A 127,112-nucleotide genomic window follows, 5' to 3' on the forward strand; every position below is an offset into this window, starting at 1 on the left:
CAAAGATGGCAGACCTGTCTGTCTGGAAGTTGATGCGGTAGCCAGGAACACTGCTGAGGCTGTGATTGGAACGCCCCTGTCTGGCATTTCCAGCATGGCAGTCCCAGAGAGGTTGAACTTCTTACATGGTGGCTGGATTCGCCCAGAGCAAGTGTCCCAAGAGAACCAAGCAGAATTGGTATGGCTATGACAGCCATCTAGTGGTATGGCCGTGAAAGCCTTATGGCATCATTTCTATAGGTTAGAAGCAAGTCACCAAGTTTAGCCCAGATTCAAGGCAAGAGGGCAGAGACTCCACCTCTTGATGGAAGGAGTGTCCGGTAATTTGCAGATGTTTTCAGACTTTCACAGTGACAAATACGACAAACGTAGAAGCCAACACTTAGTCCCATATGCAGCCACTTAAAGGCCCTATAGGACCAGCCAGCTACCTGGTGGCAAGTTGATTACACAATAACAATTCTATTATGGAAGAGAAAGACCCTTATTTTCACTGGAAAATGCACTTATTCTGAACATAAATCTTTCTTCCTTCCCTATAATGCTTCTGCCAAAACCACTATCTGTGGACTTACCTAACAAATGCCGTATTTACTGTCATAGTATTTCATGGAGTGTCACTTCTAACCAAGCAACTCAATTTCCAGCAAATGAAGCATGCCAATAGAATGATGCTATAGAATTCAATGAACTTACCTGGAGCAGCTGGCCTGACAGAACAATGAAGTGGCCTTTTGAAGGTTTAATTAAAGTGCCAGCATGTGATATAATGCTTTTTGTGGATGAGGTAATGTTCCTTTGGATATAATATAGAATCTGAATCCCCATCCAATATATGGTGCTGTTTCTTTCATAGCCAAGATGCATAGATCTGGGACCAAGGGATGGGAGTGAGTATGGCCCATTCACTACTGCCCCTACTAATGAACTCGACAACATTTTACTTCCTGCTTCTGGAACTTGGGGCTCTGCTGGTTTAGAGAGATTGGTTCCAAAGGAAAGAGTGCTTTCATCAGAAAACACAACAATGCTGCCTTCTAATTGCAAGAGGAGACAAATCTAGCCATGTTGGGGTCTTTGTGCCAGTGAACTAACAGGCAAAGAAGGAAGTTAGTGTACTGGCTGGGAGATCTCACCATGACAAGAAAATGAATAGCTACTGCTCACGGGCAGTAGGAGAGAAGAGGGAGGGACTTAACTGAAATGCAGATAATTCTTGGGGCATCTTTTTAGTACCTCCAGTTTTGTGGTAACAGTAAATGGAAAACTAAACCACCCAATATAGATAGGACTGTCAATGGCACAGAATGTGCAGGAATGAAGGTTGGGTTGCCCCATGACGTCAGGAACTACCCCGTGGAGGTGCTTGCTGAAGGAAAGGTAACATGAAATAAGTAGTGGAAGGAGAAGGCTATAAATATCAGTTACCAGCTGCAGCCACATGATCAGCTTCAAAAACAAGATCTATAGTAGTGATGGTATTTCTTCCTTGCTTCGATATGAATATATATGTATGTAAACACACATATCCATATATAAAGATCTGTCTAGTTTTTGGAACACTCTTCCCTCAGATATCTTCCTGGTTTACTACCTGACAGCTGGATCTCCTTGGGGAAGAACCCTGCTATACTGCCAAAATTTTATTCTATAAATCTTCCTTTTAGCTTTCTGCAAAGGGGCCCACATTTACGAGGGTGACTGTGCACTGAGAGGAAAGAAACACCCAGACATTTCAGGGATTACTGGACATTGGCTCTGAACCAATGGAAATTCCTGGGGACCCAAAACAACACCATGGTCCACAGTTAGAGTGGACCACATATGTACATCCACATATGAATTTATCTATATACGTAAATCCCTTCACTTTGTTTCTTTTTTTTTCCATTCTAATATAAGATGTGTTAACAGTGGTTAACTTTATATCTCCATATTTAATTCATAGGATATAAAAATGAGAGTGTGAGTCCTCTAGAAGAGAAATAACCATCAGTCATGGATGAAAAAGGTCACATGCAGGACTCTGTGTATCTTTTTTGGGAGAGGGATAATGTCCTCGTCTGCTTGGGCTGCCACAAAAAAGTACCATAGACTGGGTGCTTAAAACAACAGAAATGGCCGGGCACGGTGGCTCACGCCTGTAATCCCAGCACTTTGGGAGGCCGAGGCGGGTGGATCACGAGGTCAGGAGATCAAGACCATCCTGGCTAACACGGTGAAACCCCGTCTCTACTAAAAATACTAAAAAAAATTAGCCGGGCGTGGTGGCGGGCGCCTGTAGTCCCAGCTACTCGGGAGGCTGAAGCAGGAGAATGGCGTGAACCCAGGAGGCAGAGCTTGCAGTGAGCCGAGATAGCGCCACTCCACTCCAGCCTGGGCGACAGAGCGAGACTCCGTCTCAAAAAAAAAAAAACAAAAAAACAAAAAAACAAAAAAACAAAAAACAACAACAGAAATGTATTTCTCCCAGTTCTGGAGGCCAGAAGTCCAAGATCTCCTCCTGACTTAGTGCTATGTCCTCAGATGGCCAGATGGCTGAGAGAGAGCGGTCTCCAGTGTCTCTTCCTCTTAAAAACACAAATACCATCATGAGGAACCAACCCTCATGATATTATTTAATCCTAATTATATCCCAAAGGCCCACCTCCAAATACCATCACACTGGGGGTTAGGGCTTCCACATATGGATTTTGTGAGTACACAATTATTCAGTCCATAACAGATAGCACAGTTTTGTTTGTTTAATGGATAATTGTATTAGCTTGGTCAAAAGTATAATTTTGCTTTCTCTTTATGTGGAAATTAAATACAGTCCTGACAAATGTACATGATTTCCAAGTTGGTAGAGGTTGAGTCCTGTTGGATTATGATATGTCAAGTTGGCTAAGGCTGGGAACTGTTTTCCAGAATTTCCTTCCCTATGTGGTTCCTGGGTAGAGTTGACCATGAAGAAAGGTGTTATACTCAGTCATTGCCATCAGTCGCCATGATGGACAGATGCAGAGGGACCCAGCCTGCTGCAGCTGATCCTTGATCTCCACCACTGTGTGTTCATCCCATCTTTCTTACCGCAGGCCTGCTGATGAAGGCTGGCTCCAAGCCCACCCACCAGGATCTTGGCCACGGACCAGAAGGGTAGCAGATAAATAGAGGCAACAATTTCAGCAGCATGATAATTTCCATAGACCTCTCCACAAGCTCCCAATCACAGTCCTACTTCAGCTTCTCAGATTCTGTGCAAGTTCTGAATTGTCTACCTGCACCAATGCTTCTTCTTCCAATTCTCTACCTCTCCCTTCTAGAGCTTCACTACCCAGCTCTTCCCACATTTGTGCCCAATTGCATTCCTATAACCAGTCCCTCATTCTCATATTTTTTTCTAACTGATGCATTTTGGTTATCTGCTAAACATTAGCAGAGTCTTCCATTGGAAGCCTGTTTAATAGAGAAAGGCCCTGTCTGAAAAAGCACCCATCACCCTTGATTCCCTCACTCTGACTCTCCTTCACAGCTCTGAACACCACCTGACATAGTCTGTGTGTATGTATTTGTCTGCTTTGTTACTACTAAATCCCTGATGAACAGAGAGGGGGCTAGCACTCAATAGTTGCTCAATAAGTATTTGTTGAATGAATATTTGGGGAAACTGACTTAAATGTTGCTATATCATGATCAGAGTAACAGTAATTTGTCCTACAATGTATGTGAAATATTGAATTCATAATGTTCTAGATAAAGAAGAGGTAGGATATTTAAAAAGTAAAGAAGGAAATAGAGGAGAAGGAGTGGGATGGGGAGTAAAAAGGTGAAGAAAAAGAATAAGGGGAGAAAAGTAATTGGGGAGGGAGGGGAAGAAGCAGCAGGGAGGAGGAGAGACAGGAGAAAGGGAGGAGAAGAGAGAGGAGAAAGGGAAGAAGGAGAGAGAGAAGAGGCTCTAAATGTATGGCTGACACTGTACTAAGTGCTTTCTGCAGTTTATCTTGAGACAAACCTGTGAGGCAAGTGTTATTATTCCCAGATTATACATGAAGCCACTAAGGCTCAGAGAATTAAAGGACTTGCTGAAGGTCTTTACAAAGTGATTGAGCTGGAATCCAAATATAGAGTGTCTGGTTTCAAAACTCATATTCTTGCCATTATACCATGCCACCAGAGAAAGCAGACACATCATGGGAAGGAAAATGGAAATGCTGTTTAAAATCATATTAAAGTATTCCAATTGGGTCTGAAATTACAGTTTTAACTTCTAAGCTTGACCACTTTGCTGAAGTACCAATTTAATACTCAGTGCTTTTATCTATGAATTAATACTTTGCATAAGTAGACAGTATTTATAATCAGTGTTTTATGCAATAGTTCTATGATCTTACTAAACATTTTCAATACCAACCCTTTATTATAGGTAAATGATGAGTTATAGCATTTAAGACATACATTTTAATTTTAAGCTATCTTAAGGATATTACTATGCAAAGTAAGAGTTAAAACACTGGAGCAGCGATATTGACAAATAACTCTGTGTTTATCCCAGGAATAATATGCATATGGTCTCTACACCAACCGATACTGGACCTGGTGGGTCTCAGCCAATGGCAACGCAGCCAGATGTTTCAAATCAGCGGAGGCACTTCAGGGTTGTCTTCAAAGGTTGGGTCTTCCTCACTTGGTATAATTTTGGGTTCAGGTCGTCTTCTGGGTGTGTGTTTTTTCTCTTGAACTATGTTAGTCACATCAGGGAATGAGTGCTTGCTAGGGTCTACTTCTAGTTTCTCCATGTGCTTGCTTCTACAACAACAAAAAAAGACAAACAGAAACTGATACTACATCATTTAAAATTTCAAATAGATTCAACTCACCCATCCATTTATTCAGCAAACATTGGCAAGTAATATGTCTGGAGCACAGAAATAAAAGGAGAGAATGTCCCTAGCATCAAGAAGCTTAGAGCCTTGTAGAATCAAGATTCTGACCTGTGGAGAAGAAAAGTTCTAAAAAAAAAAAAAAAGTCACTGGGCTTCTACTAATGCACAGGCAGTTGGAGGAGACGTCCCCTGTGAAACTCTACCTCCTTAAGAATTTGTATTTGATAACTGAAATGATACAGCACGCAAAGCCCTACAGCCAAGATCAATAACTGAATCCTTCCAGGCAGCTCTTATTCCTGAATGCAGCTCATCAGGCTTCTGGACCCTCCTGCTTCAGACAATCTAACTTGTAGGGGTTTGGCAGGGGCATCTACACGGCAAGTTCAGGTGCATAGCAAAGTGTAGCCCCACCAACCTCTCCTCCCACAAGAACCTGCGCCTTCTGCACTCACTCAGTTTTCTCAGCAATAGCAAGCATGAAACAGAAGGCGGCACCTCGGTTGGCCAATGTTGCCAATATCATGGTCAGATATAGATATAGATATAGATATAGATATAGATATAGATGTAGATAATCAGGTCTCTGGGCTGCATTCCCCGCAATTTTGATTCAATAAGTCTGGTGTTGGGCCCAGTAACCTGTATTTTTATAACGTTCCCTCAAATGATACTGATAATCAGTCAAATTGTTTTGGAATCACTGCACCATTCATTCAAATGTTCATTGAACAGATACGTGTTAAATATCTATGATATTCCAGGTGCTGTATAGGCACCAGGGGAACCACGGTCTGTGCAAATAGACAATGTTCCTGGTAATATCTAATAGCACAGTGTAGTGCTTGAACACAGAATTTATGACACTCTCATATACTTGTTTCATTCTTTGTCTGTTTTCATACAATACTGGTATCTTTGAAGCAAAGGTTTTGTCTTTTTCAACTTTTATCCTAGGCATATGGCTGTATTGAATAAATATTGTTGAATAGACGAAAAATATTATTTTTCTATTGGGGAAATAATGAAATTATATAAGAAATTATCTCTGACCTAAAGAAAATCACAGTCAGTCAAATTTAGGAGCTCTAAACTGATGTCCTCAGACTAAGCTCATTCCATGAACACCCTTTGTCAGGGTGTTCTTCTGAAAGTGTCAACTCTCTATTTTCCTTGCAACCATCTCCATTTCTGTAATCTGCCTACTCCTTGAAGTCATTTTAGTTTTTGATCCTTCACACTATTTTGACTAACACACAAGGACCTGCTGAATAAAAAATACAAAATATACAAAGAATATAAAATAGTATATTCAGAAGCCCAAACAGCATACCATAAACTCCATATGCCACAGGAAGGAGAAGAAATGGAAAAGAGGCTTGTGTAGCCTCTGAAGGGGTGAAAGAGGTGGGAATCCGAAGATGCCCTGAAAGATGTGAAGGAATGTGGGTGAGCAGTAAAGGGAGAATTAATGCTCCAGAGAAATGAATGGTCATGTCCTGAACACACCTTCCTCTCAGATGCCTCGGTGCCACAGTATTCACTGAACCACCTGCCTTTAAAAGAATAGAGTTTTGTGGCATCAGCTATGATGCTGCTTATTCTTTTCTGCATAGTCAGTCATCATAAGGTTGGTGGCTGACTGTGCAGAAAACAGTAAACATGGCAGGCCAGAGATGGCTATCTTTAGAAGGTAGGCCTGCAAGGTTGGGCATTGGCTGGTAAGCTGTTCCCTACAGCCACATGAAACTTTCCCTAAACAATCAGGGTAGCTCACTGTGCCTTGCAATGTGTGCAGTCAATTTGGTTTATGCTTTCCTTCTGGAACTGCATAACATTGGCACCCACTAGGCAGAGGGTGCCTACCAGCACCCAACAAAACCCTGAGCATTGAATCTCTAATGAGCTTCCCTGATGGACAACATTTCACATGTGTTGTTGCAACCCATTGCGGGAGGAATTAAGCATGTCTTGTGTGACTTCACAGGGAAAGGACTCTTAGAAACTTGCACCTGGCTTTTTCTGGACTTAGCCTTTTGCTGATTTTGCCTCCTATTCTTTTGCTGCAATAAATCTGAGCCATGAGTGTGATTATATGCTGAGTCCTGTGAGTTCCTCTAATTAATCTCTGAACCTGGGGTCATCTTGGGGACCCTCGACACACTGCCTTTTGTTGAGCCCCATGCTAAGGCCTTTACTTGTGTCATCAAATCCTCAGACCCAGTGGGAGGACAAGAGGAATAGTCAGCCAAGTTCCCACAGATAAACATAGGCAGAACTAGCTGGGAACTGAATCCAAATCTCTGGTATTAACATCACCCATACTGTTCCTCATAGAAAATTAGGTACCAAACACACAGCATAAAGAGGGGTTTTCTATTCTTGACATTTGGCACATAAGTTTATATCCATCAAAACAAACAGTTCTCCAGGTCAGCATGAATATTGAAACCAATTGTGTTATGACACAGTAAACCCACAACCTGCTAGGCCCTCTTTCATCTCATTTATTTCCTGGTAATCAAGAAACAAAGTTCATTACTGCAAGTCAAGAGGCAGTAGAGCGTCTACGGTAGCTTGCAAGATCCTGGCTCATACCTGCTAAGCTGTTGGCCCTTGTGAGTTACTCAGCCACTTTGTCCCTCAAAGACCTCATCTTTAAAATAGGGATGACAATGAACATAAGGCCGTTGTCAAGATCAAATGAGTTCATCCATGTAAAGGACGTAGAGAAGCGCCAGAAACACAGCAGGCATTCCGTAAGTGTCAGTGCCATGTAGGAAAAGGGTGGCATCAGTCAATATGTACTAGGATATGGATAAGAGTTCATTATGAAATTCAGTATGCTTTTCAGCGCACATCTTTTAGGTGCCCAGTGCTGTAATCAGTGCTAGGAATTTAAAGATGAGTAAGACATGGTGTATGCCCATAATCAAATGAGGAGGACACACATATACTGGGCTATTTTGCACCAGTGTGGCAAGGGGTCTGCAAGTAGGATAAACAAGCCAGGTTGAAGCACAAGGAGACAACCATCACCAAGGCCCGGAAAGAATTACGGTAGGAATCATAGAGTAAGGGAACTTGGCACCTGGCACTGGGCACGGGGTGGGGGTGGTATTTTCCAAGATTTTGAGGAGGAAGAATATTCCAGAGAGATAACACTGACAAAAGGTAAGAAAAGATTTGTTCTGCTTACTCTTAACCTGTTATCTTCAGAGAGTGAGGTACCCAAGGTGGGGATGGGGGAAGGAGCGGGAGTGTCTGGCCCAGTCCACTGAGGGTAGGGCTGGGTAAGTGAGGGAAGCTTGGATGGCTGGATAAGGTAATCTGTTGGGGAGGCCGCCTGGAGAACTGTTTAAGGTAAGACGCTGAAAGTCTTTGGCTTTGTGGCAAGTGCTGGTGCCATGACTCTTGGGAACTGGGGTACCTCGCCCACTACATTTTTCTTTTCACTTTGAGATACTCAAGCAGTAGGGAGTGTGTTTATTTTTAGGAAAGTTAGAGACTGATTTCTTTTTCAAGTAAGGGAATGATGTTTAACAACCTATTTACTATATTTAGTGCCATGTAAATGTAGTTAGAAAACAGAACACTGACACTACTCCTTGTTACTGCCCTGTTGTCTAAATTTCCAATTTTTCTTTAATTGCTATTTGTCACAAAAAAGATAATTTACCTTCTCTTTCATTGGCTGCTCACAATTCATGTATCTGTTCATTCAATAAGTGTTTACTGAGTACCTACTATGCACCCAGGTTTGTGTGTGTCCTGGAGACTGAAAATGAAAAGCTGTCTTCCTATCCTCAATAACCTTACTAAGTAGATAAAATAATATTATTGTTATTAGCAAAAAGAGATGTTATATAATCATTATTGCACTTAAAGAAGCTATATGATATGTGCCCAAGTGAGACGATTTGACTGACCAAATTGACCCAGTTGTTTTGGTGAACTGAAAGGGATGTGTTGTTGTTTTTAATCATCTTTCAATATAAGTTGGGTATCCCTAATCTGAAGTTCCAAAATCCAAAATGCCCCCAAATCTAAACCTTTTTGAGCACTGACATAATGCTCAAAGGAAATGCTCATTGGAGCACTTCAGATTTTCCAGTTAGGAATGTTGAACTGGTATCATGCAAATATTTCACAATCTGAAAAAAAATCCAAAATAAAAAACAAGTCTGGTCCTAAGCATTTTGGATAAGGGATACTCAACCTGTATGTTCACAGTCTTATCTGGTGCTCACACCCATCACTGAGCCCCCGCATCCCTTCCCCACCTCACTGATGCAGATGTGGAAGAAGGGAGAGGGGCAGGGGTCCATTAGAGGCTGAAGCTGAGGGTCAGGCTCAGTATTGGGGCAAGCACAGATATTTCATTTATTATGTGGTGATTTTAATAACTTTTTAAGCCTTTTTATTGAATGCAATACATGTATAGCAAAATTCCCAAATCATAAGAGTGAAACTTTCATTAATTGAATGCACCGTGGATTAAGAAGCAGAACATTATCAGCATTCTAGGAGCTCCTACTGTGCCCTTCCAGCCATGATGCCCCACTGAAACCACCATCCTGGAGGCTACCACTTTGCCTACCAAGTCTTCCTTCTTATGGGGGGTGCCAGTATGAGGATTTGCTATTTGAAACTCTAGAGTTCATCTGTGACACTCAAGGAAAGGCCAACAGAATACAAAGATGCTAACCTGGGGTCTTAACTGCTAAGCTGCCGAACCACCTACAAAAACACCTTCTTCCAGAATAATTGTTATTTGAGGTAATAAAACATCCTACATTTTTAAGTCTATCTTAGGTATTCTATTACTCATAGCCAAATATATCCTTATACAAGTCAGGTCCAAATGTCATCTATCAGTACATACAGAAATATAGGGAAAAGAATGCCAACATCTCCCTGGGAACCAGGAATCCCATAACCTAACGTAAATCTTTACATAGGTAAATTAGACCAGTTATGACTAAGTTTTTATAATTATAGTTATCATTTAGTATAGTTACTCAGTTGTACAAATAATTAATAATGATGTTAATAACAATAGCCACTGACATTGACATGGCACTTTTTTATTTTTATTTTTTCAGATGGAGCCTTGCTCCGTTGCCCAGGCTGGAGTGCGGTGGTGCAATTTTGGCTCACTGCAACCTCCACCTCCTGTGTTCAAGTGATCCTCCCACCTCAGACTCCCAAGTAGCTGGGGCTACAGGTGCATGCCACCATGCCTGGCTAATTTTTGTATTTTTTTTTTAGTAGAAACGGGGTTTTACCAAAAGATGGCCAGGCTGCTTGAACTTCTGACCTCAGGTGATCCACCTGCCTCAGCCTCCCAAAGTGCTGGAATTAAGGATGTGAGCCACCATGCCTGGCCAGGCACTTTCTAGTTTGGAAAATTTATTCCAAAACAAATGCAGGAAGTTCAAACACCTTCATTATAGTCATTATTAAATAAAGCCCTACTTTTTAATTATTGTGTTCTTACTTAAACGGCTATGATATTTGTGTTTTAAGTATATATCTAAGTTCATCTAGTATAATTATTTTGTCCTTGACTTTGAGGAAGAATGGCCTACCTCATTTCCCAGTATATATCCTGGGCCATAATTTCTGGTCTCAGTAATAAGCCATGAACTTAGCTAGTATATTGTTATCTGTGGCACAACTAATTCAGATGTTGTGAGGAATGAACTAAATCATAATAGAGGATTTTAATTACTCATGGATCTCTGGAGTCAAAAACAGTAAGCAGCTAAGCCTGGGGCACTTGAAGATCACCATAATCTCCAAAACAAAGTGGGGAGGGGCCTTTTCACCTTTGCTTTCCCCGCCTTAATGTCAGAGGCCTCTAGGACAGACGCCCATCACTGGTCTTACCCACGACCTGACTGTCAGAAACATCACCTCTAGAATCCAGTAAGAATAGCTGGAAGACAAAATCAACAGATTTAACATCATGGAAGTAAGCAAGAAAAAAGAAAATGCCTAAAATTAATCACTAAGTGCAAAACACATCAGAGATTCATTCCTTTTATCAAAAAACATAAAGAACGAACTTTTTTCTGGTTTCCTAGTAAGCTAGCATATTTGGACCAAAGACTCCCACCTCCCACTGAAAACTTTCTTGAGATCATGAAAGACTTGATAAAATCACAAGGAACTGCAAGGTCACAAATCAAGGAAAGTGGGAACTCAGAAGGAGGAGCAGAGGCCTGAAGTCACCTTTGCCCTGAGAGCACTTGGGGAGCCCTTGAAGTTGTGCTTTGGTCAATCTGACCTTACAGAGTCTGAAGACAGAGGCCAAGGCCCTGAGCATGCCAGGCAGGCAGTCTAACGGGACACCCTCTCCATAATAAGGGTGCAGTGCCAAAGAGCTTCTCTGAGAAGTAAATGCCCACTGCTCACCTCCGCAAGGCACTTCGAGGAAAGCTGCTTCAGTGGGGCAGAGGAAAACTGAGTTGTCACCACAAGCTAGAAAGTTTACAGCAGCTGTTGGTTAAAAATCCTCAATCTTGAATTTAGATGAAAGTGGTTCCAAATTGGCAGTGTTTTTCTCTGCAGCACATGCCAGTGTTCCCTGGCCAAGTACCTCCCAGGCCTCTAAGGAACCACCAGAAGATTTTCCTAGGCAGTGGAGTGTGAAGCAAGTTCCCTGTGTACTGGTTACCAACTTGCCAGAGTCCAGTAAAACAGAACACCCCCATACACAACAGGCTACATGAAGCAGATTTATTACTTATAGACAGGAAGCAGAGGACAACAGAAACCGCAGGTGCATTGGGAGCTACACCCCAAGGCTCAGGGAAGCTGCCTGGGAAGGAGATGGCAGCTCTTCTGCACATGCCCTACTTGTACGACAGCACAAGGACCCCAGGAAGCAGCCCATCCTAGACTGTATACCCCTGGACCACGTGATCAGTGGGTTAAAGCGTTGAAGGATGTATGTTTCCGGAGTGGGGAAGGCAACTGAAACAGAACGGAGGCGATTTTAGCCAGCTCCCTCTTATCTCAAGATGTTGTATTCCCAGCACATTCCACAGTTATTCTTGTCAACTACAACTAAGAAAGTGGGGGGAAAGGGTTGGTCCAAGGTCACTCAGATGGTTCTATATGCAGTAGCTCACAGTAAAAAATAAACAACTAGGCCAGGCGTAGTGTCTCGTGCCTGTAATCCCAACAATTTGGGAGGCTGCGGCGGGCGGATCACTTGAGGCCAGGAGTTTGAGACCAGCCTGGCCGACATGGCAAAAACCTGTCTCTACTAAAAATACCAAAAAATTAGCTGGGCGTGGTGGCAGGTGCCTGTAGTCCCAGCTACTCAGGGGGCTGAGGCACAAGAATCGCTTGAACTGGGAGGCGGAAGTTGCAGTGAGCCAAGATCATGCCATCGCATTCCAGCCTGGGCAACAAAGGCGAAACTCTGTCTCAAAAAAACAAATAAATGAACAAAAAAGACGACTACTCAAGGAAAAAAAAAAAAAGCACGAGAACCAATAGAACAAGAACAGAAATAGAAATATAAAAACTTCAGATATTGGAATATGAAAACATGAACTATAAAACCACTACAATTACTATGTTTAAATAACATGTCTCAGACTTCCTGGTAAAAGATAGAAAACTGGAACGCTTCCCTCTGGACTTAGCAGAACAACAAAGATGCTGCCCTCACTCCACTATTCAACACTGTCCTGGAGCCTTTCCCTGTGCAGTGAGGCATGAAGAGGAAATACAAGAGATAAGGATCAATCGGAAAGCAAGCAAGCAAGCTGTGGTTCTTTGCAGGCATACAGAAAATCTAAAAGAACCCACAGATACATTAATAAAATAATAAGAGAGATTAGTAAAGTTGCTGGCTACAAAATCAAACACAAAAGTAGACTACTTAGTGGTGATGGTCGCACAACATTGTGAATATACTAAATGCCACCGAACTGTACACTTTTAAATGATTACAATGGTCAATTTGAGGTAATGTGTACTTTACCACAATGAAAAAGTAAATTGCAATCCATATACCAGCAACAGAAAAAAAATAAAATAAATAATACATTTGTGATAGCATCAAAATATCATACACCTAAAAATTAATAAAACATTGGTATGCTTATGGAAAAGTTACAAACAGATACCAAATAAGATCAAAAAAAGGACAGAGAGATACTAATACTATTAAGAACTGTTCTCTCTAAATTGATCTATGCGGCCAATACAATTCCAAAGAAAATCCCAATACATACCTGTGTGTGTGTTTGTATGTGAGTAAAAATTGCTTGGTTGATTCTGAAATATATATGTAAGTGCAAAGGGATAAAATTAGCCAACTCACTCTTCAAGAAGAATAAGGTGAGAAGACATTTCCTACCAGTTATAAAACTCATTATAAGACTATGGAAATTAAGGAAGTAGAGCAGAATAGAGACCAGAGGCAAACCCATACAGATGTGGACACCTGGTCTACAACAGAGGTGGCCTTAGTAACAAATGTAGAAAGAATAACCATCTTAATAAGAAACACAGGGACAGTAGGGTGCCCACAATGGGAAAAATTAAATTGTTATACTTTAAACAAATTAAATTGTCATACTTTAAACAAACTTAATTCCTGATGGATTAGACGTTTCCTCAAATTACACCTAAATGTGAAAAGCAAAAGTATAAAGCCTTACAACATAAAGGACTACCTTTATGACCTCAGGGCAGGATGGAATTTCTAGAACAGGACAAACATAAAATAATTAACCATAAAAAAGTTTAATGATTTTGATTGTTTTAAAATCAAAATCTTCCGTTCATCAAATGACACCAGGAAGAGATTAAGAAGGCAAGTCTGGCTGGGTGTGGTGGCTCACACCTGTAATCCCAGCATTTTGGGAGGCCAAGGCAGGCGGATCACAGGAGGTCAGGAGTTTGAGACCAGCCTGGCCAACATTGTGAAACCCCGTCTCTACTAAAAATACAAAAATTAACCAGGCATGGTGGCAGGCACCAGTAGTCCCAGCTACTCGGGAGGCTGAGGCTGGAGAATCGCTTGAACCCAGGAGGCAGAGGTTGCAGTGACCCGAGATCCTGCCATTGCGCTCCAGCCTCTTGCCACTGCACTTAACAAGAGCGAGACTCTGCCTCAAAAAAGAAGAAGAAGAAGAAGAAGCCTGAGGTTTTATAATCCTGGTTCTACCACTTATCAACTTTGACATCTTGGGCAAATGCCACCTCTCAATCTCAGTAAATTAGAAATAATAGCACTTATCTGCAGTGTTATTCTTGAAGATGAAAGACAGACAACACATAGCATCATGTAGCAGAGTCAGCACTCAATAAATCCCTTCGTTTGGAGGAATTTGTGCATCTTCCTTCATTTTACAGTGTTATCGGACCACAAGAGGTCACTGATGACCTGATGAATAAAACCCTACTCCAGTTGCTCCTCCCCCTCCATTCACTTTCTCCCCAGCATGAGAAACAAACCATTCTGCCAAGAGATGGGCAACGGGCCTCTTGTGGCCCTCCCGGTGGACAGCTGCATCTACAGTCCTTTGCCTAAAACCAACAATCCTGCCTGACCCCAGTCCCTGTGAGCAGCTTTAATGGGCAGCTGCTTGGTTAATGGGGTTGCCCAGCCTGAAGCTGGGATAACGTGCACAACAGAGTTTGCCAGTGATTAAGGAGCACCATAAACTACCTTCACACAGGCATTTTACATGTGATTGTGGTGTGATCTTTTCTCAGTAATCAAAATGAAAAAGAAAGGCTTTGCAAAAATACCACAGGAGGGACTGCTATGAAGAATCGTGCTAAGACATCTTGAATCCTCAAGTGTAATCACAGTAATGATAGTTTTCCTGGGGTCTGAAAACCAGCTCCGAACTGTTTGCAATGATTTGGCTTTCCATTGCTGATTCCTCACAAATTAGATTCAGACTCTTTCCATGTGTTGATGCTGCTGGGGGTTAATTATGACTGTGAATATTCATAATAGACATAATACCCATGAATCTTGTATGTGCAATGGAAATCACTAAGCTGGGAAATAGAGTGGATTTCCAAGGTTAAAAACAGCAACCCATTTTTCGGTACGAATTCAATTGCATACCTGTTGTTCAAACAAACCCCATGTTTAAAAATCTCTACAAAACTTCAGCAGTTGTCTTCGAATATACCAATGCCTGACTGCTTTATTATGCAACACATATATATAGCTCTTGTTCAGGTATTTTTATGATGGTAATTCTAGCATATACATTTGTATCACAAAGATAGTTTGCCTTACTTCAAAATAGATTTTACCATCTGGATGATAAGAGTCTGAAAATCATAAGACGCAGAAGGACAGTTGGAAGAACTGGGATCTCATTCTAGAGAAGAACTGAGAAAGGGGAGAGCTTTGTGCAAATTACTTTAAGAGATGTCATTGCTTAAGGGAGATTGGCTTGGTTCTGAGGGTCTCCAGGAAGCAGAGCCTGGACCTTCACTTAGGAATCAAAGAGAGACAGAGAGAGGCTGTCTAACAGTAGAGGATACCAAGAAGGGAATGAATACTCTCTTGAGAGGGTGAGGGTCCTGTTGGGAAAGGAATTTAAGCAAAAGCCAGAAAATGACCAACAGTCAGGAGATTGACAGGAGGGGCCCTAGTACTCCTGAGAGTTGAGGCATCTGTGGAGTGACACACGGATCATAAAAGGGAGGCAGTGACAGCAACGGTACCAGCAAGGTTGTCCCAGCATGTCATAGCTACATGACCTTCAGTACACTCTAAGTTTCTCCCTCCCTTAGCTCCCCTAACTGGAAACTGAGCATAAAAATTATGAGGATTGAATGTATTTAATATGGGTAAAGCACACAGAATAGCATCTGACATGAAGCAAGCACTTGGTAAATGTTAGCCGTCATTGGTGTTGACATTACCAGTCGTTATATTATGACGAGACATTGGGACCTGTATATACACAGATTTGATTTTAGGGATGAGGAGCCCTACAAAGCAAGAGTCTACAGTTTGGGAAATAAACATTAACATTCATGGTATGAATCATCTCAGAACTTTAAATAATTGTACAATTTTGGAAGCTGCATTCCAACCAACAAATGACAATGAAGAGAACAATATAATACAGCTGAGGACAGTCTGGGAGGGTGGTACCTTGTATTTGTTTGTTCTCTGCTCCTGTCCGAGGTAGTTTTCATAGATTTGAATGCTCGCTGACCACCTGTGATTACTTCTCCTACCTAAAATAAAAATGAAACACACACCAAGTGGTGCATTACTCCTTGATGTACCTTAAAAAATATACATATATGTATTTTAAAAGATACTAAAACATTTTAATTTTTTCTCTACATATTCCATGAAAGACTCAAACTTGAAGCCCCTATATGCAGTGTAGAGAAGGTTATATCACGAATTGTATCTGTTGTAAGAGTCTCGCGAAGCCACAAGCTATCTACAACTGCCAAAGGCCAAGCAGGAGATATGGTGAATTAATGTATTTAACAAATATTATCTACAAGACAACAACATGCCAGATACTTTTGTGGGGTGTTGGGGATACAGATGTGATGGAAACACTGCCTTTGGGGTGCTCCTAGTGAAAAGTGGAAAGCACTCTGAGATGGGAGCTTGAATCCTCATTCTCCCGGCTCACTGTGCCCTGGTTTCTTCCTCTGCAAAATGAAGGAATCGGTTATGATCTGAAAGGCCCCTTTTTGGTCTAAAAAGTCCTATAATTCTAATATTTTTAAAACTAAATAAGCTCAATGCTAAGCATGTTGAAGTCTCAATAAATAAAATGATTCCATTCAACAAACATACTGCAAAAATTATTGAGACCGAGTACCTCCTCTCAAGGAACTCCTAAGACATCAGAGAGGGGAAGGAAAAGAGAACCTGCTGCTACTTGTCAGACTCAAACTACGTGCTAGGCACACACCTACCAATATCAACACTGTATTTCACTTAATTTCTCCACCCCTCAACATTCCTATGAGACAGGGATTGATAGCAGGAGAAGTTTAAAAACTCTCTTCTCATGTTGCCTGGGTCTGCCCAATATGGGGTCTGCCTTTTGTTTTCAAGGAGTGACCTGCAGTGTGTGTCCATTCCCCTCTCCACCCTCACCAGGTCCTTCTCTATGGCAGGGGAATGACTCATTCACCTGCCACATCTCTCTGATGCGCAGGGTCATTATCTCAAGGGTGAGGGCTATCTGCCTTTCTCTGTTCTGCCTGAGACTTGGTGTGCTGCACAGCTGTGATCCAGGTTCATGCAACTGATTAAGGAAAAGACTAGGCTTAGATTTCAAGGGTCTATCATCATCTGCCTCCCATATACTGGCTCAGGCATATATCTCGACTTACAGTATATATTTGGGAAGGGCATTGGGAGTCCCAATTTAGCCTTAACACTAAGCCACATTCTCCTATCTAAGCTTTACTAGACAGAAGTGTTGGGCACTTAATCATATTAATACATGGGGTAATTTGTTTCTTATTTAATTAGAGATTCTTGGTTATAGGCTCCAATAAATCCCCAAAGCCTAGCCCATTGTTTATCATGTGTATGCTTCAATAAATAAATGATGAATGAACCAAGGAAGAAATGATTCCCCATCTGAGACCCCAGCATCAAACTCGGGGAGGTTTGGGCTCTGATGGATGCCCACTCCTAGATGGCAGTCCTTTTCCTGTGTCAACATCATACAGTGGTGCAAGACTAGTCTTTTACATGGTGCAGTTGTATAATTTTCAATATATTTTGTAAAAATGCAACACGTGTATGGATGTGTGATGCCATGCAGCTCCCTTTCACTGGAGACCATGAACATAAGAAGTACATCTTCCTCTTCCCATGGGTCTCATGGGACGGCGTATGTGCGTTGTGGAAATATCTTCAGCTCCACCCTTTCAATATAAGCTTTGAACACTAGACTGGGGGAAAATAATACCCTTAACGTCACAAGTGGATGGCAAGACTTTTGCTGAAGCTCCAGAAGAAAAAAATAATGAATGCTACTAAAGACATTAAATACCAAGGCTAGAAGGGTTTGTTCAGAAATGTTTCAAAAGCGATGCAGTCTGCATTACAAAACTCATAGAAGAATGCTATGGAAGAATTGGCAACTAAAGCTACCAAAACAATGTTTACTTCTTCAGTAGAAGGTGACTCATGGAAAGGTTTGTATTATCAAACATGGTTTCTTTTGGAGTAGGCTAAGTCTAAAATGTTGTATTTTCTAGGTTTTAAAATAGACAATGTAATTTTATTGCTTTCCATTAATTTTTTGCTGACCAATGTTATATTTGTGGATGTTACTTTGGCAGGGTATGAATGTCTATACGGTTTAAATATGAAAACAACTTGTTTTCTTCTTTTTCTTTAACTGAATGAGTGGGATGAATCTAAATATTTCCTGATATCCTGGCCTTCCCTTAAGGGAATGAAAACACTTTTCAGTTGCTATTGATTCCAGTTATAGTTAACCAAATCAGATTCATGTCAATTATAAATTTAAAAAATAGAATTAAGAAGATATTTTTTAATGTTTTATGGAGACTAAAAAGAGACTCTCCCTAGATTTAGAGAAGGAGAGAGAGAATGGGGGGAAGGGGCCTCCTGCTGGAAGTATCCCAGGGAGGCAGCAAGACCTCCAAGAGATGTGACTGTGTAATACATGTGGAGCAGTGCTGTCCAGCAAAATTTTCTGCAATTCTGTTTTTCAATATTTCCTAGTATCTCAATATGTCTGGTGGAAATGCTCTGTGCTATACAACACAATAGCTACCAGCTGCCTGTGGCTACTAAGCACTTGAAATGCGGTTAGTGCAACTTAGAAACTAAAGTTTTGATTTTATTAAATTTTAATTAATTTGAATTTGTTTATTTAGCAAGAGAGATAGGAACATAACCACAGTCAGCCTCAAACCCGTGTGTGTTGGTCATGTGATGGGCTACCGGGATTCTTCTTCAGGTGTGAACGACCTTGTCCATACCAACTACCCGTAATTCCTCTGTGGTCTAGACCACATGGTCTTTTCAGTTCTGGAACTCTTTGCTCCTTCCTTACCATGCCTGGGACCTGTAACTCTCATGTAAGTGTGAGAACTTGGGGGTCTACAATCCAATCTCTCTGATCAATGTGAGATCTAGAGGATACTCCCCTGTGCCTGACTTGGCCAACTGAAAAGACTCAGGTCGGCCAGGGAGCTCACGGAGATGTTGACTGAGACCTTTGCTGGGCCTGCATCACAGCTCAACTTCTCCCTTTCCCCACTCTTGGCTTCTTCCCTCCCTTTCCAGGTGTTGACCCCCAGGGCACTTCTTAATAAATATTTTGCATGCTCGTCTGCATTTCAGAATCTGCTTCCCAAGGAGCAATGGCACCTTAGCACCTTTTAAATTTCTTAATATTTTAACTCCTTTAAATGAGGTCAATGTTAGTTAAAATTCATTAAAATATCAGCTTAAAAAAAAGAAAGCTCTTGAACCCAAAGTACAAGTTTTGTACAGCTTTACATTGCAATACATGCACCAATGAGAATGGGAGCATATGCATAATTAGAGCCTTAAAACACCCCATTTCTAACACTGTTATTTGTCACATAATAAGCACAAAGACTCTGTGTTTATGGAAATGCAAATAGAATCACAAATTTGGAACTTTTATTCACAGGGAATTTGCTGTGCACCAGAATCTAAATGTGTTTCTTCTTTTTAAAAGGTATTTTCAGCTCATTTAGTTTCAAAGATTGTTTTAAGCTTAAAAGTTAGAAGGAATTAAGGAGTCAGCTGTAAGCAAAATATTAACACCAACATTCATAATAACACTGAAATTCATCTTAATGCCAACATTCATAATAACACTGAAATTCATCTTAATGCCAACATTCATATTAATAGTAGGTTACCTTTTCTGATAAGATCGAATTTGCCCAAGCAGAGGACTATAGGTTCGGTGTTCCAAGGTTTTGGAATCGTAACATTTGGTTTCCCACTGTACCTGCAGTCCTGGGTTGCTCTTCCTCCAGGAAGCAATGCTCATTAATATCAAACATCGTCTTATTCATTTGTGCTAAATGTGTTTAGGAATGACTAATGGAGAAGTTGTAAGGGCCAAAATATGTTTAGTAAATTAGATAATGTGAGACTAACAGTTTCCTGAATCCACAGAGAGAAATGTAATCAACTACTTGAAAATTCAATTGTGGGATAGGCATAAAGGAACAAATTAACATTTTAATAATGGTACATTATTTTAACTCTCATAGAGCCATGCAATTGAAAGTTGGGAGTGAACATAGAGGCAGTACGAGAGTTCACTTTTCTACAGAATACAAAAGTCCATTCTGAGGCTTTTCTGACGCATGACTTTCCAACTTTTGCTTAAATACTACCTGGGTTGAAGTTTCATTACATCCCGAGACAGCACCTGCATTGAGACGATCTATATCAACTATAAAAGTTACTCATACCAAGAAACATAGACTATGTGAGCTGTGTAAAAATACAGTAAACTGATGCAATGAAGCTACTTAGCTCTGAATCCTTATACTTTGGGTTGAACCATAAAAATTGCCAATATCTATGTTTGACCCATAAAAAATGATTTCTTATGGTTCAACTTAATATTTAAGTGAATTTAAATAAAAATGAGCACACAATAACTCCATTTCAGATGAAGACATCCTACTTGTAAATTAAGAGGGAATGAACAAAGGAAATGAATGTAATCAGGAATACTTGTTAAGAAAGAAAACATAAATCAATCTACTTTAACATTTTCCTGTGAGTTTAGCCTGGCTTCTTAAATAAAAGTATACATGAAAATCACAATAAATTTATCTTTCTCTTGGATATTTCACTTTCTCCCACAGTTTCAACTATTACCTCCATTAAATCTGCTCCAAGAAATATTTACTGAGCATCTGTTATATGCCAAGCATAGGACTGAGAGGCAGATATGGAATGATGGATTAAAAATTATTCCTGATCATCTCATGAGGGAGAAAGATATATAAACAGTTAAAATACATTGAAAAAAGTAGAATTGCTAGATATATGCATAGACTACTATGGAAGCCCAAGGGAGGGAGCTGTGCTAGAAAGGATAGAGAGCAGAAATCAAATAAGGTATTTTAATCTGTTCTCACATTGCTATAAAGAAATACCTGAGACTGGGTAATTTATAAATAAAAGAGGTTTAATTGACTCATGGCTCTGCAGACCATGTAGGAAACATGGTGGCATCAGCTTCTGGGAAGGCCTCAGGAAACTTACAATCATGGCAGAAGGTGAAGGGGAAGCAGGCATGTCTCATATGGCAGGAGTAGGAGCAAGAGAGAGAGGAAGGAGGTGCCACACACTTTTAGACCACCAGATCTCAAGAGAACTCTATTACACAGCACTAGGGGGATGGTGCTAAACCATTAGAAACTGCCCCCGTGATCCAACCATCTCCCACCAGGCCGCATCTCCAGCATTGGGCATTACATTTCAACATGAGATTTGGGTGGGGAAACAAATCCCAATCAATCCTGTTGTGATGCTGTCTCAATGTGCTTAATGGCCATTAGATGACGTATTGGCGGCTGTGAGGTTTGATATGAATTTTAAAGGATAAGCAGGAATTTTCCAGAAGATGTAAGTCATGTAGTAGATAAGGAATATTCTAGAAAGAGAAAACAAGCATGAGCAGAGACAGGAAAGTAAATGACCACACAAACTAGCACGAAATAAGTGGCAGACTGTAGCTGGAGAGAAGGCTGGAAAACAGACAAAAGAGAGATTTGGGGGCATTTATTTCATGGCACTTGGACTTTGCATAAGTGGTGATGAGAACTTTGCAGTGCTTTCTTCCCAAGTCACACAGTTACTCACCTCAGCTCAACAGTAGTATTTTACACACGTCCTTATTTTCCTTAGACAAGGTGTGTGATGTTAACAAAAATACTAACTCCAGTGGAGTGATAGCTTTTGAAACGTGTCTTTTTCTCTTGCCTAGCTAGATAAAAATACTTTCCTTTCTGTTTAGACTATTTTAGTCAAATTTCTGTTCCTGCACCCAACCTCACTCTGAAAATACTCATGACACACAATCCTATTGGGAAACTGTCTAAATGTACATAATGACTGCCACAGAGATTCTACAAATTCACACATTTGAATCATTGGCTAATTGTGCTGTTCTGTTGGGCTTTAGTTTGCCTACAGACCACCACTTCTCTAGCAGACCACTGTCTCATAGGAGGTAGGTCTTGGACTCTGCATTTAAGATCACTTAGCATTTATAGATCCTCTTAAAAGGGGTCATTTGCATGAAATACAATCCATTATCCACAAGTGCCCCAGAGTGGAAGATCATGAAAGTTAACATGAAGGTTAAGGGGATGGTTTCTTAAAATGAACTGAACATTAATAAATGATTTTTACACTCTTCAGTGCAGACCTTTGCAGTATTTTCATGTGGGTGTGACATTGTGTCTTAACGCATAGTACAGGTGCTGAACCTGTTTGTCCTCATATCCATTGCCTGCCCTGTCTTTGCTCTGCTCTGTAAATCACAGGAAGACAGAACCCTGCTGGCTTCACTATCACTATCCACAGAACCCTGCTGGCCTTCCATGTTAACTGGCTTCCACCTGGGCCTGGCCAATGGGAGGCAGTGGAGGGAAGCTGGAGGGCCAAGAACCCTACATGCTTTCACAACCCGCCTGCATCAGCAACTTCTCCAGCAGTGGTAGAGTCTACTCTGTGGCTCCAGGCCCTGCCCAAGAGGGTTACTGCAGTTTTGGTTTCTTTCAGGTGACCTTTCCAGGTGACCTTGGTGTTTGCTTTCTGCCGACACCAACTTCTCCCTCTGTCCCAGGAATAGTGGTAACTTCCTGATGGTACACATTTTTTCCTTTCTTTGACTTCTCAAATCTCCTATTACCTGTGTAATATGTTTCCTGAATTACTCCTAAACAATAAATTCCCTTATAAATCCTGTAGTGTATACATTTCGATACTCAAGTGTTTCCTGATTTCTCATTAGACCCTTTCTTATTTATGTTGTGTTTCTCACACCTTGGGGTGCTCATTAAAACAAGATTCCCACACCTTCTAGTTAGAATCTGTAGATAGCGGCCTGGGAATCTAGTTTTTAGCAAGCTCTCTCCAGGTGATTCTTAGATTAGGTGAGTTTTGAAAACAGTCCTAGCTGATACTGCAGCTTCTAGGCTTTTCTGAATGCAATTTAATTTATACAACTCACATTTACAAGATGCCTATAGTGTCCAGAAATTGTTCTAGGAGCTGGGATGCTGTGGATGAACCAGAAAAATGTGGTCACTGCAATGATGAAATATTTTACATTGCTATTCAAAATTATATACTTTGATCTACAGATGAGAGATAATAATTGTATAACACTCCATTTTATGTGTGCACTATCATTTAATGGACTGGTTTTGAATAGTTAGATTGTTTCCAATTTCTTTTATCATGGTGTCTACCCATGTACATAAATTGTATATTGTATGATATACATAACTATTTTGTTAGGAGAGAATCCAAATTTAGAATTATTAAGTCATAATGTACATTTTAAGGCTTGATATGTGTCAATAATTTTATTCCCAAAAAGATTAAATCATTTCCTATTTTCTCTAGCAGTTTATGAGAGTACTCTTTCAATGAACCCTCATTAGCATTGAACTAAAAAACTTTTTTTTTAAATAGGAATTTGGCAGGAGTGGTTGCTTCTAGAAAGAACTAGATGGTTGAAGAAGAGAGATTAAAGGAAGGCTTGCTTTGTACTGTAAGTTACTTGATACTTTTGGATTCTGTCCTGTAAATATATATTATCTATTTAAAAATAAATAAGCCGTAAAAATTTTTTAAATGTTTGATAATAAGATGAAAAATATAATATTTTATTATAATATGTAATGGAAATTTCTCATATCTTTTGTGTTTGTTTTGTAACTGTCATTTCCCACCTTTCTATTAGAGTTTTAATTGTTTTCTGAAATACTTTTATGAATTTACACATATTATCCTTTTTTAGTCTTTTGTGGTTTATTTTTCTGGCAATGGGACATATCAGCATTTAAAAAATTGTATCTTAACTTGTTTATTTTACCTCACTAAAATGTAAACTCCATGAGGACAGGAAGTTCTCTGTTGAGCACGTGGTAAGCCCTCAACAATTATTTGTTGAATAAACAAATACATAGATGAAATGCAAGTGAACAAAAAGTATTTACTGAATGGTAGGTTTTGACATACAACTCTTAGATTGTAAATAATGAAATAATTATTTAATTATTGTGGATTGTAAATAATTAAAACTATTGCTTTTCCTTGGTGATTTTTAAAATTATTTTATGTTTAGAAAATCCTTTAAAGAATGAAAGTAGATATTTATCTTTATTTATTTTCTTAATGCTTTTAAAATAATACTCAATTCTTTAAAATCCATATGAAATTTATTTTGGTGTCTGGTGTATTTGATGAACTAAGGTTTTCCAAATAGCCAATATCCACCAATTTTATTATAAAATATACATTTATGTATTCACTCAATTTCAATCAACAGGTATTTTTTTGAGTTCTTACAACACGCCACTGAACTAGACACAATTCTTGTTTCAGGGAGCTTATGGTTTAGTAGAAGAGAAAACAAGTCAGCACACAGCTTTAGGGCAGTGAGATCAATACTAAGAGAATAAACGCAGCGTGCTGTAGGAGCATTGTGGACAGACATATCCTAGCTTTGGGGGCTCAGGGAAATTTCCCGAGGGAGTGTTATCTGAGCTAGAAAAGGAATATCCAGTTGAAAGGAGGAAAAGTGCCTCTCACAGAGAAGGAAAACTTGCACAAAGGTGAGAGAGAATAGCAAGTTCCTGGAACTGTAAGTTGTTCCATATTCCTAGTGTATGGGCTTTAGAAGGGGAGACAGTAGGAGCTGAGGTTGTGGATGTAAGCAGGGTCTACAGCATGCAGGAAATGTAGGCTGTTTTAGCAATTAGGACTTTATTCTAAAGATGAGAGGGTCCCCACTAACAGGCTTTATAAAAGGAGAAACTGGCACCATAAAGTCTGCATTTTTGGAAGGTTGCTGGAAAGCAAAGTATATATTGAAATAAAATATGAAAAGAGGAAGTCTATTTATAATACCATTGTAGTAATAAGGTAAGAGATGATTGTTATCTCTGCCAAGACAAAGACAGTGGCAATAAAGAGAAAGAATGAATTTGAGGTATGAAGGAGGTAAAATCTAGCAGACTTGAATGTAAAGAGTGAAGATAGAGGGAGATGACAAGGATGATTTCAAGTGGGCGGATGAAAGGGATTTGGGAGGTATAGTAAGTTTGGAAGGGAAATAGAGTTCAGATTTTAACTGAAAATCCTGCAGATACATATTTAAAAGTCCGTCATATTTAGGAAGTAACAGAAGCCAATTCAATGGATAAGATCAATCAGGAGAGGGTAAGAATGAGGAGAGTTGAGTAAGAAACACAAAAGAAAGTGAACATTTAAGGAATGAGCAAAGGAAGAGGTACTTACAAAAAAAGACTGCAAAAGAATGGACAGAAAGGTAGAAGAAAGGAATACGTGATTATATAAAACAAAGAGCAAGATTAAAAGGAGGAGGAGAATCCAACAGTATCTCATACGATGGAGAAATCAAGTAAAGTAAGTGTTCCAAACTTCCTATTGAGCTCAGTAAAAAAAGATATTTGTTCAGTATGATAGAAGTTTCTGACAGATAAAAATAATAAACTTCAAAGAATATATACATATATATATGTTCATATATATATATATATATATGTAATGCCCAATGACTTTTACCTTGAAAATGACAAATTGCTGTTGAGAGACAAATCTTAGAACACCCATAGAGAGAAATCTCATGACCATACATTGGCAAACTTGATAATGTTAAGATGTCAGATCTTCCCAGATTGACCTACAGATTCAATAAAATCCTAATTAGCATCCCAACCATGTTTTTGTATGAAAATTGATAAGCTGATTCCTAAATTTATATGCAAATACAAATAATAGACAAAATGATCATCAAAAAGAAACACAGTCGTAAGAATTGCAGCCTTGAAGGTTTATTATAAAGCTAAAATTATTAGCATAGGGTAGTATTGGCATAATAATAAAGAGATCAATGGAAAAAAACACAGGCCTAAAAATAGACCCTTCTTTATGAGGCCATTGATTTTTGACAAAGGTGCCGAAGCAACTCAATGGGGAAAGTAAAATCTTTTGGGCCAGATCTTCAAATCCATAAGAGAAAAAAAATGACCCTTAACCACCACTATATACCACCCATAAAAATCCAACTGAAATGAATCCCAGACTTAAAGGTAAAAGCTAAAAGGGTAAAGCTTCTAAAAGAAAATGTGGGAGAATATCTTTAAAGCTAAAGCTTTCATAAATAGGAAAAAGGAAGTAATCACCAAAATAGAAATAAAATAACATATGAGAATTCACCAAAGCCAAAACTTCTGCTTATTATACAAATAATAAGCAGAATAAAATGATAAGCAAATGACTGGCTGGCTGACAGAAAATATTTAAAAAATCAGATAAGGAATGAATAAGGACATTTGGGGGTTTCATTCTTCAACTAATATTTATTTGTTGTAATATTTATTTACCAGAAGGCAAGTACTATTCCAGTCATTGGCTGAATCAAGGTCTCTACTCTCATAATCCCCACATTTAGATAGGTAAAGACAAATTATACAAAATTTAACAAATAAGGCCATTTCATACAGTAATCAATATTGTGATCAAATAAACCAAGTAATATGGCTAAGAAAGACGACTGAGAGATTGTGACTGGCTATATTAGCTCTGGTATTAAAAAAAAAAGTCCTTCTAAAAATGTAACATTTGAGCCCAAACCTGCATAATACAAAGGAGACAGATGTTGATATGGTTTGACTCTGTGTCCCCACCCAAATATCATCTGGAATTGTAATCACCATGTGTCAAGGAGGGACCTGTAATCCCCCTGTGTGGAGGGAGGGAGGTGATTAGATCATGGGGGCAGTTTCCCCCATGCTGTTCTCTTCATAGTGAGGGAGTTCTCAGGAGACCTGATGGTTTTATAAGGGGCTCTTCCCCCTTCACTTCCTTCACAGGCTCTCACCTGCTGTCATGTAAGATGTGCCTGCTTCCCCTTCCACCATGAGTGTAAGTTTCCTGAGGCCTCCAAGCCATGCAGAACTTTGAGTCAATTAAACCTCTTTTCCTTATAAATTACCCAGTCTGGGGCAGTTCTTTATAGCAGTGTGAGAACGGACTAACAAAGGAAATTGGTACCAAGAATGGGGGTGGTTTCCCCCATGATGTTCTTGTGATAATAAGTGAATTCTCACGAGATCTGATGGTTTGATAAATGGTAGTCTTTCTGGCTCCCTCACACACTCTCCTGCTGCCACGGTCCACGTTTGCTTCCCCTTCACCTTCCACCATGATCTGGAGGTCTCCCCAGCTATGTGGAACTATGAGTCAATTAAAACTCTTTCCTTTATAAATTACCCAGTCTTGGGTATTTATTTATAGCAGTGTGAAAACAGACTAATACAGACGTAAACAGAGAAAGGGGCAGAAATGCTCTTGGCAGAAAAAGCACAGAAAACACAAAAGTCCTGCCGGTGGGAACAAGGTTCCAGAAACTTATTGGAACCTTCTGTATTCCATAACCTTATAGGAACCTCCTGTGTTTCAGAACCTTTTTGGAATCTTCTGTGTTCCAGAAAGAGAGAGAGACAGAGAAAAAAAAAAAGCTGTGTCCAGAATATGAGAGGAGAAAAGTGGAAGAAGGTATCAGAAACATAGGCAGAAACTACCTTGTACACAGCCTTCTGGGCCACAACAAGAAGTCTGAATATATTTCAAGTGCCATGGAAAGCCATTGGTAGGTTTCAACATGGGAATAAAGCTATTATTTGCAAGATGTATATTTTTATTTTGCAAAATTTACTTCTTTAAAAAAATAAATAACAACCACTTTGAAATAATTACACCTGAGCACAGACAAAAGACTGAAAAGAAACAAAACAAAATGTTTATCCAGATAGTGGGACCATGAGTTATTTTTTTCTTTACATTGTGTTCTATTTCTACAGTCATAATTTCATAATAGGAAAGAAAAAATATTTTAAAACACAACTATAAACAAAAAAGTAAATAAAAGGGCATTCTGGCTTCTCTATGGAGAAAGCATCAAAGAGGGGAAAGAACAGAGCAGGGCAAACCATGAGAAGGCTGTCCAAGGTAGTCCAGTTGGGGGAGGACACTGGCTTGATGGGAGGTGATGGTGGGAGGTGGTGCTAAGAAACTGAATTCACGATGTATTTCGGTAGTGGTACCCGCAAGATGTAGTTAAGCATGCCTCCTAATCATTGACTTGAACAACTGTGTATCAGTTGATGGCGCCATTTTCTGAGACAAGGATGACTATGGGAGGAGCAGGTCTGCAGAAGGAAATCATGGGTTCATTTGGCTATTTTAAATTATTGAGGCTGGGTATCAGCAAGATGGCAGGATAGGAAGTCCATGCTGACCATGAATTCATGTGGCCCATCAATTGGCAGGTGCATACAAAATGTCATTGATTCTCAGGCCCATAATTTGCTAATATTTATATTATGAGGAAAATTTTTAAAGATGTAGTTACTGATATGTATATGTAAAATCAACACTGACAGTTACATAAGGCAGTTATGTGGCCTTGAGTAACCAGAGAGCAAATCTAACTATCAGCTGATTCCTTCAAAATTATTTTCTACTTGGAAGGTCACTCTTCTGACAGTTCCCCATAGAAGATCATCCACACACTGCAGTCTAAAACTGAAAATATTTTATTAAGTTAGGACAAACATTAAGACTGAGAATAATATATAAAATGAAAATAAAATTTTCTTTTACAATCTTGCTAGAGACAGTCTCTAAACATGCTGGAGAGGGTTTTGTGCCTTAGGAAAAAAATGACATCCTGAATTCAACCCTTTTGTCTGACCTGCAGGCTAAGTACCCAGGACCTGAGGCTTCTCCCACTCACAGTAGTGGTGTTCACAGTAGGTGATAAAGTGAGCAAATAACCAGGCTGACTTGCCTAGGCTACTTTAGCCTCACTGCCTAGGAGAAAGCTTCAATATCAGGAACACTGGAATGAAACAAAGAGCGACACTCCCTCTCCTGTTGCCCCCTGTAAGGATCCAGAGTGATGGGGGCATCAGCCTGGTTCCCAGCCTCGAAGGGACTGTGATGAGATCTGTCCGACTAGGGACAGCTGTGCAGGGAATTGCCACAGTCTATGGCTTCTCCCAGTTGTCTTGAATTGTTGTCTGATGATGTCTTATGTTTTCCTCCTCACTGCTGGCAATTAGAAGAATGACCTGTCACCCACCCCAACTGGCCAATGGGAAAAAGGGACAAAGCCCATTTTAAGTGGCAACTTTGCAGTTCTGCAGAAGCTATGAAACCAAGTCACAGAAAGACTGTGTTGGGAGCCATTGCAGTCAGGGACAGAGACATCACTTGACCAGTGGAGAGCTAGCCTTGGGTCACCTCTTATTTTATTTTTAAAATAACTGTATACAGATTCATGGATATAAAGAATACAAGAAAGATGCAGTTGATGGGTCTGTTTCAAGACGTGGCTGTTCCCCAGAGCCCACCGAGCACTGCCATTCTTGAGAGCACCACCTGCCCTGTGTGTAGCCCTGAGGAGCCTTCTCCCTCATACCTAGGAGCCTCACCTCGCAACGGGAGGCCTGTGAGTTTCCAGTGCCCGCAAAGCTGATTCCATTCTTGGATCAAGGTCAGCTGTGCAGGGAGCTCCTGGTGAGATCTGACTTACCTTCTGAGCAGCTAGGGCCTGACCTTCATCTGGTATCTACTATATGTTTATTTTGACAAGAATGTATGAAGTTGGCAGCAATAGATTTCATTATTTAAGTGACATTTGTTTATTTCACTTCCAGGAAACACAGAAAAGAGAAAAGACAACCCCTTGGTCTGGGAGGAGGCCAGGCAAGGTTTTAGAGAGGATGCCCATGATTTGGAAAAGAGGCTTCTCTATAACCTTGAAGAAAACAATTATCTGCAAATAATGTGTATTTCCTTGTCCCCCAGTTGACAACAAGCTGGGTAACTATGCAGGTTATCTTCCAATTAAAGTGGTATGAGGAATCATGGAAGAAAGGATACATTTCATTGTATCTACTTTTGACCCTCAACAATTTTCTTAGTGGGGTTGGGGGGGAATTTCACAGGAGAATAAAGACTGCTAAGATACTGATACTCATGAAATATCCTAAACCACTTCCTTATTTTAGAGTAGAAACATTGGGAACAAAATTTTAAAGGTGAAGCACTTTACTATATTAAGCTGCTAATGATCCAAAAGTAATCTGGCTGTAGATGAAAATTATGAGGCATTGTTTGTGTTCATTTGGAAACATACCCTATGATTTAAGGCAACATCAGAATTTCATTTCCTCTTCTGCAAAATGATAATCACCCCTACTCCATAAGATGTTCAAAGTATTCAACACTGCGTGTGGCACATGGTAAATGTTCAATAAATAGTAGCTATGTCTTTGTCGTTATTATTAACTGGTATAAGGATAAAAGCAAGAGCCTAAATGGTGTGTCTACTTATCACATTTATTATAGGATTCTGAAAGAAGAGAACTAATGTCCCCAATCTAGTGTTTTCTATGACATGACACATCTATTTATTAAATTATGACCTTGGGAAATGTATATAACCTCAGCAAGCCTCATTAAATAATCTGGATAATAAAAATCCCCAGGTTACAGGGTTATTGCAGAAAGTGAGTGTTTAAACTGTTTATCACAGAGCATATGCAATTTTTGCTAAATAGTCATAATTGTAGATATATGAATGTAGGTGGTAAAGTCTTTCAGGGTAGGGGCCAAGCCAATTTTATTTTTCTATTCATAAAAAGTATAGCACAGTATCTCCCAGACTGAAGGTATATAAAATGTTTTCAGTTTGTGCAGTGGGTATACATGTAAAAACCCTAAGTATAAATCCTGCAGTTAGCCATTATCTCTTAAATATTATCTCTGCTAGAAATAAAGATGTTCTTTGAAACCAATGAGAACAAAGACACAACATACCAGAATCTGTGGGACACATTTAAAGCAGTGTGTAGAGGGAAATTTATAGCACTGAATGCCCACAAGAGAAAGCAGGAAGATCTAAAATTGACACCCTAACATCACAATTAAAAGAACTAGAGAAGCAAGAGCAAATGCATTCAAAAGCTAGCAGAAGGCGAGAAATAACTAAGATCAGAGCAGAACTGAAGGAGACAGAAATACAAAAAACCCTTCAAAAAATCAATGAATCCAGGAGCTGGTTTTTTGAAAAGATCAACAACATTGATAGACCGCTAGCAACACTAATACAGAAGAAAAGAGAGAAGAATCAAATAGATGCAATAAAAAATGATAAAGGGGATATCACCACTGATCCCACAGAAATACAAACTACCATCAGAGAATACTATAAACACCACTACGCAAATAAACTAGAAAATCCAGAAGAAATGGATAAATTCCTGGACATATACACCACCCCAGGACTAAACCAGGAAGAAGCTGAATCTCTGAATGGACCAATAACAGGCTCTGAAATTGAGGCAATAATTAATAGCCTACCAACCAAAAAATGTCCAGGACCAGAAAGATTCACAGCCAAATTCTACCAGAGGTACAAAGAGGAACTGGTACCATTCCTTCTGAAACTATTCCAATCAATAGAAAAAGAGGGAATACTCCCTAACTCATTTTATGAGGCCGGCATCATCCTGATACCAAAGCCTGGCAGAGACACAACAACAAAAAAGAGTTTCAGGCCAATATCCCTGATGAACATCAGTACAAAAATCCTCAATAAAATACTGGCAAACCGAATCCAGCAGCACATCAAAAAGCTTATCCACCATGATCAAGTGGCCTTCATCCCTGGGATGCAAGGCTGGTTCAACATATGCAAATCAATAAATGTAATCCAGCATATGAACACAACCAAAGACAAAAACCACAGGATTATCTCAATAGATGCAGAAAAGGCCTTTGACAAAATTCAACAGCCCTTCATGCTAAAAACTCTGAATAAATTAGGTATTGATGGGATGTATCTCAAAATAATAAGAGCTATTTATGACAAACCCACAGCCAATATCATACTGAATGGGCAAAAACTGGAAGCATTCCCTTTGAAAACGGGCACAAGACAGGGATGCCCTCTCTCACCACTCCTTCAACATAGTGTTGGAAGTTCTAGCCAGGACAATCAGGCAGGAGAAAGAAATAAAGGGTACTCAATTAGGAAAAGAGGAAGTCAAACTGTCCCTGTATGCAGATGACATGATTGTATATTTAGAAAACCCCATCATCTCAGCCCAAAATCTCCTTAAGCTGATAAGCAACTTCAGCAAAGTCTCAGGATACAAAATCAATGTGCAAAAATCACAAGCATTCCTATACACCAATAACAGATGACAGAGAGCCAAATCATGAGTGAACTCCCATTCACAATGGCTTCAAAGAGAATAAAATACCTAGGAATCCAACTTACAAGGGATGTGAAGGACCTCTTCAAGGAGAACTACAAACCACTGCTCAACGAAATAAAAGAGGACACAAACAAATGGAAGAACATTCCATGCTCATGGATAGGAAGAACCAATATTGTAAAAATGGCCATACTGCCCAAGGTAATTTATAGATTCAATGCCATCCCCATCAAGCTACCAATGACTTTCTTCACAGAATTGGAAAAAACTACTTTAAAGTTCATATGGAACCAAAAAAGGGCCCGCATTGCCAAGAAAATCCTAAGCAAAAAGAACAAAGCTGGAGGCATCACGCTACCTGACTTCAAACTATACTACAAGGCTATAGTAACCAAAACAGCATGGTGCTGGTAACAAAACAGAGATATAGACCAATGGAACACAACAGAGCCCTCAGAAATAACACCACACATCTACAACCATCTGATCTTTGACAAACCTGACAAAAACAAGAAATGGGGAAAGGATTCCCGATTTAATAAATGGTGCTGGGAAAACTGGCTAGCCATATGTAGAAAGCTGAAACTGGATCCCTTCCTTACACCTTAACAAAAATTAATTCGAGATGGATTAAAGACTTAAATGTTAGACCTAAAACCATAAAAACCCTAGAAGAAAACCTAGGCATTACCATTCAGGACATAAGCATGGGCAAGGACTTCATGTCTAAAACACCAAAAGCAATGGCAACCAAAGTCAAAATTGACAAATGGGATCTAATTAAACTAAAGAGCTTCTGCATAGCAAAAGAAACTACCATCAGAGTGAACAGGCAACCTACAGAACGGGAAAAAAAGTTTTGCAATCTCCTCATCTGACAAACGGCTAATATCCAGAATCTACAATGAACTCAAACAAATTTACAAGAAAAAATCAAACAACTCCATCAAAAAGTGGGCGAAGGATATGAACAGACACTTCTCAAAAGAAGACATTATGCAGCCAACAGACACATGAAAAAATGCTCATCATCACTGGCCATCAGAGAAATGCAAATCAAAACCACAATGAGATACCATCTCACACCAGTTAGAATGGCGATCATTAAAAAGTCAGGAAACAACAGGTGCTGGAGAGGATGTGGAGAAATAGGAACACTTTTACACTGTTGGTGGGACTGTAAACTAGTTCAACCATTGTGGAAGACAGTGTGGTGATTCTTCAAGGATCTAGAACTAGAAATACCATTTGACCCAGTCATCCTATTACTGGGTATATACCCAAAGGATTATAAATCATGCTGCTACAAAGATACATGCACATGTATGTTTATTGCGGCACTATTCACAATAGCAAAGACTTGGAACCAACCCAGATATCCATTAATGATAGACTGGATTAAGAAAATGTGACACATATACACCATGGAATACTATGCAGCCATAAAAAAAGATGAGTTCATGCCCTTTGTAGGGACATGGATGAAGCTGGAAACCATTATTCTCAGCAAACTATCACAAGGACAAAAAACCAAACACAGCATGTTCTCACTCATAGGTGGGAATTGAACAATGAGAACACTTGGACACAGGAAGGGGAACATCACATACCGGGGCCTGTCATGGGGTGCGGGGAGGGTGGAGGGATAGCATTAGGAGATATACCTAATGTAGATGATGAGTTAATGGGTGCAGCACACCAACATGGTGCATATATACATATGTAACAAACCTGCACGTTGTGCACATGTGCCCTAGAACTTAAAGTATAATAATAATAATAATAAACTATCTCTGCTAAATTCTTCCTTTATTCTCCATATGACACTAACTAAACATGTTAGACCTTCTCACTCTATTCTACGTGTTCTTACTGTCTTCGTTAATATTTTTTTCTCTATGCTTCATTCTAGATCTTATCTTCTTACTTTCCAGTGTAGCAGTGCTCTCTTCAGCTATGTCTAATCTGCTGTTAAATCTACTCATTAAATTTTAAATTTATCATATTTCAATTCTAAAACATTTTTATTTCATTCATTTTCAAGTATTAAACCAGTTTTGTATTTTCTGTTTCCTTATAAAACATTTCATGCTTGACTATTGCCTCCTAACATAATCAGCATCAACATCAATGTCACTACCACCCCACAACAGGGAGCAGCCATCAACCAAGGATCCTCAGGAGCTGGTGCACAAATGTCCCAGTTCCATCACCCCTTATGTAGGGTTGTGCTGAGGTATGTGTTTAGCACTGTCTTCTAGAGTTTTCCCACCAGGGAAGCTGGTTTAACAGAGAACTCTCTATTGGCCGCCTTCCCTTCCAGCATTCCCATACTTCCCAAATAAACTACTCTACTGCAATCCCTATGTAAATTTCTGCTTCTGAAAGACACCAAATTAAAACAGTGTTTTACAGTCTGTTTCTAACAATTTAATGCCTACAGCAACTGTGGGACCCTCAAGGTTGCCCTCAAGGAAGAAGAGCAACAATCTGCCATAATCAAATTCCAAAACTGGACTGGGTTTCTACTGAATCCTACTCATGTCCCTGTGTGTATCTAGTTTATCTTTGCATACTGGGTACTTAATTTGAAATATATATATATATATATATATATATATATACACACACACAGCACACATACATACATATGCGTGTATGTTTGTAATACATATAATTTGAGCCTGCCTCTTCTAGAAAGGATTTTCACTGGGTTTGCCAGGCATGTGTGGGTGTTACTTATCCAAGACAACCTTCACTCAAGCTCAAGTCCAAGTTAGATAGTGTGAAGACAGGCTGTGAGGCCTTCTGATGACTGGTTTGCATCTTATTCACCTTACTAAAAGGTTACAATCCTTCAGAATCACACCCCAAAGTGAGAGCGATTTATTAGAGTCCCCTTTTTGGCAGGCTCTGGACATTAGTTGTTTTCTTCCCACCTGTGTGGTCACTGAAGGATTCTTTTTGTTCAGAGGACAGTGGCTATTAACTATCTTGGTAGGTACTGGTACTATTAAGATATTTTTAAAATATGTAGTCCATCTTCTTAAGTTCTCAGTGTGATTGTTGTTTCTTATGACTTAGTTGGCCTTTAGCAGATGACAGAGCTCTAGAGGTATTATGAGAAGATGGTAGTATGTAGGAAGGAGTACAAATAGAGAAGAACAGAGGTCTCAGAATTGAATTATTGCACACACCAACTTGCAGAAGCCTAGGTATAAGAAACAACCAGCAATGAAGCACCTGGTGGCAAAGGACTCCAGCAGACAGAAGTATCTGGTGGCAGAGTGAAAGCCATGTATTGAAAGCCAAGTGAGCAAGGATTTAAATATGGAGGAACTGTATAAGGGATAAAAAGCCTACTAAAAGGTTAAATAAGAGAAGGACAAGGGATGATCACCAGGTTTAGTAATCTGGAGGTTATTGGAGACATCAAAGAGAGATGTTTTAGTGGGGGGTGGAGGTGTGGGGAGGAGATAATGCCTAATTGGAGTTGATTTGAGAGATAATGAGAAAAGATTTGAAACAGCAAATAGAGGCGTCTTTTTTAAAAGTTTTGCAATGAAGTGGACCAGGGCGGTAAATAGAGGGGGATGTTTTTATTTTGCTTCTGTCTTTGTTTTTTAAGAGGGGAGACCTTTCAGAATGTTTTCTAATGTACGATTCAGAGAGGTGACATTCAAAGAAAAAGTACAGAGAGCAGAGAACTGCCAAAGGCGGGGGCGGAGTGGGAAGTCTTTTAAAAGCAAGTGGAAATAGGATCCAATACACATCTAGAGGGATTACATACACCACAGACAGTTCATTCATAGAATTAGGAAGGAAGGAAGGCCAGGTTGCACAAGGGGATATAAATGCAGATAGGTTGGTAGCCATTATGGTTAAAGTTTGTGGAATTATCTTTTGAGGCTTCCACTTTTTTCAGTTAGAAATTTCAGGAATGAGCTTCAGTTGGAAGTTTTATAAATGAGCTGAGAATGAGAAATAAAAGAGCAGAAGTATGGATGAAACAAGAAAACCTAGCAAGATGCCCAGCCAACACTATAGACCCACTTGACAATCAGAGAATAAAAGTGCATTTGTGTTGGGTATATCACCAGTATATCTGAGCAGAGAAAAAGTGGAATGTGTGCAACTAATAAGGAGGAGGTTGGTTTGAGATTGTGTTTTTTAGAAGTATGGTCTGTATTATTGACCTTAATATGTGATCTTCACTTCTTATGCTCAGTATAAACAGAATTGAGCAAGATATTCACCACTGAAGTGGTAAATATATTTTGCTGTTCAGTTCACATGGCAACTTCCTTAATCTCAGTTAATTATTCTGAAGAAACACCCAAAGGAAATCATGAAGCATATTCTTGGAGTGTTCCTGTAACTTGTCATTTAAGAATTGAGATGGCAGTTTAATTTAATGACTTGATGCAAGTGAACAAGCCTCTCAGTGCATGCAAAATTCCAGTTAAATTTTAAGTTGGACTGTGGTAAAATCATATGCTAGATATCCTCCGGATGATGATGAAAAGATTATGTACATAGAACTTATTTTGATTACACACTTTAAATAACTTGGAATGAAGGCCAGACATAAACTCCTAGAAAATGTGATGAGGAATAACCCCAACCAAAATAGAAACTAAAATCATACATATAATATCTATAAATAAACTTAGGACATGTGTAGCAACTATAGAGAGAAAACTACCAACAAAGAAAACCTTCTAATGGACATAAAATAAGAGTAATAATGGAGAGACACATTATTGAATATCCAATTTTGATAATGTAAATACATCAATTCATTCCTATTACAATCTATAAATTCAATGCAATCTTAATAATTATAAAATACTAGCTAGTAGCAATTGATATTATTTAATAATATGCATTACTAGCAATGAATAATATTAACAGTAAACATTAATGTAGTGTGTATTATGTCCCAAGCGCTGTCCTAGGTACTTTATTTATATTCACTTGCATAATCCTCAAAATAACCTTTTGAGGTCTGAATTGCTACTGATATCATTTTATGAATGAGGAATCTGAGGCACAGAGAGATGAATAATTTGCCAAGGTCACACAGTTGCTGAGTGAAATATCAGAATTTAATTCAGGTTCTCTGGCTCCAGAGCCCATTCCCTTAATCATTTCTTCCCACTGCCTCTAAATCCATGGCAATAAAAATTCCAATGGTCTTTTCAGAGGCGGAATTTGAGAAACTCATTTGAAAGTTAACCCAGAAAAATGCATATGGAAAAATAATCAGGAAATAGTTGAGAGGGAGAGTAGTTTAGGGGAGATGCATGTTCTAAATATTAAAATGTATTTTAAAGATACATTTAAGGTATTCACTCATTCAACAAAAATTTATTGAAGACCTACTCTTTGCCAGGATCTGTTCTAGGTGCCATTGACAAGGACAGACAACATTCCCTGTTCTCAGGAAGCTTAAATTCTTGTTGGGGAAAATAGAAAAAGAAATAAACAATCAAATATTTAGACTGTACAGCAGGAACAGGAGATTTAGAATACAGCAGGAACAGGGGATACAGAATGCTGAGGTTGGGAGGAGATGTTTTGTAAATATGGGTATCAGGAAGGGCCTCGGTGATATAATGACACTTGAGCAGAAAGCAAATTATGAGGACATCTTGGGGAAGGACATTCTGGCAGAAAGAACAGCAAGTGCAAGAGTCCTGAAGTAGAAAGATGCTTGTCATGTTTGTGAAATAGCAAGGAAGCCAATGTGGCTGCAATGACTAGGAAGGAAGTGGTAGAAGATGATGTCAGGGAGATAATAGGGTGGGGGGGACAGGTTATCAGGGGAGTCTGCCTTTAACTCTGAATAAAATGGGAAGAGTGACTTGGTCTGATTTACATATACAGTCATATACAATGGTGGTCCCATTAGATTATAATGGATCTGAAAAATTCCTATTGCCTACTGACACTGTAAGTATCTTAATGCTGTAGAACAATGAATTACTTGCATGTTCGTGGTGATCCTGGCATAAACAAACCTACTGCACTGCCAGTCGTATAAAAGTATAGCATATACAATTATGTCCAGTACATAATACTTGATAGTGATGATAAATGACTATGTTACTGGTTTATATGTTTAATTGTACTATACTTTTTATCATTATATTAGAGTGTGCTCCCTCTACTTATATTTAAAAAAAGAATGTTGTCCCTGAAGACCTTCCCATGGGACAAGATGTGGAGGCAGAAGACAGTGATACTGATGATCCTGACCCTGTGTAGACCTAGGCTAATGTGTGTGAGTCTTTAACAAAAAATTTTAAAAAGTAAACAAATAAAATAAAATATTAAACAATTTCTATTTTTCGAGACAGGGTCTTGCTCTGTCATCAAGGCTGGAGTGCAGTGGCACAATCAATGCAGCCTTGATGTAGCCTCTGGACCTCCTAGGCTCAATGTAGCCTCTACCTCCCAGGTTCAAGCCATCCTTCTGCCTTAGCCTCCTGAGTAGCTGGGACTAGAGGCATGAGCCACAGTTCCTGGCTAATTTTTATTTTTATTTTTGTAGAAATTGGGCTTCATTATGTTGCCCAGGCTGGTCTTAAGCTCCTGGGCTCCTGCCCCAACCTTCCAAAGCGCTGAGATTACAGGCATGAGCCATTGCATCTGGCCAAAAATTTTTAGAAATGGAAAAAAGCATACAGAATATGAGTATAAAGAAAGGAAATATTTTTGTATAGCCGTATAATGTATTTGTGTTTTAAGCTAAGTGTTATAAGAGTCAAAACTTAGGAAAAAAAACTACAAAGCTTATGAAGTAAAAATGTTACAGTAAGCTAATTTATTGTTGTAGAAAGAAACACTTCAAAAATAAATTTAGTGTAGCCTAAGGGTACAGTGTTTTGAAGCCACAGTAGTGTATAGTCATCCTGGATCTTCCCATTTACTCACCACTCACTTGCGGACTCACCCAGAGCAACTTCCAGTCCTGCAGCCTCCATTCCTGGTAAGCGCTCTATGCAGGTGTACCATTTTTTATGATTCCCCCGTTGCTGGATGCTGTCTTTATGAGATGGCCAGAGTACACCTCTTCTACTACTTCACTTGCCACTTCTAGCCTAGACAGTGACCCTTGTTAAAACAGTAGAGGAAGTACAGTGACAGCTGACTTTCTGGGAAATGTGGCTGTATACTAGGGACTGTGATATTTGTGTATTACAGCAATCTGTAGTATGCCATCGACCCAGTGGTGAGTGTTGGGAAGCACCTAGGATTGCAGAGCTAGCACAAAGTGAAACCTCTTGGAACAAGGGGCTGAGCTGGGAACATCCAGTGACATGGCAGCAACACAAAACATAACCATGACCCACATGACAGGGAAAAGACAAACTGATGAAACTTGCATATTGCTCAATACCCAGAGTGTATAGATCCAGCCTCATTTAGGAGTAAGAAAAGAGTAAAATATTAATTTGACATCATGAAAAAACGCTGAGTAACCACTGTTTTGTTCTCTATCTCTGTGTATTTGAATTTATTTTTAATATTCCATATATAAATGACATCAAGCAATATTTCTATTTCTGTGTCTAGCTTAATTCACTTGGCATAATATCCAGGTTCATTCATGTTGTGGCAAATGGCAAAATCTCACTCTCTTTAGGGCTAAATGATATTTTATCATATTAAACGGTCACACACACACACACATATCACAGTTTCTTCATCAACTTGTCTGATGATGGACAAATGTTGATTCTTACAGTATGTTTCATAACTCCAAGAATTTCCCTCAGTAATTATAATGCAGGTCAGACTCACACAATTCCACAGTAAGTTCATAAGTCCAGACTAATACAGAATAGCTCCATGGGTTAAACTTTGGTACTTAAAATGTTTCAATCAATAATAATTAGAAAGATGTTAACTTTCAGAAATATACATTTTTAATATTAAGTATAAATGAAATTAGAATTTTTTTAACTTTTGGTGGTTTTTAAGATCCTTGCAAATAACTACTTATGGATGAAAAAGACGACAAATTTTCAGCAAGAAATTATTCTCCAAAGTTTGTTTTTACTATCTACCTTTTAAAAAGAATAATGATAGAAAACAAAGAACTTATACATCAATATTACTTTAACATAGTAGTCGAAAATCTTAAAAAATATATCCCTCAAGGGAAAATATTATTCATAATGTATTATGATGAAAATAGAACTATTCCTAGTCCATATATAAATTATTTCATCTCCAATCAAGCACTTCTAAAATGCTTTTTCCTCAATAAGCCATTTATTATTATTTTCATGTGTTTTTGATGTGAAAAATTTAGACAGATTAAAAATATAAAGGAAAAGGGGAAAAGAATGCTGCAGTTGTTTAAGACTCATAAACAGTGACAGTAGAGCTTTTCTCATCAATTGGTTGGCACCCTGCAGAAGATACACAAATCATCTGTCTTGATTTCCCTTTAGGAATTAGCAGAGTCTCTATTTAATCTTTGGCTTTCCAGTTAGAAGTTTCACACAGACACAAAAACAACAGGCTGCTAATCATAGTGTTATATAAATGTCTGTATCAAAGTACTGAGGTAATTAACTTATATCTCAGATTTCCCTATAGAATATTCTGGTTACTATAGAAGCATTTCTTTAATTTGTTATAGTCATCAAGAACAATACAATTCTTACAGCTGTGTTTGTTATTTTATTACTTGACAACAAATTGTATTTGCTATTTTATTGCCTCCGAGTAAAAATACATAATTGATTACCTATAATGAATCCGTTGGAAATTGGCTACAGGAAACGCAGAATTATTAAATTATTACAGAAATCTTTTTGGTTAATCAAGTTTGTACTCTTCATAGCTGACATTCCCTCATTCTACTCTTTTTCCTCATCAGCAGAACCCAATTTTGACTGGTTTATCTACTCTTCCCCTTTGAAATCTAAATGACTTGGGCAAAGTTGACCCTACCCCTAGCTTATGGGATGAGGTATGATTAATAGAAACCAATCAAAATACGTCTGTGGGGAACTGGTTCCAGGACATCCCTTGGACACCAAAATCTTCAGATGCTCAAGTCTCCAATAAAAAATGGTATAGTATTTGTATATAACCCACAAACATCTGTACACTTTAAGTCACCTCCAGATTACTTACAACACCTAATACAATGTAAATGTTATGTAAGTAGTTATTATACTGTATTGTATCGGGAACCAAGAAAAAAAAAAAAGCCTGTACATGTTCAGTACAGACACACTTCTTTTCCTGAATATTTTTGATCCCTGGTTGGTTGAATCCATGGATGCTGAACCCATGGAAGGCTGATAGTACTACCATCTTTTTGGCTAGAGATTGGTTTTAACGGTTCAGGATTATGCTAATCAAGACTTGGTGGGCTCTTCAGCTAAACTGACCTAAGAAGTTCCAGAGGAACTTCTGTTTCATTGTGATGGGAGAGATTCTCTGTGTTTCTTTCTCTGATCCTCTGTCTTTTTATCTCATGCAAGATAGGAACATGAAAGTATGCTGCCCAAGTCACTGCTAGTGCACATCTTATGGAAGAAAACCAGTCTGAGGACAGAGTTGACACATCAGAAAGATCCTGACCTAATGTTCCTCGACCCCCTATTCCCCACCTTCTCCTATCTTGATACAAGAAATGAACCATTTATTTATGATAAAAGCCAGTTTTATTTGGGGTTTCTGCAGCTTACAGCAGGAAATATCCCAACTCATTCATATGGCCTGTAATGAGGAATCCAAGTTCTTTCTATGGACAAATTAATTTTTTTAAGTTTAATTTCCTTAAGTTCTTTCGGGAAAGGATAAACCACCTTAGGCCCCAAACACATCCCAGTCTGAGTTCTTTGTTCTCACAGACTGTTGTTCTCCTACCTCAGCTGCTGTGAGATTTCCTGGTGCTCCCAACTAAAATGTACTTTAATCAGAAGTCATCATTAGTCCTGACAGGTCAAGTTCCTTCAGGAACCCTCATATCCAGACTTGAAATTGACCCAAATGACATGACCTACCTTGGGCATGCAGATGACCAAATGACCCGTTGTCTGAGATCTTTTAGCAGAACTGCTATCGGGTTTCACTTCTGCAGGAAGGACAAGCTGAAATGGCTGAAAATAAGTAGAAAGTATCATTGAGAGCAAGGACGTTACATGAGAGGGTTACTACAAGGGGCATTTTCATTACAAATTCAAGATACACCATTCAATTAAGAAATGTGCTTAAGCTTATTAAAAATATTGATATGAGCTATGCTTTCTATGCACAAACTATTTTACCTATTTTAACAAGTAGTCTAAAGAACAGTTATCAATCACAAACAGTGACATGCTCATGGGTTCATGTAATTTATAGAGAAAGCCCTGTCAAAAAACCATCAACATATTTCCATTTAAAAATCTTTAAGCTGATCTTCAAGCCCATATTAGCCCAAATTAGCAAAAAATGGTATTTTAGAAATAATAAAATTATAGTTGTTACGAATGAAATCATTGACAACTTAGAATGGGTGTACAATTTAATTTCATGCATAGGCTCCCACACATATAATTATGTTATTAGTTTTGAAAAAAGTGTAACACAATAGACACAGGTTTAAAATATTAATGATATCCAACTACATATGGTCAGCAGCCATTCCCACCTTATACCACTCCCATGATATAAAACCATGTGCTAAAAAATAGCACTCTGTTTGGTTTCCCTTTTTCTATTTTGTTTTGTTTTATTTTTGTTTATTTATTTATTTATTTATTTTTGAGTCAGAGTCTTACTCCAGTAGCCCAGGCTGGAGTGCAGTGGGGTGATCTTAACTCACTGCAACCTCCGCCTCCCAGGTTCAAGCAATTCTCCTGCTTCAATCTCCCGAGGAGCTGGGATTATGGGCATGAGCCACCATGCCTGGCTAATTTTGTAGTTTTAGTAAAGACAGGGTTTCACCATGTTGCCCAGACTGGTCTCCAGCTCCTGACCTCAGGTGATCCGCCCGCCTTGGCCTCCCAAAGTGCTGGGATTACAGGCATGAGTCACTGCGCCCGGGCCCTTTTTCTATTTTAATAATACTTAAAAAAATTTGAGGCACCACAGCTTAGTTCAAAGCTTAGCTTTTGAAATTGTAATAGTCTACAGGGTTCTGCTTACCCTTCCTTTGATCATTACTCGCACATAAGTTGGTTGCACATCAACATCGATTAAAGAGGTATCCATATACCTTCAAAATTAAACACACAAAATCTTATAATTTTATAAAATACCAAGTTTGAATAAGTGCAAATATAAATTCACACTTACAGGACCATTTTAAATGAACGACGTTTAAAATATCCATGCAAAATGGGTCTTTAAAAAATTAGTTTTAAATTAATTCCCAGACCAAAGGAAATTCAATATGTCAGCAATTTCATTTTTAGACCCACACGTACACTTGGCATTGATTGCCCCTAACCCAAAAATATCTGAGGTCTGAAACACCAGAGGTTTGCAAAAAACAGCTTGCCATGCTCTTTCATGAATATTTTATTTTAAGCCCCTAAGACTCGAATAGCCAGGAATGCTGATTCTACTCTGCTTGAGGCCTGCAACCACCAGCTCCTGCTTCCTTGGCGGCTCTGGATCCCCTGCAGCTGTTCTGCAGCTGCCCTAATACTATCTCTCCTGGAAGACTAGATTGCTTCTCCCCTCAAAGGCACATCCTGCTGAATAAGCAAACCCTTCTGTTTATGGCAGTGACCCCAAGATCAGGTGGCAATTATTCTCCTCCACTCATGAGCAAATTAAAGATTTAGATTTCATATCACTCATTAAATCAGAAGCTTGGCCAAATAATTATGTTCACATACTTCAAAATACTAATTGTGAACATTAGAAACTGCAGAGCTGCTTTAAAAATCACAAATGTTAAGGCAGGTAAGCTAATACAAGGGTTACAGGCATAGGTTTGGAGTCACACAGGCTTGTGGGGAACTGGCTCCATGCCTTCCTGCTTTATTACCTGGGACAACATTCCTTAACCTCTCTAGGCCTCAGTTTCCTCTTCTGTAAAATGGGGATATTACTAACATCTAGCCCTAAGATTGTTAGGAAGGAACATGTATAGTGCCCAGTACATAGCTAGTGTTAATAAAGCATTATTATATGCCATTTAAAAACAATTTTTATAATAATAATAGAGATGAGGTTTTCTACAGCTTCACGTGTGATATCTACACTTAATGGATTATGTAGTATTTTCCATGCTTGGGCCCCCTAAAATGTTCATCTGTCCTTACCTACATGGCCTTTCTCTGGCAGAAATAATCGTCTGACAGTTCTTTGCAGAGCAAGCTGCTTCTTATCTTTCAGTTATCATTGCTCATGTCTCCCCTTTTCCCTGACCACTCCCCGCACAGCATTATTCCCATCCCTGAACACTGTCCCTTTCCTTGACAGCAGCCTTCTTCCTTTGTAACTCATCAGATGTCTATTTATTGTCTGTTGCCCTCCCCCACAGGGCTCTAAGTGATAGGAGATCATGACTGGGGAGACAGTTACAGTCTCCCCATGCCTGGCACATAGTAGGTATTCTATAGATGCTTGTTGAATAAAGGCAGGAAGCAGGCGTGAATGAATGAATTTAACTTTCAAGTAGACACCCATGTGCCCATAAAGATAACCAGGAATTATAGCATAATTCATTTAGACAGAATCATGGGAATGAAAGAGTTTTACTACATAGACTGCAGAAATATTACCACCCCTTAAAATGCACATGCATGGGAATGAGGAATGTTTCCATTTGAGGACTGAACAGGAAGCAGCCAACAGAGCTGAAAAAGAAAGGGTTATACATTCATTAAACACCAGACATAGGCCTAAAAATGGAAAGGACTTACAAGGATGAAACAGTGATTTGTCTGAAAAACAGTAGAAATGGCAGCTTGGTAAGCTGGAGGAGCAGAGGATATGAAGCTAGCTGGAGAAGAGCTGGGATCTTTGTAAAGGCAGATAACCTGGCAGCAAGCAGGCAGAAGAATTGACAGGAATTCCGTGGAGAGGTACACAGCTGATCTGAGACAGCTTGGTGTGGAGAGGAAGGGACCACACTAAGGCTAGCCCTGGTACACAAGAGCCAAGGTGGAAACAACCCAAATGCCTACCATCTGGTGAACGGATAAACAAAATGTGGTATATCTATGCAATGGAATAGTATTTGGCCATAAAAACGAAGGAAATTCTGACACGTGCAACAACATGGATGAGGCTTGAAGACATTATGGTAAGTGAAAGAAGCCAGACACAAAGGCCACATGTTGTATGATTCCATTAATATGAAATATCCCAAATAGGCAAATCTATAGAGACAGAAAACAGACTAGTGGTTGCCATGAAGACAGAGAATGGGCAGTGACTGCTTAAGGACCATGGGGTTTCCTTCTGGGGTGATAAACATTTTCTGGAACTAGACAATGGTAATGGTTGTACAATATTGTGAATTTATTAAATGCCATGGTGTTGTCCATTTTGAAATGGTTGAAATGGTCGATTTTAAGTTACGTGTATTTTACCACAATCAAAACAGCAAAGTTGGTTGAAGTCCTGAGGGCTGATGTTCTGGCTCCTTCGGTCCCTGTTTACTTTGACAAGACTCACTCTTGGAAAATTTACCCCCTCTTGGGTAATAATCCCTCCTACCTCCCAGGGTTACTGAGAGATTAAATAAAATGGGGCACATCAAAAGCCATTAAAAAGAGAAAGGCATTTATTATAATTCATGCATGTAAACATTCATCCATTCATTCATGCATGTCAATGTCATCATACTCCCATCATCAGTATTTGTTCATTCATTCATTCATTCATTCTTGTGTTTATTGAGCACCTAACAGGTGCCAGGTATTGTTTTAGGTGTGGAGATGTAGAGAGGAAAGAACAAACAAAACAAGCTTCCTGCTCTGACCACAAACTTTTAAGAATACAAGTAAATTTACACTTTGTCAGCGGGAAGTCAAAAAGTAGAAAGAGTGGAAGGAAGTGCTGGGCAGGGGTAGGTACTGCTTTATGTCAGATGGTGGGGCAGAGAGGCCCCTCTAATGAGGTGACATCTGAGCAGAGGCCTGAAGGACATGAGGCAGCAAGCCACAAGGACACCGAGGGTGATACAGGCAGAGGGAAGCACAGGCAAGCAGCCTCTGAGATGGTGCCAGGGGACACTGAGGTCATCAGAAGGATATATCAGTGCAGTGAACCAGGGCCTAAAATCTTCAGGGAATGAGGCAGAGTGACCTGCTGCCTTTAGATGCTTCCACAAAGAAGAGAAGAAGGTGATACAGGCTAAAGGTTTGAGTGTCAAAGCCATGGAGCTTTAGGGAGGAGAAAAGGACAATAGTTTGGGTGTAGTGATGAGGGCAGGCAGGAGGTCTGTGCCACTCCTACCCATGGGTGAGAAAACAGGCAGGATGTGAGAGGGCAGCAGGGAAGAAGGGTCCACTGGTGACAGAGGCTGCTAGGTGTTCCCCCAGGCCTCTGAGATGGGACTGAGGGAGGGGAGCCGACCACCTGATACCTACTACTATAGGAAGGCATTTTAGACAAAAACAGAGGACTATGCCAGCAAAGAGCAGAGTGGGGTCCTTGTAGTATCAGCCTCAGAAAACAGCATAGGTCTGAGAATTATTTAAACTCTGCCTTAGATATTCCTGAGTTCATATCCATGAAATTGTGGCTTTATTTACCTTTTCTTTCATTTTCATGCTTTTAAAAATTATAGTAACTTCTCTGTCTTAACAAATAAGCTTCATTTAACTATAGGTCTAAGTCAATTCCATTTCAATTTTTTCAAACTAAAAAATTACTACTGAGAATGAAAACAGACAGAAATGTCATAAATAAATATGTAGAAAATGTCTTTACCTATAGACAGCAAGGTCCAGGATGATCTGCTTTTCATTATCTTTCAAAGAGAAGTCAATTCTAAGAATAACACATTTGGGGGAAAAAAAAGAGATGTCTTTAGGATACTGTATAGAAAATCCCATCACAAATTCATAAGCAGATTAGATAATAATTCTATAATAATATCCAAAGACAACTTATTTTAGTGGTTGGACAATCAAATATCAATGGTAATTTTAAAATTTCAGCAAAACCTACAATATACTAATAAATTATTTGTGTTTACAGTGTTTAAATGTGAGAATCTTAAGGTAAATTACATACAAAAAATTAGCTTTGGTGCAGAGATAGAGACATCTGGTGGCTAAAGTTTTCTTTTCCATCTCATATGAGTTTGCCAGAAGCAAACTAAAACATTGGAATTATTTATGGAGAACTAAAGGTTGCTTTTGCCTCCCCTTTATCCTGCATTCTATTCCTTAAGTTTTAAAGAGTCCTGTCTTCCTTCTTTTTTCTTGCTATCTTTTTTCTTCTCCTTTCATCGCTGACCTTGAAAAAGGCTGAGACACTGCTCATTATCTATTACCTCTGTTTTATAGATGAAGAAACAGAGGTTCAAAGAGATTAGCATAGCTGAATTATAATAAATGCCCTTACACTTTCTCTGCACAAGCCTGGCTAGGCAGGATTTCAAAGCTCCACCATCTTTCAACTGTACCCCGAGGCTGAGTCCTAGGTCTAGCTTCCACACTGAACAACATACTATCAGAATTGCCTGGTCAATTTTCTTTTGAACATTTCACTTATTGTATTATTCTATAAAACATACAACTCAACAATATTAAAGAACATAAGCTAAACTGTTTAGGAAAATGTGAAGTTAGCGATAGATTTGGCTGTTCGCCCCATTTCTGCTTGTGGCAGGCACTGTCTCATTGCTTTCAATAGTCAGGCCTGTGGGACTTCTTCAGTGTCTCAAATGACCCATGCATTTGTAGAACCTCATCTCAGGAGCCTTTTTATATGCTCCTGCTCTGCCTCGATTGCTTACTACTTGTAAAGTAATTTCAGAGAATTTTCCTATGGCAGAGATTGCTATTTAGTTGCTATCTGCTTCCCCTTTATTCCTAGTGACAGGAATCATGGTTTTAACTAGGTGCATGGCTATGTACAATAAAGGTTGCATTCTCTGGCCTCCCTTGCAGGTGGGTGAGGTCATGTGAGGGACAGTCGTTGTATGGCACTTTCTAAGAATGTCCCTTAAGAAAAGGAGCATGTATCCTTTCTTCCCTTTTTTCTTCTTTATTTAGCTGAGTAGAACAGAATGTAGGAGGCCAACAGATAAACCATGGAGACTGCTTAATAAGCAATTGCAACTGTCCAAGCAAGAGTTAGTGTCCACTAGTGGTGGTGGTGGGGTCAGTGAGATGTGGCTGGATTCTGATAATATCGAAGGAAGAGTTCATAGGACTCACTGATAAAATGAGAGAGAGAAGAATTGAGGGAGAATCCAAGGTTTCTGGTCTTAGCCAAGGGGTGAATGTGTGTTACTGAGATGGAGAACACAGGGACACAAGCACACGATGCTGTAGAGTGTTAGTGAGGCTGGAAATCAGGGGTTCTATTTTAGCCGTCATAAGTGTGCAATCACTCTCTTATATCCACCCAGTGATGTCAAACAGCTAATTGTTAGAAACAAATTGTCGATGCCACAAAGCGAAACCAGCACTCAGGCAAAAGTTTTCTCAGCAAGGCAATACACTTCTATAGAAGGGCACTTCCTGCATGCAAGGCAGAGGCAAGGGAGAGTGAGCAAAACAAAGGAGAGCAGGAGTTTTTTATCCCTAACAAAGACCCTATTCCTATGTCCTCCCACTGCAGGCTGGGGTTGGACCGCTCAATCTAGGCTAATTCTGATTGGCTACTGTTGACATCATCAAAGGAGGCAAGGGTGGGCATTTCACAGGAAGGAAAGGTACGGTATATCTTGGGGTGTTTGGGCACAGTAGAGATAGGGAGGGCTGACAGATGAATGGGTACAATTATCTTTTAGAATAGAACAAAGAACCAGGAACTGAAACCCTCTGAAGAGGAACTATATATTCTTAACAACGTAACTGAATAGACAAGTCTTGAGCTCAGAGAAGAGGTTGGATCGAGTTGGGAGAAATGTAAAGGGAGTGTTTACAGCCATGGGATTTGGTGAGAGCCATGAAGAGTGAATGCGAAAAGGGAAGACAGCTGAGGAGTTTGTTATAGGGCACCCAAAAAACAAAACCAAAACAATCTGTCAAAGCTTAGGAAGATGAGAAGTCAGTAAGATAGAAGAAAAATCAGAAGCAAAGGGAAGAAATTGCTTTAAGAAGGATGGTACTGAAGCAATTGTGAATGGGAGTTCACTCATGATTTGGCTCTCTGTCTGTTGTTGGTGTATAAGAATGCTTGTGATTTTTGTACATTGATTTTGTATCCTGAGACTTTGCTGAAGTTGCTTATCAGCTTAAGGAGACTTTAGGCTGAGACAATGGGGTTTTCTAGATATACAATCATGTCGTCTGCAAATTTTCCTAATTGAATGCCCTTTATTTCCTTCTCCTGCCTAATTGCCCTGGCCAGAACTTCCAACACTATGTTGAATAGGAATGGTGAGAGAGGGCATCCCTGTCTTTTTGCTTCAAAGAGAATAAAATACCTAGGAATCCAACTTACAAGGGATGTGAAGGACCTCTTCAAGGAGAACTACAAACCACTGCTCAAGGAAATAAAAGAGGATACAAACAAATGGAAGAACATTCCATGCTCATGGGTAGGAAGAATCAATATCATGAAAATGGCCATACTGCCCAAGGTAATTTACAGATTCAATGTCATACCCATCAAGCTACAAATAACTTTCTTCACAGAATTGGAAAAAACTACTTTAAAGTTCATATGGAACCAAAAAAGAGCCCACATCGCCAAGTCAATCCTAAGCCAAAAAAACAAAGCTGGAGGCATCACACTACCTGACTTCAAACTACACTACAAGGCTACAGTAACCAAAACAGCATGGTACTGGTACCAAAACAGAGATATAGATCAATGGAACAGAACAGAGCCCTCAGAAACAATGCCGCATATCTACAACTATCTGATCTTTGACAAATCTGAGAAAAACAAGCAATGGGGAAAGGATTCCCGATTTAATAAATGGTGCTGGGAAAACTGGCTAGCCATATGTAGAAAGCTGAAACTGGATCCCTTCCTTACACCTTATATAAAAATCAATTCAAGATGGATTAAAGACTTAAATGTTAGACCTAAAACCATAAAAACCCTAGAAGAACACCTAGGCATTACCATTCAGGACATAGGCATGGGCAAGGACTTCATGTCTAAAACACCAAAAGCAATGGCAACCAAAGTCAAAATTGACAAATGGGATCTAATTAAACTAAAGAGCTTCTGCACAGCAAAAGAAACTACCATCAGAGTGAACAGGCAACCTACAAAATGGGAGAAAATTTTCGCAACCTACTCATCTAACAAAGGGCTAATATCCAGAATCTACAATGAACTCAAACAAATTTACAAGAAAAAAACAAACAACCCCATCAAAAAGTGGGTGAAGGACATGAACAGACACTTCTCAAAAGAAGACATTTATGCAGCCAAAAAACACATGAAAAAATGCTCACCATCACTGGCCATCAGAGAAATGCAAATCAAAACCACAATGAGATACCATCTCACACCAGTTAGACTGGCAGTCATTAAAAAGTCAGGAAACAACAGGTGCTGGAGAGGATGTGGAGAAATAGGAACACTTTTACACTGTTGGTGGGACTGTAAACTAGTTCAACCATCATGGAAGTCAGTGTGGCGATTCCTCAGGGATCTAGAACTAGAAATACCATTTGACCCAGCCACCCCATTACTGGATATATACCCAAAGGACTATAAATCATGCTGCTATAAAGACACATGCACACATATGTTTATTGCGGCACTATTCACAATAGCAAAGACTTGGAACCAACCCAAATGTCCAACAATGATAGACTGGATTAAGAAAATATGGCACATATACACCATGGGATACTATGCAGCCATAAAAAATGATGAGTTCATGTCCTTTGTAGGGACATGGATGAAACTGGAAATCATCATTCTCAGTAAACTATCGCAAGAACAAAAAACCAAACACCGCATATTCTCACTCATAGGTGGGAACTGAACAATGAGAACACATAGACACAGGAAGGGGAACATCACACTCTGGGGCCTGTTGTGGGGTGGGGGGAGGGGGGAGGGATAGCACTGGGAGATATACCTAACGCTAGATGACGAATTAGTGGGTGCGGCGCACCAGCATGGCACATGTATACATATGTAACTGACCTGCACATTGTGCACATGTACCCTGAAACTTAAAGTATAATAATAATAAATTTAAAAAAAAGAAGGATGGTACTGAACAATTTGATCCAAATCTGCTATGTCCAGTAAGACAAAGACTAAGAATCGAACACTGAATGTGGAAATAATATGGCTAAGGAAATTTCAGGATGATGGAATGCACAGAAGTGGTTTCAAGAAGGAATATGAAGTTAGAAACTGGAGACCAAGTGCAGACAATTCCATTAAATGGGGGCAGAGAAAAAGAGCTGCGGCTGGAAGGAAAACCAGGGGAAGGGAGGTTGTTGCTTTAATTTTGTTTAAGACAAAGATTTTTAGAATTTGTTTGCACATGTGTGAGATTGATCTAGCAGAGTGGAGAGAACTAGTGCAGAAGACCAAGGATAACTGAGCAACTAAGTCCTTGATAGGCAGAGGGGATGTAAGCACCCTGACTGATTTTGGTGCTTACACAGGGTGCTTACACAGACTGATTTTGGATGGGAAGTTCACCGTCAGCAGCAGGAGAGAGGGGAGTACATGGGACAGGTCCAGATACACTGGTAAATTGGATGTTGGGAGGAAAAGAAATCTCCTGATTGCTTTTTTTCTCAACAAAATAGGAAACAAGGTCCTCAGTTAAGACTGTGGAAGTGTCAGATGATGTTGGAAGTAAGGAGAGAGAAGGTAGGAGAGCAGCTTGTAGGACAGTAGGAGAATGGATGGCCCAAGAAAATACAGGAAGATTGCCAGAGTCCATCTGAGATCTGTGGTTATGAATTTAAGGTAAGACCAGCAAGTAGAGGTGAATGGTCTCCTCCAGCCACACAGGAGGACCAGCCCAAGAGTGGGTAGTGTGCTGGATTTTCAATAGGTTGGGGTTTTGTGAGGTGAGGATGATGGAAAGAGAAAAAAACAAGAAAGCTGAAGACAAACGACAAGGACTGATTTCATTTTTCTTTTCCTTTTTTCTTGAGACAGGGTCTTACTCTGTCGCCCAGGCAGGAGTGCAGTGGCATGATCTCAGCTCACCGCAACCTCTGCCTCCCGGGTTCAAGCGATTCTCGTGTCCCAGCTTTCCGAGTAGCTGGCATTACAGGTGTGTGCCACCACTCCTGGCTAATTTTTGTATTTTCAGTAGAGATGGGGTTTCACCACGTTGGCCAGGCTGGTCTCGAACTACTGACCTCAAGTGATCTGCCTGCCTCGGTCTCCCAAAGTGCTGGGATTATAGGCATGAGCCACTGCACCTGGCCCAAGGACTGATTTCTGTGATGAACCATGAAACTAAAGCACAGCAAGAGAAGATGAGGGGTTAGGGTACAGTAAGAAAAATAGGAGAGTGAATTATCTTATGGTCTTCATGGGGGCACGTGGTTGTTTGAGTGGAGGGAGTTCCCCCAGGAACATAAGAAATGGTGTCTAGTGAGACACTCGAGGTGAAGTTAGTGAGGTGGAAGAGATACTGACAGTGGCAAGTCTAGGAATGAAAATGAAATCGTGTGGCTGAGCTGAGCTGGAGAAGTGAGCCGGTTGGGGAACTGAGAGGCCAGGGCTTCTGGTGGATCACCTACATGTTTGATAAAGTCATCACCAAGACTGATAATAGCAGGAGAGGCAGAGAGAGACACGGGTGTGGGTGAAAGATCTTCAATGAACTGACAGGGCTGGGGTTGAGGGTTCATCAGGGTGATGTAGATGACTGCGGGAAGAAGGAGCAGGGGTGCTATATCTAGATGGCTTGTGCTTCAACAGAGAAAGGGAGAAAGATGGCCTGAAAGTGGCGATGGGCTGTAACTGCCCCTGTGGTGTATGTGGTGAGGAAGAACAGCGGTCAGCCACAGAAGTGAACCCTCCACTTCAGTTAGTGAAAGAGGAGAAACGGTGGAAGCTTCAGGCTTTGCTGTCCAAGCTCAAGCTCCAGAGGGCACAGGGGTCCAAAAGGGGTGACAATGAGTTGAAGTGGATCAGCGCCATTTGGGTATAAGATTCTGGCCAGTGGTGCATGACCTGGGAGGGGAGGAACAGGGGATGATCACATGTCGGGAGGCAGTGCTAGTGAGGAGGTGGTGGGTAATCAGTTCTTCATAGAATGAATCTCAGTAGAACTGGTTTTAGGGGCAGGTGAGGCTGCAGTGTGTGGGAAGAGTGGTGGTCTTACCAGAGACACATGGAGTTCCGAGAGTCTCCCTTGAGTTCTGTTGTAGGCTAAATAGAGACTGCCTAAAGTCGATTTCTGAACTCCATGAGGTCAGAAAGAAACCTGTTACAGTCATTGCTCTATCCCCAGGGCCTAGCCTAGTGTTCTGTCTTGCATTCCTGTCTGCTGAATGTGGGTAAGGGGAAGGAATTATAAAGTTTATCATGGAAGTCACTAGAACTAGGTTAGCATGAGCAACTCAGAAACACCACCTATTAGCTGTGTGACCTTGGGCAAGTCACTCCACCTCTCTCAGGCCCAGGTTCTGGACATGTAAAAAAGAAATACTGTTTACCACCTGTGATTGCTGTGAAGATAAATGATGCCCAGGAATAATTCAAGATTATACCTTCACCATGGTCATGACAGAGCAAATGAAATGATGACAGAAAATAGGTTTGAGTAATAAAATGAAGTGAATGAGATTTAGTCTGTAGGCTCTCTGGTCTGTATTTTGGCTACAAAAGGCTTTTCTGTCCTGCTTTCTAATTTCAAATTTTAAGACAGACAAAGAGGGTAGATCAGATGTTATTATACTTGAAGATTTCCAGTTTGAGTATCCGTCCTCTCATTAAATTCATTGAGGGTATTATATTGATTTCCTTCCCTAGCTCTCCAATGCTTTGTAGATGTGCTCCAGAGTATAAAGTAGATGTATAGAAGTACATCAGTATTCTCAAGCAGCTTGCTCATGGCAGAGTTTTAAAAATTCATAAATACAACAATAATGTGATGGCAATTTTCAGGCATAAAACTGTACATGGTCCAAAGTTTCATGGGGTACATAAATAACTAAGATCTCCATATGTCAAGATCATTTTCTAGATGCCAAGAAAATTATGCATTTGAAAACATAATAGATGTTTTGCCTTTAAATATGCACCAAATGACGTTATTTTTAGACTCATCAAACTTGTTAAGAGCAGTCAGAAATATTCTTTGCAGAGCAAACCTGGAATTGAAACAATGATTGACCAACACCATTGATTGACACTTTTGGGTCTTTAACACTCTATTTGGCCTCACATACTTGGGCTCATTCACATTTAGGGCTTTCCCATCTTCAGCGATCAAAGTCCTGGGTGGTTTCACTTTCTTCTTTTTTTCACTTAAGATTGGTGGTGGATGAGAACAATGGGCAGCATGGAAAGAAAAAATAAGCAAAGAGAATATAAAAGCAATTAATACATTTTTGTGAAACAGTTTTAAAAAAATTAATTGGACTTTTACAAACACATCAACAATTCATTGTTCTTAAGTCCATTCCTTTAATTCTATGCTGGGAACTGACAATCAAGCCAGATTTTTTATATGGTTGTATCTGTATCTGTACAGCAAAAAAATGACCAAGACAATTTGCCAGATAATTTGAATGAGGGAAGAAAACTCCTTTTCATGACTGTCTATTAATATTTAAATAAGTCTATTTTATACATGATTTACCCAGATAACTGTCAACTCTCCATTTGTGTACAGAGCTTCTGCTTTAGCTAAAGTACAACATTTAACATACCAAGTAGAATCTATTCAATAGAAATAAAAATACCAGCACAGAAGAATCTATATAAAAGGATATTTCTCACAGCATTATTTACAGTGGCAAACCCCTGGAACTGTTGTGAATGTCCGTCAATGGAAAAATGGTTGGATCAACTGTGCTTCATTCATGCTATAAAATATTTTGCAGCTATTAAAAAATGTGTTTGCTCATTACCTATTGATTTAGAAAAGTGTTGATGATGTATTTAGTGAGAAAAACTATATAAAATATAAATCCATTTTTGTTTTACAAAAAGACCCCAAATCCTACATTTGCAGAGGTAAGTTATACAATTACAAAGGGCAAAAAAAAAAAATGTAGTGAGATCAACCCAAGCCTGTTAACACTCATTACACTGAAGGGTTGGAAAGGAGGTAAATAAAGGAAGCAAATAATAGAAGATTAATGGAGTAATAGGAAATTAAAATGCAGTATGTACATTCTATTTAAAAGATTACTGAAAGTATATAGAACCTTAAATGGGCAAATATGGACAATATCTAGATCAGATGAACAAATCTGTTTAGATGATGGAACTGTTGGCAATTCTTTGCCTTAAATTTCTATTGTACTTTTAATACAGATTTTGTGTCAGTTAACTTTATTTTGGAAAAAATCATTCACACTCTTCTGCATTTTAAACTGGGCCTCCAGATCCAATGGAGTTAATATTTCAATGACGCAGGACAATTAAGGGGCATCCACAAGCCCTTGGCTTCACCCTACTCAGTGTAAAGCAGATCAGAGTTAGGAACAAAAGATTTCTTTTGTCCCAGCTTACACCGAGTTAATAAAAATGGCAACACAATCAGAGGAAAACATCTCACGGACTCACTGGATTGGGAAATCTAAGGTGTCCAAAACATAGTGACTCAGATCTCCATCCAATTCAGCCTTACTTTGTCAGGTAACAGGGAGTAAAAAAAATTTCTCCTTATTTCAGGCTCAATTCATAATAGATTAGATATTATTTATACATACCCACAGATATATAAATATAACATATGTGTGTATGGGTATATATGTAAGAAATATTTCACATTCTATAAACATGTAGAACTTCCATTTCAAAGGGCTCTTGAGTCTGCAAAGCACTTTCACATGTATAGGCTCATCTGATTTTCTTAACAGTACAGTGGGGAGGTAAGACAGGTATGATAATCCCTGTTTAGCAGATGAAGAAACAGATGAGGAGAAGTTAGGTACTTGCCAACATCACACAGAGGGTAATAGTGGAGTCAAGACATGCATACATAATCTTATTCAATGCTCTTCCCAAAGGACTGTGTGGTCCCTTAGTGTGCAAATGCTAAGGGACCTCCCTTAGCATTGATTGTTATACCTCCCTAAAACTTTATGAAAGCAACTGAGATTTCAAATCTTTTTTACTTCTAGTTTCTTGCTTTTAGTTGTTAATCACAAGGAGAGATATTGTGTTTTGTTTCACTTGAGTCATTGCCATGTAGATTACTATATTTCAGGGCTAATTTATCACATTCTCAAGCTCATGAATAATAAGTATTCCCATAAGTTATATATTTTACATACTAGACTTAAGCAATGACATGAAATGGAATGACACAAAATCTATTCTTGAAAAAGCTACTCTGAAGATAATAGGATAAAAATCCTAGCTTCTAACAAATCATCAAATTATATGTAAACAACTCAAAAGTGAAATCATGCTGTTAAATGTCCAAGAAAGTTGTATTAGGAAAATAAAATGTCTAATGAAACTAGTTTCCAATTCTTCACTTTGCAAATTAATAGAACAGACTCAAAAAGGAGCCCATTCATTCCACAAAATGACCTTTTTCTAGGCTAGAAATACTAATGCATTAGCGTAACCTAATACACTGTTATTAGGCATATTAAAAGTGGTAAAAAGCTAAAGATATATAAACAAACCTCTACCTAAAATGTCATAATTCATGATGTTCTAAAGAAGGTACTTTGATATTAATGAATGTTAGCCAATACAATTCAACAAAAAGCTATACTTAGAAAAAACAAAATCTATATATGAGTGCTAAAGGTTTAACACAAATAATGGGTCAAAAAATGGGCAATCATGAAAACATAGTTGATAAGTGGCTACTGCTTCCCTCTCCTAGGAAAGAATGAAATACCTTAATTTTTCCTGATTTTTCCGTTGTTTTTCCATGTGTCTAAGAGTTTCCAATCTTGATTCAGGAGTAAACAAACAGGGCTTATTCCAGAATTCCAAGTCATCTTCACTGTTGTCTAATTTCTTTGTGTTGTGTTCCTCTATGTCTGGTGCCTGTAGGCGGTCTTTGCTCTCTAAAGAGGAACTAGGAAAAACAAATAGAGCACTTAAGAACAATAATGGATTCATGAGCTTCATCCTTAATGCTGGCCCTTTAGTATCTATACACTTTTCTTATGTTATCTTCTTACCTTTGAATGACAAAATGACTCTGAAAGACAGTTTAACCAGGCCTGGTTACCCTGCATGGATATGTAGTGAGATCAACCCAAGGCTGTTAGCATTCATTACATTGAAAAGTTGAATAGGGCAGGCCTTCATCTTCTATCATCAGGAATATTGCTGTAATCAGATTCCAGGGTTCACAGACCTGACTGCTAAGAATCACCTGGGGAGCTTTATAAAAAGTACAGATTCCTGGGCTCTCATCAGAAAGCCTATTCAGTAGATCTGAAGTAGATCTGAAGTAGTAGATCTGAAGCCTGGGAATCTGTGTTTTATAATATTTTGCAAGAGATTCTGATGATCAGACAAGAAATCACCCCACTTCTAATCTTGTACCTGTCAATTACACTCTCCACACTACTCCCAGAGGGACTTTTCTAGCAGGCAAATTGGATCACATTATTTCCAGGTTTTTAAATGATTCTCTTATCTCCAAAATTCGCTTGTGGGACCTATGGCAGCTTCTTTTTTTTTCTTTTTTTTTTTGAGACGGAGTCTCCCTCTGTCGCCCAGGCTGGAGTGCAGTGGCGAGCGGTCTCTGCTCACTGCAAGCTCCCCCTCTCGGGTTCACGCCATTCTCCTGCCTCAGCCTCCCGAGTAGCTGGGACTATGGGTGCCTGCCACCACATCCGGCTAATTTTTTGCATTTTTAGTAGAGATGAGGTTTCACCGTGTTAGCCAGGATGGTCTCGATCTCCTGACCTCATGATCCACCCACCTCGGCCTCCCAAAGCGCTGGGATTACAGGCATGAGCCACCGCACCCGGCCGGCACTTTTTATAGTATGGCCTGTGTCTAGTTTATTTTTCATGGATAACTTCTGATTATGTAGCTTTACATGGTAACAGTTCTCTCTTCCCTTTTATTCATGTTTTGTGGACTGTCAGAGAATTAAACAACGTCTCTGTATGTCATCAAATGGGTATTATATGAGATATTCAACATTTGTTCAACATGGATCCAAAATATATTTATTAAGCATCTTCTGTTGTGCCAGACACCAGAGATACAACCCTGGCCTACATAAACCACGATGCTACTTTCAGGAGATTCTATTCTTGTGGCAAGAAAATCACATCATTTAAGCAATAAACATTAGGTACAGTCTCTCTCCCCTCACCTCTCCCTAGAATAGACACTTTATTAGATGACATTAAATGAAAAAAATTACATGAAGCCTTTAATACAACTACAGCAAATAGTAGGTACTCAATACATGTTGGCTTTTGTTAATGAATGAGGTGACAAGAAAGGCTTCTTTAGTTGATCTTCAAACTAAAGATATTTTCTTCATTTTGAAAGTATCTTTTCAAATATATTTTCTTTATTTTGAAAATATTGTGAAAGATACTTTTCAAAGGGATGAACTGAAAATACTAGAACATGAAATTTAAGTAGCATCAATAGAATATAGAGTAAAATTCTGCTTAGATTCTTTACAGATACAATGCAACTAAATATTTTAATAAGCAAAATAATGCAAATTGCTGAAAATAAATAAATTGCTTTGCTATACAGCTACAGTTCTTTATGGTATTGAAAGAATAATCTATGAAGGGTATCTATAATATTCTACAATATTCTAGATAATTGCCACTGAAATAATTGGTTCCATTCTCATTTAACCATTTAAATTATATTTTTCCTGGAAAGTGACTAATTGGTTCAATCTGGCCTTTTGCAATCTAAAATAATAATTATAAAAACATAACAATAACAGTACTTAAGAAATTTATCAGAGATATGAGCTAAATAACATAAGTCTCCAAGGCAAAATGCATATAAATGTGTGTAACTGGTTGATGAAACAGAGTGAGCTCATTAGTGTATGATCAAAAAAACTTTCTCTTCAACCATTGCCTTCAAACCTGCTCTCTCAGAACTCTCTTCTCATCCATGAGCAGATCCCACAGCTCTATAGTCACTTTTAAGAACAGCATAATCTCAGCTAAACATTCATTTTCAGGTACTAAAGGGTCTAAAGTTTAAATACAAGTTCAGACCTAAATTTCAAATCGAAGCCATTCCCTCCCTCTCCAACCCATTCTCTCTCCTGGCCCTGTTCCAGATTGGGGTGTGCACGGGAAGAGGGACACCCTCTCGTTCTACTTTTCATTGTTATCCATTCCTTCCTCTGAATCCCATACCACTGGGCCTCTTAGGTTCAGAGTCTTCCTGCCTTGAGAATTTGGGGCTTGGGAAGATGAATGAGGAGAAGAATGTGAACATGGTTATAGGACCACTCCTACTATAACCTGGCTGTTGCTACCGTCGCTGGGACCAATATTCAGATACTGGTTTCTCTTCCTGCAAGCACCTTTGTCATTCTTGGAGACACTACAAGAGCCCTCCCAGTGTACTGTTCACTGTAGAGGTGGCCAATATACTTTCTGGCTCCTTTTGTGATAAATCCCCAGCTTCTGCCACTGATAATCCACCCCCTAGTGTCTTATTGCTGCTGTCCTCTTGGTCAGCATCTCTTCAAGACAGCTCAAACCCAGCCCCTTCTACCATGTCTACTTGGTCTATAAAATATTCACAAATCTGGCTGGGTGGGGTGGCTCACGCCTGTAATCCCAGCACTTCGGGAGGCCGAGGTGGGCAAATCATGAGGTCAGAAGTTAGAGACCAGCCTGACCAACATGGTGAAACCCCATCTCTACTAAAGATACAAAAATTACTCAGGCATGGTGGCACACACCTGTAATCCCAGCTACTCAGGAGGCTGAGGCAGAAGAATTGCTTGAACCCAGGAGGCAGAGATTGCGGTGAGCCGAGATCGCGCCATTGCACTCCAGCCTGGGTGACAGAGTGAGACTCCGTCTCAAAAAAAAAAAAAAGATATTCACAAATCCTTGCCATGTGAAGTGTGAGCTGTTTCCATTAATACCTTCTTCCCTGATCCCTCTGCTTTAGGCTGCTCCAGGCCACTTTCTATCTTTTCAATTCTCCAGGCTGGAGGCAGGCTCTACCTAGTCAAGAGGTAGATGTTCATCTCCCTTTCTTGCAGCCTCTAATTCTCTGTAGTGTTTCTTCTTGAAGCCTTGAGAGCGGAGTAACCTCCTACTCCTCGCCAACTAATTCAATGATTCAGGATTTCAATGATTCTCCTCCAGAATGTCTACCTTTCTGTTCAAATAGGCTAAATAGGGTGAGAATGATGAAGACTCAAGGATCAGCCAGGCCTATAAGGGAGGCAAGAAGGCACCTGCAAGAAACCCCACTGTAAGCTTCTACTAAAGTACAAGGAACAGACCATTTTAACTTTTGTAAATTTTTATAAACCAAGGATAGTAAATTGTCTCCAAGATATTGTATGTGCCTATTACATAACTTTGATGTAAAACACCAGGAAAAAATACAATCAGACAAGGATATTATAGCATAAACTCACTTATGAACACAGGTTCAAATATTATAAATAAGATATTAGCAAAATCAATGGAGCAATGCATTAGCAAATAATCATGGACAAAGAATGTTTATCCTAGAAACTCAAGGATGGTTTAATATTAGAAATTCTATTAATGTAATTCAACACAGTAACAGAAAAAACACTATTGTCTCCATAGATTAAAGGAAAGCACTTAATAAAAATCAATATAATGCATGTGATGATAAAAGCTCTTCATCAACTGAGAATAGAAGGAAGCTTACTTAACATGACCCAAAATCCCATAGCAAACATTATACTTAATGATGAGAAATTGCAAACATTATTTTTAAAGTCAGAAACAAGATAACAAGATACAGACACCCATTCTTTTTTTTTTTTTCTTTTTTTTTTTTTTAAGACGGAGTCTCGCCCTGTTGCCCAGGCTGGAGTGCAGTGGCCCAATCTCGGCTCACTGCAAGCTCCGCCTCCTGGGTTCACGCCATTCTCCGGCCTCAGCCTCCCGAGTAGCTGGGACTACAGGCGCCTGCCACCACATCCGGCTAATTTTTTGTATTTTTAGTAGAGACGGGGTTTCACCATGTTAGCCAGGATGGTCTCAATCTCCTGACCTCGTGATCCGCCCGTCTCAGCCTCCCAAAGTGCTGAGATTAGAGGCATGAGCCACTGCGCCCGGCCCAGATACCCATTCTTAACGCTACTATTCCACTCCATACTGGAGGCCTTTGCAGGCACCATGAAGAAAATAAAGTAGAAGGAGAGGGACAGGAAAAAAATTTTCAAGTTACTCCTTACAAACAATTGTTTTTCCAACTAGAAAATGCAGCATTGCCTCTTTTATAAAGGTTAGCAAGATTAACACAATATCAGTATACAGAAATAATTTGTCCCTTTAAATATCAGCAAAACCAATTACATCTATTTTTAAAATCTCATTCCACAAGATACTTAGAAATAAATACAATGAAAGATGGTTTAAGACTTTTATAGAGAAAATTTAAAACCTCATTGAAGGACTCAGAAGATCTAAATAAATAGAGCTCTTCCAAGGTTCAGCAAGGAAAGAATCAATGTCATGAAGATGTCAACTTTCCCCCAATTAACATATAAATTAAATGTAATTTCAATCAAAATTCCACTAGGGATTTTTAAGGAATTTGATTAGCAGCGGATTCTAAAACTCATACAGACAAGTAAAGAACTAAAAATAGCCAAGATAACTTTGAAAAATGAGAATATCTCCTACCAAATATCAAGATATGCTATAAATCTATACAAATTAAAACCAGGCAGATGTACTCCTATGGAATAGTCTAGAGAACTCAGAGATGAACCCATGAATACATGGTTAGAAGGGATATAGTAAGGGTAGCATTTCAGATCAGTGGGAAAAGAACAGCACCTTAATCAATGGTGCAGACAATTAGCTACCCATATGAAAAACAATTAGTACCCTACCCTATACATTGGCAAAGGTTAATTCCAGATGAAAAGATACAAACAGATATGGCACTGGGATAAAGAAGAATTCCATAAACAAGACAAAAATGTACAAATAAGTTTAACTACATTAATATTTTTAAACTTCATAAAACATAAGCACTTATAATTAAAGACAAGTCACAGACTGGTAGAAGACACTTGTAAAGCACATAACCACCAAAGAATGTATTTTCTTATTTGTATCCAGAATCTAAAAGAACTATCAATAAGAAAAAAAACTTAACTACTTATTTAAAATAAGTAGGGGACTTGAATAGAGGATATCTGAATAACCAATAAACATATAAAAGATATTTAAAATATTCAAATTCACTAGTAACTACAGAAATGCAAATTAATTTTTTAAAAATAGAGGATACTATATACTACACAACACACTTGATTGGCCAATATTTTTAAATATCATATTATCCAGTATTGGCAAAGATTGAAAACTCTTGTATATTGTTGATATATGAGTATAAATTATTACAACTACTCTAGAAAACAATTTGGCAATATGTATGAAGTTGAAAAGATGTCATAATTGTAGCAATGTCATTGCTAAATACCCTGGAGAAACTTTCATACCTGAACAAGAAGACAAGGGCAACATTGCTTGAATATCTCAACAAATGTTCAACATGGATTTAATAAATATTTATTGGGCATCTTCTGTTGTGCCAGGCACCAGAGATACAGCCCTGGCCAAGAGAGACCATGATGCTACTTTCAGGAGATTCTATTCCTGTGAGAATAGGAAATGGGAATAGGGAAAACAACGTGCATGGCCATCCAAAGAGGGATGGCTGTGTCCAGGCTGACCAGCTGGCACCACTAGGAAGACCACATGTGTTGTTAGAGCCGCTGCACATTCTGATGGGTCAGGGCAAATGAAACACTGGTCATTAACCACTTTGAATATTACCTCTGGGATAAATTGTAATTTATTCATCCAACAGGATATTATTCTATACTTACAATGAATTAGTTTTGCATGTCTTCATGTGCTTAAATCTCAAAAACATAATGTTGCATGAAAAGCAAAGCTATAGAAAGGTATCATTCATGCCAAACACACATACTCAAACTACTATTGTTTAAGGAGGCATACTTGTGAAATAAGGGTATTAAAAATATGGATGGGATCAACATATATCAAACACGCACCAGCTTCAGGATAGCAGACGCCACTGGGATGAAGAGAGGAATGGGATGAAGGGGAAGTCTTTAAGGAGTGTCTGCTCTCTTAATGATATTTTATTTCTTATTTAAAAAAAGATCCATCATTCTCAGCAAACTATCGCAAGGACAAAAAACCAAACACCGCATGTTCTCACTCATAGGTGGGAATTGAACAATGAGAACACATGGACACAGGAAGGGGAACATCACACACAGGGGCCTGTTGTGGGGTGGGGGGAGGGGGGAGGGATAGCATTAGGAGATATACCTAATGTTAAATGAAGAGTTAATGGGTGCAGCACACCAACATGGCACATGTATACATATGTAACAAACCTGCACGTTGTGCACATGTACTCTAAAACTTAAAGCATAATTAAAAAAAAGTAAAAAAAAAAAAAGATCCAAAGCAAACATACAAACTATTGTCATTTATTAAATCTAGGTGGTAGAACTACAAGCTGCCTATATAACTATTTTCAAACATTTATGTATGTCTGAAACATTTTATAATTATTATTTTCTCAATTTTAAGGGATTCTGTTATCTAAATACTTAATACTTTCACTGTATGGAATCAAATCAACTGACTATAGTTGCAATTCACTTAAACAAACATGAAAAATTTAATTTTTAAAAAACCAATTAGTTATTAATCACATTAAAAATGTATTCAGTATTTTTCTGAAATCTATTCCAATTCAGAAAATAGAATGTTTTATGATGCAATTAGAATTATTCAAATTATAATAATGTGATTTGTATTTAACTGTTCTAAAATATTCCTAGTTCGTAAATCAAAGTACACCTGTTAATTCATCTTTTCTGTACACATTTTATGGATTTCTCTGAGAATAATTTTAGATGCAAGTTAAAGTTGCTAGTTTAAAAAGGAATTTTTCCCCCAAGGAAAGAAAGCCTTACAGAATTGTCACAAGCAATGGGATGCTCATATTCTTCCATCCAAAATTCACATCATATTTCATTCTTCAAATTAATCTGGAATATAAGTGTACTGCAAACAACTTGGAAAGAGAATACAGTTTGCTGCTTTTAACAAAAGTTAATTAGAAAGTAAACTAATAATTTACATACAGAGTAGCATTGATGTCTGTGTACCAACGTCCATCAAAGCCTGCGTTACTTCTCTTGTCTTCATTTTTATCCTCTTCTTGGTGTTTCCTCTGAGCTTCTTCCTTGAGTTTGGCTCGTTTAAGACAGTGATCTTTTTCCTGCTCTCTGATTTGTGGTTCAATTACTGAATAGTCCTGCAGTGCCTTAATCCTTTCTGAAGGCTCTATTTCTTTACCATCCAACCACTTAAACAAAAAACAATAAATATAGTACAATTGTTCAAAAGTAGCAGTGTGAATCAGCCCCAGGTTGATTTTGATTAGAACTTTTGAAACTTAGAAATAATAATATACCCGATAGTGATAGAGAATTAAAACAATATAATTAATGGGAAATATCAGAACATTGTTCTAAATCAATGTTTATTTCATACAATTTACACAGTTTAAAAAATACCTTTACTAGTAATAATTAGGTCTGTTAAAACTGATAATTAATACAAGCTCTCAAAATATTTTATATTAATTTTATAATTGCTCACAATGTCAAAAATGTCAATGCTTAAGTCAAATCATAGCTTCAAAGTACAACAATGGCACTTCCCAAAAGCTCTCTACAGAAAAAAAAGGCCTTGAATATTACACATGATTGGGCTCTAATACAAATGAGCCAATGTTTCACCCTTAACAACAAGACATACAGATAGGCTATTGTTACAGCACTGTTTACATCTGATACTTCAATTATGATTTTCCAAAGTAAAATATTAAAATAAAAGCATCAACTAAAGTTCTAAAATGTTAAATCTAACAGTTTAAAGATACCTATTTATCTACCCTGCCTTATTCTGCAAAATGAGGCGAGGTATTTAGGAAGGGGTGGTTGGAAGATAATGGTTCCCCAAGAATGTCCATGTTCTAATCTCCATGAATGTTACCTTACACAGCAAAAGGGGCTTTACAGGTGTGATTAGGTTAAGGATCTTGAATGATCAGGATGATTCTTATAAGGACCACAGAGGTCCTTATAAGTAAAAGAGAAAGACATGAGTGTCAGAGTTAGGGAGAGAGGTAAAGTTGGCACACTGATGTCTTTGGAGATGGAGGAAGGGGCCATGAGCCTAAAAATGCAGGTATCCTCTAGAAGCTGAAAGGGACAAAGTAAGGGATTCTCTCCTAGAGCCTGAAGAAAGAATAACCCTGCCAACACCTTCATTTTAGCCCAGTGAAACCATTTCAGGCTTTTGATCTCCAGAATCATAAGGTGATACATTTGTATTGTTTTAAGTCACTAAGTTTGTCTCAATTTGTTACAGCAGCAACAAGAAACATAAAAAAGGAAAAAAAAATACACACAAAGATTTAGTCAAATATGAATTAAAAAATTATTAGAATAAGCTGAATTATAAGTCAAAATTATGTAGAGATTTGGAAAAAAGATAATGCCACATATGCTCTGGTCATAAGGACTCATACGGTTGCTATAGATGGGCTGCAGATTTGGTTCTGAGCTTCTTGGCAGCCAAAGCGAAATAGAAAAACATAATTAGTTACACAATTTTCATGGTCTTTAAGGAAAAAATACAGTTTGTAGCTTTCCTCTAACATGCAGCTCTAAAACACATTTCTAGCACAGAGTTTCATAATGGAGATATTGAGAGATGTCAAGCATTGTTTCTGTAGAAATATGGCCATGCAGTCACAGGTTTCATAAGGCTGTTTCTTGTAGTATCCTTCAATAAAGGTATCTTCATACCATTACTTATGAGACCATAATGATAAATTCAATGCAATAAAACCTATTATTTAAGGCATTAGGTAATTGTGGTCCACATACTTAATTTGATCTACTTTAATACAGGATTGCGATCAAATCAATTTGGAAATTTTTGGATAAATGAAATTTACTTATTTTGTAAGTATATATAAGTAAATACACTGATATAAATATATGAATCAACATAAAAGTAAATATATTTATATATAACTAATACTATATAAATAAAGCACTTTCATAAATTTCTGTTAAGTCATCCAGTTTGTGGTACTTTGTTATATTAATTTATATAGTATAATTTATATATAAATATATATTAACATAAATACATTATATATAACTGTATATTATAACAAGCTAGAAAACTCTAGATAAAGATAATTTCTTTCAACTGGGATTTCTTCCCAACAGAACCCTGGGGAGCAAGGTGATCTTTTCTTCCTTGTAATTGAAGTACACTGATTGATTGATTGATTGATTTCTGTCTTATAAATGACGTAAGTCTATTTTGATTTAATTAGAACTACATTCCTAAAAGGCTATGACAACTGAACCCTCTGTCACTTTACTGACAGGAGGCAAAAGACCTCATATTAATAACTGATGAGAAATTTGGGACTGTACCCCAGCACCTATTCTAGGAACCTCACTTTTTTAGTGATTTCTGTTAGTCTTTGAAATTGGCCCACATTTCCTTCAATCCAAAATCATGTCTGAGTTTAGAAGGCCTAAGAATTAGAGATCCAGTTTTAAGCTGAGCGTTTCTTGATCTTTCTGCACCCAGGATTCCTGCAGCACAAAGGTGGAGTGTCCACACTTATTGATAATAACTGTGCAAGTGCTGAAGCAGAGAGAGGGACACTAAGATGTACTGAAGGCCTCACAGAATTCCCTTGAAGTAGGAATTATGATCCTACTATACATGAGTAAAATGAGGCACACAATTCACAGGCAGTGGAAGCAGGTGTCAGACCTTGGTTTGTCTGCTAACAAATCTGTTTCCCACTATACTGCAGGGCCTACCTACTTCTGGAGTGGCTCAGACACTGGGAAGAAAAACCTTGAAAAGGGCTGACTCTCCTCACACCTCTTCTACGTGACTATCTAAAATAACTACTCTGTTGTTTTAGGTTGAATGGACAAAAAAAGATGTTGAAGTCCTAATCCCCAGTAGCTCAAATCATGGACTTTTGGGAAATAGGGTTATTACAGATGTCCCCTGACAAAAAAAGATGTTGAAGTCCTAACCCCCAGTAGCTCAAATCAGGGACTTTTTGGAAACAGGGTCATTATGGATATAATTCACTGAGACTAAATTATCCTGGAGCAGGCGGGCCCCAAGCCAATATGACTGGTGTCTTTATAAAGAGAGAGTCTTGTGAAGAGGAAGGCAGAGACCCTCAGGGTAATGTGTCTACAAGCTCAAGAATGACAAAGATTGGCCAGCAAATCAGCAGAAGCTAGGAGGGAGGGCATGAAGCAGATTCTCCCTCGCAGCCCCTGGAAGGAACCAGTCCCGTCAACATCTTGAACTTGAACATCTGGCCTTCAGAACTACAAGATGATACATTTCTGTTGTCTAAGCCATCTAGTTTGCAGTACTTTGTTACAGCAGCCCTAGGAAAATAATACATTTATTAACACAATTCCTTTCAAGCAGCTCACAAGCTTTCAATAAAATGGTAATTAAGACTCTAAAGCATATCAACCTATTTTTACATAGTAGTAAACATATGAATACCATTTTTCAAAAAGGGGCTGTTTTCTATTGAAGCAGTTAATTTGGAGAAGTCTTTCTGAAAGGAAAGACTTGATCCAAAGCCTATAATTTAACCTGGAGAGAAGCAGTGAGTGTGGGTACAGTGTGAATGGTGGAGGCATCAAGGTCCGACTCACATAGGTTCAGATCCCACCTGTGTCACCTGCCAGATATGTCAGCCTAAACAAGGAGCGTTCATTCCCTGAGCCCTGACTTCCTCATCTCTGAATGTACCTAATTGTCTCCCTGAATGGGTCTGGGAGGATTAAAAACACTGTGTCCAAAGTACCTGGCACAACCTCTGACCCTGTCTGCAGCAGCCATATGATGGCTCTCACACCTCTAGCCTGACCAGGCTCAGCTGCAGCACTGACACAGGCTCAGCTGTGGTGGCCATGAGGACTCCTGGACCCTTAGCCCTTCGAAGGGAATGGCTCACAGCATTACACTACAAGATCTAGTTCTATGATAGTCTGGGTCTCATCAGTTCATTTTCTAGGAAATCACTGTATAATAATGATCAGTTTAGGTTATGTATGAGACAATTTATCATTTATTCTATATTCAATTACCTGAATCACTCATTCTCTTAATCTGAGAAATTTTATATTAGAAGAAATGTGTTCCATTAATCCAGCAGTCAGCAGTCTCTTGACTGCAGAGAACACAGAAGTCTAAGAAACAAACGTCCTTTGAGAACTGAAAAAATGCCTATTGCACAGGCAATGTATCCATGCATTCTCTTTCCAGGAACATGGAGCCACTTGCAGGCTGGGAACTCTTAGAATTACATGAAACTTAACATTGCTATCTTAATATTCTCTGTTGTATGATTTCTCAAGAAATAATATTTTTTCCTCAGTTCTAAAATTACTCAATTAGGGGGATATGGTATAACAGTAACATACGCAGTAGTGGTTGTCAAATGAGGTTCCTGCACCAGCAGCAGAATTACCAGATTTTGTTAGAAATGTGAAATCTCAGGCCCCATGTCAGACCTGACCCAGAAACCCTGGGGGAGGAGCACAGCAGTCTGTGTTTTGAAAAGGCCCCCACGTGTTCTGATGCACACCAAAGACTGTGAACCTACCAGGCGCCGTGGCTCATGCCTGTAATCCCAGCACTTTGGGAGGCCGAGGCAGGTGGATCACCTGAGGTCAGGAGTTCAAGACCAGCCTGGCCAACATGGTGAAACCTCATCTCTACTAAAAATACAAAAGTAGGCGGACATGGTGGCACATGCCTGTAATCCCAGCTACTTGGGAAGCTGAGGCAGGAGAATCACTTGAACCTGGGAGGCAGAGTTTGCAGTGAGCCGAGATTGTGCCACTGCACTCCAGCCTGGGTGACAGAGCGAGACTCCGTCTCAAAAAAAAAAAAAAAAAAGTAATAATGAATTCTTATCAGTAATGATGAATGTTCTTCGTAACTATGATTTGAACTCATTGAGAAAAAGTCAAATTAAGTTCTGTGTGTTTTGGATGAGAAAGGTGAAAAGTATGCAATTTATTTTTCAGGGATTTATTAAAACTATTCAAACAATATTAAAGGTCTAGCCATTCAAATAATTACTTTGGGCTCTCTGGAATATTCCATTGTCTGAAGCAACACATTCACTGTTGCTGCCAGTAAAGCAGGAATTATTGTAGTTGCTCATGCTCATTTATCTGTGATTTCTGCACCATTAAAAGAACCATACCTTTAATTGTGGAAGAGTTGCTACCACGAACTCCCTATAGTGGTCAAAGGAAGCACATGGGTTCCCCATGAGGAAGAGCTCCTTCAGATGGATATTGTGCTGCAAGGTTTTAATGCTGCTCAGCTCTCCAATGAAATTTACAGTCAAGTCAAGTTTTGCCAGCTCTTCACATCCTGTTGAGAAAAATAAAGTGAAAACAAAGCAAACAAAGAAAAATCACACTGGTAACAAAACGTGTGTAACATCACATAACAGAAGTAACAGTTGTAGTATTTTCAGTCTGCTGATTTATTGCATTGCTCACCATGAAGTGATTCTTCAGAAATATCAACTCAAAGGCTTCATCCTAACTCATTTTTCTATCTCTGTCTCTCCTTATTTTCACCCTCTGAGTCCTTCCAGCCAGGGGAAATCACTTTCCCTGCTCACGCTTACAAGGCTGGTTAATTTTTTTTGATTTGGTCAGTATCTGGCATGAAAAAAGGAAAAGTATAAGCTGCTACTACAGTGGATGCTACCTCAGAACAAAACTCCTACTACAGAGGGCACCTGGAACCTGTCCTCTTGAGTTTTAGCAGGTCGGTAGGACATATTTCATCTTGGAGGGTGATAGTGGAAAGATTCTCCAAAAAAAAAGGCATTTCATAAAACCAGTGCATCCAAACCAATATTTGCAAAGTCACCTAGCAGAGAGAGAATGGCTCTAAGGCCACCAAGAACTGAACTGAAGGTATTAACAAAAGTGAAGAATAAGATGTTTCGATGTTCAAAGGAATAATAGAAAAAGGGTGAGTCACTGAAGTAGGGTTTTATAGTAAATCTGACCCATCCACCTTCATTACAGAGATAGCCAGATGCTATAGAAACTTGAATGGAATCTAAATTTGAATTTGAATTAATCCCCTAATTCACATTCCATGCAAATTTGGAGGCTAGGAGTCCAGACTTGGGAATTAGACAGATACAAGTTCAAGTGCTTCCTCTACCTCATCCTTGCTAATGTGACCTTGGGTAAGTTACAAGCTTCAGCCTGCTCATCTATAGAATTATAATAGTATTGGTACCAGAGTCAGAAGTTGCGAAGATAATATACGATGACTCATGTAAAGCGCTTAGGATAATGCTTGCCACCTAGAGTGTCAGTAAACATGAGCTATGATTAGAATAGCTCAGTGAGCACTCTAATTACCATATGACTTCTCGGACAATGTACCTACATGGAAAGAAGCAAGCACAGCTGTCTCATGAGCAGAAACCTTGCAGTTTCTTTCTGTGAACTAAGAAGAGTTGACCTAGTTTATGCAGCAGCCTTTGGGGGCTTGGTTCAATATAAGATTATCTCTCCGTATGACTGCCTCATGCCTGTGGGATTAACATGGCAGATTTTGCAACCTCCAATGTCTAGAAAGCCTTCCCCAGCTAATACTCCAGGTCCACCTTGTTCTGCATTTATTTCTTCAAAGTTCTACACACCCTTCCATTATCATTTCTTATTATATACTTTTTTGTAATTTTTCTGTGGCTATATAAATTTAGAGTGAATTTTGGTTCCTGAGAGATTAACGTCACCAATATGAATTTGATTCAGATTGGTTCGTAGCTATGCGACTGTATCACCTTTGGTGAGGTTTCCTCAATTCTGAAGGCTATATAATGGAACCAACTTCACTAAATGATGGTGTTCTCTCCGTGTTCCTAGATCCTATCACCTGACTCAATCTTGTCCAGAATTCCACGTTTTCTTCTTATTAAGTCAGATCCCAAGCCAATCTCCTCCAAATAAGTTACCTCTATCTTAGAACTTCCAGATATAGGACCTCTCTATATCCATCTATCCATTCATCCACCCACATAGGAGTTACAGGTTGCCTGCTACATAGATGTTGCTGAGCAAGCTCTTCAGGATAAACTGATAAAAAAAAAAATCATGGTCCCTGAGTTCACATTTATGTCTAACATAGAGAAAAGATAAAACGAGAAAAAAATACAAGGAAAAGAAAATGAAATGTGCAAACACAGAATCCAGAAGTAGGCAATGCCCATTAGACATTGTAAGCTACCCTAAACCTATATTCATTCAACCCATTGTTTCTGGCATTCTGCAAGATTTGCTTCTCTAAAGGTTACCAAAAACCATGATACTAGCAAGTCTGATAGACCTTCTTCAACCCACTTTTCACTAGAACAATCTGCTGCATATGGCACAATTTATCATGAATTATCTCTTAAAATTCTCAGCCATCTTGGTAACAGCGATACTACTCTCTCCTTGTTCTCCTTATACTGTAGTCTGTTCCTCTTCATCTCTTTTATAAACTTCTCTATCCCTTCAATGGTGATATATCCCAGAGTTCCACCCTTGGCCCAGTATTTTCTGTCATCATCTTCTTGATGACAACAGTCATGGTTATTGGTTTAACTAACCCCAGATTCTGATGATTTCCAAATGATAACCCACTATCTGAATATCGTACTTCTATTTCCAAATGTCTGCAAGACATATTACATTCAACATGTTCAAAATGGAATTCTCCCGATTTCCTCTTATTCTCCATTCCTCAACACAGCTTCTCTGCCTTGTTTATGTCTAAACTCTTTTAATACCATCATTATTTTGGTTTTAGACATGAATTTGATACATCTAAGGGTCAAGTCATAAATTTAAAAGTTAAATTCCTCTCTTAACTTCTTCATGTCATTAACCAAGCCCCAGAGACCTTAACTCCTAAATTTTATCATATACTTCCTGTCTACTATAATCCTATTATCCATACCCCAGGTTCTTATCACCTTTTGCAACAAAATACATTAATAATCTCCTTATAAACTGATTATATCCAAGAATATAAACAGTTTGAAAGAAGGAAAGAATAGATAAAAGTAAGAAAAGAAAAGAGGAGTCTGGAACTTCTTGATGTACCGCTAAGCAAGAAAGTACTCAAAGAAAGATAAGAACATTTTAAAACATCAGAAGAGTCTACTTGGAAGGGCTTCTGTAGCCAAACCTGGGACACTTTGATCATTAAACTAAATAATAGTGGTAACATTATTCATTGAATAAAACAAGAATCCATGAGTTCATGCCAATATAAGAAATACAAATAAATTGGGGGAGAAGGCAAAGATTTTTCTTAGAATGTCATCTAATAAATATAAAAAGAATGATGGAATGAAAACAAGTCGTTAGAATGTTAAAACCAGTGCATGGAAGTATGATGAGGAATAGGATATTTACATAATGTTCAAGTATCTTCCCACAAATTACTCATTAGTTAAAAGTGAAATATGGTAATGTTACAGTAGAGAAACCTGGTAGACACTGTCTTTTCTTTGGTTCCTTTTATGGTCATCAGATACTCTCTAACATACATACTGTTTCATTTTAATTTTGTGTACATCCTTGTCATACTTGATATTTTTCTTTTTTTGTTTGAGTGTTTATGACCTGTCTTCCCCATTAGAACTTAAGCTCCATGAAGAGGGGAAGATTGGCTTGTTAATTACTTTATCTCCTACACATAAAAGATTCCTTGGCGTAAGATAGAAGGTCAAGAAATACTTGTAGAAGAAATGAAGAGATGGGAGGAGGAAGAGAGGGAAGGAGAAAAGAAAGAATGAGGGAGAAAGACAAAGAAGGAAAATGGGTAAGTGCAGCAGATAAGTCAACAGGTAGATTAGTTAGTTGGCTCAGGTGAAAACTAAAGGACAGACAACTTTAAAGATAATTGAGCAACTGAGGGAAAAAATGGAATTGACAAGACTGAGTATAGGTGACTATTACAGTTGGACATTAAATTCTAGTAAGTATAATTACATGATATAAAATAAATAAGCACATGTAGGAAGAGACTCAATGTAGAAAAATGGTTAAGCAAACTCTAATACATCTATTCAATGTTTAATGTTATAAGGACATTTAAAATGATGGTTATGAAAACGATCACAGCATGGAGGAGGAGAGCTTATGATATAATGAAAATGGAAAAAGTAAGATATAACATCACCCATGTGCTAAAATTACAACAATGTAAAAGACAGAAAAAATAAATATAGCAAAATAATAATAGCAATGGTGGAATTAAGATTAAACATCACTCTATTTTTCAAAATTTTGCAACATGGTTAGAGTTGAGAATTTTTTAAAGTATACAAATAGAGAAAATACATGAAACTGATAGAAAACTAAGATATAAGTTAGCATAGTTTTCTCAAATGTCATAAGTATGCTCCAGGTATATAATATGCTTATTAACTACATGGCTAATATTTATTTGCTGTTTACTATATTCAGCTCTTCCATACACATTATTTTATTCAATCCTAACATCATGCTTATGAGAGAAATATCACAATTACTATCTTTATTTGAAGGTCAGATAGCTCAGTGTGGGCACTTGGCTCTGAGATGCCCATCATGTGCACTCATGCTATTTCTCATGGAGAGATGGCATCGAATCCTTCTCCTTCTCTCTGCATTGGGGCTGGCCCCAAGGACTTGCCTGACCAACAGACTGTGGAACCAGTGAAGCTCTGGGGCTGCCTAGATGTCTGAAATGCTCACACTGGAAGGATTGCCCTGCAAATAATTGCTCTGGGACATGTCAGAAGCCAGATCAAGTGTCTGGCTACCTTGACTCCACCACGCTCAGAGACCCTAAGCCGCCTGGAGAATCGTAAAGGCAGTGAGAGAGAACAAAATCTGCTTCTGTGGAAAGAAACATGCCCAGAAGCAGCTCCAGATGGTAACTGAAGCAACCATCTTGGAGGTGGATCCTCCAGCAACGGCTGCTTCCAGAATCTCTCTGGCAATAGATACTTGCAACTGCAATGCAAATGAGCTAAGGAATTACCAAAGTTTACACAGCTCCTAAATGGATGAGTTGGGATTTGGACCCAGGTTGGCCCACCTGAAAAGATTCTCTGAACTGATATGTTAGAGCAGTGGTCTCCAACCTTTTTGGCACCAGGGACTGGTTTCACGGAAGACCATTTTTCCACGGATGGTGGGGTGGGATGGTGGGGTGGGATGGTTTCGGGATGAAACTGTTTCACCTCAGATCATCAGGCATTAGTTCTCATACGAGCACGCAACCTACATCCCTCACAAGATCAGTTCACAATAGGGCTCCGCTCCTATGAGGATCTAAAGCAGCAGCTGTTTGGACAGGAGGCAGAGCTCAGGCACTAACACCCTCTTGGCCCACTGCTCACCTCCTGCTGTCAGCCGGTTCCTAACAGGCCAGAGGTATCGGTCCTCTACCCACGGTTTGGGGACCCCTGTGCTAGAGAGTCTCTTTGCCAGTGTTAGCCATTTATTATTAAAATATCATCATCATCTTCACCTTAAAATTCTCATGCTACAATTCTGTGGAACACATACTTGAGTCTGTAAGTAAAAGTAGTTGTCACCACCCAGCAGAGGTGTAGCCCAGGACTGACCTGCCTGGAATTCATGACACAGGTGGAGATGGAGAGGCCAGCTTGGAAGAAGGCAGGAGGAGGCAGGTAGGATAAGGAAGGCCAGAGATTAGATGTGGGAGAGTTGGGGAGCAAGTGTAATATCCTCTCCCAACACAGTTAATTCAAAAGACCAGTCCCCGTAAATGGGTCCATAGGCCATATTTCATTATGATATCCTGTCAATGTCATATGAAAATACACAGAGGGTGGGTAGGAGAAAATTGAGAACCTTGCAAATGGTGTGAGAGAACAAAATCTGCATCGTCCACATCAGGAAGTCAATAGATGACATCTAAAATAGCAATATCAAGAAACAGCAGATAAGCATGATGTAAGTGCAATACCTGGAGACAAGCATAATATCGAATGCATTCGTTAGACACTTGTAATAGAAGAAGCAAAGGGAATTGTGAGTAGCTACCTCTAGGCAGTAGGACTTAGAGGTCTGAGGGGATTGACAAGGGACATAAGTATAGCACTGTGACCTTTTGAACTATAATATTACTATGCTAAAAATATAAATTGTGTAACAGATAAATATCCAGAATTTACAAGAATAAATGCTTTTATATATTCTAGATTTTACTATATAGGTGAAAGAAATTCATTAACCTCACATCTTCAAAAATAATTATATAAATGAAAAGGGGAAACAAAATAATTATTTCTATTAAATTAATAAAAACATGGATAATATTAAATATATATATCAGCAAGCCTGTGACATAAGAGTTATACCTTTCAGCGTGCAGTCTGTCAATACATAAAATAGGCTTTTAAATTCTTCTTTCCTCCATTGCTAGAATTTCATCTGGGGAAAAAAAAGTCCCAGCCAAATATCTCAACTGGAAACAGAGGTAACTCATACAAATCTGCTCAGAACAGTTATATTCATAATAACAAACGTAATTAAAAACACCTCCAGCACCAAACAATAAGGTTGCATTTAAAACACATCAATAGGAGGAGGTTTCAAGATGGCCAAATAGGAACAGCTCCAGTCTACAGCTCCCAGCGTGAGCGACACAGAAGACAGGTGATTTCTGCATTTCCAACTGAGGTACCGGGTTTATCTCACTGGGGCTTGTTGGACAATGGGTGCAGCCCACGGAGCATTAGCCAAAGCAAGGGGGGCCATCACCTCACTCAGGAAGCACAAGGGGTCAGGGAATTCCCTTTCCTAGGCAAGGGAAGACATGACCAATGGTACCTGGAAAATTGGGACACTCCCACCCTAATACTGTGCTATTCCAACAGTCTTAGCAAACAGCACACCAAGAGATTATATCCCATGCCTGACTTGGAGGGTCCCATGCCCATGGAGCCTCCCTCACTGCTAGCACAGCAGTCTGAGATCGAACTGCAAGGTGGCAGCAAGGCTGGGGGAGGGATGTCCGCCATTGCTGAGGCTTGAGTAGGTAAACAAAGCAGCCGGGAAGCTCGAACTGGGTGGAGCCCACCACAGCTCAAGGAGGCCTGCCTGCCTCTGTAGACTCCACCTCTGGGGGCAGGGCATAGTTGAACAAAAGGCAGGAGAAACTTCTGTGGACTTAAACGTCCCTGTCGGACGGCTTTGAAGAGAGTAGTGGTCCTCCCAGCATGGAGTTTGAGATCTGAGAATGGACAATCTGCCTCCTCAAGTGGGTCCCTGACCCCCGGGGAGCCCAACTGGGAGGCGCCTCCCAGTAGGGGCCGACTGACACCTCATACAGCCAGGTGCCCCTCTGAGACAAAGCTTCCAGAGGTAGGATCAGGCAGCAACATTTGCTGTTCTGCAATATTTGCTGTTTTGCAGCCTCTGCTGGTGATACCCAGGCAAACAGGGTCTGGAGTGGACCTCCAGCAAACTCCAACAGACCTGCAGCTGAGGGTCCTGACTGTTAGAAGGAAAGCTAACAAACAGAAAGGACATCCACACCAAAACCCCATCTGTACGTCACCATCATCAAAGACCAAAGGTAGATAAAACCACGAAGATGGGGAGAAACCAGAGCAGAAAAGCTGAAAATTCTAAAAATCAGAGCGCCTCCTCTCCTCCAAAGGAACGCAGCTCCTCGCCAGCAATGGAACAAAGCTGGACGGAGAATGACTTTAGGCAAAGTGGAGAGAAGAAGGCTTCAGATGATCGGTAATAACAAACTTCTCTGAGCTAAAGGAGGATGTTTGAACCTATCGCAAAGAAGCTAAAAACCTTGAAAAAAATTAGACAAATGGCTAACTAGAATAAACAGCGTAGAGAAGACCTTAAATGACCTGATGGAGCTGACAACCATGGCATGAGAACTAAGTGATGCACGTACAAGCTTCAGTAGCCAATCAAGTGGAAGAAGGGGTACCAGTGATTGAAGATCAAATGAATGAAATGGAGAAGAGAAGTTTAGAAAAAAAAGAGTAAAAAGAAATGAAGAAATCCTCCAAGAAATATGGGACTATGTGAAAAGACCAAATCTAAATCTGATTGGTGTATCTGAAAGTAATGGGGAGAATGGAACCAAGTTGGAAAACACTTTTCAGGATATTATCCAGGAGAACTTCCCCAACCTAGCAAGGTAGGACAACATTCAAATCCAGGAAATACAGAGAATGCCACAAAGATACTCCTTGAGAAGAGCAACTCCAGGATACATAATTGTCAGATTCACCAAAGTAGAAATGAAGGAAAAATTGTTAAGGGCAGCCAGAGAGAAAGGTTGGGTTACCCACAAAGGGAACCCATCAGACTAACAGCAGATCTCTCAGTAGAAACTCTACAAGCCAGAAGAGAGTGGGGGCCAATATTCAACATTCTTAAAGAAAAGAATTTTCAACCCAGAATTTCATATCCAGCCAAACTAAGCTTCATAAGTGAAGGAGAAATAAAATCCTTTACAGACAAGCAAATGCTGAGAGGTCACCACCAGGCCTACCTTACAAGAGCTCCTGAAGGAAGCACTAAACATGGAAAGGAACAACCAGTACCAGCCACTGCAAAAACATGCCAAATTGTAAAGACCACCAATGCTAGGAAGAAACTACGTCAACTAACAAGCAAAATAACCAGCTAACATCATAATGACAGGATCAAATTCTCACACAACAATATTAGCCTTAAATGTAAATAGGCTAAATTCTCCAATTAAAAGACACAGACTGGCAAATTGGATAAAGAGTCAAGACCCATCAGTGTGCTGTATTCAGGAGACCCATCTCACGTGCAGAGACACACATTGGCTCAAAATAAAGGGATGGAGGAAGATCTACCAAGCAAATGGAAAACAAAACAAAACAAAAAGCAAGGGTTGCAATCCTAGTCTCTGATAAAACAGACTTTAAACCAACAAAGATCAAAAGAGACAAAGAAGGCCATTACATAACGGTAAAGGGATCAATTCAACAAGAAGAGCTAACTATCCTAAATATATATACACCCAATACAGGAGCACCCAGACTCATAAAGCAAGTCCTTAGAGAGCTACAAAGAGACTTAGACTCCCACACAATAATAATGGGAGACTTTAACACCCCACTGTCAACATTAGACAGATCAATGAGACAGAAAGTTAATAAGGATATCCAGGAATTGAACTCAGCTCTGCACCAAGTGGACCTAATAGACATCTACACAACTCTCCACCCCAAATCGACAGAATATACATTCTTCTCAGCACCACATGACCCTTATTCCAAAATTGACCACATAGTTGGAAGTAAAGGACTCCTCAGCAAATGTAAAAGAACAGAAATTATAACAAACTGTCTCTCAGACCACAGTGCAATCAAACTCGAACTCAAGATTAAGAAACTCACTCAAAACAGCTCAACTACATGGAAACTGAACAACCTGCTCCTGAATGACTACTGGGTACATAACGAAATGAAGGCAGAGATAAAGATGAGAAACCAATGAGAACCAATGAGAACAAAGAAACCAATGAGAACAAAGACACAACATAACAGAATCTGTGGGACACATTTAAAGCAGTGTGTAGAGGGAAATTTATAGCACTAAAAGACCACAAGAGAAAGCATGAAGATCTAAAATTGACACCCTAACATCACAATTAAAAGAACTAGAGAAGCAAGAGCAAATTCAAAAGCTAGCAGAAGGCAAGAAATAACTTAGATCAGAGCAGAACTGAAGCAGATAGAAACACAAAAAACCCTTCAAAAAATCAATGAATCCAGGAGCTGGTTTTTTGAAAAGATCAACAACATTGATAGACCGCTAGCAACACTAATACAGAAGAAAAGAGAGAAGAATCAAACAGATGCAATAAAAAATGATAAAGGGGATATCACCACCGATCCCACAGAAATTCAAACTACCATCAGAGAATACTATAAACACCTCTATGCAAATAAACTAGAAAATCTAGAAGAAATGGATAAATTCCTGGACATATACACCATCCCAAGACTAACCCAGGAAGAAGTTGAATCCCTGAATAGACCAATAACAGGCTCTGAAATTGAGGCAATAATAGCCTAAAAACCAAAAAAAGTCCAGGACCAGATGGATTCACAGCCGAATTCTACCAGAGGTACAAAGAGGAGCTGGTACCATTCCTTCCGAAACTATTCCAATCAACAGAAAAAGAGGGAATCCTCCCTAACTCATTTTATGAGGCCAGAATCATCCTGATACCAAAGCCTGGCAGAGACACAACAACAAAAGAGAGTTTCAGGCCAATATCCTTGATTAATATCGATGCAAAAATCCTCAATAAAATACTGGCAAACCGAATCCAGCAGCACATCAAAAAGCTTATCTACCATGATCAAGTGGGCTTCATCTCTGGGATGCAAGGCTGGTTCAACATATGCAAATCAATAAATATAATCCAGCATATAAACACAACCAAAGACAAAAACCACATGATTATCTCAATAGACGCAGAAGCCTTTGACAAAATTCAACAGCCCTTCATGTGAAAAACTCTCAATAAACTAGGTATTGATGAGACGTATCTCAAAATAATAAGAGCTATTTATGACACACGCACAGCCAATATCATACTGAATGGGCAAAAACTGGAAGCATTCCCTTTGAAAACTGGCACAAGACAGGGATGCCCTCTCTCACCACTCCTGTTGAATATAGTGTTAGAAGTTCTGGCCAGGGAAATCAGGCAGGAGAAAGAAATAAAGGGTATTCAATTAAGAAAAGAGGAAGTCAAATTGTCCCTGTGTGCAGATGACATGATTGTATATTTAGAAAACCCCATTGTCTCAGCCAAAAATCTCCTTAAGCTGGTAAGCAACTTCAGCAAAGTGTCAGGATAAAAAATCAATGCGCAAAAATCACAAGCATTCCTATACACCAATAACAGACAAACGGAGAGCCAAATCATGAGTGAACTCCCATTCACAATTGCTTCAAAGAGAATAAAATACCTAGGAATCCAACTTACAAGGGATGTGAAGGACCTCTTCAAGGAGAACTACAAACCACTGCTCAAGGAAATAAAAGAGGACATAAACAAATGGAAGAACATTCCATGCTCATGGATAGGAAGAATTGATATCGTGAAAACGGCCATACTGCCCAAGGCAATTTATAGATTCAATGCCATCCCCATCAAGCTACAAATGACTTTCTTCACAGAATTGGAAAAAACTACTTTTTTATGGAACTTTTTATGGAACCAAAAAAGAGCCCGCATTGCCAAGACAATCCTAAGCAAAAAGAACAAAGCTGGAGGCATCATGCTACCTGACTTCAAACTATACTACAAGGCTACAGTAACCAAAACAGCATGCTACTGGTACCAAAACAGAGATATAGACCAATGGAACACAACAGAGCCCTCAGAAATAACACCACACATCTACAACCATCTGATCTTTGACAAACCTGACAAAAACAAGCAATGGGGAAAGGATTCCCTGTTTAATAAATGGTGCTGGGAAAACTGGCTAGCCATATGTAGAAAGCTGAAACTGGATCCCTTCCTTACACCTTAACAAAAATTAATTCAAGATGGATTAAAGACTTAAATGTTAGACCTAAAACCATAAAAACCCTAGAAGAAAACCTAGGCAATACCATTCAGGACATAGGCATGGGCAAGGACTTTATGACTAAAACACCAAAAGCAATGGCAACAAAAGCCAAAATTGACAAATGGGATCTAATTAAACTAAAGAGCTTTTGCACAGCAAAAGAAACTACCATCAGAGTGAACAGGCAACCTACAAAATGGGAGAAAATTTTTACAATCTACCCATCTGACAAAGGGATAATATCCAGAATCTACAAAGAACTTAAAGAAATTTACAAGAAAAAATCAAATAACCCCATCAACAAGTGGGTGAAGGATATGAACAGAGACACTTCTCAAAAGAAGACATTTATGCAGCCAACAGATGCATGAAAAAAATGCTCATCATTACTGGCCATCAGAGAAATGCAAATCAAAACCACAATGAGATACCATCTCAAACCAGTTAGAATGGCAATCATTAAAACATCAAGAAACAACAGGTGCTGGAGAGGATGTGGAGAAATAGGAACACTTCTACACTGTTAGTGGGACTGTAAACTAGTTCAACCATTGTGGAAGACAGTGTGGTGATTCCTCAAGGATCTAGAACTAGAAATACCATTTGACCCAGCCATCCCATTACTGGGTATATACCCAAAGGATTATAAATCATGCTGCTATAAAGACACATGCATACGTATATTTATTGTAGCACTATTCACAATAGCAAAGACTTGGAACCAACCCAAATGTCCATCAATGATAGACTGGATTAAGAAAATGTGGCACATCAACACCATGGAATACTATGCAGCCATAAAAATGGATGAGTTCATGTCTTTTGTAGGGACATGGATGAAGCTGGAAACCATCATTCTGAGCAAACTATTGCAAAGACAGAAAACCAAACACCGCATGTTCTCACTCACAGGTGGGAATTGAACAATGAGAACACTTGGACACAGGGTGGGGAACATCACACACTGGGGCCTGTCATGAGGTGGCGGGAGGGCGGAGGGATAGCATTAGGAGATATAGCTAATGTAAATGATGAGTTAATGGGTGCAGCACACCAACATGGCACATGTATACATATGTAACAAACCTGCACATTGTGCACATGTACGCTAGAACTTAAAGTACAATAAAAAATAAAAATAAAAAATAAAACACATTAATAAACTTGACAATGCAGTTGTTAAATTATAAAAATGTAGGCTCAGGCACTATATGAAGGATGTGTACAAAACTATATCTATAAATAAAACAGTCTATATCTCTATGTTTCTATGTTTATTTTACATTGGCAAAAATGACAGATGAATTTTATAAACATAGAAGATATATTTGGAGTAATCTGACTTAAGATAGGTTAGGTGGCATTTCTTAAGTTTAATTTAGGAGGCTCCGGAAGACATTTTAATTACATTTTTCTTTCATATAAGAAAAGACTGACATTTGAAAGCCTCCAATGAGGTGAAAATGTCATATATCTTTGGATGTTGCTATAATTTTGTAGATAAAAAACCCTCCTTAATTATATTTTTCAAAGTGTCAAATCTTAATGTCTACTTGGCCTACAATTAAGAAATTAAACTATATTTGTCATCCAAATATGAACAATTCTTGCCAAACTGGCCAAGTTTGAGAAAATCTCATCTCTGGAGTTCGGCACTGCGTCCTTCAGTGGAGTCCCAGCCTCTATCTCCTGTTCTGTGGAGATCCAGCTCAGTGACCCTCTGGAGTCTAAAAATCTTGGAAGTCACCAACACTGACTGCCAAAGGCGGGTGGGGGAGCTCGTGCTATGGGAAATTCCACCTCTCCTTCCAGGTTAGGGTAAGGGATGGAAAACAAAAGCACTTTATTCTACCCTGGTGAATCTTCAACAGGAGAAAAAGGAAAAAAAAAGGATACTAGCTATTTTTTTTTTTGCCATCCAAGGAAAAACAGTAAAAAGCAAAACGATTTATTTTTACTTAAGCAGGTGGGTTGAAGATGTATCCCCATCTTCCTCCTCTGTCACCTCAATCCCTTAAAATTAAACAAAAGTACATAATTGCCAGCAGATAGGATGCATTCTCCATTCCCACTATCCCCCTCCACCGCCCTTATCAAACAATCCTCAGGCTACCCTACACCCAGTTCATCCGTGTTAAAGCTGGAAAGCAGAGCACAAAAAGACCTGCTCAGGTAAAAGGCAGGAGGGGGGTTGGCCTGCAGTTTGCCAAGCTCAAAAAGACAATAGTGACGATGCTGCCCTCTAGTGGTACATAAATAAAACAAATCACACAAACAGAACTCATACGGTGTAAGAATACTTACTTCACAAAATTAACAAGCGCTGGACAACCCGGCCAAGAGTCCCAGTTTTAATTATTTCCTTGGCATTTTAGATAGAAACTTCATTACCACAAAACATGGACATAGAGTAAATTTTATTATTCCATTTGTTCACAGGAGAACAGGGCCGTAAAATGTTAGCTGGGAGAGAGCAATGACTCCATTTCTAATGCAGAAAAATGCCAATGATGAAAAGCATCATCTTGATCCCAGGACTGAGGCCAGGTTTGATGACTTTGGTAATGGTAATTTTTGAGAATGAAAAATAAAAATATATGATGTAGATTTATGTAATTGTTAATAAAGAATCTTAACAGTCACTGGAATATCCATTTTTACCCTAGCAGGCAAATAGGCTAAAATCCACCATGACCTAAGTAAAGTCCTCCTAATTTCAGCTATTAGCAGATGGCATTGGGGTGGGGAGAGCAGCTTGTCTGCCTCTATTCCATGGCCCTGCACTCTAAAGCGAAGTCTGCTAGTCAGCACGCCCCACCCACTCGCAGAGTACACAGTGGCTCTGCCAGGCAGGCTGAGGCTGGATAGGCAAGCAGAGCCTCACAACTGCGGAATAAGTCACACAAGCCACCTAATACACCAAATCCTTTGTGACTGTAATCAGACACCAAATGTTACCAGAATTTAGAGAAAAATAGCACAAGATAGAAGCCTGCAAAATAAAACAGAAACCTCAGATGAAGAAGATAATTCAGGGGATGAAAAAAATTGACAACAAAAAGTTCTAACAATTATCTCCAAAGAGATTTCGAAGATATCTCATCCATAAAATAAGAATACACACCACAGGAATGAAGCAATCAGAACATAGAAGTTGAGAAGAATAAAAAGTATGGCCAAAATTCACACATACACCATGGAATACTATGCAGCCATAAAAAAGGGTGAGTTCATGTCCTTTGCAGGGACATGGATGACGCTGGAAACCATCATTCTCAGCAAACTAACACAAGAACAGAAAACCAAACACCACACGTTCTCACTCATAAGTGGGAATTGAACAATAAGAACACATGGACACAGGGAGGGGAACATCACACACCAGGGCCTGTCAGGGGTTGGGGAGCTAGGGGAGGGATAGCATTAGGAGAAGTACCTAATGTAGATGACGGGTTGATGGGTGCAGCAAACCACCATGGCACGCGTATACCTATGTAACAAGCCTGCATGTTCTGCACATGTACCCAGAACTTCAAGTATAATAAAAAAAAGTACGGCCAAAATAAAGAGTTAATTGTAGATGGACTGAACCATAAAATGAACAGGGATGAAAAGAAAATGATTATTTGGAATTTGAATCTGGTGAAATATTTCAAAATGTACAATATCAAGAAAAATGGATTTAAATAAAAGATGCAGGTTAAAAGGCACAAAAGATCAGTATAATACTACTAAAATCCAATTGAAAGAAGTTCTTGGGGAGATTTAAAAAACACAAAAGAAAGTTATTGGAAAAGATAATAGGTAGATAGATGGATGGATAGATGGAAGAAGGAAGGGAGGAAGGAAAGAAGAAATGGTAAAAATGTAGTTGTCAACGAATAATTCTCTATCTGGGAAAACTCTCCTTCAAAAATGGAAAATAAATTAAGATTTTTTAGATAGACAAAAATGAGAGTTTTTCACTAACAGATCTATGCTACAAGAAATAGTAAAGAGTGTTTTTTAGGCTGAAATGAAAAGACACTAGGGAGAAACTCAAATGCATTTGATAAAATAGGAACAATTACTAAAGGTAACTATATAGGTAAATACAAAAAACAATATAAATTTATTTTTGTTTGTACCTATTTTCTTCTCCTAAATTATTTAAAAGATGGCTGCAAAAAGAAATAATTATAAATCTATGTAGATAGGCACATAATATATAAAGATGTGATATGTGACAATAACAGCATAAACGAAGGGAGGAAAACTAAACCATACAGGAGCAAAGTCTGTATACTATTGAAATGAAGTTGGTATGAATTTGAACTAGATTGTTATAAATTAAGATATTAATTGTAATTCCCAGGGAAACCACTAAGAAAATAACTCAAAAATATACAGTAAAAGAATAAGGGAATTAAAACAGTACACACAAAAATAACAAAAATGAAAAGAGTAATCCAAAAACAGAACAAGGTAGACATAAGATATATAGAAAACACATTGCAGATAACAGACACAAATTCTGCCTTATTGCTAATTACATTAGGTGTAAATGGGTTAATCTCCCAAATTAAAAGGCAGAGATTGACAGGATAGATTAAAAATCAAAACACAATTCATCTATATGCCTTTTAAAGAGAAGCATTTTAGATTCAAAGATAGAAATAGTTGGGAAGGTAAAAGACAGGAAAAGTTATACCATACAAATGGTAACCAAAAAGAAAAAGAGAGAGCTGGAGTGACTATATTAATACCGGACAAAATAGACTTTAAGGCAAACATTGTAACTATAGACAAAAAAGGACATTTTATAATAATAATAACATCAATTCATCAAAAAGATAAAAATATTATAAACATATATGCACCTAAGAGCAGAGTCCCAAAATATCTAAAGCAAAAACTGACATTATTGACGGGAGCTAGGGACAATTCAACAATAATACTTGGAGACAGCAATAACCTGCTTTTAATAATAGATAAAACAATTAGAATATCAGCAAGGAAATAGAAGAGTAGGAAAGAAAGAAACAAAAGGCTAGACCTAACAGGCATATTTAGAACAATAAACCCAAGAATGGCAGCATGTACAATCTTCCCAAATGTACATGGAACAGCCTCTAGGATAGATCAAATGTTGGGCCATAAAACAAGTCTCAATAAGCTTAAAGTAATTAAAATCAAAGAAAGTATTTCTTTCTTTGACCTCAATGGAGTGAAACTAGAAATCAGTAAAATGAGAAAATGTGGGAAAGTCACAAAGATGTGGAAATTAAACAACACTGCTATATAAGTAATAGGTTAAAGAAAAAAATTGCAAAAAAAAAATCAGAAAATACTTTGAGATGAATTAAAACAAAAGCACAACATATCAAAACTTAGATGCAAAAAAGTAATGCTCATAGGAAAATTCATAGAATTTTATTTATGCCTCCATAAAAAACGACTCATGTCAATAACCTAATTGTCTGTCTTAAGAAACTAGAAAAAAGAGAAAACACAAAGAGAAAGAAATAATAAGGATTACAGGGGAAACAAACAAAATAGAGAATATAAAACAATAGACAAAATCAACAAAATCAAAAGTTGGTTCTTTGAAAAGATTGACCAAATTGACAAACTGTTAGCTGCACATTAACCAGAAAAAAAAGAACACTCAAATTTAGTAAATCAGGAATGAAAGATGAGACTTTACTATTGACATTAAAAAAAATGAAAAATATAATAAGGGAGCAGTAAAAACAACTGTATGGTAAAGAATGAGATAACCTAACTGAAATAGATAAATTCTAGAAAGACATAACCTTCCAAAACTGAGTCAACAAGAAATAGAAAATCTGAATAGACCTATAATAAGTAAAGAGATTAAATTAATAATCAATAAACTTTCCCAAAGAAAAGTCCAGGACCAGATGGCTTTCCTGGTGTATTCTAACAAATATTTAAAGAAGAATTAACACAAATTTTTTACAAGCTCTCTGAAAAAAATCGAATAAGAAGCACTTCTCAATTCATTCTATAAAGGCCCCTACTATCCAGACAGTAAAACCAAAGACACCTATAGGGAAAACAAACAAACAAACTATAGACAAAACTAAGAACAACTGTGCCTCAGAGGCCACCATCATGAAAGTTGAAAAGAAAACCCACAAATTGGAAGAATATATCTGCAAATCAAATATCTGATCGAAGTCTAGCATCTAGAATATACAAAGAGCACTTGCAACTTAACAGTAAAAAGACAAATAATATAACTAATTTAAAAATGGGCCAAACCTTTGAATAAACATTTTTCCAAAGAAGATATTCAAGTGGCCAGTAAGCACATAAAAAATGCTCAACATCATTAATCATTAGGTAAACGCAAATCAGAAGCACAATAACATACCACTTCACACCTATTAGGGTAGGATGGCTACTATAAAAATAAACAAACAAAAATACCTTCCTGTCTTAAAAAATATTGTTTATAGAAAGTATTAGTGAAGTTGTGTAGAAATCGGTACTCACATGGACTATCAGTATAAGTACAAATCGATACAATAAATATTTTGGAGAACAACTTGGCAGTATCTTTCCAAATATGCTGATTTAAATGCAGGAATTCCATTTCTAAGTGTCTGTCCTAGAAAAAACTGTGCACATGTACACAAAGTAAAATGTAGAAGGAGGCTTACTGTAGCCATGCTTATTATAGCAAAATGCTGGAACGCACCCGAATGTCCATCTGCAGACAGATGGTTAGATAAATCAGTCTACAATGATTCCAGTACGTAGCCCCACGCCCACTTTCCTGGATATCAAAAAAGCAAGGTAATTGTAGGGAAGAAACTAATTTTCAAAACAATACTCATAGTATGATATCATTAATAGAAAGCAAAATGAAACAAAACCACCTTGTATATACCCAAGTGTTAATTCTGGCTACCTCTGAGGAGGCTAGGTTAGGAAAGAGTAAAATGGACTTCCATTTTTGAATTTATGTATCACCTTATTGCTTGAATTTTTATAAGAAGAATAACTATAAGATGTATGTAAAATGTTAATTTTAAAAGCATACCTATTTTTATACAAGACTGTTTAAATCTAACTTTTTTCTTTTTTGGGAGGACGGAGTTTCGCTCTTGTTGCTCAGGCTGGAGTGCAATGGTGCAATCTCAGCTCACTGCAACCTCCGCCTCCTGGGTTCAAGCGATTCTCCTGTCTCAGCCTCCCAAGTAGCTGGGATTACAGGTGCATGCCACCACGCCTGGCTAATGTTTGTATTTTTAGTAGAGACGGGGTTTAATCATATTGGTCAGGCTGGTCTCGAACTCCTGACCTCAGGTGATCTGCCCGCCTTGGCCTCCCAAAGTGCTTGGATTACAGGCGTGAGCCACCGCACCTGGCCTTCTAACTTAAAATCTCAATTTTAATTCATAATAGCATAATAGAAGAAACAGTCTTACCTTCCAAGTTTTCTATTTTTTCAATGTTGTTTAAAGCTAAATTCAAATATTCAAGTTTCTTGAGTTTGCTAACATTTTCTGAAATACAAGATAATGTAGTTAAGATAATTAATCTTCAAAATAAAGACACTTTTATGTAATATATTACTAAAATAATAAAGAAAATCTAAAGATTATTATTATGGTTATCAAAACCATGTCGCTTTTCCAAATCTATACCTGTACATCAGACATGGTGGCTGCCTAAGGAGGACCCATTTCTCCCTCCATCCTTCCTAATGACACCCAGTTTTGCTCATGTCTTTACCTAGCCCTAACTCCAGGCAGTTAGGTTTAGCCAAGCTGGGCCAGTGCATGACAATCCAACCTCTCTTGCTAGTGGTGGCTCAGGAACCTAGGTTTAAGCCAAAAAGCCATGGCAGTCTTTTGGCAACCGTGTGATACAGGAGAAGACATGCACACCCAGTCCTCCTAATCAGATAAAAGGGAAGGATCTATATTCCATGCTTGGGGGGTTCTTATCTCTTTTTCCTGCTGGATGTTAATAAGGAATTACTATCTCTATTGATACTTATACTCAATCATAAGGGAAACAGCTGCAGGACAAAGCCTGAGAGCTGGTAGAGCAGAGAGAAGGAATCAACCAACCCTGACTGATTCTGGAGTCTGCTCTACCTGTAGACTTAAAGCTGGGTAAGATAATTGATTTCCTTACTGTTCTACCACATTTAGTTGGGTTTCTTTGACTTGAAGCCAAAATCAACCTGATACAGGATTATCTTATTTAATAAACATGAAAGCCAATACAGGCAAAACAACAAGCATAAACAAGTCACAGAATTGCTGCAGAATGGGGCCTTTGAAAAATAGTTAATAATACCATAGCAACTATTGCTGAGTGCTTATCACATGTCACACAATGTCCTAAGCATTTAGTATATATTACCTTATTTAATCCTCATAATAACCCTATGAGGTCAAAACTATTGTCTCCTTTTTACAAATCAGAATACCAAGGTACGGAGAATTAATTCACTTGTCCAAGGTTAAGTGGTAGAGCTAGGAAAGTTGACTCCAGAACCTGGAACTAAATCATTATAGTACACCTTAAAAGAACAGTCCTTTCTAAGATGACAGGAATGTAGAAAACTTTGCTAAGGAATGTGCACTGGGGGCAGCCTCATTCAATTAGTGCCTCCTCTGCCCATTTCTCAGGTACACCATGAAGCTCAAAGATGGTGATTTATAATCATCACCCTTATCACCACTAATAGTTAATCTAAAATGTACAAAAGCATCATATATTTGTTTCCATAGACCTGAACATAACAGTTCACATCTCTGAATCTCAATTTATGCATTGTTTAAATGGAGAATTTGGGGGGAAAAAATTGCAAACATTTCTCTCGGAATTTAAGTTATTCTAAGTAATCCTAATGTTTGAAAAAGCTCTTTAGAAACATCTGAGCATTCAATAGTCAAAGATTTGGAGGTTTCTTTTTCCTTTTTTTAAGAGACAGAGTCTCACTCTGTCGCCCAGGCTGGAGTGCAGTGGCCCAATCTCAGCTCACTGCAAGCTCCGCCTCCCGGGCTCACACCATTCTCCTGCCTCAGCCTCCTGAGTAGCTGGGACTACAGGAGCCCGCCACCACGCCTGGCTAATTTTTGTATTTTTAGTAGAGATGGGGTTTCACTGTGTTAGCCAGGATGGTCTTGATCTCCTGACCTCGTGATCCACCCGCCTCAGCCTCCCAAAGTGTTGGAATTACAGGCATGAGCCACCGCTCCCAGCAGATTTGGAGGTTTCTATGTGCTAAGAACTATGAAAGTCTCGTCCACATCCTGAACAAAATACTTTATTATTGTTAAAATGGCCAGCCCACAATAAAATACCTCTTCAAAACAGGATTTCCCTTCCCCACCTTTGTTATACGCATCACCCTCTAAACGCTAAAGGAGTCATATGATAGAAAAGTAAGAATTTGCTCAGGGACGGTTTCCTAAGCTAACTCCTCAAAACCCCAGGGCCCAACTTGGACACAGCAGGTTAAAAAAAAGGTTCTGTAAGTCAAAATGGAAGAGCCTCTTGGGTAGGGAAAAGGGAGTCTGAGTTCTAGCCAGACCATTCTAGTAACAGTTCTCATCAACTAAGCAGGCCCACGAACTTGGAGTAGACCCTCTGCCTTCTCAGATTTAAGCAGCTCTGTAGCCCTCAGCTTGGCCCAGGCACGCAGCCCACTGGGAAGCTGTTGAAAGGGTTGATTCCAGGAGCCCAAAGGTTCTGATTCAGTAGGTCTGGAGACGGGGCACTTGACAAGACCCCACACAGCCCCTGGGCTCCCTCTTGGGTCACCTCTAAGCAGTGCCTTCCTCCGCAGACCATCTGTGTCTTCCCATGGGCAACAGGGCTTTAGGAAAGGCAATTGCTTCACAAACTTCTACCTCAATGGCACAAGAGCAAGTCTGAATCCTAGAGGGGTGGTTTTACTTGCTAAATAAGTGCCTAAATGCCTATGGGTGGAGTAGCACTGAAAAATCCCATTATTAGGATTTAAAAGAGTGTTTAATTTAAGAGTACTTTGGAAGCAAAAATTTAAGCTTTCTCACAGTTCTGAAAAGGACCGAAATACCATGCTCCTAATTAGTAATTGTGATGGACCCAGCTGTGGAGATTAAAATTTTGGGAACTCTTTTAGATCTGTACAATTAGAACCGTTCTTTCATGCCCCCATGCATAAAAGCTGGTGGTTTTCTGTAATAGCCTTTTTAATTGAACAATGTGCCAGAGTTTCTAATTTCTGGTCAAGTTAAAGATGCCAAAAATAATTAACTGAAAAAATACAGAGAATTTTAGTAAATCTTCCAAAAATGATGCAAACCTAGGCTTTTTGCAAGCCTGAGGCTAATTTTCAATTATCCACGAAACTAGAAGCAACCACATCACCAGGGTTTCTCAACCTCAGCAATACTAACATTTTGGGCTGGATGTTCTTTCTTGCGGGGGGTGGGGGGGCATCCTGAGCACTGTAGGATGGTTTGCAGTATTCCTGGCCTCTATACACTAGATGCCAATAGCATCCTCTCCCCAACCTCCCATACACATGCGACAACCAAAAATATCTCCAGACATTGCCAAATGCCCCTGTTGTGAACCACTGCACATCACCACGGGAAGTTAAATATAATCCTGCAAGCTGACCTCTGGGTTCTCGTGCCAGGGCACACAGGGGTTGGCACTCACTCTGCCTCCTCAGCCCTGACTCCATGCCTTTTCCTCCAACTCCACTGGCTTCTCCTTTCTGCTGCTACCTTCATTTGGCTAGCCTGGGGCACAATGAGGTAAATGATCAAATTGGTAACAGCAGCAGCACAGCAGCTATCCTGTAATGAGTACTTACCTTATGGTGAGCAAGCACTAAGCATATCATTTCATGTAATCCCTATGCCAATTTACATATTAGGCATTATTAGCCATTTTACAGATGGCAAAACTAAGAATTGGGCAAGTAACTGACTTGTCAAATTTCACACTGCATAGAGAGGGAGGCGGGAGAGGCAGTGTTCTGACCCAGGTCTACCTGATGCCAGAGCCTGTGCTTTCTCTTTCCAGGTGCTGGGGATTCTCCTTCTGTGTCCATGTGGCAGGACCTCCATTAGAGTAACTCCACAGGCCTCCCTTCCCTCTTCCCTTTAATTCATCATTCTTCTGTGAGAGAAGTCAAGTGTGGTGGGGGAAGGAAGACCAATTTATCTGATAGGTTAATCAGGAGAAGAAACTGAGCATGCCCAGTCCTACCCTCTTTCCTGGTTTCTGGGATCTTCCTGCCAGCAGAGAGCACATGGTCTCAACCTACCTCCTGACATAAAGCAAAGGCCCACCTGGGGAGGAGAAACTTGCAGTTATTCAATTCTGCACGTAACTGGGTGGGCAGGTTAATTCTGAGGGCAATATTAGCAAGCCCACTTGGCTGCAAGTCTACGCCACTTTCTTAGAAGAGCTTTATCAGTTATAATACTGATATTTTTATCTTCATTGACCTGATTCCTGCATTTACCTCTAATTTCCATTCCAAATCGGAAGCCCCTCAATACCCAATACTGAGCCCAATGCCTTGCACATATATGGTCACAATAAATATAGCAAAACTAGCTATTGAATTCTGCAGTAACCTGACAAGGACTCCCTCAATTCTCATATAAATTTGTTTTGCAGTGTGATGTAAAATGATGACAAATGCCTCTTCCCTTTCAAACTTAAAAAAAAAAATCAGGTCTGATGTGTTCTCTGTCTTTTTAGATGATCAGGTCAACTAATGTGTTCCTCACCTTTACCTGCTCTCCCAATTCCTTGCTGGAAATTGTTTTCACTACACACAGAAATGTTCAGGGAAATGCCCCCCACACAACCACTGAGAGATGGCTGTGTCTGTTTTCCCATGGAATTTTTTTTCAGTGATTGTCTTCTAAAAATAACACAGCACTTTCCAAAGTTCTCTCATTCACAATGTTAAAGAAACCATGAGAACTAAGTACTGAAACTTACCAATTTTCCCAATAAGATTATTTTGAAGATAGAGAATTTTTAAATCCCGGCACCATTTATCAATGTGTTCTAGTCTTTCTATTTCTTGCTGATGCAACGAGAGTTCCTCCAGGGAAAAAATGACACAGTCGTTGTGTTCAGCATTCCGTCTAATAAGATCTTCTGTGACTGGAAGAAAATGTGTTACATATTACATTTCTGTCCCCATTGTTCAATATAAGATTTTTGTGTTGTTAACGCATTTGTTTTTTTTTGTTTGTTTGTTTTTGCAGTTAAATGTCAATTTTCCAGGCCCAAGCGATTTTCAAAGTGAGAGAGAAAATGGTACCTCCTCCTGGAGTTTTTATGATGCCATGATGTGAGCTGGAGGGAAGAAGAAGACATGATGATATTGTATTTGCCTTTGAATGTGAAGGGTCTACATACATTTTGCTGTATGGATGGAGATGCAGTTGAGAGTTAATGGCTATAAAAATGTTTACATGGAATCTTACGGTGGTACCATGTTAAAATGGATGAGATCCACTAACTAATCTGAGACAGAGCAACTTGCTACTGAGAGGCACAGTTGGGCTGTCAGAGGGCAGAAATATGAAAGCATCTTCCACCATTCAGAAAATAAAGGTCACAGGTCATTCATTTAACCAATCTTTATTAATTTAACTAAAGCTTAAAAGAAAGAAAAGGAACGCTTTAGATCTTGCTCTGCATTCTTATAAAGCAGCCACCACTTGTTTTGTTTCCAGGAGAAGTATTTTTGAAAGCTGCTCACAGAAGGAGGTGTAATGGGAGCTCCCATCCCTCTGACAAGAGTGATGTGTAGTGCTGGGTTCACCTGCCACAGAAGGTCAGCAGTACGTGGGGAAGACGGCGCCAGGAGACTGGACATAGCACTATCTACGGTCCACAGTCAGAGCCAAGCACAAGATCATGAATCATCTTTGTAAAGATGTACTGAAACCAAAAAGGTAATGACAAGGAGGAACCAGGCATTTCCCACTGCCACTAAAACTGGTATTTGTTGAACCCTCACATCTTCTGTAGGATGTGGAAATATTGTATGTCTACCCCAGGAGATAATAAAGACTCACTGTCACTTACAAGGTGCCAGGTAGTATTCTAAATGCTTTGCATGTATTAATATATGACTATCTGGAGTTATTACTGCCATTTGTCAGATGAGGAAGTAAAGCACAGAGAGTTTAAATAACTTACCTGGGTCTTGGTGATAAGTGCTAGAGCCAGGTTTTAAATTCACGGTTTAGTGCCAGACCACCTGCTCTTAACCACTATGCTCCACTGTCTCAAGCATAAGTAAATAACAGCCTCTAGAAATTCCAGATTTCCTGAAGGTGCAGACTCCTCTAGCTGAGACAGAGTTCTTCACAGCAACTTCTGCTACCACACCTCTATGTCACATCCTTAAAAGTGGAATTTGCCTTTTTATTAAATGTAAAAACATGTACGAACTTATCATTCATGTGGAGTTAGCTAAACTCTCTGCGACTTCTAGTGGTAGGAGATACGGGTGCTTGCAATGACAGTTCTTTATAAGAAGGACCAGAGCAATGTAGAGGTTGAGAGATTAAAATACCATACATGGGGAAAGTCCTTGCTGCTCTAAGCTTTGGCTCAACTAACAGGCAGAGATGGCCACAAACCAGATCCTGGTAAGGGACAGCCCAAAGCGCCCAGGAAGGAGGCTAACAGTACACCACCACCAGCCTGGCTCGCTGGGACCCCTGCTGCCAGCACCATTCAGCTGTCCCTGGAATTCCAATAATGGTTTGTGAACTAGCTTAAATAGGGTGCTATAATCAAGGAAAAGAGAAAAACCAAACCTGTAAGAGAAGAGCATTAAAACTACTCTCTATCCTCCTAACCAAAGTTGGTTCTAACAGCTTAAATCAACTGATAATGAATAAATGGGTACAGCCAGAGGATAGAGCAATGCTCCTGTGTAAAGTAAATGTATGATCTAGATCTGTAATTTACCTATAAGAATTCTCTTAGCAAGGATGCAACATGGGTCAAGGGGTTGAGATTGCACAACCTTGTTATCTGTACATTTAACAAAATGTGGAAATTACTGACCACTAGTAATAAGACCCTCAATGACTAATGGTATATCTGTAACTTAAACTACTCAAATCCATAGAGCAAGGGGGTGGATTGTTGGAGGCCTTGCTACTATTAGAACTGGAGTCCATGGGGCCAGGAGGACGTGCCCATCCAGAGCCCAAGTCTTCCTCTCTAGACTATGGCCCATGGAGGGAACAATGGGATTCTCTGTTCAAGGGGCTCCAAGCCTTACTCTAAACCTTGCAATGGCAGCTTCTCCAGGTTCATTCCTGAAGACAGACCATGACATCAGGTACATATCCCAACGCCTAAGGGATGTCCAAGGGTCAGCTGTTTGTCAGGGAGGTGGATGGCATGGATGTATAGGCTGGAGTGTCCATGCTCATACATGGGTGTTAGGGGCCAGGATAGAGTCAGAGATGGGAAGAAAAGGGAAGAGTGGGCCAGAGGGCAAGATTTCCCCAATCCACCATGCTCTGTCATAGAACTCCAGCATAGGAAATGCAGCCCTCAGGTTGTTAGGAAAGTATACTTGTCAAGGGAAGAAGACGTATTTTATTTAGCAGTTTGGTTTGTAACTTGATACATAGGCCTTTACTTATACTCTTGCCCCAGATTCTAGTTGAAGGCTTAGTTTTGTATCCATATTGAAGATATAATTTGAACTCCAAAGGAGATGTCATCCATGCTTAAGTCGAATGTGTTCAGGGGACTTCTGATAGAATCTTAAGCATCACTTGGTCTCTGGTCTCATACTGCCATGTGGGACTTTCTGACTCTCAGGGCTGCTCAAGGTATCACAGGCGCCTCTAGTCTACACTGTGAAAGGCTTTTCTAAATTGCCCACTCTTAAAGATTTCCAGGGTTGACAAAGTTTCTACTGGTACCAAATATCCTTGTAGTATTCTTTTGCTATACCTCTGAACATTTAAGAAACTCTTTCTTCCTTTGAGACACGGTCTCACTCTGTCACCCAGGCTGGAGTGCAGTGGCACGATTACACTTTGCTGCAGCCCAGGATCAAGGGATCCTCCTACCTCAGGCTTCTGAGTAGCTGGAACTACAGGCATGCGCCACCACACCCAGCTAATTTTTTTTTTTTTTTTTTTTTTTGTAAAGACAGGGTTTCACCATGGTGCCCACATTGGTCTCAGACTCCTGGACTCAAGCGATCCACCCACCTTGGCTTCCCAAAGTACTGGGATTACAGGTGTGAGCCACTGCAACCAACCAAGAAACTCTCTTCATCAAGGTATTATGTGTGTAAAACCAATCACTTCATGCAACTGTCAAATCTTCTCTTTCGAAGGCATGTAAGTATTAGGAAAGAATTATATTGATTCATATCTTCTAACCATGAGAATTAAGATGAGAAAAATCCCTATTAATTTAAAGAGGTGGAGTTTAGGGAACCTCCCTTAGCATGAATAACTAAATTACACACACACACACACAAAGGAAAGAAGGGACACAACAGAGAAGTTTGCCTGGACAGCAATGATTATATACAATTAGGATACATTAAAAGAAAATGCATAATCGCAGAGGAGGATAGAACTGTGAAGATGTGGAATTTCCCAGCAGATCTTTTCTAAACTCTCCTATGACAAGCAAACTTCCATGTGGCTTACCATTTTATACCGCTGAGGAAATTGTTGTTACACAGTGCTGCTTCACCTGTAATGGCAAACATCAGAACAAAAACCAGAGCCCCCCAGAAGAAATGTGTAAAGATATCTTCATGGTGCATGGAGACTATAGTGTTTCATGCTTTTGAACAGGAAAGCATTTTCGGTTTTATATACTGTCTAATTTAGAGCAAACATTCTTTAAGTCCAAGGAGCATTATTCACCTTTAGAAATTTCTACTCCAAATAATATAGCACTGCACTTATGTGAGATTATTCTAGAGATTTTAAAATGCTTTGGGAAGACATACAAGTGCCCAGCAAACTTAAAAAAAAAAGCTCCACATCACTAGTCATCAGAGAAATGCAAATTAAAACTACAATGAGATACCATCTCATACCAGTCAGAATGGCTATTATTATGAAAGTCATAAAATAATAGATGTTGGCAAGGATGCAGAGAAAAGGGAACACTTATACTCTGTTGGTGGGAATGCAAATTAGTTCAACCCCCATGGAAAACAGAATAGAGATTTCTCAAAGAATTAAAAATAGAATGAACAATCAACCTAGCAATCTCACTACTGGGTATCTACCCAAAGGAAAATAAATCATTCAATCAAAAAGACACCTGTACTCGTGTGCTACTGCAGCACTATTCACAATATCAAAGTGATGTATTCAACCCAAGTCCCCATCAACAGCGGATTGGATAGAGAAAATTTGGTACACATATACCATGGAATACTATGCAGCCATAAAAAGAAAAAATCATGTCCTTTGCAGTAACATGGATGCAGCTGGAGGCCATTATCCCAAGTGAATTCATGCACGAACAGAAAATCAAATACTGCATGTTCTCACTTATAAGTGGGAGCTAAACTGTGGGTACACAAGGACATAAAGATGGAAACAATAGACCCTGAGGACTCCAAAATGGGGGAAGGAGGGGAGGCAAGGGTTGAAAAACGACCTACTGGCTACTGTGTTCACTATTTGGGTTAGGGGCTCACTTGAAGCTCAGACCCCAGCATCATCCAATATACCCATGTAACAAACCTGCACATGTACCCTCTGAATATAAAATTAAAAACAATAATATATAGTTTGAAATAGCTAGAAGGACGATATTGAAAGTTTCCAACACAAAGAAATGACAAATGTTTTAGATAATGGATATGCTAATTACCCTGATCTGATTACTATACAGTATATGCATTGAAACATCACTATGTATCCCATAAATATGTACAATTATGTCAAATAAAAACAAAATTAAATTAAAAAGTAAAAAAAAAAGATACAAACTCTGCCCTCAAGGAATTTTCAGTCCAGAATTAAGGAGAGGCAGTGACAACAGTGCATGATGACCTTGAGAGAAGAGCTGGATACCATGAAGCATCTAGGAGAAGCACCCAACCCAGCTGTGGCTTCAGAAGCAGGCAATGTCGACAGAGATACAGAGCACACATGAGAATTAACCAGAAAAAAAGAAGAGAATGGAGCAGAAGAAACAGCACAGTGCAAAGGCCAGGAAGCAAGTGTATCTTCTTTCACTTTGCAGCAACAATATAGTAATGATGTTGTAGACACAACGGCAGACAGTCCTTGCTTTCATGGAGGTTGCCTGGTAGAAGAGGCAGGAAAGAAGCACAGTGTGCATACCACTCGGGTCATGTGGGTGGTCAGGGATATCCACAGCTTCTAATCAAGACTTCGGAGAAGATGGAAAGCTTCCTATCTTCAGCTGAGACACAGAGGATGATTAAGATTATTCAAGAGAACGGGGCAGATAAAAGACAATTCCAAGAAGCAAGCTCAGAAGGAGAGAGGCCATAGAAGATTCTGTAAATTATGCGACATTCATTATGGCTACAGCACAGCATTGAAGGAATTGGGAGATATAAAAAAGCTAGGCAAGTTTGAGTGCATTGTAAAGAGCCCTGGAGAGCTAAGGACTTAGAATGAACTTGTACTATTATTTAGAACTGGAACATAACCTAAGGGATGGGATGTGTAGTGTTGTCATGAAAAGATGATGTCAAATCTTTGCCCCACCATTCTCTACCTGTTTATGATACATAGATTTGGGCAAAACTGTTCATCTATTTTCAGTTTTCTCATCTGTAAACTGGAGATAATGTTAGCATTACTTCTTAAAATTTTTTTGAGGATTAAATAATTAAGTAAAGCCCTTAGCACAGTGCCTGGTATACAGTCATTGGTCAATAAATGTCAGTTCCCTTCCTTCTATAAATAAGTAAAGAAATAAATAATAAAATGCTTTGGAAGCATTAATATGTTATCATAAGACTATTTCAAGAGAAATGATATTATAGTACCTATTATGTGGTATAGAAGAAAAATATGCCAAGGCACAATATAAAACATATTGCTTTCACTTCCTTATTTTAGGAAATTTCAAACAGCAAAATATAAGATACAGATGGTTGAGTGCTAACCAATATCTGTCTGACTGGAGAAATAAGCTCTTGATGAAGGATATTGACAGCTTCAACCACAGATACATACTCCCTTCACTAAAAGATGCTGTGGAGGAATCCAAGGGTTTAATCAAAGCACATCAGCTTACCTAAGTTTCTTTCCAATTCCTTAATATGAATGAGTTCTCCAAAATTTGAGGGTGTATCAGCAAAATGACTTTGCAGGGAGCAGGGACAGAGGGCATGGTGAGGAGGTTTCTGGGATACTGGAGGCTGTCCTGCTGTGTTTGTTTCTAAAGTTCTTCATTACATTGAGCAAAGTTCTCAAAACTCCCAAAGCCAATAATTTAGTGATCATTCCTTCAGGCTTTACATCATGTTTTGTAAACAACTCTTTTTTTCCTACTAGATTAGAATAAAATCAACTAATACGTATTTATTGAAGATTTTGTAGCATTTTCAGACATCTTGAAAGACCTATCAGATATGTATATGAAATTGAGAGTTAATAGAAATAAAGGGGTTACAAACAGGTGAAGGTCACCTCTTGCAGCATCTAAAATATTTTTAAATCATTTTCAATGGAAACTCTTAAAAGCAGGATTGTACACTTGCCTGTCTTTTCTTGCTGACCCAGGCTCATCATAATGAGCAGCAACAGCCGTACTATACCCCAATCTAGTGATATCTTTAGGGACTACTTAGTGGAGTGTGCTACTGAAAAGCACTAAGTGCTATGGGGCACTGAGAGAAGCACATAGAAAGTATGATGAGTGCACAGGAGACAGTGATCGGTGCTACTGAGAAAAGGGAAGTCAGAAGAAGCTTCATGGAGGAGGAGTCTGAGCTGAATCTTTTTTTTTTCTTTGAGACAGAGTCTCGCTCTGTCGCCCAGTGGCGCGATCTCAGCTCACTGCAAGCTCCGCCTCCCGGGTTCATGCCATTCTCCTGCCTCAGACTCCCCAGTAGCTGGGACTACAGGCACCTGCCACCATGCCTGGCTAATTTTTTTTTTTTTTTTGTATTTTTAGTAGAGATGGGGTTTCACCGTGTTAGCCAGGATGGTCTCGATCTCTTGACCTCATGTTCCACCCGCCTCAGCCTCCCAAAGGGCTGGAATTACAGGCTTGAGCCACCGCGCCCGGCCCTGAGCTGAATCTTGAAATGTGAGTAGACGTTTGTTAGATAAACCAGGAAAGGGCACCTTAGGCCATCGTGGATGACATGATGCACTTCTCAGGTCCCTCTTCAAAACTGAAGGATTAATTCGTCTAGCTGCTGGGGGCTCTGTTGACAGACAGTCCTCCACTGCCCACCTTCTTCATGAGCTGTCTCAGCGAAGAGATTGTTCAGCCAAGGTCATGGCCTTTCCTTTCCTGGGAAAGTCCACATTCAATGACTGGTTGATGTAGGGGCTATAAAGGCCCAGTTCTTCACCCCAACTTTGGCAAGTCAGAAGGTTCATTCCAAGTTTAGATCTCCTGGTTGGTTTCCTAAGGCCTTTGTTAGACACATCACAGCCCAACTTCCCCCTCTGCTCAATTTTGATTTCTTTCCTACCCACCCCAACAATGCTCCCTAATAAACCTCCTGCATGCTAATTCCCACCTAGATATCAGCTTCCTGAGGAGCCTAACCTGGAAGAGTTGATACCAGAAGTGGTGCATGAAAGCAGATGCTAGCTAAGATAGGATTTTGGAGTCACACTACATGTTGCCACAGTGGCAAGGACACTGTTATTCCTAGTAGGCAGAACATAGATAGTGCCTGGCCCAAGGCAGTTATGCAATTGTAAAGACTTGCACTGGTGTTGAACAGAGATAGGATACAAGTGGAAGGGAACGTACTAGTAAGTGTAACATGTCAGGTGTTAGAGAAATGTGAGAGAAACTGTAACTTAAAGGACAATTGTATTGTATAAAGGCTGCTGCTAACACAACTGATCAGGAAAGGCTGAGAGAGGAAGTGTGAAACCAGAGGACTGGACTGGGAGCACTATGAAGAGGTTTTCATTTCCTGAAACCAGAGGACAGAGAAAGCTGAGGGCTAGGACCAGTACTTCATCATAAGATTAGCAGTCACATCAGGTTCTGGACATAATAGAGTAATAAAACAGGGTTTACCCTCTAGCCTAAAAATCTATACAAAACATACAAAAGTAATTTTTTAAACTTGGGCATAAGGAAATAAAAAGGAAAATTAGAAAGTATTTTGAACAGAGTTAAAAATTACAAGGAGGCTGAGGCAGGAGAATGGCGTGAACCCGGGAGGCACAGCTTGCAGTAAGCCGAGATCGTGCCACTGCACTCCAGCCTGGGTGACAGAGCAAGACTCCATCTCAAAAAAAAAAAAAAAAAAAAATTACACAGAAAAGCAACATATCAAAATTTGCAGGATACAGCTAAAACATTACTTAGGGGTAAATTTATAGCATTAAATACTTATAGTAGGAATAAAGAAAGGTCTCAAATATTGGCTTCCACTTTAAGGATCTAGAAAAAGAACAAATTAAACCCAAAATAAGCAGAAGAAAGTAAATAATGAAGATTATAACAGAAATCAATGAAATGAAAAGCAGAAAAAAATAGAGAAAAATTAATAAAAATTAAAGCTGGCTCTTTAAGAAAATAAAATTGGTAAACTTTCAGTCAGACTTATCAGCAAAAAAGACAGAAGACACAAACTGCCAATATTAGGAGTGAGAGAGGTGACATCATATGTATTCTACAGATATTATAAGTAACTTTATCCATTCCCAATTTTAAAAAGACAACAACTCGGAAAACCAGAAATAAAAAGGAACTCAACTTGACAAGGAGCATCCACAAAACACCTATAATCAACATTATATCGAGCAGAGAAAGACTCTTCCCGTAAGAATCAGAAAAAAAGGCCAGGAAATTCGTTCTCACCACTTCAACATTATACTGAAGGTTCTAGCAATAGGCAAGGAAAAACAAGGCATCCAGGTGGTAGAGAAGTAGAATTATTTCTATTTGCAGATGATACGACTGTCTACAGAGAATATCAAATGGAATTCACATAAAAAGTTAATTGAATAAGAAAGTCTGAAAAGATTGCAGAATATAAGATCTATATGAAAAAATCAAGTATACTTCTATATACTAAACACTTATAATGGCATCAAAAATATGAAGTACTTAGAGATAAATCAGAAAAATATGTGCAAAGTCTGTCCACTGAAAACTTCAAAAATATTGTAGACATTTTGTAAGATCTAAATAAATGGAGATATATCCCTTGTTTTTGGGTCAGAAGATTCAATATTGTTAAGATACTCATTCTCCCCAAATCGAGCTACATATTTAACACAATTCAGGTCAAAATCCCAGCAGACTTATTTTTGTACAAATTGACAAGATACTACTGAAATTCATATAGAAATGTAAAGGATCTGAATACAACTTTAAAAGATTAAAAAATTTAGAGGAAAAACACTACTGGATTTCAAGACTACTTATTACAAAGCTCCAGTAATCAAGACAGTGTGAAATTGGCACAGAGGAAGACAAATAAATCAATGAATCAGAAAAGAAAGTCGAGAACACACATATACATGCCACTGGTTTATCCAAAGGTTCAATTCAATGGAGAGAGCATAGTCCTCAACAAGTGGGGCTGGTACTACTGGATTTCCATATTAAAAAAAACACACAACAACAATTTAATCTACATCTCACATCATATACAAAAATTGAGTCAAATGAATGATGGAATGGCATAAAACCAAAAATTATAAAATTTCTAGGAAAAAAAGAGAAAAATCTATGTAAACTTAGCAAAGATTTCTTGGATATGACATCAAAAGCAAGATCTATAAAATAATAAATTAAACTTCAAAATTTAAATCTTCTCTTTCAAAATAATTAAGAGAAGGAAAATACAAGCCATAGATGGGGAGAAAATACTTGCAAATCATGTATCTGATGACCTATATCCAGAATATATAGAAGACTCTTAAAACTCAAGGATAAGAAAACAAATCAATGTATAAAATGGGCAAAATATCTGAAGACATTTCACCAAAGAAGATCTATAGATGACAAATGTGTCACAGTAATACAAAATGCATTCAATAGTATAAAATTTAAGAATAAAGACACTAGATCTTCTCTAAATCACAACACACACCAGATTAAATGCACAGAGAGGAACTAATTCATTTTCCTCTTGCCACCATCCCCAGGCTCAATACTGGTCCTCCTGAGCAGACACAAACATCAACAATAGTGGTCTCTTCAACTTTACATGAGAATTTGCACCATGACCTCTCCTTTTCTCACCAAACTGTCTCTTACTCCTAAGAGACAATATAGCAAACATACACAAGAGTGCGGGCTCTGCTTACCGTCCCAGATATACCACTTACTGTGTGGCACTGGGCACGCTGCTTAACCTCTTTGTGCTCCAGATTCCTCATCTGCAAAATGGAGGTGATGATACTAGTGTCTACCTCAAAAGATTTTTGTGAGAATTCCATGAGTACACACACAGAGAAACTTTCAGAACACTGACTAGAAGGCAATAAGCAGCTCAATAAGTGTGAGTGAGCTATTATTATCATCCTTTCTCAGGAGCCCAAATTTCTCCTTTAGTTGTAGGAGGTTGAGAATTGTGGAAAGAGCCGCGAAAGCCGGGAAGCTCGTATCCTAGGTTCGACGTCTCTCCTGACTGACGGGATGTGACACTGGCTGAATCAATGTTCCCCTCCTCATCTCTAAAATGAACAGGTACACTAGATGAACTCTCGAGCACGGTCTCTCTAAAACCTGTACTAATGACATCCCTGCGTCTTTTTTTGGAAAATACAGGAAAGGCAGCGGAAAAAAGGGCACACAGGAGCAGTCAGGAGATGTTAGCAAGAGGCAGAAGGCCATTTATTGGGAAGCACGGGGGAGAGAGAACATGTAAAAAGGGTTTGTGGCACAGCAAAAGAGGACCACTTTCTCCACCCACATCTTTCAAATCTGTCCACTCGCCTCAGTCCTGTGGGCGGCAGTGCGGTATAATGCAGGACCCAGAGGAAATCTTCGTGGGTTCTGTTCCCAGCCCTGATAGTTACTGTGTGATTTACTCTCTGTGCCTCACCAAAGAAATGGAGATGTCAGTAATCCTTCCCTGCCTTAAAAGGCTGCTGGGAAGATCAAACAAGAGAATGCAGGTAAAGCATGTTAACCAAGCCTGGCACATCAGAGCTACTCATTGGAGGAGTGCTTGTCATCTGTCCTGCTGCCACGACCTCAGTTCAGCCTACTATCTCCCACTCGAACTCCTACAGGGCCAAGCCATGCCCGTGAACAAAACCTTTTGGTTTCTCTGTGGCTCTTTTGATAAATTTCTAAATCCTAGGTACAAAACCTGTCTGAGCGGATCCCTGCCTACCTGTCAGGCCTTCCTTATCTCTTTGCTCTCCACTCTTTCCTTCTGTCTCACACCAGTTCCTGTCAGTGACAATTAGCCACCAAGAAGCCCTGCTCTTTCTCACCTCTGGGCAATTCACTGAGCTTTCCTGTTTCCTTTCCAGACAGCACTGCTTCCTCAGAGAAGCCTCCACCCACCTTGGGGTTAGGTCCCCTGCCCACACCCTCAGGGCACAGGCACCCCTCTCTCTCCTGGCTGTAACCACTATACTTCTGTTTGTCTTCTCCCTCCCTAGGAGGGTAGGCGCACATCTGCCTCCTTCCTCACTGTATCCTGCATTCAATACCTGATTCAAGGTAGACACTCCGATGCAAGTCTGACAAGTTAATGATTTAACAAACCAAAGTGGGCACGACTCAGAGAAAGAGGGCAAAGGAAAATTCACGACATAAAAAAGAGAAGAAGAAGGAGAAAGAGAAGGAGGAGCAGGAGCAGAAGGAGCAGGAGGAGGAGGAGCAGGAGGAGGAGGAGCAGGAGGAGGAGGAGAAGGAGGAGGAAGAGAAGGAGGAGGAGGAGGAGGAGGAGAAGAAGAAGGAGAAGGAGAAGAAGAAAAAAACCAACTAGGGTGAGACCAGAGGATGGGGAAACAGCCCTGAGAAGAGAGGAAGAAATATCAGTAGCTGATTTAGGAAAGGAGTTTCAACATTTACAAATCACTCCCCCCCGACCCCCACCTCTCCCACTTGCAGGCTGTCAGGTCTTCCAGGGCAGAAAGCCCATCATCTGGAGCAGTCTCTTGATTTAAAAAAAGTTAATTATGACATTTTTACAATGATAAGTGATCAATTAGGTAGAGCTGTACAAAACTGCCATATGGGGAGCTCAAAAACGTTGTCGATATCAAAATGGTTCATACAATATAAATAACTTACCCGCATCACCTTGCAGTTTGTTAGTATATTTTTAAAGAAACACGTTTACTACCGGGCGCAGTGGCTCACGCCTGTAATCCCAGCACTTTGGGAGGCCGAGGCGGGCGGATCACCTGAGGTCAGGAGTTCGAGACCAGCCTGGCCAACATGGCAAAACCCCGTCTCTACTAAGAATACAAAAATTAGCCTGGCGTGGTGGTGCACGCTGTAATCCCAGCTACTCAGGAGGCTGAGGCAGGAGAACTGCTTGAACCCGGGAGGCGGAGGCTGCAGTGGGCCGAGATCGCGCCGCTGCACTCCAGCCTGGGCGACAGAGCAAAACTCTTGTCTCAAACAAACAAACAAACAAACAAAAACACGTTTATAACACTGTGTCTAAAACAGTAGTATGATTGCCATTATTTTGGAGATGAAGAAGCTGAGGCCCAAGGGGTGAAGTCACTCGCTCAAAGTCACAGGAAGAGGGAGGACTTCAACCCTGGCTCCGGAGTCGGAACCCTCCACCATTAGGCTACACTGCCTTCCGGAATGAGTCCGAAGATTGCGGCTTGGAGACAGTGACTGGCCCACGTTCACAGCCAGTAAGGAGCCACTTGGCCGGAACCTGGTGTGTCTGGCGCCAAAACCCCTGCACCTTCCCCGACCCCTTTCCTGGAGTCCAGTGCCTTTCTGCCTCTTCCTCCCCTTCCCACGGCCCCGCCCATTTTACAGATTAGGAACCTGAGCTGGAAAAGGCCAGGCTGTCCGGCCAGTCTGCAGAGGACCTGGTGCAGCCGGGGCTGCGGGGCGGAGGGCCGGGTGGGGTTGGGGTCCGCCCAGGCGCTGGGGAACCGACAGCGCAGGGCGGGAGCCGGCGGCGAGGATCCCACGAGACCCGGGACTACTTCCACAAGGGGAACGATCGAGGACGGAAGGTGGAGGGGGGCTTACTCCAGCCCATGGCGCCTCTCCAGTTCGCTGACCCCGCAAGCCGGACCCGGACCTCGAATGACGCTTTTCACCCTTCACCCCTGCTCCTCAGCGCGTCCCCGTCGGAATTCAGGAGCCATGGCAACGGGGACTCTACGGCGGCCGCGCGGGACCAAAACAAGCCGCGTTTCCTGAGCTCCGCGGAGCAAGCAGAGGAGACCGCAGTGGAGCGGCTCAGCAGACAGGGGTTCCCCAACCCAAACCCAGTCTTCGTCCTCGTCGCACTTCCGACTTGCCACAGACTGCTTTCCTCTCCCCGAATCAATGGTTTAGACTGAACAAAGTATGAGGACGCTTCTCTTTTCTGTGCCTTCCAGACCGCCTTTGACTTTTTCCTTTTTGTGTTTGATTACAGCTTCCAGAGCCAACAGATCTGGATTTGGCCCCCAACTCTACCAGCGGCGTGACCTTACACTTCCTTCTCCTCAGTTTGCACATCTGTAAGATGAGAAATAACCTAAGAGGATCACTGTGAAGCTTTAATTAGATAATTTGAGTGAATGAAAGACACTATGAAAACAACAGGCTCACTATAAAGGTTCGTTGTCGTTGTCATATTCCAGCTTCTTAAAGTCACTTCCCAACACTCATTTTCGGCTAACAAGCTTTCCAAAAACGCCACTCATTACCCCCTCCATCAATTTCCCTATTCTCCACTCTCTTAATTGTAAAATGTAGGAAGTATATCTCCTACAGCCCCACACTCCCCTCACGTTTCCCCAGACCCTTCTCCAAAAGTGTGCAACGCGCCTTCTCCCATTCTAAACTAGGAAGCACATCAGCAAGCTCATTCATCCTCAGATCTTAGTGTTAGCACTTTAATGCGTTAGCTTCCCAAGGATTTTTAAAAGGTACTATTATTATGAAAGTAATTATTATTCTTTACTCCATTTGCAGAAAAAGGAGGGGGGCAATATGTAAAAGATAAAACCTTCTCCCATCCCAGTCGTTGTAAACAGTATGGAGTGCGTGCTTCTTATCTTGATGTGTGTATTATGTTTGCATTTTAAAAGAAGATTCCTAGAGCAATGCTGAGTGCAAAGAAATTAATTTTTCTAGCAAATAGCTGTTAAGCATTTACAGCTGGCAATTATTAGAGTTTGCCAGGTAGAGACAAGGTCATGAACTTGGACAGAGAGGCAGGAAAGTCTAACAGAGTGAGGTGATGGGGGGAAGCAGAAACATCAGTTTGGCAATAAAGAGAGCTAGATAGAAGGGATCTTCGAACAGTAAGAATGAGAGATTAGATCGGGGGTAATGGGGGCCTTAAATGCCAGGCCAAAGGAACTGAACTGGAAGAGTGGGATTTCAGGCACTATTTCCCTGAATATTTGGATTTCCAAGGGGAGAAATATTTGGATTTCCAAGGAGGCCTCCCAAAAGGCACTCAAACTATAAACTTACCTGACATCCACTATTATTTTTCTGAAAGCAGGTTAGTGTGAGGTGAACAGTATTAGCTCTGGCATTGGAAACATAGATTAAATACACAGATTTATTACTGTGTGGCATCAGACAGATGACTTCACCTTTGAAAGCTGAAACTTCTCTATTTCCACATGATGATGACAATATGGGTAAACATCTGTGGTCGTGCCACTGACACGCTGACACTGACACGTGACACTGAGCGCTGATGTCTGATTACTCACAAAGGAGATGAAATGCTATTAGCAGCAGGCAAGTTTAGCAAATTCGCCTGTGCTTGAATTGTGCGTTTTAACAACAAGGGGTTCATCAAGGCTAAAAAGGATCTAGCTTCTAGAAGGAAGCTGCTACTGGGCAGAAAGATTAGTTTCTAAGCTGACAAAAGCATGAGGTCAGGCCTACTATAAAGGATCTCAGCTTGCAGTGAACTAGGATTGCGCCATTGCTCTCTAGCCTAGGTGACACAAAGAAACGATGTCTCTTAATAAAAATTAAAAAAAAAATAGTAAAGGATCTCAGCCTCTGGATCAGGAGACAAAGGGAGCCACTCCAGAACCGTAGAAAGTTCTCAAGAGCAATTGCAACCCAGGTATTTGACATGTTGGCTCTAAGCTTCTATCCTCACTCTCAGACCTACTCACTGTTGACTTAAAAAAAGAAACTGAGGTAAAATTAATATATATATAGTCCCAGCTACTTGGGAGGCTGAGGTGGGAGTACTGCTTGAGCCCAGGAGTTTGAGGCTGCAGTGAGCCATGATCACTGCATTCCATCCTGGGCGACATAGTGAGACTCTGTGTCTAAAAAAATTGGGGTGCTGGTGCGTTGGGTGCCTGATGAGAGCCTGGTCTCCACTTCCAAGATGGTGCCTCATTGCTGCATTCTTCTGAGGAAAGGAGCCCTCTGTCCTCACATGACAGAAGGGATAGAAAAGGTGAAAAGGGGTGAACTCCATCTGGCAATCCCTTTTATAAGGGCATCTAATCCTATTCATGAGGGTGGAGCCCCTATGACTCAATCACCTCCTTAAGGCCATGCCTCTTAATACTGCTACATTGGGGATTAAATTTCAACATGAATTTTGGAGGGGACAAAAACATTCAAACCACAGCAGCCCCTTTGACAACTAGAGAGTTCAAGAGTAAGATTGAGAGTTTAAGAGTGATGAGAAAGAAAATAAACTTTCTATCTGAGGAATGGGAGCACCCTTTAAATTATCAGGCCCAGAGAGGCACTGAAATGTGACAGCAGTCAAGTTCCAGTCCCCCATCCCCTTAAGCTAAGTAATCGTTTCAAAGCTGCCTGCCGTATGGACCCTAGACTGCGTGTTGCCACCAATGGCTATAAATAAACCTAACAATGCTGTACACTGGACATCATAACTCATTCCCTATAGTTTAACAATGTACAACCAATAACTAATCAATGTTATTTCTGTAAACCAGTGAGAATTCCTAACAAGCAACTTTCGTAGTCACCCGTTTCCTGATTAGTCCTTTTTTCTTTAAAACTGGAACCTCAACTTTGTTCTTGTTTCCCAGGTTTTAGTCCTCAACCTTGGGACTATGTGTGTGCACCATCATGCCTGGCTAATTTTTTTTTAGATTTTTTTATAGAGATAAGGTCTCACTGTGTTGCCCAGGCTGGTCTTGAACTCCTGGCCTCAAGAGATCCTCCCGCCTGGGCATCTTAAAGTGCTGAGATTACAGGTGTGAGCTACCGCAACTGGTGCCTAGTGCCCTTATATTGAACTTCCAATATTGGACTTTTATCAAGAATAAAAATAAATTTTTATAAGAATAAATTTATAATTTATTAATATTTATAAGAATTTATAAGAATAAAAATAAGTTTTTATTCTTGATAAATGACTTAGTCTTAGATATTTCATTATAGAAGTACCAACAGACTAGGACATGTGCCTTGGATTTTTCCTGTGAAATTTTATATCTGTGGGACTCAAGTATTCTGTTCGTTCATTCATAAGTGAATAAACAATTGGGCTGTCATTCTACTGGAGAAAAATCTCTAAGATACTTCTAAGCACTGTGCGCTCAACACTGCCCATGTACTTTGAAATTACTAACTCAATTCTCACAATAACCCTCAAGTAGGTCATACTGTCATGAATATATTACAGATTAGGAAACTGAAGCCCAGTGATACTATTTTACTAAAGCATAGTGAATCAGAATTTTGTGCCTAAACCTTAATTCTATACTGCATCATTTTTTTAGACTGAGAGCTACTCGAGGGCAGAGAGGGAATTTTGTTTTTGTTGTTTGTTTCCATCCCTGAATCCTAGCTCTCAGCAAAATTCCTGACACTTATTGGGTGCTCAGTAAATATTTGTTGAATGATTGAATGGAGGAGTCAGTGAGCCAATTTCTTCAAGAGCTTGGCTGTCTTGGGTGTAAGACCTACATCTTGTCACTTCAGTAGGATCACCAACCACAGAGGTGTCCCTGTTGTAAAGGAATCTAGCAGGCTTACCAGGAAGTGTACCTCATTCTCTGGTTATTGGACTGTTCTTTTTCTTGGGACCTTTTCACCAAAATCTAGGATAAGATCTGGTTCCAGGGGCAAGGTCTTGACAGATTGTCCTGACACTCTGGTGGAGCAGTGTTTGGCTCTGTGTTCCCACCCAATTCTCATCTTGTAATACCCATAATTCCCACGTGTTGTGGGAGGGACCTGGTGGGAGGTAATTAAACCAGGGGGTGGGTCTTTCCCTTGCTGTTCTCGTCATAGTAAATGGATCTCACAAGACCAGATGGTTTTAAAAGTGGGATTTTCTCTGCACAAGCTTTTCTCTTTGCCTGCTGACATCCACGTAAGACATGACTTGCTCTTCCTTGCCTTCTGCCATGATTGTGAGGCCTCCCCAGCCACGTGGAGCTGTAAGTCCAGTTAAACCTTTCTTTTGAACATTGCCCAGTCTCAGGTATGTCTTTATCAGCAGTGTGAAAACAGACTAATACAAGCAGAGAAAAGCTTTGGATGATAAAGCAGGGAAATCAGCAATATCTTCTTTGCAGTTTGTCATGGGCCAGGCTGGCTGGTTATGATGTGTCCTTCCTCAACCCAACATCACAGTCACTGTGTTTCTTAGAAACAGAGGACCCAGGGGGTATGAAGGACATGTGTACAATGTGCTGTGATTGTCACAGTCCACTGACAGGGAGGACAACTGGGAAATCACGATGTGACAGCTCTAAGTAAAGTCAAGTTCATTTCACTCAAAGTGAATGAAAGAGTTTAAAGAGTTGTGGTGTGTGTCTGTTTATGCAAATCATTGTTCCAAATAGACTTATTTCTTTGGCTGCTGGAACTATAACAAGATGAGCTATGCTTCCTGAAAAAACAGGTGTGACATTTTGTGTATACAAGTAGAAAAAATAAATCTTAAAGAGAGTGTGTGTGTTTTGTTTTTATTCCAGTAACAGCAAAATAGTCCTCCTACTTCTTTTATGCTGGATAAATTCTAGGGACATTTGCCTAGAAAGCAATTTAGTTCTTTTTATTTTCATTTTAACTTACATAATTTTGTATTTTTTTATGATATGTAACCAATATTGTGACTAGAATTCCACCATACTTTGCATTTATTTTTCTTCAGAAAAGTTTCTACATTGCAACTTTATGAAAGGTAAACCAAGCTGCCAAGTTTACCAGCACCACTACAAGTCTCAGTTCCTTCCTTTCATTGTCCTGTCCCCTTATCCCTTTTTCCTTACCCCTTTCCACCTCCTCTCTTCCCTTCCTTCCTTTCTTTTTTACCCTCCCTTCTTTCCTTCTCTCCTTGGTTCATTTCTTCCCTCCTTCCTTCTTTATTTCCATCAGCATGTATTATTGAGTGCCTTCCATATACCAGGCACCTTGAGGACTAATTGACACATTACATGTAAAACCCTTAGAAGAGTATTTGACATGTAGAAAGTACTCAGTATGAGCTATTAGGTTGGTGCAAAAGTAATTGCAGTTTTTGCCATTTAAAAGTAATGGCAAAAACCGCAATTACTTTTGCACCCAATAACTATTCCTTTTTTTTTTTTTTTTTTTTTGAGACAGAATTTCACTCTTGTTGCCCAGGCTGGAGTATAATGGTGCAATCTCGGCTCACTGGAACCTCCACTTTCTGGGTTCAAGTGATTCTCCTGCCTCAGCCTCCCAAGTAGCTGGGATTACAAGCATGCACGACCACGCCTGGCTAATTTTGTATTTTTAGTATATATGGGGTTTCTCCATGTTGGTTAGGCTGGTCTTGAACTCCTGACCTCAGGTTAGCCACCTGCCTTGGTCTCCCAAAGTGCTGGGATTACAGGCGTGAGCCACCACACCCAGCCAACCATTCCTTTTTTTTTTTTTTTGGCAAACAAAGCAATCCATAGATGGTTACCCTAAAAAGTGGGTACAATTACTGTCTCCATCTTACAGATAAAGAAATTCAGTCTGCTTTCTACCAACCTAGTGAAAAAGATCTGAAAAAATCAAACTTAACTGTATCGCTTGTGACAGAGAATACTGGAGGAGGGCAGCATTACTTAAGTTGATCTACTGCATCCAACATAAGGGGTAACTTCTTTTTCCATCTGGAAGAGAAGTGGAATATAAAGCAAGCACTGGAAAATTCCAGTGCTTTCTTTATCCATATCTATAGGTATAAATTTATATTGTTGGATATGAATTCTCCAAACATCAGACATTCTAGTAATCAAGTGGAAGTAGAAAAGCATGTCTCAAAATCAAAGATGAAATTAATTTTAAATGATTGTCTTAATTTATTTGTGCAAACTTCTGCCCATCTCCATTAGTTTAAGAAAGGCAAGAGTTGATGTTTTAGTTAGTACTTTACTGATTTCAATATATTCAGAAGGGAGTAACTAGGATATCCTACTCCACCATTGAGGGCTCAAGTATAGGAGTCTCAAGCAAATTGCTTACCCTCATTGTTTTTCAGTTTCCTCATCTATAAAATGCGTAACACTAAAGTGTTCAGTTGATTGAATTTTACCAAGATTTAAAGGGATGGTGTGTAAAATGTTTGCCCATAGTAAGTGCTTGATACATCTCAGTTTGAGATGTGAAGGTTTTAAAACATGACGACAAATTATTATACATTCTTTTCAATTGAAAGATGGTGCCTGTTCCCCTTCCCTTGAATCTGGATGTGCTTCTGACCACTTTGACCAATAGAGTACAAGGGAAGAAACACTAAGTCATCTGCCAAACTAGTTCATAAAAATCCTCGCAGCTTCCACTTTGATTAACTCTGGTTCTTGGACCCCTGAGCCTCCATGTTAAAGTCTAACCACCCTGAGGCCGCCGTGCTGGAGAAGCCAATGTAGATGCCCCCTCCAGCCCAGCCCCAGCCTTTCAACCCTTCCTGCCAAGGCACCAGACACATCAGTGATGCTGTCTTGGACTCTGAACCATTTCATCCATCAGCTGAATATCCCTGAATGACTGACCACTGTCAATGCCACAAGGAACAGAAAAATCATCCAGCTGATCCCTGCTAGTATTTCTGACCCACAGAATCATGAGATATAATCAAATATCTGTTTTAAATATGGGACTAATTTTAATACACTGACTGACTTGGGAAGTGAACAAGCACCTTTCACTACTATGTTTAATAGGATGGGTCAGTAGTGTGGACACATTACTCTTCCAGTAGAAGGTGACACTTTATTTAGGTAACAAACTAGTGTCTTAGTTATTTTGTGTTGCTATAAAGTAATACATGAGGCTGTGTAATTTATAAAGAAAGAATACTTATTTGGTTCATGATTCTGATGGCTGAAAAGTTCAGGGTTGGGCATCTGCATCTGGTGAGGGCTTCAGGCCGCTTCCACTCATGGCAGAAGATGACGGGGAGCTAGCATGTGCAGTGACCACAAGGCAAGAGAGGAAGCAAGAGAGACAAGGCTTTTTTTAACAACCAGCTCTCTCTGGTATTAACAGAGTAAGAACTCACTCACCCCCAAGGGAAGGCACTCATCTATTTATGAGGGATCTGCTCCCATAACTCAAACACCACCCATTAGGCCCCACCTCCAACAATGGGAATCAAATTTTAAAAATGAGGTTTGGAGGGGAAAAAATCAAATCCACATAATAGCAGATGGATTCCATGGTATTTGAGCTTTGATTTAGCAGCCTAAGTCTTCTATTCAAATCCTAATATATAGGACAAATAAAAAAGGATCTTTTCCGGTTGAAGCAGGGGTCAATGACCATGAGGACCAACCTGAGGAGAACTGAGACAATCTAATCAGTGACTTGTCTGTGTAGACCTGGGAAAAGAGAAGTATTGGATTTTGTTTGATGTTGAAGGGGGAACACATGAACCCAGCTCATGAGATACTCCACAAATTAGGGTTGGAAAATCATTGAGCTAGAGACTCCCCTTGGTCCCCTCTGAGCCCATTGAGGCACGTCCTCAATGTGACCAGAACGACCCAGCCAGCACAGCCTCCCACCAGGTCAGCTGCTCTTGTATGGGCACCTGGAATAACATGCCCTCCCTCTTCCTTTTTGGTCTCCTGGCCTGTTTTCTTATTTGCCCCTCAGTTTAGCCTTCTCCTTTGCCTCCCAGCTCCATCCTGCCAGTGCCCCTGGTGGTCAAGGCAGCTGTTGTTTCTGGCCCCTACACAGCCTCAGTGGGAGGAGACCAAGCCTTCAAGTTCTTCTGCATAGAGTATCTCTAACACAAAATGAAATCTTGCTGCTATTGATAGTTTCTCATGTGTTACTTTTGAAGTAGAAATTTGCCATGTTTGGTACCCAGCATCTTTTCTCCTGGATCTCTTTGGAGGGCAAGTCCAGGTGCCAGTTTTCTGCTGGAGAAGCTCAAGTGACCCCTCCTATTTTCCTCCCACCCCTGGAAGAATGGCCAGTGTGAGAATACATGACCTTACTTTGCTCATATGGTGAGGTCATGTAGGTCTTCTCTTTAGGGAACACCTGTAGACAGAAAGATTAGTGGAGTCATCCCCATGGCATCCTGGCCAGACTGTTTTACCTGGTTGATATGCCTCTTGATTCTACCTTCTTGGCACTCCATGGCACCCCCTGTTTTTGCCTATTGCAAGCTTTGGTGCAGCTACAGCAAATTTTTAAGACCAACTACAAAGTTTTAGAGGGCACTTCCTCCATACAACACTTCCCTCACTTCTGACACCAACTGCAGTTTCAGGGGTTTTGAAAAGCCACCCTCAGTTTCATCAGTTCACTAGATGAACTCGCAGAACTTCCTGGAAGTTGTTACAGAAACAGCTACAGTTTATTAAAGAAAAAGGATGTAGATTAAATCAGCCAAATGAAGAGATACATGGGATAGAGTCCACATTACTCTCCTAGCACCAATGTTTGATCACATGTATGGAGCACTGCCAACCAAGAGAGCTCACCTGAGTTTCATTGTCCAGATTTTTACTGGGGTTTCATCACATAGGCATAATTGATTGACTGATTGATAGTCCATGTAGTTAATCTCAATCTCTTGGTTGATTGATATCATGTGATCCAAAGCCCTCACCCCCCCACACTAAGTTACATGATTGGTCTTTCTGGCATGGAAAATCCCCAACCTAAGACTACATGAGTCTGCTTAGCACCTGCCCTAGATCACATTGTTGGACTAACCACTGTGACCCAATGTCCCCAGATAAATAAAGACACTAGAGATTGCCTCCTAGAAACTGATGACAAAGGCCAGTCTTTCTCTTTGGTCAAGGACAAATTCTTTGCTACAAACCTACTCAGATTTCCATAATTCATATGAGCTCCCCAGTATTCTTCTAATCCTTTTGATTCTGTTGCCAGGGTCATTTTCATTGCTAACAACAAAGAATGCTAAGTGATAAAACATTGATGTCCTATGATGCTAAAAAGTAGCACCCCCATTGTGAGAAGAGAAGAACCAAAGGGTGAAGGAAATGGAGAGTTCAATCCTTTCCCTCTTACCATGTGGTGTCTCATCCATTACACACATTTCCACACAATGAAGACCCTATTAATCCGAGAAGGGTGGTGTTCAGAGTTTTTACTTAGTTCGTTTATTTGCTTCAAGTCCGAGGTTTTTGTCATTTTCTGGTACTTCCTAGCAGACAAGTGGTAGCAGGTGCTAAAGGCCTAAAGAAATTATAACAGAAAAAAACTAAGAAACATATCCACTAATTTAATTTTCTCTGAGAAGTGAGTGAACAATAGCTTTATTCAGTTTTAGTGTTAGAACACCTGGGTCCAGCTCATAGAAAACGTGGTATCCACAAGATTATTATTTCAGAACCATTAAGTTCAACCAATTATGAATAGGGATGTGAGTACATGAAATCCACAAAAATTAAAACCATATCTCTGAACACATTAATCCTTTTTAATATAATCAACCAAGATAAACTTGAAATGAGGCCCCTGGGGAAATTGCCAGTAACTGCCAATTTTGCTAATGATAATGAGTTTATTTTAATTGCTAATATATTCCTAATTACTCTAGTTTTAAAATGTTTACTTCACTGTCAGTCGTCTTCTTTGATTTGAGTTTTTTGTGAAAATACTTTGTCATATCAGTCAACCCTTCTCACGTTGGCTGGCATCTGCTAAAAATGATCTCACCTTTTTCTGTCACACAGCTCTGTTAGGCACCATTTGTCCAAAAGCAGAGAGAGGTCTTAGCCAGAATCTTCTACAGTTCACACTTGCCCCTTCCAGCTTAGAGAGAATCATATTTTCAAGGCTTTCATTGCCTTAATGAAGAAGACTGATAATATTTATTCTGAGCTCTACTTTTAATCTAATTTTCCACCTGCGCTGTATCTCACCTACTTGAATATGTGTGTGTGTGTCCAAATAATTGTGTTTCAAGAACATGGTGTAGTTAGTGTAAAGATTTCTAATTTGGGTGGGCATAAGGGTCCCATTAATCCAATGACCCATTTTTTTCCCCAGCAAATAGTATTGAGCCCCTGGGGGCTGGGAATAAAGTGGTAGCCAAGATTGAAAAGATTTTGATCATCCCGAAATTTCTATACTCATTCAGAGTGAACATACAATGAATGAGTCAACAAATAAATACCACAAGAAAAGACTGAAGATGATGATATGGGCTATGAAAGAAAAGTGGAGTGATGATAGAACAAGGTGAAGAGCTTATTTGGGTAGTCAAAGAAGGTCATCAAATGTCATCTCTGAACGGATGACAATTGGAGTGAGACCTGAGAAGGAGAAGGAAACAGTTATGTGAAGAACAAAGGAAGACTTTTCCCAGAGAGAGAAAAATGCAAAAAAATTATTAGACTTGGAGAGCCTGGTTTGCTCAAAGAACAGAAAAAGGAGCCCAACATGGTGAGGCAGGGGAGCAGGGAGGAATGGAAGGGTTGGGCAGGAAGCAAATAATCATCTTTGTAAGGAGACAAGGTGTCATTCCAAATGGGATGGGACATCTTTACATGGTTTAGAGATGATTTGTTCTCATTCACATCTTTAAAATATTGTTTTACTACACAATGCAGTATTTCCACAATACTGGATTGTGGAGTGCAGTATTCCAACAATACTGCATTGTGGAAACTGGATTATGCTATGGTGGTGGGTATGAGTGGAAAGGCTGGGAGGAGTGAGAGCAAGAAAGAGGCTTCTGCAGCAGACACCCAGGTAGATCATGAGTCAGCCAGACTAGGAGGATAGCAGTAGTGATAGAGGGAAGTGGGGACGTTTAGGACAGTTTTGAGAGAAGAGACCCTGGAACTTACTTTGAGAAAAGAGGAGGAATCAATGAAGCCTCCTACTCTCTTGCTGACTGTGTTTCCTGAAATGAAGATTGAAGGGGAAGAATGGAGAAGGAATGGATTTGAAGGTGTGTAAATAAAGATTTGGAACATGTTTTTTGATGCCTGCCTCTGTCCTCCCACTGGCTCCTGTATCGCTACTATTATATGTAGCACTGATCACATTTGGCTTATTAACTATCCCATCACTAGTCTGTCTCTGCTGAACTGTGAACTTCATGATGACAGAAAACTTTGCTTTTTCCATTTTCACTTCCCCAGCACCATGCACAGTGCCTCACCCATAGAAGACACTCAATGAACCAGGAAACATTTGCTGAATGAATAATTAAATAAAAGAATACATGAAGGAGTCTACTCCCAGTTGTAGTCCAACTGTTGCAAAGCAGATATCAAGAAGGGAAAGCTAATAAAAATTACAAAGGATAATATACTGACAATATATTTAGATTTTGGCTATATATATTTACAGTTATTTCCATTTAGTGCCTGCTTACATGAGTGATCAAATATCAGAATGGAAATGATTCATTCAACATATAATTTCCAAACAGCCACTTTGTGCCAGGCACTCTTCTAAGCACTTGGGGGCATCAATGTATAACACAGAAAAAGATCTCTGCCCTTTGAAAGCTTACATTCTAGCAGAATAATGAAGTCATAATTATCCTGCTCTCCAGAGAGTCTTTTTTCTTATACCTTGATGATGCCAGGTGACTCTGCCTTCCCAGAGCAAGGGTTGCCTCATCTCATCGCTTCAGACAGACAGCTGTAACAGGTTCCGTCATCAGAAGGCAGACCCACACCTTCGTTGAGTTCTCACGAGGTGCTGCAAGCTTCCTGTGCATTCTCCTGTTTAATCCTCACCCATCGTGTGGTTGGCATTGTTGTTTCTGTTTTGCAAATGAGGAAATGGAAGTTTAAGGGATAAGTGACTTGCCCAAGGTAAGAGCCCAGGGCCTGAACTCAAATCTGCCTGACTCCAAAGCTCATGCTTTCAATCACTAAATTATGCTGCTTTTGGCTTCGATATTGACCTGCATTAACTGTATGGTAATTTACCACAGAGCCCATTACACACCAACTGTGAAGCAGTCCCCCAGGAACTGCATGGTTTTCTTAGCTTTCTTGAGAGTATTTAAGCTAGATACAAATCATATAGGACATTAAATTACCGCTAAGTTAGGATACTAAGTTACTTCATGTAAACAATGAAGCAATATAAAAATGTAACATCCTGATATCTACTCCATTACCACTCATATTTCTAATTATTTTTTTCTAATTCTTAATATCGTGCAAATAATAAAGTTTTGGTCCAAATCTGGTTCAAATGCTGCGATAACAGCATTAATGCATAGAGCCCTCACGACCTGATCACCTCATAAATGTCCCGGCTCTCAACACCGTTGCATTGAGTATTAAGTTTCCAACACAGCCACTTTGGAAGACACATTCAAACCACAGCAATTTCTCTTTCGCACTTTAGATATTACCCAACCCAGTAATCTAGACATCTGGTTCCCTGTGGGGAATATTTTACCCTCAGTATTGAGGACATATCTTGGCTCTGCCTACCTGGCATCCATTCTCTCTTCTGGTAACAGCACCCTGAATTTTCACAAAGGAGCTTCGCCTCTACTCTTCATGAGGGTTTGTATGGCTGATCCCACTCCAGGCTGCAGAAAAATACCCTCTCTAAGGCCTGGCCAATAACAATTCTGCCTTTCTTTAATGACAGTATTTGGTTCACGGGTGAACACATGACCCAAGCTGGGACAAAAACTCAAATGATGACAACCAATGAGGGTCAAACCTGAGACTATTGCTAGAACTCTTAGGGACACATTTTCTGCTGAGGTTGTTGGCAGCTCTCTGACCACTGAAGTAGAGAAGCCTGCATGAGAATAAAGCCAACATATGGGAGAGAAGAACAAAAAGGTGGAGAGAGATCCCTGAGGACATGGTGTGCACATCTGGATCAAGCTGTACCTGAAAGTCACTCTTGGACTTTTTGTATATATGAGATCTTAATGTTCCTTCCCTTAAATTAGTGTGAGTTGGATGTCACTAACTTGCAACTGACAGATCCCTTATTAATATACTCAAAATCACTTACGTTAAAAATACTGTTTAAAAGACTGGTGGATATTTATTCTAATTCATGTAAGGAAACTAAGAGTGTTTTGCCAGTTTCCTTAGGAGTTTAATTCAAGATAATTTAAAATAGCATTGCCTGTTTTTTCCAGAAGATCCTGAATCTGCCTCAGAAATTGTTCTTTATTTTCTGTTGTATAGGCTACTAGGAGGTATTCGTGCCTGGGTGATGTGATTAGAGAGGAAAGATGGCACGTGTCACAAAATCTACAGTTACTCCTTGTTCTCCAACTGATGAGTTGTAGAGCAAGTCCTTGAGTAGCCTCTTTTGTAAAATGGGATGATAATAAAACTTATTTTTAGGAGCTGGTTGGACATTAGAGTATTTCTATTGACGGATTTTAGAAGCTATGAAGTACTTACGAATGTCAGCTGCCCTTATTTGTACTTGAAATCATAGAGATGGGGGGAGCTAGAGTTTTGGTGCCCAAACCTGATTATCAGAATCATCTGGGGTTTTGCTTTCTTTGTTTATTGACTTTAACCAATTTAAATTGATATGTGCTTATTATATCATGTCAAAAATACAAAGATACACAATGAAAAAGTTAATAATATCACCTCAGCAATTCAATGTCATTCCCTGAAATGAACTCTATTGTTTCTTGTGTATCTTCCACACTCTTTTTATTGTTTTTATTACAATAGGAATATACTATATACATTAATTTAAAATTTGCTTTTTTAAAAAATTAAAATATACTATGACCATTCTCTGTGACAAGAAATAGTGATTTGACTCATATACATATATGTGTGTGTGTATGTACGTGTGTGTGTGTGTATATATGTATATATATAGAGAGAGAGAGAGAGACAGTGTCTCGCTCTGCCACCCAGGCTGAAGTGCAGTGGCACAATCATGGTTCACTATAGCCTTATTCAAGCAATCCTTTGCCTCAGCCTCCCAAGTAGCTGGGACTACAGGCTCGCACCATTGCATCCTGTGAATATTTTTTTTCCTTTTTGTAGAGATGGAGTCTCACTGTGTTGACCAGTCTGTTTTCAAATTCCTGGCCTAAAGTGATCTTTCTGCTTCAGCCTCCCAAAGGGCTGGGATTACAGGCATGAACCACACACTTGACTCATATTTTTAAAAACTGCTTAATATGCATTAGTTTGAGTTATGTTACCTGAATTATTTTTAATTAAATTTTAATTTTTAGATTTTCAGTTTGAGATTTTTAGAAAAATTGCAAAGATAGTGCAGAGAGGTCCCATTATATAGGTATCCTGTTTCCTCTGTTATTAAAATCTTACATTGGTGACATGGTTTGACTCTATGTCCCCACACAAATCTCGTCTTGATTTGTAATCCCCACATGTCGAGGAAGGGAGTTGATTGGATCATGGGGCAGTTTCCCCCATGCTGTTCTCGTGATAGTGAGTTCTCATGAGATCTGATGGTTTTATAAGTGTTTGGAAGTTCTTCACTCTTCTCTCTCCTGCTGCCTTGTGAAGAAAGTGTCTGCTTCCCCTTCCACCATGATTGTAAGTTTCCTGAGGTCTCCCTACCCTTGCCAAACTGTGAGTCAATTAAACTTCCTTTGTTTATAAATTACCCAGTCTCAGGAAGTATCTTTATAGCAGTGTAAAAATGGACTAATACAATTAGTATACTATATTTGTTACAATCGAATAATCAATGTTGATACATTATTATGAAATAAACTCCACATTTTATTTAGATTTCCTTAGCCATTACCTAATGTAAGTTTTCTATTTCAGGATCCAACCCAGGTTACCGCATTTCATTTAGTCCATCTCCTTAGGCTCCTCTTCGCCATGACAGTTTCTCAGGCTCCTCTTGTTTTTGATCATATATTTGCCAGTTTTACAAAGTACTGGTTAAGTATTTTGTAGAATGTCCTTCAGTTGGGATTGACTGCTGTGTTTCTTATGATTAAACTGCAGTAATGGGTTTCTGAGAGGAAGACTGCAGAGATAAAGTGCCATTTTCATAACATCATGGGTATTGGCCACATGATGTGTTACTGCTTATGTTGGCCTTGATCACCTGGCTAAAGTAGTATTTGTCAGATTTCTTCTCTGTAAAGTAACTCTTTCCACCTCCCTCCTCCCTGCCTCCTTTCCATTCTATATTCTTTGGAAGAAAGTCACTATGTGTAGCCCACACTTAAGAAGTGGGAAGTTGTGCTGCACTCCTCAGTGTGTAGTGTCTGTAGATTATTTGAACTTCTTCTCCATAGGAGAAGAGTTTATTCTTCTCCATTAACTTAGTTATTTTATTACTTATTTATATCAGTATAGACTCATGGATATTTACTTTATACTTTGGGTTAGAATCCACTATTATTTTAATTTATTGTTCAAATTAGTTCATCTTTGACCATTAGAAACTCTTTCAGTTGGTTTCTAGGTCATTTTGACCTACACCTGTCATTATGAGTTTGGCTATTTGTTTTGTTTTGATCACTTCCTTAATTTCTGGCACTACAAGACAGCCCAGGCTCATCTTGTATGTTTCATATCTCCAGTCCTAGAATCAGTTATTCTCCAAGGATCCTTGGTTTCTTTCACTGGAGAATGGTATTGGAAAACAAGATGGGTTCTCACACTGCTAAAAAGACATACCTGAGACTGGGCAATTTATAAAGAAAAAAGTTTCATTGATTCACAGTTCTGCATGGCTGGGGAGGCCTCAGGAAACTTACAATCATGGTAGAAGGGGAAGCAGGCACAGTCTTACATGGCAGCAGATGAGAGAGAGACTTTTTTAAAAATAAACTACCATTTATGAAACCATCAGATCTGGTGAGAATTCACTCATTATCATGAGAACAGCATGGGGAAACCACCCCCATCATCCAGTCACTTCCCACCAGGTCTCTCCCTAAACACCTGGGGATTACAATTCAAGGTGAGATTTGGGTGGGGACACAAGCCTAACCAGAGGAAGGCCCATGTGGCTGGAGGATTATGAACAAGGGGGATGAGTGGTTTTAGATGAGACTACAGAGCAGACCACGTGGGAGATGCAGCCGCCTCACCTATGGTCCATATCAAAATGTTTGGAGATCATTTTTTGGAACATGGATAAACAAACCCATGGTCTAAGTAGGAGAGTGATGTAATATAATTTACTTTGAAAGAGACTGTTCTGGCTGCTGTATGAAAAAGAGAGTAGTAGGGGGCTGGGTGAGAAAGTAAGAGTAGAAGTAGGGAGACCAGTTTGGAGGCTAATGATACTGTTTTACGAAGTAGTGACAGAGAAAATAGTGACAAGTAGTGACTGTTGTATAAACTGGGGTGGGGGGTAGGGAGCCAACAGGGCTTCTTGATTATTTGATTGGAGGTTAAGGTAAAGAGAGAACTCAAGGATGACCACCCAGGTCATGGAAATGAACTAATTTCTTTTTAAAAAACAATTTGTATCATAAATATGCCTAACTCTCCCAGGGATGTTAGTCATTCAGTTCCCCTGCTGGGCTAGAGTTTCCTCATCAATAAAAGAGGAGGTTGGATCAGATCATTTTAGAGTGTCCATCAGCCTGATGAGCCTCAAAGCTGGCCAACCTATAGAACTGCATGCAGCCAGGCACAGCTCTTAAATTGTTAGCACTGAGAGATTTTGATCCAGGAGTAAGGAGTCAGTGGTGAAGACAAATGCACGCAGAACAAGTGGTATTTCTGACATGTAGGTATTGATATAACCCAGTGATTAGGCAGCCAAAATCCAGTTCTGACCCAGTGCCTTGTGAAGGTGCTCAAACCCTTGAACCACTTCTTCACCCTGTGCAGGTCTTCTATCTCCAGCCTGACCCTCTCCCAGTTCCCAGCTACCTATGTTCCCAGGTCCATTCGCAACCTCCACCTTGCCAAGGGCAAGCATTACTCATTCCTGACTTTCCTTTCCTCCCTGTTTCCCTGAGGGGAGAAAAGTGTCCATTTGAACCAATCGTGTATGATGGCAGAAGGAATAGAAACATGCTAAGCTGATTACAACACATGAGCTTATTATAGCTCAGAACCAAAAAAGCATTCCTGATTTCTTCTCATCTACAAATGCATGTATCTATAAGGAGCAGCTTCCATCAATGGAAAATGGACACATCAACAACTCTAGGACAGAACCACATCACATCCTGGTGACTCCAAGTCCATCATGCTGGTGAGCGAGCCAGGTGGGGACGAAGAATGCAGGTGGCTGCAGCAGCAGGCTGGAAGTGCCCTCCCTCTGATGACTGCAGAACCAGGAAGGAGAATGAAGGGCAATGGAGAAGGGGACCCAGGGACAGAGAGAAAGCAAGACATGGGAGATGAAAAAAAGCCACAGATTCAGAGTGAGCATATGCACACAGGAACAAAAGGCGAAGGAAAAATGGAGGGAGGAAGCATTTCACTACTATTGTTTCATTCTTTCCATATGGACAGATGCCATTGCTTTATTCAACAAATAATAGAATACATACATGTGTATGTGCATATTTATGTATATCCACAATACGAATGTATGTAAGTATATAAAAACATGTTTTATGTATATGTAATGTATGTGAGTGTGTGTGTGTGTGTGTATTACATAGTTATACTAGGTACTGGGCACTGTTCTTGGTGTTGGAGATACAGCAGTAAGACAACTGCAACAAAAAAGAGTGCCTGCCCTCAAGAAGCTTATATTAATACAGGAAGATATAGCAAACTAATAAACAGATAATTTCACGGCATGTCAGGTACTACTAAGTGCTATTGGGGTGGGGGAAAGCAAGCAGAGGAAGGAGATGTGAGTGCTGGGAGGGTTGCTTCCTTATTTAGGAGAAGGTGACATTTGAGAATGGACAGTATGGATGTCTTGGGAGACAGTTCCAGACAGGGGAGCAGCAAATGGCAATGCCTGATGAGGAGAGTGCTCAAACATGCCCAGGGAAGGGCATGGTGACCCACCTGCTTAAGTGAGTATTGGATGAGGACAGAGATGGAGCTGGAACCACAGCATACGGAGACTTGAAGGCTTTGAGAACTTTGGCTTTTCCTTGAGGGACATGGGAGCAATTTGAAGATTTGAGCAAAGGAATGTTATACTCTGATTTTTATTATAACGGGATCACTGTGGCTATTATGTTGACAGTATGCTCTAGGAGCAAAGATCAGAAGCAATGACATCAGCTGAAGAGGCAATTGCAGTAAACTAAACAAGAGGGGATAATAACCTTGAAGTTGGTAAGCAGGGGTAAGCTGTATTTTCAAGGTGGACCCAACTGAAGGATCCTGTGCATCAGATGTGGATATGGAAATTAATATAGAAAAGAAATTAGAGTGGATATAGGTTGTAAGAGAAAGAAAGGAATTGTTGTGGACTCAGTTGTGTCCTCCCACCCAAATTTGTAGAGTTAATGAAATTAAGGTGAGATCATCAGTGTGGGCCTAATCCAATATGACTGGTGTCCTCATAAGAAGGGGAAAATTGGACACAGACACAGACACATAAGGAAGAAGATGATGTGAAGATGCAGGGAGAAGATGGCCATCCACAAGCCAAGAGGGGAGGCCTCAGAAGAAACCAACCCTGCCGACACCTTGATCTCAGACTTCTAGCCTCTGTAGCTGTGAGAAAATACAGCTTTGTTGTTTAAGCCACTCAGTTTATAATACTTTGTTACAGCAACCCTAGCAAACTAATACAAGGCAAAGATGAATCCTGAATTTTTAATTTGTAAAATTGAATGATGCCATTGCCATTAACTAAGATAGTGAAGACAGTAGAGGGACAGGTTTGGAGGAAGTGGGAACTACAAACTCTATTTTGGACATGTCAAGTTTGAGATATGTCTTAGCCATCCAGATGGAAATTTTGAGAATTAACTTTGGCATATGCATGAGAAACAGAGGTCCAGGCTGGAGATCTAGTTGGAGGAGTCATGGTTTACAGAGGTGTTTACAATCGTGAGTATGGATGGCACCACTCTAGAAGTGAGTTTAGGCAGAGAAGAGGTCTGGCATACTCCAAAATTTAAATGCTGAAAACATGTGGAAGAATTACCAAAAGAGATATAAAACCAGTTTGGTAAATTGAGAAGCCAAGTGGGAAAAGTGCTTTAAGAAGGAGGGAGTCATTACGTCAAATACTGCTAGGTCAGGTCAAAATGTGGACTAAGAACTGACCATGGGATTTAACAACATTGAAGGTTTTGACATCTTTAACATGGGCTACTTGCATGGACGGTAGGAGTCAAATCCTAATGGGGTGGGTTTGAGAAAGACTTGAAAGAGAAGAAATGGAGACAAATAAGCACAGAACTCAAATCTACCAAGGAATTTTGCTGCTACTGTAAGCAGAGGAATGGAGGAGGGGAATTGTTCTAAGCAACGAAGAATCAAAAGAGGTCTTATTTAAGACAGGTATTATTACAACACGCTGGCATGCTGCTGCTGTAGGAGGGAGGGGACAATTCCTGGAGCAATTTTTATAAGTAGATAAGAGAGGGTGGGCTGCAATGCATGAGTGGTAAACTGGCCTTAGACAGCAGCAAGAACTTTCCTTCTATAGAAACAGGAAGGAAGGCAGAGTAGGAACAGATGCCCGTAGGTGGGATATATGAGGTGGCAATAGCTAGCTGTATCTTCATAATTGTTTCTATTTTCTCAG

General features: G+C 39.6%; 1 protein-coding gene and 1 long non-coding RNA gene across 6 annotated transcripts; one reads left to right on the forward strand and one right to left on the reverse strand.

Annotated features, from left to right (window-relative positions):
* Positions 1-2,726: 2,726 nt before the first annotated feature.
* DNAAF11 (dynein axonemal assembly factor 11) lies at positions 2,727-107,226 on the reverse strand. Of its 5 annotated transcripts, none has more exons than XM_055348254.2 (12): positions 107,088-107,226; positions 93,690-93,857; positions 89,147-89,224; positions 70,266-70,438; positions 65,053-65,276; positions 57,574-57,756; positions 54,935-55,012; positions 47,346-47,405; positions 43,599-43,668; positions 42,469-42,568; positions 16,021-16,102; positions 2,727-4,788 (listed from the first exon to the last, which is right to left on the reverse strand). In XM_055348254.2, the coding sequence occupies exons 1-12, from the start codon at positions 107,095-107,097 to the stop codon at positions 4,614-4,616; spliced, it is 1,401 nt and encodes a 466-aa protein (XP_055204229.1). In that variant the 5' UTR covers positions 107,098-107,226; the 3' UTR covers positions 2,727-4,613. The 5 variants fall into 5 exon arrangements, with proteins under 5 accessions (XP_055204229.1, XP_055204231.1, XP_055204232.1 ...); XM_055348256.2 differs by lacking the exon at positions 107,088-107,226 and adding an exon at positions 106,878-106,990; XM_055348257.2 differs by lacking the exon at positions 107,088-107,226 and adding an exon at positions 106,158-106,179.
* Positions 107,227-107,243: 17 nt separating this feature from the next.
* Positions 107,244-107,683, forward strand: LOC134759128 (uncharacterized). Its single transcript, XR_010135051.1, has 2 exons — positions 107,244-107,409; positions 107,482-107,683. It is a non-coding gene; the product is annotated as an uncharacterized lncRNA (long non-coding RNA).
* Positions 107,684-127,112: the final 19,429 nt, after the last annotated feature.

This window comes from Gorilla gorilla, chromosome 7 (assembly GCF_029281585.2).
Source record: "Gorilla gorilla gorilla isolate KB3781 chromosome 7, NHGRI_mGorGor1-v2.1_pri, whole genome shotgun sequence".
NCBI lineage: Eukaryota > Metazoa > Chordata > Mammalia > Primates > Hominidae > Gorilla > Gorilla gorilla.

Coding starts and splice junctions, on each gene's coding strand:
- DNAAF11 (XM_055348254.2), bottom strand. Junction 55,013..57,573: donor AAAAATCAGGAAAAATTAAG/GTATTTCATTCT, acceptor ACCAATCTTAAG/TGAAAAAAAGAAGAAAGTGA. Junction 47,406..54,934: donor CTAAATGTGAATGAGCCCAA/GTATGTGAGGCC, acceptor TGTTATTCTTAG/AATTGACTTCTCTTTGAAAG.